Source organism: Lycorma delicatula, chromosome 2 (assembly GCF_047948215.1).
Source record: "Lycorma delicatula isolate Av1 chromosome 2, ASM4794821v1, whole genome shotgun sequence".
NCBI classification, from domain to species: domain Eukaryota; kingdom Metazoa; phylum Arthropoda; class Insecta; order Hemiptera; family Fulgoridae; genus Lycorma; species Lycorma delicatula.
In genome coordinates this window covers 209,042,459-209,186,637 of record NC_134456.1, presented here as the reverse complement: position 1 = coordinate 209,186,637, position 144,179 = coordinate 209,042,459, and the positions used below count along the sequence as shown (strand labels likewise).

Sequence of the window (144,179 nt, the reverse complement as noted above, 5' to 3'; positions counted from 1 at the left end):
TTACTGTCTGCTTGCTGAACACTAAACTTACACTTTATTTTTTTCCCCTTTAAACAATTTACATTATGACACATTATATCACTAATATAGAATATTACCAAAATCAATTGTCAAAATCAAGATACCTGCCCCTCTTTTATTTCAATACTGTAGGGTTGTCAAGTTCATTTGACATTCAAAAATTTTATTGAGGATCCTTACATCCACACATTCCTAAGTTTATTACAATATGATTTTTCACTAATGATAAGCTGGCCAAAATATATTGCGAACAGTTTATTGAAAGTAAACTGTTTTAATTTCTAAACATTTTTTAATTTTTTAGAATGACAATATTTTATGGCTTAGCAGTTACTTATATACTCACCTATATTTTACATTTGTCTTTGTAATTAATGGATATCAACAACTATCAGCAAGAAGTTCTCCTTACAAGGAAAAATAGTATACTGGTGAAGTACTCTCAAACAAGTTTGAAAGCCAGTCTCCTTAACAATGGACGTGAGAAATCATCAATTCCTTTTTCTTATGCTGCTAAAATGAAGATATAATGCAATATGAATCTATATTGTCAATGATACTGTATGAAAAGCACATTTGACACTTATGCGAAGACCTAAAAGTGATTTTATTATGACTTCATCTCGATTATACTTAGTAGTTATTGCAGGTTGTTTATTATGCAAGCGGGACAGTAAAGACAGAAAAAACAAAGATATTAAAAAAGACTGGCCAGAGAGAGAAACACTCATAGCTGGGCAGAAAAATATTATTTGTGTAGCTCTTGTGAATCTGAAGATTGAATACTTTTACCATTAAAAAAAAAAAAACTCAGTTTGATGAAAAATTTTGTTTAAGCAATGGATTATAATGACTGAGGTTTCTTTCATCTTAAGAGTAAGTTTTCAGGATCAATTAGTCAAAAATCAAGGGAGAAATATTTGCTGAACCGCATTTAAGATAACGAAGGATTCGGACTTTGAGAGAAATTTGATTGAATCTGGGAAAGCAGAATGGGTATCATTTCAAAATATTCTTGAATCCTTCCCTGGGTAAAAGAAGGCTAAGATCTATGAAGGATTGCTTAGTGAAGTTCTTGAAAACTATAAAAACTGCAATATGCCTAAAAATATGCTTGTTGCGTTCATAATTGGACTTCTTCCACCTACATCTGGCGATGTAAGTGATGAAGAACAGTGACCAATTTCACCAGGATATATCAATGATGAAAACACTACCAGTGAAAATGGAGAAAAAAATTTGTTTGCTGATTACTGTTAGAGATTAAGAAGGGACATTTCAGAGGCATAAAAATAAGATAAGCAGATATTTGGTAAGATAATATCGTACACTGTAGAATATATAATTTTTTAAAAATAGGGTTTCTTAAAAATCCAAGTTATTGAAAAACCCTGCTTTTCATTCAATTTTGATTTGTAGATTTGAAAATAGGTCAAAAAATACTATACGACATACAACTGAATGCATGTAACAGAAAAAAACTTTTATTCTTGTTATATCTCAAATTAAACTAAATTTTGTTTAATTTATTCATACTAAATTAGTTTACTTGCTTAGTCTTTAGATTTTTATTACAGAAATTAAAATACAGTGACTACCACATATTTAAAGAACCCATTAAAGCACTACACAGATAAATAAACTGTAACAACAGATTAGTTGACAAAATGACTTTTAACAGTATCACTTAGTTAAAATAGAGTAAACAAAATGACACAACAAAATTAACATGTTCATATCACTGCATTGAGAAAAGACAAACATACTAAGACTATAAAATTAGTGTACAAATTTCACAAACACCACATCACACAATCTCAACACACCTATGAAAAAATATCTGATGTGGATAACACATGACTTGCTTGTATGCCTATTAAAATACAATTAGACTTTTTTGTTTAAAATGAAAACTACATAAAATGTTATTTCATTAAGAACTTATAATATTTTTTCATACTTTTTTTTTTTTATTCAATTATTATTCATCGTAAAAAATGTTTTACCACGAGAGGTTATTAATTATTAATAAATCAATATATTTAAATTAAAAAAAAACAGTTAATAAACAGAGATGAAGTCTGATTTGAACTGATGTGCCTTCTCCTAAGATCCAAATATTTCATTAATTAAAATTTTTTTGGCTATAACTCTGGAACCAATGAAAATAAGTACCACTTATATTATTGAAAAGCTCTCAACGAGGGCTTATTACTGCAGTTACGAAAAAGACAAAAATTGTTTGAATTTTGGGTTTTTTAACAATTTTGGTTTTGTTGATTGCAATCAAAAGGAGAAGTTTACAACTAGACGTTATAACAGTCCTAAATCTAAAATTTCAACATATTTGTATATCATTTTTGAGTTATGTGAGATGCCTTATGTACGTACAGACGGCATGTCGATACTAGTAAAAGTAGATTCAGGGATATGGTGAAAATGGATATTTCCGTTGAAATCTGAATTGATCACAACAAATTGAATGTCATTATCAGTGGCGGCTTGTAGCTAAAATTAGTGGCGTTGCTGCTACAGAGAATGTTTTTCTTGGCCTTTTCTACGTTGAAGTGGGAAAATTTGCCTCAACCAAATGCCCAGCACCCTGTACATACTGGGTGAGTGGTGGCCCCACTCAAAACCCTCTCCCTCACACAATATGATGCTGGAATTATCACCGATGGCATAATCTCAGCACCCCATGCATCACAGGCACACCTCACATTCATACAAATTCAACTCCATTTACAAAATATCAAATTATGTATGTATATATATATATATATATATATATATATATACACACACGCACACAAACTATACACCTAACTCCAGACTGTGATTCCAACTTCTAATAGCAAGGCTGTGTCCCCTGGGAGCCATCGATGATGACAATACAAGACCACCCTGCCGCACCCCTGAGAGCTGATGCCCCATCACTGCCCTCACCCAACATCTTCACTGTCCTCCATGTGTTCTTCAAATAAATTTGTTGAAGTACTCCTCAGAACCATTGAACATACATGTTCCAGCACTGACCAGAAGATAGCATTAACTGCATGACACTTTCCGGCAAGTCCAAGTCTCTGAGATTACTCCTCCAACCACCTTTTCTTTTTCTTTTTCCTGTTTAGCCTCCGGTAACTACCGTTTAGATAATTCTTCAGAGGATGAATGAGGATGATATGTATGAGTGTAAATGAAGTGTAGTCTTGTACATTTGCAGTTCGACCATTCCTGAGAAGTGTGGTTAATTGAAACCCAACCACCAAAGAGAACCGGTATCCACAATCTAGTATTCAAATCCATGTAAAAATAACTGGCTTTACTAGGACTTGAACGCTGGAACTCTCGACTTCCAAATCAGCTGATTTGGGAAGACGCGTTAACCACTAGACCAACCCGGTGGGTTTCCTCCAACCTCCTAGGGCACTAAAAAAAAAAAAATGTATGCCTTAATGGAATCTACCGCACTGTAATATTGACAGCTATCTTCTGTCTTCTGCCAATTTTACGGAGGTAGAGTCCAAACAACCTATGACCCGTCAGCCACTGAGCCATCCAGAAGTTCACCTCCCCATGCATTCTGGTAACCCACGCAGTAACATCAGATATGAATATATAAGTCCAGCTGCCCCCATTTGCTCTATGTCACCTATCTAACCACTCCATAAGCATGCGTGTCCTCGCCTCTTCCCTTACTCTTGTTGCCCTGGCCACAAGATAATAGAATTGCTGGAAGCATGATAATAATCTATATCTGCACTTTACTACATTCAAGAATATGGTACACGATTTTTAAGTACAGTGTGATTAAAATATCATACGTTCGTTTGGTTTGACTGAATAAATAACAAAATGTCAATACAGATATTTTTTAGTATTATTAGATAATAACTTAATAAAATGCTTGCTTAAAAACACTATAGTCCAATAGTGCTTAATTTAAATTTCTATGTATCCAGAAACAAATACATAATTAGTTTTTACTAATTGCCTTCTCTTTTGCCCTTACAGCATGTTTTTGGACAGATTTAGCAGTCAAAGAGTCTTTTCTTTATGCCATATTCTGATCACTACTGAAAAACATCTAAACAATTTTCATATTCCTTCCATAGACTAAACTAGAAAAGGGACGAACAAGGAACGTTCCATATACACATGCAGTAAAAAAAAAAAACTACCTTCCAGATAGCCAGGGTCAGCACTGCAGGAGCAACAGTGCTCTCTCTCCTTTGCAGCCTTGCATGCAGCTTCCTATGTGTGCATGCACACAACAGCCAAATACCACGTCGCTGGACCTGTGAAGCGCATAGTTTCATACAAAGATTTTTGTATCTTTTTGATAAACTGGGGGATGGCTACTGACATTAAACTATATTAAAGATTATATATTGTACAAGTATAAAGGAAAAAGGACTCGTTATATTAAATGTTATCGATAATATAAGATGGACGTAGGGGGTGCTGCAGTTCCACAGTGCCAGCTGGCACATTTCTATGCTGAAAATCATACTTTCTAACCATAGCGTTTTGGTGACAATTAAACATTGAAAATTTAATTTCTAATTTATTTTGCTGTCTGCTTACTGAACACTAAACTTACACTTTATTTTTTTCCCCTTTAAACAATTTACATTATGACACATTATCTCATTAATATAGAATATTACCAAAATCAATTGTCAAAATCAAGATACCTGTCCCTCTTTTTTTTCAATACTGTAGGGTTGTCAAGTTCATTTGACATTCAAAACTTTTATTGATGATCCTTACATTCACACATTCCGAAGTTTATTACAATATGATTTTCCCCTAATGATAAGCTGGCCAAAATATATTGCGAACAGTTTATTGAAAGTAAACTGTTTTAATTTCTAAACATTTTTTAATTTTTTAGAATGACAATATTTTATGGCTTAGCAGTTACTTATATACTCACCTATATTTTACATTTGTCTTTGTAATTAATGGATATCAACAACTATTAGCAAGAAGTTCTCCTTACAAGGAAAAATAGTATACTGGTGAAGTACTCTCAAACAAGTTTGAAAGCCATTCTCCTTAACAATGGACGTGAGAAATCATCAATTCCTTTTTCTTATGCTGCTAAAATGAAGATGTAATGCAATATGAATCAATATTGTCAATGATACTGTATGAAAAGCACATTTGACACTTATGCAAAGACCTAAAAGTGATTTTATTATGACTTCAGCTCGATTATACTTAGTAGTTATTGCAGGTTGTTTATTATGCAAGCGGGACAGTAAAGTCAGAAAAAACAAAGATATTAAAAAAGACTGGCCAGAGAGAGAAACACTCATAGCTGGGCAGAAAAATATTATTTGTGTAGCTCTTGTGAATCTGAAGATTGAATCCTTTTACCATTACAAAAAAAAAAACTCAGTTTGATGAAAAATTTTGTTTAAGCAATGGATTATAATGACTGAGGTTTCTTTCATCTTAAGAGTAAGTTTTCAGGATCAATTAGGCAAAAATCAAGGGAGAAATATTTGCTGAACCGCATTTAAGATAACGAAGGATTCGGACTTTGAGAGAAATTTGATTGAATCTGGGAAAGCAGAATGGGTATCATTTCAAAATATTCTTGAATCCTTCCCTGGGTAAAAGAAGGCTAAGATCTATGAAGGATTGCTTAGTGAAGTTCTTGAAAACTATAAAAACTGCAATATGCCTAAAAATATGCTTGTTGCGTTCATATTTGGACTTCTTCCACCTACATCTGGCGATGTAAGTGATGAAGAACAGTGACCAATTTCACCAGGATATATCAATGATGAAAACACTACCAGTGAAAATGGAGAAAAAAATTTGTTTGCTGATTACTGTTAGAGATTAAGAAGGGACATTTCAGAGGCATAAAAATAAGATAAGCAGATATTTGGTAAGATAATATCGTACACTGTAGAATATATAATTTTTTAAAAATAGGGTTTCTTAAAAATCCAAGTTACTGAAAAACCCTGCTTTTCATTCAATTTTGATTTGTAGATTTGAAAATAGGTCAAAAAATACTATACGACATACAACTGAATGCATGTAACAGAAAAAAACTTTTATTCTTGTTACATCTCAAATTAAACTAAATTTTGTTTAATTTATTCATACTAAATTAGTTTACTTGCTTAGTCTTTAGATTTTTATTACAGAAATTAAAATACAGTGACTACCACATATTTAAAGATCCCATTAAAGCACTACACAGATAAATAAACTGTAACAACAGATTAGTTGACAAAATGACTTTTAACAGTATCACTTAGTTAAAATAGAGTAAACAAAATGACACAACAAAATTAACATGTTCATATCACTGCATTGAGAAAAGACAAACATACTAAGACTATAAAATTAGTGTACAAATTTCACAAACACCACATCACACAATCTCAACACACCTATGAAAAAATATCTGATGTGGATAACACATGACTTGCTTGTATGCCTATTAAAATACAATTAGACTTTTTTGTTTAAAATGAAAACTACATAAAATGTTATTTCATTAAGAACTTATAATATTTTTTCAAATTTTTTTTTTGTTATTCAATTATTATTCATCGTAAAAAATGTTTTACCACGAGAGGTTATTAATTGTTAATAAATCAATATATTTAAATTAAAAAAAAACAGTTAAAAAACAGAGATGAAGTCTGATTTTAACTGTGTGCCTTCTCCTAAGATCAAAATATTTCATTAATTAAAATTTTGTTGGCTATAACTCTGGAACCAATGAAAATAAGTACCACTTATATCATTGAAAAGCTCTCAACGAGGGCTTATTACTGCAGTTACGAAAAAGACAAAAATTGTTTGAATTTTGGGTTTTTTTAACAATTTTGGTTTTGTTGATTGCAATCAAAAGGAAAAGTTTACAACTAGATGTTATAACAGTCCTAAATCTAAAATTTCAACATATTTGTGTATCATTTTTGAGTTATGTGAGATGCCTTATGTACGTACAGACGGCATGTCGATACTAGTCAAAGTGGATTCAGGGATATGGTGAAAATGGATATTTCCGTTGAAATCTGAATTGATCACAACAAAATGAATGTCATTATCAGTGGCGGCTTGTAGCTAAAATTAGTGGCATTGCTGCTACAGAGAATGTTTTTCTTGGCCTTTTCTACGTTGAAGTGGGAAAATTTGCCTCAACCAAATGCCCAGCACCCTGTACATACTGGGTGTGTGGTGGCCCCACTCAAAACCCACTCCCTCACACAATATGATGCTGGAATTATCACCGATGGCATAATCCTAGCACCCCATGCATCACAGGCACACCTCACATTCATACAAATTCAACTCCATTTACAAAATATGAAATTATGTATATATATATATATATATATATATATATACACACACGCACACAAACTATACACATAACTCCAGACAGTGATTCCAACTTCTAATAGCAAGGCTGTGTCCCCTGGGAGCCATCGATGATGACAATACAAGAACACCCTGCCGCACCCGTGAGAGCTGATGCCCCGTCACTGCCCTCACCCAACATCTTCACTGTCCTCCATGTGTTCTTCAAATAAATTTGTTGAAGTACTCCTCAGAACCATTGAACATACATGTTCCAGCACTGACCAGAAGATAGCATTAACTGCATGACACTCTCCGGCAAGTCCAAGTCTCTGAGATTACTCCTCCAACCACCTTTTCTTTTTCTTTTTCCTGTTTAGCCTCCGGTAACTACCGTTTAGATAATTCTTCAGAGGATGAATGAGGATGATATGTATGAGTGTAAATGAAGTGTAGTCTTGTACATTTGCAGTTCGACTATTCCTGAGAAGTGTGGTTAATTGAAACCCAACCACCAAAGAGAACCGGTATCCACAATCTAGTATTCAAATCCATGTAAAAATAACTGGCTTTACTAGGATTTGAACGCTGGAACTCTCGACTTCCAAATCAGCTGATTTGGGAAGACGCGTTAACCACTAGACCAACCCGGTGGGTTTCCTCCAACCTCCTAGGGCACTAAAAAAAAAAAATGTATGCCTTAATGGAATCTAGCGCACTGTAATATTGACAGCTATCTTCTCTCTTCTGCCAATTTTACGGAGGTAGAGTCCAAACAACCTATGACCCGTCAGCCACTGAGCCATCCAGAAGTTCACCTCCCCATGCATTCTGGTAACCCACGCAGTAACATCAGATATGAATATATAAGTCCAGCTGCCCCCATTTGCTCTATGTCACCTATCTAACCACTCCATAAGCATGCGTGTCCTCGCCTCTTCCCTTACTCTTGTTGCCCTGGCCACAAGATAATAGAATTGCTGGAAGCATGATAATAATCTATATCTGCACTTTACTACATTCAAGAATATGGTACACGATTTTTAAGTACAGTGTGATTAAAATATCATACGTTCGTTTGGTTTGACTGAATAAATAACAAAATGTCCATACAGATATTTTTTAGTATTATTAGATAATAACTTAATAAAATGCTTGCTTAAAAACACTATAGTCCAATAGTGCTTAATTTAAATTTCTATGTATCCAGAAACAAATACATAATTAGTTTTTACTAATTGCCTTCTCTTTTGCCCTTACAGCATGTTTTTGGACAGATTTAGCAGTCAAAGAGTCTTTTCTTTATGCCATATTCTGATCACTACTGAAAAACATCTAAACAATTTTCATATTCCTTCCATAGACTAAACTAGAAAAGGGACGAACAAGGAACGTTCCATATACACATGCAGTAAAAAAAAAAAAACTACCTTCCAGATAGCCAGGGTCAGCACTGCAGGAGCAACAGTGCTCTCTCTCCTTTGCAGCCTTGCATGCAGCTTCCTATGTGTGCATGCACACAACAGCCAAATACCACGTCGCTGGACCTGTGAAGCGCATAGTTTCATACAAAGATTTTTGTATCTTTTTGATAAACTGTGGGATGGCTACTGACATTAAGCTATATTAAAAGCTATATTAAATATTATATATTGTACAAGTATAAAGGGAAAAGGACTCGTTATATTAAATGTTATCGATAATATAAGATGGACGTAGGGGGTGCTGCAGTTCCACAGTGCCTGCTGGCAAATTTCTATGCTGAAAATCATACTTTCTAACCATAGCGTTTTGGTGACAATTAAACATTGAAAATTTAATTTCTAATTTATTTTGCTGTCTGCTTACTGAACACTAAACTTACACTTTATTTTTTTCCCCTTTAAACAATTTACATTATGACACATTATCTCATTAATATAGAATATTACCAAAATCAATTGTCAAAATCAAGATACCTGTCCCTCTTTTTTTTCAATACTGTAGAGTTGTCAAGTTCATTTGACATTCAAAACTTTTATTGATGATCCTTACATCCACACATTCCGAAGTTTATTACAATATGATTTTCCCCTAATGATAAGCTGGCCAAAATATATTGCGAACAGTTTATTGAAAGTAAACTGTTTTAATTTCTAAACATTTTTTAATTTTTTAGAATGACAATATTTTATGGCTTAGCAGTTACTTATATACTCACCTATATTTTACATTTGTCTTTGTAATTAATGGATATCAACAACTATTAGCAAGAAGTTCTCCTTACAAGGAAAAATAGTATACTGGTGAAGTACTCTCAAACAAGTTTGAAAGCCATTCTCCTTAACAATGGACGTGAGAAATCATCAATTCCTTTTTCTTATGCTGCTAAAATGAAGATGTAATGCAATATGAATCAATATTGTCAATGATACTGTATGAAAAGCACATTTGACACTTATGCAAAGACCTAAAAGTGATTTTATTATGACTTCAGCTCGATTATACTTAGTAGTTATTGCAGGTTGTTTATTATGCAAGCGGGACAGTAAAGTCAGAAAAAACAAAGATATTAAAAAAGACTGGCCAGAGAGAGAAACACTCATAGCTGGGCAGAAAAATATTATTTGTGTAGCTCTTGTGAATCTGAAGATTGAATCCTTTTACCATTACAAAAAAAAAACTCAGTTTGATGAAAAATTTTGTTTAAGCAATGGATTATAATGACTGAGGTTTCTTTCATCTTAAGAGTAAGTTTTCAGGATCAATTAGGCAAAAATCAAGGGAGAAATATTTGCTGAACCGCATTTAAGATAACGAAGGATTCGGACTTTGAGAGAAATTTGATTGAATCTGGGAAAGCAGAATGGGTATCATTTCAAAATATTCTTGAATCCTTCCCTGGGTAAAAGAAGGCTAAGATCTATGAAGGATTGCTTAGTGAAGTTCTTGAAAACTATAAAAACTGCAATATGCCTAAAAATATGCTTGTTGCGTTCATAATTGGACTTCTTCCACCTACATCTGGCGATGTAAGTGATGAAGAACAGTGACCAATTTCACCAGGATATATCAATCATGAAAACACTACCAGTGAAAATGGAGAAAAAAATTTGTTTGCTGATTACTGTTAGAGATTAAGAAGGGACATTTCAGAGGCATAAAAATAAGATAAGCAGATATTTGGTAAGATAATATCGTACACTGTAGAATATATAATTTTTTAAAAATAGGGTTTCTTAAAAATCCAAGTTACTGAAAAACCCTGCTTTTCATTCAATTTTGATTTGTAGATTTGAAAATAGGTCAAAAAATACTATACGACATACAACTGAATGCATGTAACAGAAAAAAACTTTTATTCTTGTTATATCTCAAATTAAACTAAATTTTGTTTAATTTATTCATACTAAATTAGTTTACTTGCTTAGTCTTTAGATTTTTATTACAGAAATTAAAATACAGTGACTACCACATATTTAAAGAACCCATTAAAGCACTACACAGATAAATAAACTGTAACAACAGATTAGTTGACAAAATGACTTTTAACAGTATCACTTAGTTAAAATAGAGTAAACAAAATGACACAACAAAATTAACATGTTCATATCACTGCATTGAGAAAAGACAAACATACTAAGACTATAAAATTAGTGTACAAATTTCACAAACACCACATCACACAATCTCAACACACCCATGAAAAAATATCTGACGTGGATAACAGATGACTTGTTTGTATGCCTATTAAAATACAATTAGACTTTTTTGTTTAAAATGAAAATTACATAAAATGTTATTTCATTAAAACCTTGATATATTTTTTCATACTTTTTTTTGTTATTGAATTATTATTCATCGTAAAAAATGTTTTACCACGAGAGGTTATTAATTGTTAATAAATCAATATATTTAAATTAAAAAAAAACAGTTAAAAAACAGAGATGAAGTCTGATTTTAACTGTGTGCCTTCTCCTAAGATCAAAATATTTCATTAATTAAAATTTTGTTGGCTATAACGCTGGAACCAATGAAAATAAGTACCACTTATATCATTGAAAAGCTCTCAACGAGGGTTTATTACTGCAGTTACGAAAAAGACAAAAATTGTTTGAATTTTGGGTTTTTTTAACAATTTTGGTTTTGTTGATTGCAATCAAAAGGAAAAGTTTACAACTAGATGTTATAACAGTCCTAAATCTAAAATTTCAACATATTTGTGTATCATTTTTGAGTTATGTGAGATGCCTTATGTACGTACAGACGGCATGTCGATACTAGTCAAAGTGGATTCAGGGATATGGTGAAAATGGATATTTCCGTTGAAATCTGAATTGATCACAACAAAATGAATGTCATTATCAGTGGCGGCTTGTAGCTAAAATTAGTGGCATTGCTGCTACAGAGAATGTTTTTCTTGGCCTTTTCTACGTTGAAGTGGGAAAATTTGCCTCAACCAAATGCCCAGCACCCTGTACATACTGGGTGTGTGGTGGCCCCACTCAAAACCCACTCCCTCACACAATATGATGCTGGAATTATCACCGATGGCATAATCCTAGCACCCCATGCATCACAGGCACACCTCACATTCATACAAATTCAACTCCATTTACAAAATATGAAATTATGTATATATATATATATATATATATATATATACACACACGCACACAAACTATACACATAACTCCAGACAGTGATTCCAACTTCTAATAGCAAGGCTGTGTCCCCTGGGAGCCATCGATGATGACAATACAAGACCACCCTGCCGCACCCGTGAGAGCTGATGCCCCATCACTGCCCTCACCCAACATCTTCACTGTCCTCCATGTGTTCTTCAAATAAATTTGTTGAAGTACTTCTCAGAACCATTGAACATACATGTTCCAGCACTGACCAGAAGATAGCATTAACTGCATGACACTCTCCGGCAAGTCCAAGTCTCTGAGATTACTCCTCCAACCACCTTTTCTTTTTCTTTTTCCTGTTTAGCCTCCGGTAACTACCGTTTAGATAATTCTTCAGAGGATGAATGAGGATGATATGTATGAGTGTAAATGAAGTGTAGTCTTGTACATTTGCAGTTCGACTATTCCTGAGAAGTGTGGTTAATTGAAACCCAACCACCAAAGAGAACCGGTATCCACAATCTAGTATTCAAATCCATGTAAAAATAACTGGCTTTACTAGGATTTGAACGCTGGAACTCTCGACTTCCAAATCAGCTGATTTGGGAAGACGCGTTAACCACTAGACCAACCCGGTGGGTTTCCTCCAACCTCCTAGGGCACTAAAAAAAAAAAATGTATGCCTTAATGGAATCTAGCGCACTGTAATATTGACAGCTATCTTCTCTCTTCTGCCAATTTTACGGAGGTAGAGTCCAAACAACCTATGACCCGTCAGCCACTGAGCCATCCAGAAGTTCACCTCCCCATGCATTCTGGTAACCCACGCAGTAACATCAGATATGAATATATAAGTCCAGCTGCCCCCATTTGCTCTATGTCACCTATCTAACCACTCCATAAGCATGCGTGTCCTCGCCTCTTCCCTTACTCTTGTTGCCCTGGCCACAAGATAATAGAATTGCTGGAAGCATGATAATAATCTATATCTGCACTTTACTACATTCAAGAATATGGTACACGATTTTTAAGTACAGTGTGATTAAAATATCATACGTTCGTTTGGTTTGACTGAATAAATAACAAAATGTCAATACAGATATTTTTTAGTATTATTAGATAATAACTTAATAAAATGCTTGCTTAAAAACACTATAGTCCAATAGTGCTTAATTAAAATTTCTATGTATCCAGAAACAAATACATAATTAGTTTTTACTAATTGCCTTCTCTTTTGCCCTTACAGCATGTTTTTGGACAGATTTAGCAGTCAAAGAGTCTTTTCTTTATGCCATATTCTGATCACTACTGAAAAACATCTAAACAATTTTCATATTCCTTCCATAGACTAAACTAGAAAAGGGACGAACAAGGAACGTTCCATATACACATGCAGTAAAAAAAAAAAAAACTACCTTCCAGATAGCCAGGGTCAGCACTGCAGGAGCAACAGTGCTCTCTCTCCTTTGCAGCCTTGCATGCAGCTTCCTATGTGTGCATGCACACAACAGCCAAATACCACGTCGCTGGACCTGTGAAGCGCATAGTTTCATACAAAGATTTTTGTATCTTTTTGATAAACTGTGGGATGGCTACTGACATTAAGCTATATTAAAAGCTATATTAAAGATTATATATTGTACAAGTATAAAGGAAAAAGGACTCGTTATATTAAATGTTATCGATAATATAAGATGGACGTAGGGGGTGCTGCAGTTCCACAGTGCCTGCTGGCAAATTTCTATGCTGAAAATCATACTTTCTAACCATAGCGTTTTGGTGACAATTAAACATTGAAAATTTAATTTCTAATTTATTTTGCTGTCTGCTTACTGAACACTAAACTTACACTTTATTTTTTTCCCCTTTAAACAATTTACATTATGACACATTATCTCATTAATATAGAATATTACCAAAATCAATTGTCAAAATCAAGATACCTGTCCCTCTTTTTTTTCAATACTGTAGAGTTGTCAAGTTCATTTGACATTCAAAACTTTTATTGATGATCCTTACATTCACACATTCCGAAGTTTATTACAATATGATTTTCCCCTAATGATAAGCTGGCCAAAATATATTGCGAACAGTTTATTGAAAGTAAACTGTTTTAATTTCTAAACATTTTTTAATTTTTTAGAATGACAATATTTTATGGCTTAGCAGTTACTTATATACTCACCTATATTTTACATTTGTCTTTGTAATTAATGGATATCAACAACTATTAGCAAGAAGTTCTCCTTACAAGGAAAAATAGTATACTGGTGAAGTACTCTCAAACAAGTTTGAAAGCCATTCTCCTTAACAATGGACGTGAGAAATCATCAATTCCTTTTTCTTATGCTGCTAAAATGAAGATGTAATGCAATATGAATCAATATTGTCAATGATACTGTATGAAAAGCACATTTGACACTTATGCAAAGACCTAAAAGTGATTTTATTATGACTTCAGCTCGATTATACTTAGTAGTTATTGCAGGTTGTTTATTATGCAAGCGGGACAGTAAAGTCAGAAAAAACAAAGATATTAAAAAAGACTGGCCAGAGAGAGAAACACTCATAGCTGGGCAGAAAAATATTATTTGTGTAGCTCTTGTGAATCTGAAGATTGAATCCTTTTACCATTACAAAAAAAAAAACTCAGTTTGATGAAAAATTTTGTTTAAGCAATGGATTATAATGACTGAGGTTTCTTTCATCTTAAGAGTAAGTTTTCAGGATCAATTAGGCAAAAATCAAGGGGGAAATATTTGCTGAACCGCATTTAAGATAACGAAGGATTCGGACTTTGAGAGAAATTTGATTGAATCTGGGAAAGCAGAATGGGTATCATTTCAAAATATTCTTGAATCCTTCCCTGGGTAAAAGAAGGCTAAGATCTATGAAGGATTGCTTAGTGAAGTTCTTGAAAACTATAAAAACTGCAATATGCCTAAAAATATGCTTGATGCGTTCATATTTGGACTTCTTCCACCTACATCTGGCGATGTAAGTGATGAAGAACAGTGACCAATTTCACCAGGATATATCAATCATGAAAACACTACCAGTGAAAATGGAGAAAAAAATTTGTTTGCTGATTACTGTTAGAGATTAAGAAGGGACATTTCAGAGGCATAAAAATAAGATAAGCAGATATTTGGTAAGATAATATCGTACACTGTAGAATATATAATTTTTTAAAAATAGGGTTTCTTAAAAATCCAAGTTACTGAAAAACCCTGCTTTTCATTCAATTTTGATTTGTAGATTTGAAAATAGGTCAAAAAATACTATACGACATACAACTGAATACATGTAACAGAAAAAACTTTTATTCTTGTTATATCTCAAATTAAACTAAATTTTGTTTAATTTATTCATACTAAATTAGTTTACTTGCTTAGTCTTTAGATTTTTAATACAGAAATTAAAATACAGTGACTACCACATATTTAAAGAACCCATTAAAGCACTACACAGATAAATAAACTGTAACAACAGATTAGTTGACAAAATGACTTTTAACAGTATCACTTAGTTAAAATAGAGTAAACAAAATGACACAACAAAATTAACATGTTCATATCACTGCATTGAGAAAAGACAAACATACTAAGACTATAAAATTAGTGTACAAATTTCACAAACACCACATCACACAATCTCAACACACCTATGAAAAAATATCTGACGTGGATAACACATGACTTGCTTGTATGCCTATTAAAATACAATTAGACTTTTTTGTTTAAAATGAAAATTACATAAAATGTTATTTCATTAAAAACTTATATTTTTTCATACTTTTTTTTTTATTCAATTATTATTCATCGTAAAAAATGTTTTACCACGAGAGGTTATTAATTATTAATAAATCAATATATTTAAATTAATAAAAAACAATTAAAAAACAGAGATGAAGTCTGATTTTAACTGTGTGCCTTCTCCTAAGATCAAAATATTTCATTAATTAAAATTTTGTTGGCTATAACTCTGGAACCAATGAAAATAAGTACCACTTATATCATTGAAAAGCTCTCAACGAGGGCTTATTACTGCAGTTACGAAAAAGACAAAAATTGTTTGAATTTTGGGTTTTTTTAACAATTTTGGTTTTGTTGATTGCAATCAAAAGGAAAAGTTTACAACTAGATGTTATAACAGTCCTAAATCTAAAATTTCAACATATTTGTGTATCATTTTTGAGTTATGTGAGATGCCTTATGTACGTACAGACGGCATGTCGATACTAATCAAAGTGGATTCAGGGATGTGGTGAAAATGGATATTTCCGTTGAAATCTGAATTGATCACAACAAAATGAATGTCATTATCAGTGGCGGCTTGTAGCTAAAATTAGTGGCGTTGCTGCTACAGAGAATGTTTTTCTTGGCCTTTTCTACGTTGAAGTGGGAAAATTTGCCTCAACCAAATGCCCAGCACCCTGTACATACTGGGTGTGTGGTGGCCCCACTCAAAACCCACTCCCTCACACAATATGATGCTGGAATTATCACCGATGGCATAATCTCAGCACCCCATGTATCACAGGCACACTTCACATTCATACAAATTCAACTCCATTTACAAAATATGAAATTATGTATATATATATATATATATATATATATATATATATATATATACACACACGCACACAAACTATACACCTAACTCCAGACTGTGATTCCAACTTCTAATAGCAAGGCTGTGTCCCCTGGGAGCCATCGATTATGACAATACAAGACCACCCTGCTGCACCCCTGAGACCTGATGCCCCATCACTGCCCTCACCCAACATCTTCACTGTCCTCCATGTGTTCTTCAAATAAATTTGTTTCAAGTACTCCTCAGTACCATTGAACATACATGTTCCAGCACTGACCAGAAGATAGCATTAACTGCATGACACTCTCCGGCAAGTCCAAGTCTCTGAGATTACTCCTCCAACCACCTTTTCTTTTTCTTTTTCCTGTTTAGCCTCCGGTAACTACCGTTTAGATAATTCTTCAGAGGATGAATGAGGATGATATGTATGAGTGTAAATGAAGTGTAGTCTTGTACATTTGCAGTTCGACTATTCCTGAGAAGTGTGGTTAATTGAAACCCAACCACCAAAGAGAACCGGTATCCACAATCTAGTATTCAAATCCATGTGAAAATAACTGGCTTTACTTGGACTTGAACGCTGGAACTCTCGACTTCCAAATCAGCTGATTTGGGAAGACGCGTTAACCACTAGACCAACCCGGTGGGTTTCCTCCAACCTCCTAGGGCACTAAAAAAAAAAAATGTATGCCTTAATGGAATCTACCGCAATGTAATATTGACAGCTATCTTCTGTCTTCTGCCAATTTTACGGAGGTAGAGTCCAAACAACCTATGACCCGTCAGCCACTGAGCCATCCAGAAGTCCACCTCCCCATGCATTCTGGTAACCCACGCAGTAACATCAGGTATGAATATATAAGTCCAGCTGCCCCCATTTGCTCTATGTCACCTATCTAACCACTCCATAAGCATGCGTGTCCTCGTCTCTTCCCTTACTCTTGTTGCCCTGGCCACAAGATAATAGAATTGCTGGAAGCATGATAATAATCTAGCTCTGCACTTTACTACATTCAAGAATATGGTACACGATTTTTAAGTACAGTGTGATTAAAATATCATACGTTCGTTTGGTTTGACTGAATAAATAATAAAATGTCAATACAGATATTTTTTAGTATTATTAGATAATAACTTAATAAAATGCTTGCTTAAAAACACTATAGTCCAATAGTGCTTAATTTAAATTTCTATGTATCCAGAAACAAATACATAATTAGTTTTTACTAATTGCCTTCTCTTTTGCCCTTACAGCATGTTTTTGGACAGATTTGGCAGTCAAAGAGTCTTTTCTTTATGCCATATTCTGATCACTACTGAAAAACATCTAAACAATCTTCATATTCCTTCCACAGACTAAACTAGAAAAGGGACGAACAAGGAACGTTCCATATACACATGCAGTAAAAAAAAAAACTACCTTCCAGATAGCCAGGGTCAGCACTGCAGGAGCAACAGTGCTCTCTCTCCTTTGCAGCCTTGCATGCAGCTTCCTATGTGTGCATGCACACAACAGCCAAACTCCACGTCGCTGGACCTGTGAAGCGCACAGTTTCATACAAAGATTTTTGTATCTTTTTGATAAACTGGGGGATGGCTACTGACATTAAGCTATATTAAAAGCTATATTAAAGATTATATATTGTACAAGTATAAAGGAAAAAGGACTCGTTATATTAAATGTTATCGATAATATAAGATGGACGTAGGGGGTGCTACAGTTCCACAGTGCCTGCTGGCACAGTTCTATGCTGAAAATCATACTTTCTAACCATAGCGTTTTGGTGACAATTAAACATTGAAAATTTAATTTCTAATTTATTTTGCTGTCTGCTTACTGAACACTAAACTTACACTTTATTTTTTTCCCCTTTAAACAATTTACATTATGACACATTATCTCATTAATATAGAATATTACCAAAATCAATTGTCAAAATCAAGATACCTGTCCCTCTTTTTTTTCAATACTGTAGGGTTGTCAAGTTCATTTGACATTCAAAACTTTTATTGATGATCCTTACATTCCCACATTCCGAAGTTTATTACAATATGATTTTCCCCTAATGATAAGCTGGCCAAAATATATTGCGAACAGTTTATTGAAAGTAAACTGTTTTAATTTCTAAACATTTTTTAATTTTTTAGAATGACAATATTTTATGGCTTAGCAGTTACTTATATACTCACCTATAATTTACATTTGTCTTTGTAATTAATGGATATCAACAACTATTAGCAAGAAGTTCTCCTTACAAGGAAAAATAGTATACTGGTGAAGTACTCTCAAACAAGTTTGAAAGCCATTCTCCTTAACAATGGACGTGAGAAATCATCAATTCCTTTTTCTTATGCTGCTAAAATGAAGATGTAATGCAATATGAATCTATATTGTCAATGATACTGTATGAAAAGCACATTTGACACTTATGCGAAGACCTAAAAGTGATTTTATTATGACTTCAGCTCGATTATACTTAGTAGTTATTGCAGGTTGTTTATTATGCAAGAGGGACAGTAAAGACAGAAAAAACAAAGATATTAAAAAAGACTGGCCAGAGAGAGAAACACTCATAGCTGGGCAGAAAAATATTATTTGTGTAGCTCTTGTGAATCTGAAGATTGAATCCTTTTACCATTACAAAAAAAAAAAAAACTCAGTTTGATGAAAAATTTTGTTTAAGCAATGGATTATAATGACTGAGGTTTCTTTCATCTGAAGAGTAAGTTTTCAGGATCAATTAGGCAAAAATCAAGGGAGAAATATTTGCTGAACCGCATTTGAGATAACGAAGGATTCGGACTTTGAGAGAAATTTGATTGAATCTGGGAAAGCAGAATGGGTATCATTTCAAAATATTCTTGAATCCTTCCCTGGGTAAAAGAAGGCTAAGATCTATGAAGGATTGCTTAGTGAAGTTCTTGAAAACTATAAAAACTGCAATATGCCTACAAATATGCTTGTTGCGTTCATATTTGGACTTCTTCCACCTACATCTGGCGATGTAAGTGATGAAGAACAGTGACCAATTTCACCAGGATATATCAATGATGAAAACACTACCAGTGAAAATGGAGAAAAAAATTTGTTTGCTGATTACTGTTAGAGATTAAGAAGGGACATTTCAGAGGCATAAAAATAAGATAAGCAGATATTTGGTAAGATAATATCGTACACTGTAGAATATATAATTTCTTAAAAATAGGGTTTCTTAAAAATCCAAGTTACTGAAAAACCCTGCTTTTCATTCAATTTTGATTTGTAGATTTGAAAATAGGTCAAAAAATACTATAAGACATACAACTGAATGCATGTAACAGAAAAAAAACTTTTATTCTTGTTATTGCTCAAATTAAACTAAATTTTGTTTAATTTATTCATACTAAATTAGTTTACTGGCTTAGTCTTAAGATTTTTATTTACTTACACAGCATTGCTGATAATTACATTTAGTTTATTTAAGCTATTGTGGTTTCCTGCCTTAATAAAGGATTTACAGTGCTGAAGGAGCTGCATAATTATCTCTTAAAGTTCTTCTGGAAAGAGCTGCTATCACTCATTTTGGAAGAGAATCTTTTATGTCTTTTTATTATTTAAACCTTTTTAGAGGTTCAGAAATTTTTCTGTAGGATGTAGCAGGTGAACAAAAGACTATATTTTATCAAAGGTCATTGAGCTTTCCAAATATTTTGCTTAATATCACAGCACATGGTGATGTTACGTTGATATTGCACAATAACATAACGCGTTATTTCATAACAAAATTAACATGTTCCGATCCCTGCATTGAGAGGAATTCATTGTCAGTATAAATATACTGACAATATTCGGACTTCATTGTCAGTATATTTATACTGACAATGAAGTCAACATGCAAATTTTATAAACACCACATAATCTCAACACAGCTAAACAATATGAAAAAAAATACACATAAAAAAAAGCTTCAAGCAAAATCAAGAAACTTATGCTTAGTTATGTGTGTCTGACCGTCTGACAGTAGCTTATATACTGAGAAACAGTCAAAAACATTTAAATTATGATTTATTTCCCGAATTCAGAAAGCTAAGGCGGGTGTATTTATACGACTGTACGTAAAAAAACTAGTAATCTCGCGGAAAGTCGAAATAACCTGCACTGTTTAATTTTATTTCCCCATAAAGTAATGAAATCCCTTTCTTTAATTATAACTGTTTTTAAGGTGTCAAAAATCAGTTATAGCCAATTCTGACCGAAAGAATCCCGCCACTATAAAAAATGTGACTTTCTTTTTTTCAAATGAATGTTTCGAATTGTTTTATTGTTGAACTTTTTTAATATGTTTTTTTTTTTTTTTTTAGTAAATATTTATTTTTCGTTCTTATTAGACACGTTGGGCGATTTTTTTCTCTGTAATATCTTTTCAAAAATGTGGGGTTTTCGTTATTAAATTTTTGTTAATGTTAATCCTTTAATGAAAAATGAAATTGTTTTGTGGATGTGTTCAATAAAAAGAAAAAAATACATAATCAACATGACTAGTGATACAGCGTGTGGAAATTTATTTGTTGAAATATTTCTTATTAACACTAGAATTCTAACCTAGTATCTTGGTTATCAGATGTACGATCCGAATCAAAGCGTACAAATACAGTCGTTCAATTGAGTAAATCATATGTCCATTTTTTGGCATACTAGTAAATTATAGTAATGATTTTGTTAAAATTATTCCTTATCGACAAATTTGCTTTTCTTGGCAATTAATCTGAATAATTAATAATTTTTTTAGTAGTTTATTACTGCGATGAATAATTCCGATAAAATATAAAATCAGAATTAATTTTATTACACGCAATTTCATTTTCGTATTTTATAATGTGCTCTCTTAGCGTGTTGCAATTTGCCAGTTCCAAATAAAATGTCTTCGAAGAGAATATTGCACTCGGAACAGTTTTCGTCAGATTCGTTCCTTTGGGGAGATGGTCAACGACATAGATTTTACAGAAACATCAATGCTGTAACTACACTGATTGTTGCACTGTTTAGATTTGAATTTATTGGAGGCCTGATTACTTTCTCCGGTGGTAAAATCAACGTTATTCATTATTTTGTCATATCATCTTTTTTTTTTCTACCTGTGCTATATATGTTTCTGTTTATTGGACATTACTCGAAACTGGGATGTATTGTTATCGGGCGAATAGTGCCAGTAACACATGGTGTCGGCTTCACAATGATTGCAATTGGTCTTTTACAAACAGTGTATGAGATCGCAGTAGCAAGCGATACTCTAAATTATTTACGAGAATCGTTTTCTTCATCTCTTCCATGGATGATCTGTAAACCAGAGTGGGGAAAGCAGCCATGCTTCGGAGAAAAGGATATGCATCATATTTGTGGATCAAATAAACATACTGATTTTAAAGGAACATGGGACTTATCTGCATGGAAATACAGAGTTCTAGATTTAAGAGTTGCTAATGTACATACAAACAACAAAAAAGAGACTGACTCGAAGGATCATTTCTCAAAGAATATTCTACCACGTAGAGTTTTATCTTTGTTTTTTACTTGTGTTATAGTGCTTATAATATCAGATCTTAACTTTTCACCGAACAACAAAACATCAGAATTTGTATACATATTTTTACTCATTTTTATGTTTATACTCACATTTGTAATAGTTATTCACTTAAATAATTCAGCCTTAATGTTTAATTTGTTTATGATAAAAACCGAATCATTATTCAACTATGATAGCTGGGTTGACACTGTGTTATATTTTGTTAAGGCTATTAGCATATCAGATCCGTGTACAGTTCTAATTGGATCTTACTTTCCACGAGCTTCTATGACCGATTTACAAGCTTTTGTTACTTGGATGGGATTAATGACATTGTATACTCTTGGTGAATTAATGACTGCTGCTGTTCATGATGTCCTTGTAGAACAGCTGTGCCTGAAGCCAGATGCTTTAGATAGCCTTGGATTTGAAGATATTACTAGTGTTCTTTATCCTCAGTTTCTTGGATCTATTACTTTCTCCCCTCAAACCTTTTGCTTCATTTATTTTATGCTAATGTTTACATCCAGCATGATGAGAATTAAATTACAGCTAGCTGCCATTTATAACTCGATGGCAGATGGAAAGCCAATAATACGCTTGTATCGCTTTTATATAAGAATATTCAGTTGCTGTTTATTGTTCATACTTGCATTTCCATTTTGCGTAGTGAATGTATACAAAGAAGCTCTTCTATTTTTGAGATTTTTACAAGACTGCTTAGGTATTACGGTTTTAGGAATAACAACTGTAGGAATTCTTTATATATATGGAACACAGACTCTTTGTGATGATCATCATTTCATATACGGTAGTCAACCCGCCATATTTTTTAAGATAACACTCCTGGTTACTCCAGCAGTTTTTTTCACAGTAGGAGCATTCTTGTTTCTGAGGATGAGCAATTTGTATGAAACTCATCCACATATAGCTTATTATTTGTACGCTGCATTTCCTATATGTCTATGCCTACATTTTGTCGGATTGTTATACATAACAACATATTATCTGAAACGTCAAAACATGGCTCATCTTCTAAAATGTGAAGATACGTGGGGTGATCCTAATTCAAACATGCGTAAAGAGCGAATTATCTACCATCCTCGTAAGGAGACAAACTATTTTCGCAGAATCGATGCTTGTAAACATGAATGCCTAAGATATAGCAGATTAAATCCGACTATATATAAGGACGAAAAAGTACTACAAAGTGAGGGTTTCAGACTTTTAAAACCAGAAGAAAAATTATTCAGTAATAAAGAAGCAGGAGTGATTGATTAAAGAAACGTGATTTCTTTTTTTTGAACGCAAAATAGAGCATGGAAAAAATATTTTTTGGTAGGTATTGTTGTTATGCAATTTATTCGTACATATTTATTGTAACTGTTAAATCACATTTTAATAAAGATCTTGTACTTATTCAAAATTATTGATTTTCACAGATCAATTATTGATTTTCATCGAGGTTAATTCTTCAAAACATTTTATCTCTACTGTTATTTATAAATATCTTTTTTTTACGGTGATATAGAAGTTAAAAATTTTCTGAATTCTATAGAAAGTTGTTTTGGTCTTTAGTACAGGGTAGGTTTTGTATCCTGGATGTCATGTATTTATTTTGTACAATCACAACAGTTACTGCTCTAGTTGAAATTTAGCTGAGCATATTTCATAGACTTTTAAATTTATGCATAATTTTATAGAGTTAAAAATATTTATGTGAATACTGAATTAAAACCATCCTATTTTGATGCAACTTAAGATTTTTTATGAACTATAAAATCCTGTTTTTTTTTTCAAACGTCTGTCGTAATAATTTTATTTTATGTATTTATAAATTAGCTTTTTTAAACTTTTAAAACTTTAATACAAGATAAAACTGAAGATATATATATATAGATTATCACTGGAGTGTGCAATTAGTTGTTATTTTTTGTCATTCACTGCATGATGCTGATTGCCATATAATGGTAGATGTTCAATTTCCTATTAAGGAACAATTATGTTATTATATTTTTGGAAGAAATAATTTGTGGTTTGAGTTGAGCTCTTAAAATGTATTATTTTATTGTGTAGTATGTTTATAAATTTTTATATAATTCTACAATGAAGAGTTCATGTGTCTTTTATTGTTGATATAAAGAATTTCTTTATTATTGTGTATTTAAGTTCAGTAGTTGAGATTTTATTATTTTTATATATTTTTTGTTTTTTTGATTAAACAGTTTAGTTTACATAATCTAGTTAAATTGTTACTATTTGTTACATTTTAATTCTCCTATTAAATTCTAACATATATATTAAAATAAATATAAAATGCATTTTTTAAAAGAAAAGTGCTAATTTGTTAGACTGCAAAATATGTACCAATATTATTTAAGGCTGTAGTTTACCTAAGGTGTGAGAGGCACCAGTCTTATGGTTTTCTATATTCTGTCCTGATAGCGATATTCATTTTAGGACCCTGCAATTTTCTCCAACATCTCTTGTGTGCTCGGCAATTCATATACATACATTACATATAGGATACCGGTTAATTTTTACAACTTCAGTAGTCAGTTTGACAGGGTAAGCTTCTTTTTCTTGAGAATGACTATATTATTTGAAGTATATGGGTCTCATGGAGATTGCTACTATCATTTGGTAATGACACTGTTTATTTTTTGGACTAATTTTTTCCATTCTCAGGGACTATACATAATCTTTGGAGCTAAAGTTAAGTGTAATCTATTCCATTATTTACATAAAGATGAGTGACCTATTTAGTTGTTTTCACTTAAAAGTGCTGTCTCTGTATGTACTCATTGGTATTGGGTTTTTGAAATAATATTGTAATACAATTTTAGTTTAGTTTTTATGTGTTAGAATGGTTAAGTCAATGAGAAAAAAGATGAATTGTTTCATCATTTTTCTCATTGACTGATATTTATACCCTGCTGGAAAATATTCCAGCAGGGTATACATTTTTATGAATGTTTAAGTAATTTTAATCGCTTACAAAACAAACTACATTTTTATAAAAAAATGAATCATATTATTTGATTATATTACAACGAATGAACAATTTTGATTAGGAAGTATAGATGTAGAAAATTTCAAATCAAACTACCGTATTTATTCAAGTACCCCCGCACTTTTTTTCTTGGAATTGGAGAGAAAAAATAAGGGTGCGGGGCTTACTTGAAACATAGCTTTTAACCAGGATAATTTATGTAAAGTAAACGTTTTCTTAGAAGAACCGAAATTCAATCACATAAATATCGTTACATTAGGCTTTCGTTTATCAATACCGGATGCCGCTTATACAGAATACATCCTTAATTATTAACATCCTGTTCATATTATCGATAGGAACGAAGTTACGGTATTTTTATAAAACCGATTCATTCTGTATAGGCTGCATCCGGTTCTAATGACGCTACAGTTACAGTATCAGTTAACCCATCGTCGTCTTGTCTACTCGCCATAGTCATTGTAATGTTTGTATATGTGGACGGTTATGTGCATTTTATCTGTTTGGTTTATATTATAAAGTTTAATACGGTGATTTATTTTAATTACGGCATTAAAATGAGTGCAAAAGGACAGCGTCTACGATCTTTTACAGTAAATGAAAAACTGCGCGTTTTAAAAGAGGCTGAAAAAATTGGAAATCGGGTGGTAGGAAGAAAATTTGACGTAGATGAAAGCTGCATTTGAGACTGGCGTAAGAAGAAAGAACTTCTGGTGAAAGGCACTGGTAATAAAAGGGCTTTCGTGGCTTAAAACCAAAATACACAGACATAGAAGAAAATTGCGGTTATGCTGTTAAGACAGAAATGTGTCAAACATATGCTCGTGAAATCGCTAAATCGTTGAATAAAGTTGATTTTAAGGCAAGCCGTGGATGGATAACACGATTTTTTGCACGAAATGATTGTCAATAAGACGAAAGACGACCGTTTCTCAACGACTTCCAGACGCTTATGAACAAAAAATATTACATTTTCACAAATACATAATAAATCTTAGAAAAGATAAAGGCTATTTGCCTTCTCAAATAGGAAACGCTGATCAAACCCCCGTATATTTTGAAATACCATTTGACAAAACCGTAAACAAAAAAGGTGAAATATGTGTACGATTCGCACTGGTGGTAATGAAAAACAAAGGTATAGTGTTACGCTTTGCATTACTTCTGATTGATCAAAATTACAAACGTACATTGTTTTTAAAAGAAAAACTCTTCCTACCTTTCAGGTAAATGGAGTTACTCGTATTATCAGAGCTCAGGAATCAGGTTGGATGGACGAAACCTTAATTTTAGATCAGATCAGGTGTGTATGGCAAAAGCGATCAGGAGATTTACTTAATAAAAAAAATACCGGTATGCTAGTAATGGATAGTTATCGGGTGAATACGACTGATAAAGTGAAAGACATTTTGAAAAAGGGTATGACAGACCAAGTAATAATTCCAGGCGGATTGACATCTCTATTGCAATCAGTAGATGTCTGCATTAATAAACCGTTCAAATCTGCATTAAAACAACTGTACAGTGAATGGATGGCTGATGAAAATTTCTTTCTTACGCCTAGAGGAAGAATCAAACGCTCAGATTTTAACCGGATTTGTGTTTGGCAAAAAGACGCTTGGGAAGGTATTGCCACGGAATTAGTAAGGAAAAGTTTTAAAAAATGCGGAATATTTAATGAACTTGAATGTAGTGAAGACGATCATCTTTGGCAGAGCGACGTGGAGACTACCGGTAACTCTTCTAAAGACAGTGACAGTGACGAGTAATTAAAAATAAAATCCCACATTAAAAAGCGTATTGAAATGAACCTTTTCAACATGATACTTTCTTTTCGTTTTACTGGCCTATTGATTCTGAACTAAACTAGTACTTACAGTAATTAATTATTAATGTAATATTAATATTGTAATCTAAATGAACGAATTAAATGCTTTACGTTCTGAATATTTTCGTATTTACATATTTTTTTATCATATCTGTTGTACTTTAAAATACCGGTATATACTAGATTTTTTTTTTAGATTTTCGGTCCGGAAAATCGTGGTGCGGGGCTTATTAGGGGGCGGGGGTACTCGAATAAATACGGTATTAAATTTTTTTTTTTCATTAACTATTTCAATATAGCTACGTGTGTTCTTTTTGGTTTTCTTTTTCTTCCTCCTTCACAGTTTAGGCTTGATTAACCTGTTTCAGTGCCCATCAACATTTTGTTCTGCCTAAATCTCTTCCTCCATTCGATTTATAATATCACACATGCAACGGCAACCTATGTCAACTCGTTCATAACAGGTGACTCGTCCATTTTTCTTGATATCATCTGATCGTTTAATCGATCAGTTATCTTATTCTCTTTACAAATGACCTAGTACCTAATACAAACCTTTCTCATACAAATCTTCATGTTCTGTAGGAACCTCATCTCTGCCACTTGTAAAATGGAATCATCCAATCTGATGTCATCCACACTTCACTACATGTGTAAGTAAAGGAATGGCCATTGTTTTATAAAATTTAATTTGGGTTTCCTTCTCGGTCTGATCTTTCAGAGTACAGCATAAAGATACGCAGATTCTTTCGGTTTAATCTAATAAAACCACACGCCTTGTTCCTATATTATTTTTAAAGCGTAACAGGAAACTCGGTTTTATTCAACAACCGTATCGGTCTCAGGGCTTCTTGTAAAAGCGCCGGTTAGAAAAAATAGTCTGATAAGGTTCATACCGTTTTCTGTGCAGCCAGCAAACCATCCAAATATTAAGAATGCAGAATCACTGTAGTTCAATGCACACTAGCATCGATAAGGTAAAAGTTAGTGAGAAAGGGATAGCAGCCTCTTCAACAGGATTAAGTATTTAGCCTATAACAGTAGTTATACTTTTTCTTTGTAACATCTTTTTTATCTTGCATTCTAAATCGCATAGTTGTCTGTTATGAATAGCTCCCTTGCTCTTACTATATACACATATATTATTCATTACCCTAAAGCAAGAAGAACGATTCAATTCTATTTATTTTTGCCATTGTATAATATATTTTATCGTTTTTATATTTATTAAAAAAAAAGAAAAAAATGACATTAAATAATATTGAAGATATAAATTGGAATTACCAGCAAAACATATGTTTATAAGTTTGAGCGTTGGTAAATAATAAAAAAGTAGAAGCAAAATTGAGGTGATTTAATAATGTTTCAATGATTAACGATTTGAGGTGAGATTAATTGCTTAAACTAAAAGATATTTGAGAAAATACATTTCATTAATCGATTAAAGAAAAATATAATTCCAGACTTAATCCATTAATCTTGTTGCATAATTATTGATTTAGTGATTATATTAGTGATAAAATTTGGAACCTAATTTATTACTAGTATTGAAGATTTGTTTTCTGCATAGTGTTGAAACACCGTAACTGCATGAGGTGTTAAGAGGGTTTTATATATATATATATATATATATATATATACTCTGTTAAATTTTCTATATATTCCTATGAGTTCCTATGAGTTCATCAAAAAGTTTTAAAACTAAGGTAACATCTTGGCCTATCAAGGATTGTAATAATACCCTATCGATTTATACCTCCAATATAGATGACATATATTATTAATACAGGTGTTCAGTTTTAAGTGTGGTTCCTTAAGAAATCCTTGAATACATTAGTTTATTTATTCTTTTTAGTCCTAGCCTCCTTCTCTTAACTTGTAATTTGTGCACCTGATTAGACCTACACAGGTTGGTTTGTGGATTTTAATACTGTTGTAATGATTTGCTAAAGTGATTGATTGTGTACCGTTTGTTGGAGAAAATGTTATACTTTTTTATCGTTTGGCTTGAGAATGTGGTGTTAAAACCACAATTTGACAACCTTGAGTCTGGTTCAGCCAAATGTGTAAAATATTCCTAGGGAAAGCCAAATAATATTAGCTGAAAGAAATAATATTACAACTGAGTATATCTAGTTTTAATATAGCCTACCGTTTATATAAATTAAGAATAACATTTGTGAGAGAATTATACCCTGAGGGAGACCAAATTTAGATAGAAATTTGCTGGATTTTACATTTAAAGTAAGGATTTGGATGTATTTTTTAAAAATAACTATCAAAAAATAACAATGTTATGTCATGAAAACTAATTTTTTCTAACTTTTTTAAAAGTTTTGTTTGAGAAATAGTATCAAAAGCTTTTACTAAAAATTAAAACACTGCTAGAGATACATAAAGTTAGTTGTTTTACAATTTTTACAAACCCTAATAAAATCCTTCATGTTTTTCTTTTTGTGAAAACAAATCGGTTTGTTTGTATTTATTCATATATTTTTAACATGTATAATGATACAAAGTTAATTTTTTCTATAATTTTAGATAAATTAATAAACTCATATCATATTATTACTTAGTACACTAAGAACAGGAATGAATGCAGCAAGATTATCGATAAGGAATTTATAATCGATTTCTATCTCGATAATCAAAAAAAAATTAATTATTATTAAATGCTTAACAATTTATGTTCAAATGAATGGAATTTTTACTTCCAAAGACCTATCGGAGGTAATTATCAGCTCCTTCCTTAATGAAATATCTGGTAGTGATATTTATAATGGCACTCGTCTTACAAAAGTAGGGAAGTTGTTCGATACGTAATGGAATAATTTATTTTATTTATGTTACCAGTTTAATTTTTGTCAGATTTAAAGTATGTTGATAAATTTAATTTTCAAATTTGATATCTTTGTTTTATTTGGTAGCGTAAAATTTGCACGTCGCGGTTAATGTCTTTTGTACATGTGTATCGTTCTATAAGGTAATCTGTGTGTCTAATTTATTCGTAGTTTTTAATGCTATAACTTTTGTTAAATCTATATTTCTCTTCTTTTTTTCGTTTGCTAGTATGGTTTTTTCTCCCTTTTTTTTCTTCTGGATGATCTTACATATTAGTTTGTTATTTTGAAAGCGACTCTGTAACGTTCTTTTCCAAAAATACACAAAATATAAACACAAACAAATAAAACAAAATAAAACACAGCTAATAAAATAAAACACATTCTGCTAATTGTGTAGCGGTGTAGATGTACCAATGTATAGATCAAATTGCAAAAATTTCACTAAATATAACATTGGACAAACTGGATGCGAATTCACTCACAGGTACAAGATACACCTATAAACGCTATACTCAACAGAATTATATTTTCTGATAAATTAAAGGAAGAAAGCATTTAGGTCGCTTGAAGAACTGGGTTTTATATTGACTGTTTATTGGAGTAGGAAGATGATCGCATCGAATAGACACGTGCGCTTGAAGATTTCAATTTTTTTAAATATTTGTCTACTTTTCACCTCCTAATCGCTTTTTTCTGTTAGATAAATTTTATAAGAAACTTTATACAAATAATATTTAAGTAATAAATCTTAATCGTTCTGACTATCGTTCACACGCCACAAAGTTAATCTCTCGTGTTCAAAGAGAAAAAAAGGGTAGAGTTATTGGACATCTACCTGTAATAGACGAACGAATTGTGACGTATTTGCTCGTGTAGAATTCACAAGTACCTTTTGTAAATAGAAACATGAAATTTATCGGTGCGGGTAATAGCCAAGCGGAAACAAATCCTTACTGTACTGCTCGGTCTGGTTTAATGTGGTGATACGATTTATATGAACCGATTGTTTTGATGAGTAGACGATTTATTTCGATTTCAGATCGGCCAAAAATTTACGAGTCGCATCCGTCATTAATACCGCAATTCCCCGTTGATTCTTTGAGAAACTGTAGATAACATTTGCCGGTGATTTATCCTTTTTCTTTTTTGTATTTGTAATTTCAGCAAAATACACCACATTCCGTTTTAGTAAAGATCGAATGAGCGTTCATTTTACACCTTAGGTGAGTTAGTAAGAATAAGTTGTATAAAACGACAGCGTTCATTTACTACCGGCTAAAAGTTAAAATTAGTCGCGAAACCGAGGAAGTTTGTAATCATGCAGCGGACCGTAAATATATGATATTCCGGAATCGGAATGTCATCGGAATTTTATTTTTAATAGTAAAAATAAAAATAGATCACATTTCACAACAATACGGAAGTTTACAGAAGTACAAGAGCAGTTTTCTGCTTACATTCAAGCACCAGGTAGGCGTCGAGGTCATTAGGACCAACTATTATGACCAAGCGTCAGCAAGAGTTTGATATATCAACAAAGTTGGCGTAAACGAGGAAGAGACTTCAAGTACAGAATGAAAGTTTCCGTCATTTCAAAAAGTTTTAACGATTTATTTTAAAAAAATCTCCCGTTATTTATTTTATTAAAATAAAACCCTTCCAAAGGGTAAGAAATTACCAACCGGTGTAATTATTAGGTGTCAAGAAAAGGTGGACTACGTACTTGTATCGGACTGGGTAAAATCTTACGGGAGAGTCATCTCGGAGGATTTTAAAATTGAGAAATGTATTAGCGATGGATATGTTGTTGCTATGAACATTTGACAGACAATTGTAAAAAAAAGCTTCGAAAAGAAAAAAACTGAGCAATTTTGTGGTCGTATTGGAATGAAATTTTTACTCAGGCCAGTCGCTGTTTGTATTAATCGGTCTTTCAAAGACCATTTAATCCATTTTTAATCGAACTGCAGTGCCTGCTACTTCAGGAATACTAAAAAAGTCTTTTCTCGTTTTAATATGCGTTTGGATTTTGGCTGCAGGGGTAGTTATTTCAAGCGATTTGATTGTAAACATTTTCAGGAAAAGCTGTATTTCAATCGCCTTGACAAAATGAAGATCGTGCTGAGTTGGACGACGAAGACGATCGCGTAGTTTCTGAAGGAGATTCAAATATAGATGAAGATTGAAAACAGTTGAGAACTTTTTTCAGATTTATAAAGTTTTTTAAAAAATTTAATGGTCACATGATGGTGCTACAGTAGGCTAGTGTTTTTTTTTCTGATTTCCATAAAACATTTTGTGATGCTCTCTTTACGCGACAACTATGAGGTGTGTGAGAAAAGTAATGAGATTGGTAACACTGCGAGCGATCTGGCAACGCTGGGTCTACAGGTCTGTGCTAGACCGTTTGCTCATCCCTTCCAGATGCTCAGTACGAGTTTCAACTCCGTTCAGCCATACACTATTTTTTGACAGCGCCATCAGTTAAGCTGTGTTTTTGTTGTGTGTTACGAAAATGGAGCATCGGAATTTGGAGTAACGTTGTGCACTCAAGTTTTGTGTTAAACTTGGGGAATCCGCGAGTGTGACCTTTGAAAAGTTGAAAAAGGTCTATGGCGAACATTGCTTATCAAGAGCACAAGTTTTCCGCCGGCACAAATCATTTTTGGAAGACCGAGAATACGTTGAAGATCAATCTCGTTAGGGAGACCTTCAACTTCAAAATCTGGCGAAAACGTTGAGCGTGTCAGGGTTCTTGTCAGATCAGACCGTCGTTTAACAATAAGAATGATGAGTGAAGAGTTAAATTTAAACACTTTCACCGTACATAAAATTTTGACTGACGATTTGGACATGCGAAAGGTTTGTGCAAAATCGGTGCCGAAAAACCTCACAACGGAACAGAAGGACAATCGAAGAAACGTGTGCGTTGGTCTTGTTGAGAGGATTGACTCCTGAGTCAATCCAGGATTGAATCCTGGATATTTGAGTACGACCCTGAAACAAAGCGGCAAAGCGCAGAAAGTGGTACACTCCGTCATCTCTTCGACCGAAAAAATGTGGAATCAGCAAATCAAAGATCAAAACCGTGTTGATTTGCTTTTTGACAGTAAGGGTTATCGTGCGTAAAGAATTCCTCCAAGAATTGTTCCTTCAGGGCAAACTGTCAACCAAGTTTTTTACAAAGGTGTCCTTGAAGGGCTCAGGACATTGCAGACAAGTGGATGGTTCATCATTACAATGCCCTGTGTCACACGGCCATTTCCATCAGGGAATGTTTGACCTCAAAACGCATTCCTACGGTTCCTCAACCCCCCTATTCACCTGATTTGAGTCCTTCTGACGTTTTACTTTTTCCGAAATTGAAACATGTCTTAAAAGGACGTCATTTTGGAACTCTGGAGAACATTCAAAAGACTGGGACCGACCAGTTAAAAGCCCTACCAGTTGAAGCCTTACAGCGCTGCTGCCAGGAGTGGGAACAACGACTCCGCCGGTGTATAGCTGCCCAAGGGAACTACTTTGAAGGGGATAATATTTTTGTTTGAAAAAAATAAAAACTTTGGTAAGTAAAAAGTCAGTCTCATTACTTTTCTCACACACCTCGTATGTATGTTGTAAACTTGGACTTTTATACAAATAAAACTGGTATCAGTCAACGTAATTTGCTACATTTACTGTAAATTGTAAAAACAATTGTAATTCTTATTATAAGCAAAATAAATTGAAATTAATAAAAGCGTTAACTAAAGGTTATTCTTCTAAAAGAAATAACTTTAAAAAAAAGAAACCATTTTGGGGGTACGCATTGTAAGCGAGCAAATAAATTAATAATTTAGTATCAGTTAACTGCAGTATCAGATAACTTTTTTAGGCATGTGAAAGGTCATTTAATTTCACGATAAGAGTCAACTTTCCAGTCAACAGGTAATTAAATTATTTACATTTTATGGAGAAAAAGGTTTTTCCTAACTTAAAAAAATTACTTTCATTGTTACCGGATTATAGCATTTTTAATAAAATAAATCAAATGAAGAAAAAACTGTAAAATCATATTGAAACATTCGTCAAGATCTAATAAGCGTGTAGTTCTGATGATAAACTTGCGTTCCACCTCGTTTAGATAAAATTATTGTCATCACTATGAGATGAGAAGCACGTCATCACGCTGACGTACCGCTGTCATGGCAGCTGTTTTTCTTTCATTGATGCAGCATCCGGTAATAGCATGTTCTTATTAAAATATATAATGTTAGGTTGTTTGATTACTTGGAGCGGTGTACATTAACAGTAATACAGGGTGTCCCATATAAAACGCAACCCATCAATCACTCTTCCATGAAATTTCAAAAGTCAAGCTTACTCCCCTACTCGTTACTGAAATGGACTCGTCCAACATCTGAACATCTGCGTTGGCGACGCAGTAGAACACTACCGATAGTAACAACAATGCAATCATAACGTTCAGTGTATTGCTAGAGACAAGACGGTGTTTTCGCTAGATGAACGTGTTTTCATTGTTGAGTCGTACTTCAGTACGAAATCAGCGGTTGCAGTGCAAGATTTGTTTCGCCATAAGTACCCAGATAAACCAGCTCCTAACAAAACATCAGTATTAAGGTTAGTCGCAAAATTTAGAGAGACCTGTTCTGTTAATAACAAGGAACACAAAAGATCTGCGTCAGTGTTGAATACAGATACAGTCACTGAAATCAAAGACCGATTATTCGCCTCGCCAAATAAACCGACCAGACGTTTGTCTGCTGAAATTAATTTGTCTAAATCAACTGTGTTCATCGGGCGACCAAACAATTACAATTACGACCTTATCGCATTCAAACGGTTCATCAACTTCTTGAGCCCGACAAAGAAAAACGGCTACAATATTGCCAACGGTACCGTCGATTTCTGCGTGAGGGAATTAATGTTATGGATTCGTTATTTTTCACAGATGAAGCACGGTTTCATTTGGGTGGCTACGTGAACAGCCAAAACAGTAGAATTTGGAGTGCTGAAAATCCCCATGTTTATCACGAAAAACAATTACACCCGCAGAAGTTGGGCGTGTGGTGCGCGATATCGCGGAAGAAAATAATCGGTTCTATTTTTTTCGAGTACACCATTAATGCAGAACGATATCAGGATATTTTATTTCAGTTCATCGCACTCTTGGAAGAGGAAGACAGACACTGCTGGCTACAACATGACGGTGCGACATTGCACTACGCAGTTTCAACTTCTGATTTCGTTGAGGAATCAGAAGTTGGTTTCGTTTGGTAATCGTGTTATCGGTCGAGGCTTGTGGCCACCAAGATCTCCAGATTTGACTGCGGCGGATTTTTTTCTACGGGGTTACCTCAAAGAAAAAGCCTACAGCAACAAACCACGAACACTTGAACGATTGAAAGCCAATATTGAACAAGCTGTATTAAATATCCAGTCACAAACTTTGAAAAAAGTTGCAAGAAACGCTGTAAAAAGAATTGAAGCTTGTATTCAAGAAAATGGCGGCCACTTCCAACATTTACTCTAAATGTAAGGTAATGGATGGTAATAAAAAAAATTACATTTACATTTACACATGCCTTTTTATTATTTCAATACCTACCAATATAAGGTTGGGTTGCGTTTTATATGGTACACTCTGTATGATGCGCGATAAGATTTTTGTAAGTATAATTTAAACGATATTTTATGTACAGAGTCATAAATTTACAAAAGGTTAATCGTATTTTGATGTTAAAATTATTTACCTGATAATTTTAAATAGGTGTTTACGTCTTGCGATAAAAAAACACCGGGTAAGGAGATGCTTTGTGTATTAAATTTTATAAAACGCATATAATTTTTAAATGAGCTTTTATCTAAGTTTAAGAATAAGTAAACATCACATTTGTTTAATTATATACTTATGTTTATTTATTTCTATTATTTACATTTTTATAATAATTATAGTCGTTTCCGTTACTTTTCTTTAATTAGTGATGAGGAATATGCTGAAAATAGTTTTGATTCTGGTATTGAAATGTCTGAAAGAAATTATTTTCTGTCGGCATCGTCGGAGCTGATGTTTGAGGTCTGTAACTAAATTCAACGAGAGATGCGGTAGTCGACTCGTCTAATGAACTATCAGATATTAGATACTGATTGTCATGTTTTAGTTCGCTGTGTCTTTGGTAATCGTTTTGACTATAATCAAGGTATTGCGATTCAGCACAATGCGGTATGTTTGCTAGTGCTAATTGCGGAGCCAATTCGCAATTAATATTCGAATCCATTCCTGCTTCGACGGTCTGATGATGATATCTGGTATTATTTTCAAGATGCGGTAAACCGTATAAACGTGTTTGTTGATCGTCCAACTGATACTTAGTATCGAGAGATGTATCTTTGCATTCGTCTAAGTGAAACTGTACTAAGTTGATGTTCATCTTTTGCAACACTTCAGGCGGAAAATTATTCATTCTACAAGAGTCTTCTTCTCTATACGTATTTCTAATATTATTTTCGATCGTTTCCGGTGAGCAGTGCGGTAATCGACTCGAGTTACTGTTGCTGTCCTCTAAAGTTGTAGTTAACGCGCGGTCGACCGGTGGCATCATCCAAAATGCATCGGGTTCTGCTTTCAGACAACTTCTGTGGATCGTTCCGCTTCCTAAATCCAATAGTGTCGGTGGTGATTTAGATGTATCCTGCGGTTGACAGTAATCTGTAGTTCGTATGGGTTGATCTAGTTGAAAGATCTCTTCCGGCTGGAATAGATCGTTACCTGCTGAAAAGTCGTAGTTTATACCTGAAAATGAAAAAAAAAAAAATTATTTACTTTCCTTTACGAAAAACTTTTACAAAAAGTTATAAATAACGGCAATTAAAACCGATCTGTCTATTACCAGGCAGACTTTCTTCAACAATCTTTTTTCTGTTCGGTAAGCGAATCGTCATTTGTTATTAAACCGAGAAAAAATATATTTATAATTTTTATTTTTAATTACAAGAAGAACCTTTAAAATATTTTTCTCTGTAATTAAAAAAAGTCATACTAAATCCAAAACGTTTTGCTAACTTTCAAACCGATCTAAGGAAAATACTTTGTAATCTTTCAGCGAATGAGTTACGTAATTATCTTAATAATATATCTTTGTCTTTTTTGCAATTATTTTAATAATGTATTTCTTTACATTAGATGAAAGCTTCTGTCTGTTCAGTGAAAATTGTATCGCTAAACTTACGTCCACATTAAACAAAGAGCGAATATATTTTTAATGAAAATTTGTATAATAAGTAATTCTTCTAAGGAAAATATACCGATTAAATTTTTAACTAAGTTAGGTCGCTTCAAATCGACGGTTTAAGACAATTAAAACTCTTACTTTTTAAAGATTTAAATATCTTGCCTATAAAAAAAGATAGAGCTGAAAGTAATATTTGAATAGGAAAAAATAATTATTCTACTATAAACGAAATAAACTATTATTATTGGTCGTTATTTTGTTATATGACAAACAAACGTTTTTAAAGAAAGTTAAAATAAATTATGCTATTGAATGCCACATGTAGTAAAATGAAATCGCTTATGTAACTATCCGAATCATATCAGATTTGTTTATCTGTGGTTCGATTATCCCCCTCTTCTCTTCGATTTCCTAATTCATTATTCCTTGGATAAGCGCTAGGGAAGTCGGATAAACCAATTCCATCTACATTGCCGTACTTGTGATTCCTGTTACTTTGTGTTGATAACCGGCAGAGTGGAATCTGTCCAGGCTCTTGGACCCTACCCAAGGCTAAGGGACCGCATAAAAAGAGACTGCTTACCGGGTAAAGCCATCTTATATATAAGAAATAAATATAAAAAATATTCTATTCTAAAATAAATAAATAAACATATATAATTTTAATTTTTTAAAGTACGTGTCTTGATAGTTCATCGAGCTGACCGGTACAGTCAGTAGTTGGTTAATATCCAAGCTATTTATTCTTGGAAAATGTTATAAAATTTAAATTCCACCCTACCCTACTAAACGGCATTTGTGTGTGTGTGTGTGTGTGTGTGTGTGTGTGTGTGTGTGTGTGTGTGTGTATGTGTGTGGTCCGTCCCCCTAAGCTTAGCACCGGAATGTACCGATTCGTTGTACGTGTCTCGTGGTAGTCAGGTGTATTCTATGGTGGTTGGGTTTTCAATTAACCACACATCTCAGGAATAGTTGGCCTGAGACTGTACAAGACTACACTTCATTTACATTCATATCATCCTCATTCATCCTCTGAAGTAATACCTTACGGTGGTTCCGGAGGCTAAACAGAAAAAAGAGAGAGGTTTATTCTTATTATATTACTATACATCGATATACCGTATATATATGAATATATGCGAAATATATATCGAAGTTTTGGGAAAATTTAGTACTTTTTAGCTGGATCCGAATTTTTGAAGAAAATCGCAAATATCTGAAAAAACGGTTGGTCCTAGCGCTCTGAAAAAGCTTTTCAACCCTGTAGATGATAGCCCATCCGTTCCCAGTAGTACCCGTCGAATGATAATATTTTCAACTGCCCCTGGGGCGCCGTTCGGAAATTGGAGGGGGTGCGTTAGGGTGGCATTGTAATATCACGGCAACCGCTCGTCCGATTTTCACGATTTAAACGGCGTATATATCAGCAGGTCCAGCGCTAACTGTTTAACGCATCCGGTACACTCTTGATCGACCGGATCTTGGTTATATGGAAATTAAATCTGCTGGAAAAAGTGTTGTGGATAAGCGAGGCGGGGATCGTCCGGTGTGTTCATTTGTGGTCTCTCCCTGGTAGACCAGACCGGAGTCCGTAATTAACCTAAGTCTGTGGTACGAACTGAAGTTGAGTTCATTAAGGGAATTAGGACTAAATTTCGTTGTTTCGAACAACACTTTTTGGTGGTATGTTGTAGTTAAATTGTTTCGAATTCGAGACATTCACTAGAAATTGGCTCAATAAAAGTAGAGCTAGGCCCGGGGTTCGTGCTTCCGCGGACTCGATTTGCTACTTCAGAGGGAAACGATGTAGGACATTCAAAATGTCCGGACGAGGCCTACAGCGAAGGCAAAAGCCGAGTTCAAAAATCACCGACGCCAATGCTTATCGAGGCATTTATATCGGTGGTATCCCAACGAGGCCTGGCTTATTACTGTGAGATGTAAAATGTTAGAGGGCGAAAGACGACTTCTGTTAAAGCCCATCAGGGCTAGGAACGAGGGGGGGGGGGTGGCGACCGGAAGCGTCACAAGGCGGGTATCTTCTCCTACGGGGTTGGCATGTTCATTGTGGTGGTTCGACAACGACCTTAGTCGTTCTCGAATGTGAACGATGACGGATACAAATGCGTTCAGTGTCGAAGAGCGTTTGTTAGTTTCGTGTGGGTCCACCGAACGTTCACACACCGGTAAAACATCGGAGAATATTACGAATTACTTCTTTGTGCGTTTTGGGAAATCGTCACCGTCAGGGCGAGCACTCGAACTGAGACTATGCTGTTGCGGAGAAGTCGCCGTCAATTCGAAAATCACCGATAAAATCGACGCGCCAACGTTCTGCAGAGTTAGACGTTCCAAGATCGACGATGCGAGACCGTACGCGGAAGGACATGCAAGGTAAATGTTTTCGACAGCCACAGTTAACGAGTCGCGTGACAACGATCTTTATCGACGTGTTTATGCGTGTCAGTTATTGCTTGAACGCTTTCTGAGAACAAAGATAGAAAGAACGTCATGTTCTCAGACGAGTGTGCGATTTATCGTAGTCCTCTAAACCGAAATGTTCTTTCTGAGCGAAGGACAATCCTCACTTGAAGGAATCGAACACCATCCGCCTCTTTTTATGATGTGGGCCGTGTGATGACAGCCGAACATCTCCTTGGTCTTTATTTTTTCGACGGCACAATTATTCGACAAACAGTTATCTGAGAACGATCGACGGGCGGTCAATTTTCCGCTATTAACGGCGAAAGGGATTGTTGACATCATTACGTTTTAGCAGGACGTGCTCCAGCTCGTTTTGGTTTGAATATCCGCAGACGCCTCGATGAAATTTTTCCGAATCGCTGGATCGGATGCGGGTCAGAAGACTTTCCGGCTTCGTCGGCCAGGCCGGCAAGAAGCCCTAACCTCACCGCACTTACAGCACGCTTTAGGATTTTATAGAAGAAGAGATCTGAAAACACAGATACGTCAATAAAGAGCGGCCTCAAGACTCTGTTCGGTCAGCATTTGAAACGATCCACCCCTTGATATACCGTTGCGGATGAACAACCGTATGTGGAGGCGCATATAACTGTGCTTTTAACGCGGTGGAACCTACATATACGTTTTAGATCCGTAGAAGGACCTATCCTAATATTTTCATAACTAGCGTAAAGGGTTTTCCTGTCCACTCCGTAATATTTGATCCGATTAGCAAACTATTCTTATATACATTTATAATCACGAAAGTAGCACAGTGTACTGCACTGTGCTGCATTATACAGTACAGCTGTGAGTGTACAGATGTGAAAGTAAAAAATGAGAAAAACCTGGACGGTTCATTAAGTCCATCTCAATTTAAAATACCTATATACAGAACGTATACCAAACCCTTACAGCTAGAAACTTGAAAATTGAAATGAAATTTCTTTTAGATCGGTCAGTAAGAAAAGTTTTTCATAATTTTCTTCGTTGTGTGACGTGTAGTATTATAATATCATATACATCTATCGAAAGTATTGTAGTTACATTATTAGAACAGAATTAGTAACAGAACAAGTATAGAATAGTATTTAATATACCTTGTGTTGAATTTCTATACGATCTGTTCACATTTATGATGCTTAAAAAAGTTTAATATAATTAAAAATTGATTCGTATGATTTTTTTTTCTTTTACTAACCTGAATTAGAATTGAGGGATTCAAAAACAGGATCTTGATTTTCTGTGTGGGCTGTGTTTAACCAAGATCCCATCTCATTCGATGTAGGTGGCATAGGCGGTATAGGTCCACTGCACATACATTCAAAAGGCGGACAAGAACAAGAGTAACCTGAAAATAAAAACAATTTTACTCGATTTTTTATTTATAAACATTTCATCCGATTATATCATAAGTTCATGGTTAATATTAGGACAATTACAATTTTTTTTAAGGGTGAAAGTAATTAGCCACTTATTCTGTAGTTCTTGACTTAGCGTAGTCTGTCAGCGTTAAGGTTGAAATCTAATAAAGCACGACTGACCGACTCATTCCATCACTACTATATAATATCAAATAACTTGTACGGGGGTATTGCTTTTTTGAGTCGCTGATTTTATCTTTTTACTTTATCCGAGACCCTTTTTTTCAATAGACACATCCGTTTACTTACCGTTTATATTTGGAATAATAGATTCTAATTAAATAAAATAAAAAAAATTATCTGAATTTCTTATAAAATTCTTCTGCATATCCAGTCTTATAATTCTTCTATATTATTTTATCCTTTTTTATTACCGATCATCGACTTGTGATGTACTCCGTATAAAATTTAACAGCTCTATTTACTTTTTTCTGATTTAAAATATTAATATGGTTTTCTGTTTCTTTAGTTTGGGTTTTCATGTAACTTCCTTTGGCTTTTAATGTAAGTTGTATGAAAATTCTATTTTAATTGAAATAATGTCAACATAAAGAGATAACGTTTTATCGGATAACTAGGGCAGGTCATCTAGTGTCGTCGAGTGTAACCGTTAAGGATATTTTACTCGCCATTTTTATACGTACGCCTTTTACCTGTAAGTAGGGATTAGGAGGCTCTATGGGCCTCCTAATCCCGATGGGCATATCGGGCATATAAATGCCCGATGGGCATTTCAGTAACTCCCATCTACCGGATAAGACTGAATAAACATTCTAGTACGCCTTGGATTTATCATCAAGGTACTTGGATCTAGGCTTTGAGGATCTACCAGGATGATCAACCTTCATTCGTCGCGTGATTAATAAAAACAAAAAAGGAACGAAGGAAAAGGAGTGCTGACGAGAAGGTCGATCGATCTATTTATTTTAGTCAATATATTTATCTGTTTATCAGACTAGGTAGGGGTAGGTTACTGTCTGCGCTCGATTCTATTTTTTCTAAAGTGTTTAAATTTAAACCTTCGGATATTTACGCGAATGTATTCATCTGATCTTAGTATCGTTCCAGTAAAATCGTATTATTCAACTTCCAGTCCGATCCTATGATGTTAGTGTTCGTCACTATTATTTTTATTTATATTTTATGAGGTATCAGGCGGGTCTATGCGTACTGAGCCGTCGTTTTTATTAATGCATCATCAGTTAGAATATAGGATCTCCAGGTCGGTATGCGGTAGTTCCTGTCAACAGGTCGCACTAAGGACGCGAAGGCTATACACGCGTCCCTTAATCTTTAGCGCGGATCAGCAGGATCAGAACTTCACCCGCATAAATGAAGTCGGAGAATAAAGGATTAGAGATTAGGAGAAGGTGTGGTCGATGAGAAAGGGTAATCGGCAGGGAACAACGCAGGAAGAATTAGGCGAGTTGTATTAAGTCGGTATTTTTTTTAGTATTTTCTTACCCAAAGAAAAGTTGAAAATCCTGTTAAGGCGTCCCGTCCTGACCGACATACCTAATGAAATCTGAATATTTCTATCTGGATGATAGTATTTTTGTGTCCACCAGCCTTAAATATTTTAATTAAAATTTTGAAATAAAATATACAATTATTATTAACTTTATCGGTTACCTAAGAATTCAAAATCTCTAGGTTATTGTGTGTTTAGAGCTACTACAATACCGCTATAGTTTCTAAAATTCAAAATATTTTTAAACTGCATTTGCAGTACGTAAAAATTAATTGATGTCTCAATTTACCGCTAACATGAGTATCTAAATTCATTTTTGTATTGCTACTGCAAAGTACAACGTATTCCAAGTTTAATGCTAAATTCATCACCTCATATTCATTAATTTACTTAAACGTTGCTACTACTTGTTCAATTACCGCTTTCAATAAGCGTAATATGGACGAAACAACGCGTTGATCTTCCGTGTATTTTATTTATATTTAACGAAACTAGAAAAATTACGACATTAAAAATTTCATATAAAAGTACAATAATAAACATTAAAAATGTAGGAAAAATTAACACATAAATTCTTAAAATTGCAAAAAATATTTAGTTTTTAAATAAAAAAAAGTTATTTTTCACCCCGAAAATGAAATATATAGGAGAAAAATGTAAGTGGATAATATAAGGATACGTTTTCTTTATAATTAAATATGAGCCTACTTCAGCCGCGTAGTTTCAGAATGACGTTATTATGGTACAGATTTCAGCCCCGTAATTCAAAACTTATAAACAGCAGCAGAAGAAAATTATTTTATTTTAATTTTTACACAATAAATTATAAAAAATTGCATCTTTATTTTACTGTACGTTGTCATTGATTTAAAAGATAAATCGTTCAGAAATGATCGGTAAGGAAAAAAATTTTGAAATTGCTGGTTTCAAAGTTTTTTTGAAACTTGTAGGTCTGGAAACAGTTCCAGTCGTTTGTTTATTATTAGTATAATTTCACTAACTAATCAGTTTTAAATGTAGATTTTTGTAAATTTATTTAATTACCGGTTAATTGTTTGAGATTATTTTCATTATGGAACGTCATAACTAATGATATATGATAATCAGCTCTGTCATCAATTTAAGTGCGCTTGGAAAGTTACTGATCCTTAACAACTGTACGTGTATTTTTATTTTCCGGTCTAGACAGCGCTAATTTTAACTTTTTATCCTTAGTTTGGATTATTTTAATATTGTAAACTAAAAAATGTACTGTAGTGATATAAATGAATAATATTATTCAGATGATGTATAAAGTAAATTTGATTTCCAAATTCATTTTTTTACTCCTAAAAGAGTTGCATTTTACCAGAAAATATTTAATATTCTTATATTCTATTTTATAGTGAAATAAGTTGTGTTAAGTCGGTATTTTTTTTTAGTCTTTTCTTACCTAATTCTCTAAATATTGACTAATAATATTTTAACGTAATAACTACTTTTACCGTTCTACGACTTACCTTTTTCGTTATCAGAAATTAAAGGTGGAGGCAAAAGTGCGCGGTGAGAAGGCGGTTCTAAATCGCACGATGAGCGCCTTGCTTCTCGCAATGATACCAACTGTAAACGAAAATACGTATCATTTTAGTAAAAAAAATATATAAAGCTGTGAGAATTTTTATATGCTTTATGAATGGTACTTATGTAAGATAAGTGAATAAACCGATCTGTTTTTACTTATATTAAAAGTTACTGCTTCCGATAAACGCTTTAAACCTCTTAAAGGGGTACAGAGAATAGGGATTTCGGAGCTACCCCGTTTAAAAAATCGGTAATAAAATGCAGGGTAATAAAATCGGTAATAAAATCGATAGAATGCAGGGAGGTTGTATGTAGATCGTCAACAAACATTAATAACATAAATAGAAAAATTAGAAACTGTTAAAGAATTCAGATATTTAGATAAATTTATAGAAAAAACAGACTATAAAAAAATCAGCGACACAAGATGAGTTTCAAAAATAGAAAAAGCTTAAGGAATAATAAAAACTCCATCCCACAAAAAATAATAAATCAAATAAAAAAATAATTATCAAAAGATCAGACATTATAATATAGTAATAAAATCTTCGAGTTTATATGCGTGTAACTGTTTAAGCGTGAACGCAAATATGGTGAATATAGTAACAAGAAAGGAAGGGAGAAATGTTAGTCCCGTAAAGGACAGAAACGCATTTAAACTCAGAAGTAAAAATGGAATATATCAAAATATAAAAAAGGATTAACGAACAAAATGAAAAAGCGAAGAGGTGACCTTGTTAGATTGAATAAGAATAGGTTAACTAAGCAAATCTTTTTTAGGTTAACAGCAAACTGTTTTAAACAAGTTAAACAAAGAATTAAGATTTATTTAAAACAAAAGCGATATTGAAAGTAGACGCTTTTAAAATTAAAATTATGATTTTTAAGGATTACCAAGAATAAAAGAAAGAAGGAAGGAAAGAAAATTGGAAACTGGAGCGGCCGGAAGAACGCAAAAAACAGCGTGAAGAAAGAATGAAGAGGTACTGATAAGAAAGAAAACAGCAATGAAAGAAGTGAAGGAAGTTAGAAAATGGTCCTTTCTTTCTTTTTCCTGTTTAGCCTGCGGTAATTACAGTTCAGATAATAATTCAGAGAATGAATGAGGATGATATGCATGAGTATAAATGAAGTGTAGTCTTGTACAGTCTCAGTTCGACCATTCCTGAGATGTGTGGTTAATTGAATCCCGACCACCAAAGAACACCGGTATCTACGATCTAGTATTCAAATCCGTGTAAAAATAACTGGCTTTACTAGGACTTGAACGCTAGAACTCTCGACTTCCAAATCAGCTGATTTGGGAAGAGCGTTCACCACTACACCAACCCGGTGGGTTAGAAAATGGTCCTAAAGTAACCAAAATCGAAAAAAAATTGTTTCTATTTATTGGTTTTTCATAAATTTACCACGTAAACCTTTCTAGTGATACCTAAAAATAAAAACCAAATACCTGTAATCCCGCAATAGATTTACTCTTTGTCCGTTTAGGCTGTTTATTAACAATTTAAATAATAGTACGTAATGCAAACCAGCCTTGGCGAGTGTCGTAGACTTCGCAAGAGTGCATTAATGACCATTGTAGACAGTTGCATACCGTATTTTTTCTACGGCTGAGACAATATTTGGATTATTGATTTATCAACGGTAGAAAACATTGTTACAGAATATTTATAAAAAATACATTAAACAATAATTTCTTTGGCAATAGGCTTTAGTCATAAGTTTTGCCTTTTCTTTAATATCGATCGGTGTTACAGATATTTCTTCCTCAGAATCCGACATAATTAACAAAAGGTTTGTTTACCTAATTGTGTTCTTTCAAATTAACCACTGTTTAATTTTTTTTACTTAATCTGATTTAAATAAAACAGTTAATATATTAAATAATACCCGCTTCTGATCGGTCAGCGGTTGAAAAGAGTAGACCTTTGATCGATTGAACACCTGTGTTGCAATGAAAATCTGTTTCAGAATGACCGTCATTATGGTACAGGTTTCAGCAGCGTAATTCAAAACTTATAATACAGCAGCAGAAGAAAATTATTTTATTTTAATTTTTACACAATAAATTATAAAAAATTGCATCTTTATTTTACTCTACGTTATCATTGATTTAAAGGATAAATCATTCAGAAATGATCGGTAAGGAAAAAATTTGAAACTGCTGGTTTCAAAATTTTTTTGAACTAGTAGGTCTGAAAACAGTTCCAGTCGTTTGTTTATTATTAGTATAATTTCACTAACTAATCAGTTTTAAATGTAGATTTTTGTAAATTTATTTAATTACCGGTTAATTGTGTGAGATTATTTTTATTATGGAACGTCATAACTAATGATATAAGATAACCAGCTCTGTCATCAAATTAAGTGCGCTTGGAAAGTTACTGATCCTTAACAACTGTACGTGTATTTTTACTTTTCCGTCTAGATAGCGCTATTTAACAGAGCTATAACTCTAGAAGGTAAAGTATTGTAATCGGTCCAGTTTGGGCGTATGCGGTTTTCACCGGATGGATTCACGTTTTGACACCTAAGGAACCCATACAAACCAAAAAAAAACAGAATGGAAATTTTCCAGATGTTAATGTACGTGTGTTCGGTGTCGGCCTCTAAATCATATTATACATCCAGAACTACTGGACCGGTTTTGACCAAATTTGGTCAGATTACTTCTGTGTATGGGACATTGATGCAATTAAATTTTCAATTTAAAAGGTCAAGTAGGTGAGGCTGTAGAGCAAGGTCTCCCTCAGTATTTCAAAATTTAATTAACGTCATTTTTTTCTTAGGAACATTTGTTAAAAATTAAAAAACAATATTTATAAAAAAAATTTACAAAATCGCACCTCACAAATTCGATCACCCGGCCGACTCGGTATCTAGCGCCATGACTCTCGCCGCTACATCAGTCTGCGAGCGTACGAGCGAAATTTGTTTTATGAAGTTGTAAAATTACATTACTGTAGGACTTTCCCGGAATGCGACTTTAGCCACGTGATGGAAAGGTCCTACAACTGTGTTGTCTGATTTCTTCCATTTAAATCGAATTTATAATAGTCAGATATATGTTTGCCTGTCTAATTGTTCTTAAATTCTTTAAGTTTATTTACGTTTTGAAAATTTTAAGAATAACTTAATTAATAATTAATGTAATCCTTGAGCCTTTTACAGATGATTTCATCATTCCAGAATGGTTTTAGTCAAGAATAATTTTGACGATATTGTAAGTAAAGAAAGAAAGGGAGTCCGCCAAGGATGTTCCCTATCCCCGTTACTTTTTAATATTTACATAGAACTAGCAGTTAATGATGTTAAAGAACAATTTAGATCCACAGTAACAGTACAAGGTGAAAAGATGAAGATGCTACGATTTGCTGATGATACAGTAATTTTAGCATAGAGTAAAAAAGATTTAGAAGGAACAATGAACGAACGGTATGGATGAAGTTCTGCGCAAGAACTACCGCATGAAAATAAACAAGAACAAAACGAAAGTAATGAAATGCATTAGAAATAACAAAGATTGAATATAAAAATAGGAAGAGAAAAGATTATGGAGGTAAAACAGTTTTATTATTTGGGAAGTAGAATTCCTAAAGATGGACGAAGCAGGAGCGATATAAAATGCCGAATAGCACAAGCGAAACGAGCCTTCAGTAAGAAATATAATTTGTTTACATCAAAAATTAATTTAAATGTCAGGAAAAGATTTTTGAAAGTATATGTTTGGAGTGTCGCTTTATATGGAAGTGAAACTTGGACAATCGGAGTATCTGAGAAGAAAAGATTAGAAGCTTTTGAAATGTGGTGCTATAGGAGAATGTTAAAAATCAGATGGGTGGATAAAGTGACAAATGAAGAGGTATTGCGGCAAATAGATGAAGAAAGAAGCATTTGGAAAAATATAGTTAAAAGAAGAGACAGACTTAAAGGCCACAATTTAAGGCATCCAGGAATAGCCGCTTTAATATTGGAGGAACAGGTAGAAGGAAAAAATTGTGCAGGCAGGCAACGTTTGTAATATGTAAAACAAATTGTTAGGGGTGTAGGATGTAGGAGGTATACTGAAATGAAACGACTAGCACTAGATAGGGAATCTTGGAGAGCTGCATAAAACCAGTCAAATGACTGAAGACAAAAAAAAATTTAAATAAAAGAAAAAGGTTTTTTCAATAAAGAAAAACTTACGGTATCATATATTTTGATTGAAACGTCTAATTAAAATGTTTTAAAACGAAATTTATTATTAATAACTTGTACTTAAAGACTGTAACTCAACTTTTACTTACAATAAAAAAACTGAACAAACCTAATAATTTTATAAAAAATATGTAAATAAATAAAATCGTTACAAAATAAATGACACCGTATAAATAATTACGATAAGCGTGGTAACACTTGAATGTGGAATCATATGTGATCAATGAAAACATATATTTATATCGAAAAAACGAATAGGACATAATTCAAAATCAAGGTTTAATGTGCTCACGGGGATGTTTATAAGTTATTAAATATAGAAGAACACTTAATTATAATAGATACTGTTACTAAAAAAAAATTTAAAACTATTTTTAGGAATGATTAATTATAACATAACAATGGACTTGAATAATTTAAAAAATATACGTATACAAGTAACTTTATATATCTTGACGGACATAAATTTATGAACTATCAAATTAGTTATGAGAGCGATGGTTTAATTAAGTTGGTAGCACCGATAAAATAATCGGTGAAATTTACTTTATATTCATCTCATTTTCTTAAATGATCTCGATTAAAATACATTACATTTATTAAAATTGTTATATAACAACAGATAATGAAAAATTATTAATTAATAAAAATTTTCTTTCTGATGATTCAATATATAGGAAACAATATCTTATAGTAAAAACCGCTTTGTGTTTTGTCGGTTCAGTCATAACATTCAACAAAAAAAAAGATACATTAATCAGTGATTGTAATATTTTTATTTTACCTGTTTTTTCGATTAATCAGTTTCTAACAAAAATCCTGATTTACTTTCTATCCCGGTCGCATTTAGAAACTATTTCATTCCCTCTATGATTATCTGATAAAATTGTTCATTGATTGAAAAAGATTATTATAAATCTGTATTTTATGAAATGCTTGACTATAAAAACATTTGATATAAAGTCAAAGTCACCTTTCGCCATAAATCATCTTTAATATAAAAAATAACTTTAATATCTTTTTTAAATTTATGTAAAGGCAAACTATTTTAACAGAGAAATGTTCAAGATAAACGATTTAAAAAAAAAAAAACATATTTATGATTTTGCTCAACGTCGACCTGTTCAGACTCAATAAATATGAGTATTAAATTGATTTGTAAATGTTTCTAGTTGTTATCGATTGAGTAACGTAATTTACCGATAAATAATAAATAAACTAACCTAAAAATACATCATTTTGATGTAGGAAATATTTACAAAATTCTATTTTTTAAAGTTTAACTTATGAAAAGTTATTTAAAGTGGTTCGTACTTTATAAAAACCGTTTACTTTATAAACACAGTTGTAGTAGGATTTTCCCGTCACACGGCTTTTACAACTATGGGTTGTTTTTGATACACGGCTTAGACACACAAATACATACACACAACTTAATTTAAAATATTTATAATTTTATTTAAATATAACATATTTTAGTTTATTTAATTTAATGATTCTAACTAAAGCGCGCGCGCATACCGTATTCAATTCGTGCAGGTGTGGCGGTACTAGCGGCGACGGACGCTAACTAAAATAATGTAATTTCCCAACTTACATAGAACAAATTTCGCTCATACGGTCGGCAGACTGGTGTAGCCTCGAGGTTCAACGCGCCAGATACCGAGTGGAAAAAAAAGAGAAAAGTTTACATTGTTTGTTGTATATATTATGTTCCTTGATTAGCTGTATTTGTACATGGGTGACTGGTGCTATGGTGCAGTCTGCTGTGTATTGATGCTTCTCACAGCATTGTTCATTTGGTGCTTATATTGTGTTTTGTTCTGATTATTTAATGATCTCATGTAAAAATTTGCATTGTGTTTTCAACTTGCGATCTGTACTTGTAGAATGATGTGACGTATGACTTTGTGTGTGGGCGATCTCCCCTTTCACGACTGAATTCTCTATTAGCTATGCCAGGGAGGGTGGAAGGCCAGGGATGGAGGTTTAGTCGGTAGTGCGCAGGTATACATACGCTCTTCCAAAACCTAGCGGCCTTTTTAGCGATCCAACACTGCTTCGGCGTCTGTAAAATGGATTGGAATGGATTAAATGATCGAACTGAGACTGTACAAGACTACACTTCATTTACACTCATACATATCATCCTCATTCATCCTCTGAAGTATTATCTGAACGGTAGTTAACGGAGGCTAAAACAGGAAAAGAAGAAGTTTGGAAAAAGGATAATGTATAGCTTGAACAATCGTAGTTTAGTTTTCTCTAGAATTTTAAATATTAATTCTGAATATTCGTTCCATATTTTATCTATATTAACGTTTTTATTTGCCGTAAATTCTGAATATGTTTTTGGAAAGCTGTATTATATTTTACTTTTTGAAATCAAAATTGTTTGTCGAATTTATAATTATTTCTTTAACAAATACTTTCCAATCCTTTAATTATTTACCTGGAAATTTGTTCTGTAAGTGAACTGATGCGTTCAATAAATGTAATTATAGCTGATGTATCGATATCATTTTGACGTTCCGATAATATTTTTCTTATAATGTCACTCCAAAAAATTTCGTGTTTCAAATATTGAGTTTTTAGTTGGTTAATCGTAATTTTTGCAAACTGTTGAGCATCAATGATTGTTAAATCGCTTTTTTTAGACATTTACATAATGATGTCGCTTAAGACATCTTTCAGAGCAAATATTGCTACTCGATATTGTGAATTAGTCAAACTTTTTCACAATATTTACAAATGGAGGTCTCGCATTACGATACCTGAGTTTTACAATACTCAATGTATCGTAATTTTTTACTAAAGCACTGACTGCGAAATACATGAATAATTTCATTTAATCGTTAAATGACGTAACATCATGCTGTAACATTTGAGCTAATTCTTCAAATATGTTTTTTTTTTTGATGCTAGATGGGAGAAACAATGTGTACACTTAGTTCTAATCAACTAAACTTTCTATATCCTGCATAACAGATACATTTTTCCATGCATCATCTAATCCTAAATCTTTCCTATACAGTATTTTTCCGTTAAATATGATATTTATCTTTCGAGAGCTGCTGTTACCTTATTTTTCTACCCGAACATAACACTGCACCATCATTCGTAAACATTACAATTTTTTGTGATGAACTGCCGGTAACTGAATAGAATGTTTTTATTGTGAATAACAGTTATAAACTCTCGTAAAAAAGTCACGGTGTTTGCTATTCCGTAGTCTCAACTAAATTGAGTCACGGAATATACTCAATTGAGTCAGTTCTTCTCTCATTTCAAGAGGGATATCAAAGGTAATCACCGACGATGAGATGAAGGAAGCTGTGGCCATTTGGATTGAGTTTATTTAGGGAACTAGGACTAAATTTCGTTGTTGCGATCAACATTTTTGGTGGTACGTTGTTTTCAATTTGCCTCGAATTATGAGACATTCACGAAATTGGCTCATAATAAGTAGAACTAGGCGCGGGATTCGCGCTTCCGCGAGCTCGGTTAGTTGAGTCATTGAGTATACTTTACGTATTTACAACAGCTGATTGTATACGCGCGGGAAATAAATTTCTCTGGGAAATAAATTACCTCTGAAACTATTGCGCGGCCGCCCACCTGTGCAACTTAGAGGAAATTGTGTTCTGAAGACTGTGTTGTACCTGTTGTGCGATATTCAATATATCAGAATTTAACAAACAGGAACAATATTGGAGATGTTAAATATATTTTAGTCATGTTTGCGATATATGCACCTATTTACAGACTGTCAGTCTAAGTCATCTTTCATGTTATTCAGCGCGGAACTATGTGACATATTGGATCAACCTTACGTTCCACCATCTCTTAGACGAACGGTAGTTTTTTCCGCAATTCAAACCTTGTTAATAATGTCCTCTTCCTTAAATAATAACTTTAATGGGATTTTCTATCGACATATTTAAATTTTTAATTTTTGGCACCAGTTTGTTCACCGGTACTGATAGAGTTTCAACTAAAAATAAAACTTTTATTTTCATTAAATGAACTTTAATAAGTTCATTTGAATTCAAGTCATAAATCATATACAACTTATCGCCCAGGTTGTTATCAGGAAGCGATTTAATATATATAACTTTCCCGTGCCGTTGAGCTGTCTTAAATAGATTTGACACTTATAATGTATTTTTTAAGACTGTTTTCTTCTATAATTTTCTTTCGCTAATTTTAACGATTTACAAGTCTAATAACATTCATTAGTAAAAAAATTTATAAGAATTTTATTAAATAATTTATATTTTTATTTAACAAAAAAAATTGCATACCGTACTTGAGTATTTAAAAAAAAATAGTTTTTCGGTGTCGAGTTTAGCCGCATAACCCATCGGGTTGTCTAGTCGTGAACGCGTCTTCCCGAATCAGCTGATTTGGAAGTCGAGAGTTTAAGCGTTCAAGTCCTAGTAAAGTCAGTTATTTTTATACGGATTTGAATACTAGATCGTGGATATCGGTGTTTTTTGGTGGTTGGGTTTCAGTTAATCACACATCTCAGGAGTGGTCGAACTGAAACTGTACAAGACTACACTTCATTTACACTCATACATATCATCGTCATTCATCCTCTGAAGTATTACCTGAATGGTAGTTCCCGGATGCTAAACAGGAAAAAGAAAGGAAGGTTTAGCAGCATATCAGTTTATCCGCTTTCCCGGATAATCGGGAGTTTGCTGAACAGATGCGTGTTTCATAATACTAATTTTATTTTAATCAATCTATTTTATGTACAAAACTGTAATTATAATTTAAGCTGATAAATAATTTCACAACCGTTATATTTTCAATAACAAAAATACTCGTAGAGTATATTATAAAAAAAAGTACGGACAAACAAGGAAACATAAATAATTCTTAATTTATCATAATATATTTAATAAGTAGGAAGTAAAACAATTAGCTAGTCGTTATAGGGAGATAAAATGCAAGACCACCAATCTATACCGCTGCTCGGACAGTTATAATGAACACTTTGGCTAACATCGCCTCTGGGTGGTCGGTGATCGGATGATCTCGGCTGAACGCGAAGGCGTGTCTAGGTATCATTGGCCGCCTTCAATTAATTTACGATATTCAATATTGCAATATAATGCGTAATGTAAATTGTAATTTACTAATTAGAAAATTGCTATTTCATAAAAAGAAAAAAAATAACCTACCGTTGTTTGTGATTCATTCATATAAAATATTTTCTACTAGTCCCTATAAAAATACGTATTTACAAAAAATTTGTAAAAATCTTAAGCAGAAATTTATTTAACTTCTCCGTATAAATACTTTCGTCAAAACGGCTATTGTAGTTTGACGTTTTACTGCTTAATTCTCCTTTTATTAAAAGCGTATTTTAATTAATGTGTGGCGCACTCTTGTGATGAGTTTTTAAAATGAATTATGCTGTATTTTCGTATTCACACGTGGATCCATTTTTTTCTATTGTTTATGTTGTATTTAATTCCCAATTTAAAACAATTATTATACGTAAGATTATTTTTTATACGAATTACAGTAAATACAGCTTATTTATAATAATAATTATTGGTATAATTATTACGAATTATACCATTTTGGTATAATTCGGAAGCGTTTATTACTATCATTATACAAATATAAATAACGTATACAAAAAAAAATATATATATGTATTAAAAAATGTTAATTTTATGTGTTTTAAACATTTCCATTCTGAAAACGACAGATTTAATAGATTTTAAATATTTTTACTACATAAGTACTATTGTCTCATTATTATTACGTCACCTTCTATTCATCTGGCTATACTACTGCTGCAGCAGCATAATTATTAGGGGAATGTACAGAGATTGCTAAAGTTTTAAGCTTTGGGTTTTTATAAGTAACGAAGTTTCATGGCCTCCTTAGTTCAAAAAATATAAAATTAGTTTCCGGGTAGCTACGTGCGTTGGTCTTTTTCGATTTATATCTCCAGACTAGTTCAACATAAATTCTTCGAAAATGGTAAAAAAAATTCTTTTTGTAGTTTTTAGGCGGGGCTCCTACAGATTGCTCCGCGTCCTGCATCTCGATCTTTATATTTTCCTGTCCATCCAGTCACCCTCCACCATTCTTCTCTCTTCCATGGCGTGGTGAGAGGGTATGCAGATCCCCCTCACTACTTTCTGGGTCGGTCTACTTCTCTTCTTTCTTGCTCCAGGACAATAATCTAGCACCCTTTCTGTCCACTTCTCCTCACTCACCCGTTGAACATGTCCTTACCAAACTAATTGTTTTTCTTCCATTCTTTTAATTATGGAATTTTACCCTCTCCTTTTTAACCACTCTCCAATTACCTCATTCCTCTTTCGGTTCGATTTTGAAATCCTACGGAAAAAATCATCTGCAAAGTCCCTCTCTCCTATTCCTTTTGCTCACCTGCCAGCACTCTGACCCCTAAGTTACAATAGGTTCAAATACCACATCATACAACATCGGTATTGTTCTGGATTTTATCTTTGATGACGAGAGTAAGTTATTCAATTTTGAATCGCCGCTTTTCCCTGACCAATTCTAATACTGATGTTAACTCATACCTTCCATCCTCAGAAATAAGTTAATCTTGTCACAATTTTGCACTCCTTTCGCCTCCACGACTACATACTCTTCTTACTTACCTACAACAACGTATCCCGTTTTCATTAAATTAATTTTCATACTCCATTGGTGTTCCTCTTTTAATCTCCTTAGCATATACGAGATATCCTAAGCATCATATGGGATATTAATAGCATTAAATTTTGGACAAAATTAAAAAGAGCTGAAAGATAGTTTAATTGAGCTATAGTACGATGAAAGTATTTATTAACTTATTTATAATTCTATAATTCAGTCGGATTTAAGGGTAGGGTGATATTCTTCATTATTTTTAAACCGTTTGACCTCATATCTCTAAAATCTGTGGACCAAAAAATTGAGATTTGATTATATACAGATGATTCTCAAAGAATGTAATAAATTTTCAGGATATGAATTAATCCATTATTTTTGATGATGCAATACAATTATTAAGAGTAGTGAAAAATATCGATGTATTTACTTCAATCTTTGGAAGAGTATATGACGCTTTTATTAATTTTTACCCGGTAACAAAATTCTTTATAAAATAGAAAACAAAGATGATTAATAAATAATGACATATAATTTTGCAAATTATTCAATAGATTTCAATTATATTAAATTAAAGAATTAATTTGTTAATTATTTTAAACTTTCTGCTTTTGAGAAACAATTGTTAATTGATTCAGCTAAGTTGCAGTTTTTGGAAAATATTTAAAATTACGTAGATAACAAAAAATTCCATTTTCACCTTTTTTTCTGCGATCTCACTAGAGCATTAAATTCTACATTTTTTATTGATGAAATACTTAATAGCTATGATATCAGAAACTCTGATTACAATCGGGTAAAGTCTTACCTTACTAACCGTAAATAAGTAATCTAAATGTCTTTTTAATAAAAATATGCATGTAAAGTTCTCATCTCAACCCCGTAGGGGAAGACACCCGCCTTGTGACGCTTCTGGTTGCCACCCCCCCCCCGTTGTTAGCCCTGATGGGCTTTAACGGGAGTCGTCTTTTTACATCTCACAGTAATACGTCAGGCCTCGTTTTGATGCCACCGATGTAAATGCCTCGGTAGACATTTACATCGGTGATTTATTAACTCAGCTTTTGCCTTCGCTGTAGGCCTCGTCCGGATATCTTAAATGTCCTAAATCGTATCCCTCTGAACTAGATAACCGAGTTCACGGAAGCACGAACCCCGCGTCTAGTTCTACTTGTTTAAGTCCTCACTTCAAGATGTGGAGTGGCTCAGGTAAGTGTTCCAGTTTCCTTGCTTTTATTATTGTTTAAGAGCTAACTTCGAAATCTTGAGCCATTTATTGTAATCCTGTTCATTAAGAACACAATTGTATCTATATTTGAAGATAATTATTTAAAAGAAATTAAAATTTTTTACGATAGGAAATCAAAAAAATTATTTACAGGATGGATTGTAACCGTTTACTTTTAAATGTGGATCCTTGCAACGAGCCGGTCAGGTAGACAACATTACTGACTGTGGGAATAGAATTATCATAAGTAATAACGATAATTACTTGTCCGCAAAGCGATATTTCTGGGTGTTTTATTAAATGACAATTCTCGAGAGACGATCAAATTAATTTCGTTTGCAACAAAATCGAGCTGTAGCGCCTTAAAAAACACTCTGAAACGCCCTAAAAAACGCTAAGCTTATCGTAATTGTTAAATATTAGTTATCCCTACATTTATTTTCTAATCTAAAGTTTATCATCTTTTAGAGCTGCTTCAAGAAATCAGAACGAGGTTTAAGGTAAAAAATGGCTGACAGATCATTATTAGGCACCCATCAATTATGTAGACCGGTAATTAGAAAATTAATTACGTAAACTTATCTCTTTCTCTATATTTATGAATGCGCAAACTTTGATTAAAACCACAGTCGTTTATTCTTAAAAAATAAATAATATCCACTCATTTTAAGCCAGACGTCGGAAATGGGGTATTTACTAGAAAGGGCTTTATTTCATTGCCATTTTAACTAAACCGTTTGAAAAATCTTCCCACCGATTTATTTAAGATACATCCTGATCCCGTATAGGAATACACCCTCCATGTGGTAATTTCGGTCGCCACGTCTACTCATCCGTACCTATCCCTTACGGCTTTACTGGAGGTCATCCTCAGAACCCCGGAAAAAGGCATCTCTCAGCCTTGTTCTTGCTTCAGTCAGGATACCACCAATGTATATGCCACATGTGATATTCCCATCGGTATACTACTAGAAAATTTACCCGTTAAAACAAAACACACGTATATCGAGTCTTTAACAAGACTGAGCGACATGATAGAACCGAAATTAAAAACGTAACTACCTACACGATATGTTAGAAGATCAGTTCAACGCGCAACCATAACATATCGCAAAACGAGAAATAAAAATAAAACTAAATAAACAAATAAAACATCAAACATTCTAACACAAGAACAACAAAAGCAAGACACAGGAAAGACCAGGCGGAATCCTAAATTCCCTCGGAAACTGCTACATAGCTTTCTTCATTTATTTGTAAATAAAAATAAAACATAAAATTTTCCTCAGTAGAATATTGATTTATCACTGTCATTCTTTCTTAAAAGCTGATGTTTTTAGTCAGGACATTACAAAAGTTTATTAGTCATACCATCTGCATAAACTACTATTCTTATGAAATATTCAGGGCAAATTTTCATCCCGTACCCACATACATAAGCACACGCTCGTTGTAGATACGGAATGAAAATTAATACTTAAAATATTGTTTCTTTAATTAAAACTGACTTTTTAACGAATCGCGGCAATTTTTAATTTGCATATGCATAACGCTGATACAATAAGTATTATTTTGAATAAATGAGGAGGCTAGAGGATTATTTTTTATATTGTGAGTGGGTGTAGCCCCACGATTTTGCCGCTAGTCGTGTGAATGGAGAAAGGTTGCAAGAGGTAACTTATCCATTTATAGTACTCGTGCAATTAGAATACATAAGTAATAATTAATACTAATTTCTATTGTGGCATAACTTCTGTGGAAGAATTATTTATATAATGTAAAAAAAAAAAAAATTATTTTACATAATTAAATGCAAGAATTATTAAGATAATTTGTTTACGTAGATGAAAAGAAACTTTCTATAAAAAAAAATCTATACCCACAAATTTACAAAAAAAAAACTCATCTACTATGTTTTTTATAAACATACTCGGTAGAGATATAAAATTTCTAATTTCGGTAGTGGTATTTCAATTCTGTAAAAAATATTTTTCATATAATATTAGGAAATGATTTTTAAACAAAATTTTATGTACAAATTTATTTACAAATTTTAAATATAAAACTATTATAATGATAAAACAAGAAATTTTTTAAACAACAAAAAAATGTATCTATAAGTAAAAAAATCTGATGTTGAAACCATATAACTTCTTAGTACGCCTATTAAATTACTTACACACATTTTTTTTTTTTAAAGGAAAAGTACGTTTAATTTTATTTCATTAATAACTTCTGATATTTTTTCATAATTTTTATTTATTGTTATTATTGAATTACTATTTGTCGTAAAAATTTTCACGTTAGGTTAGTAACTATTATTAATTAATCAATATATTTAAATTACAAAAAAAGCTAAAAACAAAGAGATGAAGTCTGATTCGATGGTGCCTTCCCCTTATCCAAATATTTATATATGTTTTGCCTATAACTCTGGTACCGATAAAAATAAGTATCACTTATGATATATCGTTGAAAATCTGTCAACGAAGGCTTATTATTGTAGTTAATAAAAAGACCAAAATCCAATTTTTTTTTGGATTTTGGTCTTTTTTGAACAGTTTTGTTCTAGTCGAATGAAATAAAAACGGGAGGTGCAAAAGTAGAAGATGTTTAACAGTCCTAAATCCAAAATTTCATCATCCTACGGCTAATAATTTTTGAATTACCAGAGATACGTACATATGTACAAACATCACGCCGTAACTAGTCAAAATGGACTCAGGGATGGTCAAAATGGATATTTCCGTTGAAATCTGAAAACCGAAATTTTTCCTCATCACAGTATTTCCTTTACTTCGTAGAAAGAAGTAAAATATACGTAATAATTTTTATAAAAATATTCATCCATAGGTTAAGCTTAACAAATTTACTTAAAGTTTTTTCTAAATCTCAACCCTCTTCAATAGAGGCAAAAATAAGAAAAAACAAATTAAAAAAAAATCTTTTCTGCATTTTAAGTACAGGTTTATAATTAAAAAAAAAAAAAATTGTAGATATTTCTTAATAGCTCTATATATAAAGTGTTAACTTAAAAAAAAAATACTTAAACCGAAGGGAGATAGAGCAAAAGAACATAAAATATATATTTCAATTTTATGAGGTAGTGGCAGATATTCTGAAAACAATTGTTTTTATTTTATTACTCTTTATGCTTTGCAGGTAGAAAAATGGTTTTATTGAAGTTTTCTCTAAAATGCCTCTAAAGAAAATCAAAATTGGTTTATCGCGATATACCCCTACCCCTTCAACTTATTGAAAAAAATTAATTTGAACAATGCCTTCTATATTGAAATATTTAAGCCAAATTCAAAGAAATCGGTTTGGTCAATCCTGAGATACGAGGCCAAAGCAATGCGATACACATACTAAATACGTACACAAGCCTTTTTGGTCTAGATGAACTAGTCGAATCGTAAAACATAACATTTGGAAAACATTCGATACCCCCATTTTTGACATGATCACCATACTTTCCCCTTTAATAGAACTATTGTAGTTATATTCGTCAGCAAAGTAATATAAATGTGATTCATTCTTTACATAAGAATTGTTTTAATGCCTAAATAAATTCCAGAATAAGGAAGCACTAATACTTTTATGATTAGACAGACCAGTAATGTCACTTCCAGCTATACGCAACTATTTCACTTCAATTGAAACGTGTTATTAATTTATCATTTTTTCTGAAATTCATCGTAAAAAAGTTTTTTAAATTTATAAAACATGTAATATAACAATGTTTAAAATGCGAAATGGTTTGTTAGGAGTCCAACTTTACGTAGAAGGCTCTTTTAGTGTTTAGACATGCAAATGAAGTTAGAAAGCGCGCGCGCACACACACACCCTCACTCACTCACTCACGCGCGCGCGTGCAATCATGTAGAGGATTTCCCTTATCAAACCAATGGTAATTGGTTGTTATATAAAGCCTAGGCAAGATGTAAGTAAGATGTAAGAAGGTAAGTAAGATGTACAAAGGTAATAATTATTGGGTAGACAGCCAGTTTCTTTCTTTATTAAAAGTATAATTATATTAATAAAATAAATAAATACTATATATAGGTCATAGTATAATTCATACACTATACTATCACGATAGAAATTGTAGGTGTGCTACTCTATTGTCAAAAAAAACGCTTTCAGTTTATATAAAGAATACAAAATATATGAATTAGGGGAATCAGTAATAAATCTTCGACCAAACCAACATTATAAAGTATAAAAAAAAGTATAAATAAAGAAGAGAGATGATTACACTAATAAATATAATTAATTTTATGAGATAATAGCGAGCTACAAAGCAAAAGTAATAAATAGAATAGGTATAAAATTTAAAAAAATGCAAACATAAAAATGTTAATTGCTAATTATATAAGTATAATGTATGGATGATAAAGCCGTAAAACTGATAAAGTTTCACAAAAAAGAAAAATATGGAGCGTGGATCAGAATGTTATACAAATTAAAATTAGTAAAATAGCAACATAAATAAATTAAGATTAACTGGATAATTAATATCGCAGCCGGGATAATTTCACGTCTATTAAAAAAAGAAATTATAAAATTTCTTTTAATAAATAACCATTAAGCAGATCACAAATTAAATACGCTTTGAACGGATGTGCAGTGATATAATGCGAGTAAGTATGATGTAATCAACAGATGATGACAGGTTTATTTCGAACAGGTGTTCGTAGTTAAAATTAGTACAGTATACTAAGAATTCGTTAAAGGATCTTCCTGTGATATTCATTATGAATTGCTGTTAACTACGTCAGCTATTGTGAATGAAACGCAATAAAATTAATACAGAATTTTTTGTTAAAAACAATTTTTTTTGTATTGTAAAATAATGTTAATAACGTGAAAATTAATCAAATAAATCCAGATAGACTAATAGCGCCACGATTTTCAGAGAACAAAGAATTAGTGTTATTTATTAACCTTTGAAGCGCCCGTTTTACATTTTAATTAGCAGTCTTCTGAATATGAAAATTATTCATAATAAAATCATTATTCTTTTTTAATTAATTAAAAAGGTCTAGAATTATCCGATAATTATCTAGAATTATCTGAAATTAAATTGCAATGTGATCTCGATTTTGAAAAAAGAATCACTTTGAAATAATTCTGGATTTGATAAAATTTACGGGGGCCGTCCCGTATTTAGTAATAAAGAGACAAATGGTCACGTAGGAAAAAATATGAAATAGAATAATCAAACTGTCTGACGATCAAATTGGCACCGCTGACATAGAAAATATCAGCTGTTGGAAAAAAAATTCCATTATTATAACATATTTTATTTCAAAATCACTTGAAATATGTACAGTGGAACAGCGTACTTTGATAAGATTTCCATTTTCTAAAAGTATAAAACTGGGCGAAATTCACTCGTAGATGTTAAAACGTATTTTAAAAAGTTTATTAACATTGCAGAGTTTTATAAGTGGATCAAACAGTTTAAATCGGGCAGAAGACTTGTCACCGATTTAGCGGTTGACCGGTGGAACTTTCGATTGACATTTGGAAAAACTTTATTAATGGTCTCATTAACGAGGGCAGAAGCACAAAAATGTTGGAAATTGCTGAAATTTTTAGCACGTGTATCGGAACTGTGCACTCCATTATCCGTGATAAGTTGAGTTACGCAATACATGTTCAAGTTTGGTTCTGGAACAGTCCACTCAAAATAACAAATACAACCGATTTCACATTTGAATGGAACATAAATGTCGGTTTTTAGTGGAAGGCAATACTTTTTTTGGATCGCGTAATAGCTTGTGATGAAACATGGAATCGTAATTTTGAACCTGAATTTAAACGTCAGAGTATAGAATGAAAATGTCACAGTTCGTCCAACAAAAAATATATTCAAAACCTTCGCGACAGCCGGTAAAGTGATGCTAACATGTTTTGGGATTTGTAATGGCACAAACTACTGCGGCTATTTTATATGCTAGTAAATAAACTGAATACTTTATTAATACGCAGTGAAGAAGAAAGATCCTGGTTCTTTCTCAAAAGGCGAAGTATTTCTGCATGATAATGCCTGCCCTTAGCCTCTAAAAAAAAAACCGGGTGGGGCTGTGTCGGAGCGAATGGCAGTTGGTTTAACGTGAAACATTACAGATCTTGGATGAAGTTCCTGCGAGCTACAGACCGACCAACTTATCTGTAGTGTTAAATGGGAGAGCCACCATAGTATTCTTTTTAACAAAAGTGAAAGCCTCCAATGGAAAATTTTAGTTCCTTCATTTGGCCAACTACAGATAAACTGGTCGGTCTGTATGTCAGCGAATCGCTTTTACTGTATCGGATTGAAATAAAAACGAGACAGCGTATTAAATTTAATTTTAACATAAAATGGTTCATTTAGACGCTGAATGGTCACGATATTTATTTCGACTAATATTCGACGACAATTTTGTTCAACATCGATCTGTGACATGAGAAGTAAGAAACATAAGGCGTAAGCAGCGGTAGAAGTGCTCGTGCCGTCGGCGTGGTTCACTAAGCGCTCCGTGCCAGGTTTGCGACGCTCCCGAAACAGTCTCGCTCGCTCGGCACCGGATATTGAGGTACCTGTGCGTGGTTCATAACCTTCCCTTTCCAACGATATGCGTAATTTATATTTCTGGCTGGCTTTTGCGCGGGCTTAGGCTGACATATTTAATTTTTATACATTTTTACACGTAAATATTGTCCAAAATATCCTTATTATTACTAAAAATCGATCTATCTCGATAAACTCAAAACACAAACACACGAATCAACGCGCTATTAAGTCTAAGTCGTGAGCTTCACTGAATGGAAATGAGTGAGAGCGCCAGTTTTGGCCGATCTGCACTGTCCCCCCTCCCCGCTCGCCAGTGACGGAAACTCAAAGTCGTATCGGCGAGCTGACCATGTAAGTTATAAAATGATACCGCATTTACTTCTCTGAGACTAACAGTTAGGATTTTTTAAGGCAGGACCATATAGACCTTTTCGTTACGCTACAGATTTCTGTTCCGGTACCCGTATGCTTCGGTATGATTTTAAAGACGTTTCACGGGAAAGTTTTTAAAAGTCGGGTCAGGTGGTGTTGCCACATCAACCTTTCAGTTCCGATCTTCACTACCTAATTTTTTTCGTTCTCTCCAAGAAATTCTACGTGTCACCGTGTTCGCCAATAGTAAGCAGGTCATCTATACGATACAAGAATGCCTCAAACACCAAGCTTTACTATTGGAAAAGAAGGCTCTCAGAAAGACGGGACAAGTACTTAAATGTAGCCGGGGATTATGTTGAAAAGTAGCTTTATTTTAATTTTCATTAAAATAATAGTACTTTCATTTCACTTTAGGTTAGGTTATGTTTAGAACTTTAAATGTAATTCGTTGACTTTCTCGTCTCTTACCGACGAAGTTCTAACGAACTACGTAATTTTTTGAAATCATTTGTCACTTGAATTACTGAACGACCTTCTTGTCGTACAGTAAAACAATAAAAGTTGTATTCCATAAATTCATATCTCCCTAATATAGTTTGCCCCAAATGTTGAAAAAAAAATGGTTTGAATTTAAAAATGAATTAATCTAAAATTATTATTTCTTTAACTTACGTATAATGTTTTTTTTTGTCTTTCAAATCGAGAAGTTACATACTGATATTATTACGAGATATTCATTTCCCGTAATATTAATGAAGTAACTCTGTAGAAAATTGTAATAATTGTTATTAATTTCTCGATTAACAAATCGTTAATAGATGTGATGTAACAAAAATATTTATGCAGTGATTCGAATGTACCAACAATCAAAATATAAATAATGTTGGGGTAGTTCAATGAGGCATCGATTGTAGACGCTAGGCTACAATTATAAGTAATACTAATAACCGTTTGTTTTAAATGATTACACATTAATTGATTCCAGCGGACGACCTGCGTTTGTATCAGAATATATTGCTCGGCGTGACTCGACGGACGCGTAGCTCTCTCTTACACTGTTTTTCTCTTGCGGCTCCTCCTCTCATGTATAGTTGTCGTCTTTGTACTCTTTCATTATAGGCCACAGTGACTGACTGTTTTTCAAAGAGGTTTACGATTTCATCCAGTCTATAATTTATTATAATTATAGCTTTCGTTTTAAAAATATAAATAATTAATATTATTAAACGTATATTTTTTTTATCGGTTTACAAAATTTATTTCAATTTACAATGAACTAATTGTTTGAATTTAAATCCATTTTATAACTGTATTATGAAATTAAATATTATTTATTACTGAAATAATTACTGTACTTTTTTGGCATTCAATTTTTTTCTTTATAACGTTTCTCGATAATGTAATAGCTTATTTTTTATTTTATTTTACGATTGTTTAAACTCACACAAAGGGTTCTCGCTAAAGATTCCATTTATAATCTGAAAATGATATTTTATTGCTAATAAGAAATCTGTTAAATATATTACTTTACTCGGTACAGTAATTAATTTTGTTTTCAATTGTTTGCAATAAATTCTTTATTTATAACTGTGGCATACTGTGAAATTTTTTAAGTTATTACTTTCCCGTCTAGACAGCGCTATAACAGACCTGTAGCCCTATAAGGGAAAGTATTGTAATCGGTCAAATTGGGAACATGCGGTTTTCACCGGATCTTGATGTTTTGACACCTAAGGAACCCAAAAAACCGGATTGAAATTTTCCGGATGTTAATGTTCGTATGTACGTGTGTTCGGTATCGGCCTCTAAATCACCTTATATCTCCAGAACTGCTGGACCGATTTTAACCAAATTTACTTCTGGAAGGGATAGCGTGGTGACCGGAATCGTCATATGGCGGGTGTCTTCCCCTACGGGGTCAGATCATAATATTATATGAAAGAGGAATTCATTTTTTTTATAAAGAATAATTAATTATATCGCTACGCATACCTTAGAAGCAAGAGACGATTCTCTAGCTAGTAAAACAGCCAACCCGCGCACTCGTCGACCAGCTCCTAGACTTCGTCTTGCCTCAGAGGCTGACTTAGCTTCTGGCCGGAGATGATCATGAACTCCTTTTGCCTATGAGAAAAAGATAATCAACGATTAATAATAATTAAAGAACTGTATGGAAATTGATGTTTAAATACAATATTTTTTGTACTTTGGAGATATTACTATTTTTTTTACATGTTAGATGCCTTTTTCATTTAACTTTAATATTTATATAACAAAAAATGTAATTAATGTCACGTAAGTTTTTTTATATCCGTGATAAAATGAATTATCATCGGTGTGGAGTAAAAATAAACAAAATTTTTCTAATAATAATTTGTTGTACTCATATTTTAAATACTTTCATTTTTAGTTAAATTATTATTTTTTTTACGCTAGTTAACAAAAAAAAACCTTTTTTTTGTGTATCTGGAATCGTACATAGTGATTTTAACCAATTTTGGGATGCTGAATTCAAAACTGTTCAGATTTTGTGTAATACGGCACGTTTTTTTTTTTTATACATACGATTTATTTACCAATAAATGAACTGTGAAATCAATATTTAAAAAAAAAAAATATTATTTATGTATATCATTTAAAATTTATTTAAATCAACGAATTTTTTATTTATTCATAGATAAATTGAAATACATTAATAAAAATTTTAAATTATTGGAATTGTTTAACCTTTAATATTTAAAATATGTTGACAAACATTTTCGCTTATAAGATGTTTAATCTGTTTTTCTAAACACAAGCCAACAATAGTCACCCGTCATTCCAGGATCCCATCCTCCTTTTTACCGATGCTCACGGTCAGAATATCCTAATGGAAACGGTCTCCTTGCTTATCGCTGATGGAGCCCAATTTTTCGGAGAAAAAAGTCTAGGTGGGAGTGCAGGAAATTAATTTTTAATGACATCCTACATCCTAATAAAAAACCAGTAACAACGGCTCTGAAAGACTTCCATGCAGCTAGATCACATTAGCTAAGTTTATCGTCAAAATTTGAGTCCTTAAGCAGTTTCTTGATTTGCGGACCGATAAATATACCGTCCTTGAGCTTACCATCACTCAAATTAGGATATATATTTTTTTTAAACGATTAAATCCTGGTCCATATTTGTCTAGTGCCTTTAAAAATTTTTTCATGAGGCGGAGTTTTGTGTGAAGCTTCGGCAGTATGATTTTACCACTCTCAATTAATGATAAATGCTTTACATTTTTTTGATCGGCCACAAACTTCTACCTCAATGGACAGTTCTTTAGTTGGTACCAAATTCTGGATCACGATTATTAGATTAGACCAAGAAAGCAACAATATTTCATAAACCCACCTTGTAAAACAAGAAGAAATGCAGCAAGTTTCAGATCGCTGCAAACTTGCCACATATACTCTTTGTATTTTATTGCTTTTAATATGCCATAGTTTCATAATTTTCTTTCATGTCGACTGCATGAGCTAATGAAATGGATGACTGTTTGTTACCGTTATCCAATAAAACTGCTTTCATGCTAACTTTAGAAGAGTCAATAAAAATACGTCTTTTTATTGACTCATTATTGGCAGTTTTATCATACCCAGCATTTATCATATAGTTTCAGGACGTACATTCAGGAATATGCTGAAAACCAAGCTCTTTCATCAGGCCATCAACATCAGTACAAACGCGCAATAAATTTTTCGTAGTAAAAAAATTTGAGTTTTATTTCATGTTCTAAACGTAGTAACATTTGTTTTTCCGCTAAAAGATTCCACTGTTGCAGTCTAGACATCAGAAGTTCAGCTTGCTGCTTTGATAAGTTTAAATCGCAAACTAAATCATTAAGTTCATGTTGTTAAATTAAATGAGCAGATTTCTCATGAGATACAGAAAAAATCCTTCAACATCCTCTACATCATATGCTTCATTTTCAGATTTTTCTTCTAGCAGTGTCGAATCAGATGGTAGTACAGGTAACTCCTCTCCGTGCTTTACCGGCTTTAGAGCTGAGGATACATCAGAATATTTTATAAATTTTCTATTTTTGAATGAAAATCCAAATATATTTCTCATACAAAAGTAGCAGTCGATGAAGTGGTCCTTAGGTTCACGCCAAACCATCGGTACAGCAAGTGAGATGGCTTATCCTTTCCCCTTCAGCCATTCAGTTATTGAGCACGATATGCGAATAACATGAGGCGCCCAGATTTTATTTTGATCCCCTAGTGCACAATCAAAATAAAATCTATAAACTGTTTTTATTAATTCATAAATAGTATTTCTTTGAGGTCTAGGTGTAAATTTACCAGACATAACAAAGATTGTTTGGGTGATTTGAACACGAACTTTTGCAGAAGCCATGTTGAAGCAAATAAAAACGAGACAAATCACTTTTGTATTATAAAAAATTGATAAAAACACTAATAAATCTGTGAAACACAATACACAGTAAATACAAGTGAAGCTAGATTGAATAAGATTTTAAGATCTGTAGTAGGCAACAACAAATATCTGTATGATATCATCATTCAAAGATATTTCTACGTGTCTACTACTCACGATACATATTATTTATTTTTCTTTATTAAGCATGTACGCATATTATTTAAAGTAAAAATACAGAAACTGTTCTTAATTGTAACTAGTACTTAATCAAAACGAGTTTATAATAAAAACGTTTTAAAAATTTACCGATTTACGTAAAACCTTTATGTGGTTAACGCAATTTCAATAGCGTATTTGAAATCAGCACCCACAGTACATTAAGCAAAGTTGTGTAACATGTTAGACATAAATTTTGTGTTGATTAGTGTTATTCAAATCTGTCTGAAAAAAAAAAATGAATTAAATTTTGTTGAAAAGGTTCTGTCATTATTCAGTAGGATTGCAAGGATTTCCAAATTCCAAAACAAAGTATTTAGATTTCTGTACTTTTTTTTTTATTCTAAGTATATCAATAGACCTTAACCTACAAGAATTACCTCATTGTAAGCCTATTATTTAAATGTTTTTAATACTTAATTTCAAAATAAGTTTAATTTTATTTCAATTTAAATATAACCAAATATATATATATATGTATATATTATTAGATACCGGATTATATGCATTTGCATATTAAGTCTATTCTCACCGGTTATCGCATATTTTCCTTAAAATCTAGCGATGATGCATATTTTCGCTATATTTACAATATTTTTCGGTAGGGTACCTTGTTAATAAATAAATCTTACGTTATAGCCGGCCAAACCTATTAGCTGCACGGCAATTAGAGAGCACTTAGCAGCTGCGGAACAGTACCTCTGATTGTTTATGTTTACAAAAGTAACAAAATATTAAATAATTGTTAATTATCGAATTTATTGATATGTTGTTCAACTACTTAATAATTGTATGCTGATTTTGAAATAAAAAAACTAAAAATTACAGTTTTTTAATTTAAAGTTGCATATTTTGACACTGTTCATGCATATTTTAAGCATTTTTCATGCATATTTCAAGGTCTTTATGTTGCATATAATCCGGTCTCTGTATATTATAAATATAAAATAATATCAATTTTTTTAACTTCCAACTTTTTTCTTGATAAAATTATAAATCCCTATAACCTTAAACTACATTAAAAACTACACTTGATTTGTACTTTTTATTTATTATACTTCTAGTCAGTGCTTGGCCGCCAAAAGCCAAGCACTGATTTGGTGTTTGGCTTGCCTGACTCGAAAAGCCATAGAAAACGAGATTTTTATTACACACGTGGAGCCCATTCGTTCCATCGATTTATATCGTCAATAATGAAAGAATACTGAAAGGTTTTTCATTGCAGGACTCATTATGTAGTGAATATCATTATTATCACAGAAAGTAGCTACAATTGTGCTTCGTTACTTCCGGTTCTGAGCGACATGAGAGTGTGGTAAGTGTTTTAATATAATTTTTCGAAAGCATAGAGTAATTTTTTTATTCATAAATGATATTGAATAATTTATTTGAACCGTGAACTGAAAGATAATTTATATATTAAACTCGGAAAATATCCTTTCTTGGACAATTTTGTACAGTCAACTCCGAAATTTTAAACTTACATTATAATTATAATTATAATGTGATAAGTTATCGTGTAAATTTATAATTAATTAAATACTACATAATGAAATAAAATTTTAACTATAATATTCATTTTATAGTCACCTGAAAGAAAATTGCATGTTCGGTGTGTCTCCAAAAATGAGTAACTGGATAACCGCAGTGACCCCTACAAGGTAAGATTTCTAATCTACCAGAACATTGACGGTTAGGACAGGGTTTACCTGTAAAAGCAATGAAGATTTTAAAAGTAAGAGTACATTTTTTCTTCTTCTAAATAAAATAAAAAAGTAATTAAAAAAAATAAAAAATAAACAAATTTTATAACAGCCTAATATATATATTTATCTAAAAAGAACTAATAATGAAAATATTTTGATTATTTAAAACTGTATTATAAGCAATGTGGACTTGTAGTAGTTCAATGTAGACTTGAAAGTAGTTATAAGTTGAAGAGATAGATCGATTAAATAGGTAGCCCTATTAATCGGACTGTGTTCAGCATATATTAATGATACTCTGAGTAAACCAAACTTCTGCAATAGTCTTAAAAGTATTACTATAGAGTTAAAATGTAGAATCAATAAATATGACAAACAAAGAGCAGTTGTTAGGAGAGACGGCCAATTAAGAAGAATAAAACTCTTATATTATTGTTTACTTAACAATAAGAAATAAGAGAGGATGATTCATCCTGAGCAATACATAAACATACGTACGCGCGCGCGCGCGCGCACACACACACACAGAGAGAGAAAGAGAGAGAGAGAGAGAGATAGAGAGAGAATATAGAAATCTAGGAACCTGTTCTAATGAAAAAACTACTACTACTATAAAATCACTCACGTGCTTGCTTGTAGTAGTGAAAACTACAGGTTTCTTTCTGTTAGTATATAAAATTACTCGGTGACAACGAATTTGTAATATTTGACTTACAGTTTGTTTTAAGCCACTTATTTAGTACTACCATCCACCGTCACGGCTTCGCCCGTGCTATGTGGTTACTTGTACTTCCCGTCACGGTTATTTTTTTTTAATTTTATGTTTTTTAGTCAAACAACCGGCGGCAGATAGAGCCAGTCGGCGTCGCATATGTAATAAACAATGGTTGTGTAGGTTGTGCCGCTGCGCCGTACACCATCGCATCCCTTAAAAATTGAAATTAAGAAAAATCCTAAATTTTTTAAATATTTATCTAAAAAATATTTACAAGCCCCAATCTAGTGAATATCTACGTAGTTTAGTATAGTAGAAAATGAGAAAATTTGTTATCATTGTTCGAATTTTTTATAGGTGGTTTCTTCACCCCTTTGAAGGTCGAATTTCGAAAATCTGGAAAATTGGTTTTTAGATATACACATGAATATTATGCCCACCAAAAAATCAACTTGATATCTTCATTTGTTAACGAGCAATTAAAAAAAAAAAAAAAAAAAAAAAAAAAAAAAAAAAAAAAAAAAAAATAGCCGGGTTTCAGAAAATAAATTCATTTTAACCTTTTAAAACTCAAAATTTCAAAATATTGATAAGTGTATGTTAGAGAACGGGGAAAGGATTTTGATAATCTGGAATTATATCTATATATGTAGAAGAACAAGTCCTGAGTGACCGATTCATCAACGCCCAGCAAAAACTAGGGAGGAGGATAATTATTGAAACCTGTACACACGTTCTCTTACGGTGTAAGTACACGCTAAAAAAAGGATTATTTTTTAAATTCTGAGTTTAAAGGATTAAAATAGAGTAACAATAAAATTTATTATTATTACTTTTTTTTCTTGGTAACAAACAAAGATCACAAAAAAGTCAAGTTTTCTTCATGTGAATATCTACAAACCAAATTCTAAATTTTTCGAAATTCAACCTTGAAAGGGGTGATGAAAGGTAAAAAAAATTGAATAATTATCACAAATTATCTCCATTTCCGACTACACAGAACGAGATATTTGGGGCGTGCAAATACTCTTCAGATAAATATCTAAAATCCATTTTCGGTTTTTTTTAAATTTCGTTTTTTAAGGGGTGCGACGGTGAATGGTGGCTCAACCAACACAGCCACTGTTACTGTATGTACGACGAGACTGGCTACATTTGCCTTCGATTACTTGACATAAAATCATAAATTAAAACTAATTAAAAAAATGAGAAACGAAGTACGGTGCTTGCTACTGGTGTTTGTCGGGAAACAATAAGAACCGAGCAAAATATATATTTATGGGTAACAGTTATAAATAATATTTTTAAGATGGAGGCCGACTGTTTTGAAACCCACATTTTTGGGTCACATTAAGTTAAGGCTTGTACCGACCATAATGTTGTTGTGAAGAAATTACAACACACCGATAGTTTTTATAAATTGAACAAGTTTTAATTTTTATTTATTATTATTATTCTCAGAAGTATGAATTTAATAAACGAAGGGGGATCCAGGAACCAGAGTCCTCTGGCTAGACGGGAAGGACGAGTGAAGCGAGCTAAACATAACCTGACCGCGACGGGAAACTTAAGTAGTCATATAGCGCGGGCGAAGCCGCGACATTTCTGCTAGTCCTTTTATATAATTTTTCGTTTTGTAAAATATTACATGGATGATGAGTTTTTCAAATTAATTAAAAAAAAAAAAAAATAAATAAAAAAATAAAAAACAGAGCAGCCTTTTTATAGTAGTAAGTTTAACGATATAATAGAAGTATACCTTGTTGCTTTTTGCGAGCCTTGTCGCATATCGCTGGTCTTAAATGAACAGATTCTCCACCAGGTAACACGCAACGTCTTGAACAGACTAGAACACCCAAACAGGATTTTTTAAGTATATGAACATTATGATTATTTGTATTGCGCATCGCCCAACCAGAAGCGTGCCTTTTAGCTTCTTCACTTGTAGCCGGATATACTAATCTACAGTGGCCATCAGCCCATTCCTCCCACTCATTAAATTCACTCACCTAAAAAACAAAACATTTTAAACACGAAATTTAAAAATAAAAATAATTTATGTTTATAGAAAAACGTATATAATAGCTTATGACTTAAATTAAGTTACATTACATACAGATATTAAATTAGAAAACTTGCACGGAAAAGGAATAAATAATTTTTCCACTACGACCTCAATACATTCTTTAAAACTTCATTTTTAAAATTTTGTGTTTTTTTCTCTTGTATTGGAAGACGTCTTGAAATCCTGCTGCTCCTGCTTACGGCACAATTTAATTTTTTGATAACAGTGTCGATTGTTATTTATTTACTTTTTTCAACCGTTTTATTTACGGTTTTGTTAAATTTTATAAACCGGTTTGTAATTTTTCATTATTAAACAAATAATAAATAAAAAAGTAAAAATTATAATCGGTCAAATGTAGAGAGGTCAATTAGGGTAAAGATTTAGTGATCTAAAAGTCTTGGAAATCAATGATTAATCACTTCTACGGAAACGATTTCATACAGTTTACTAAATGCGGAAGATTGTTAGAATACCAGAAAATTTGTCACATTTATAGTTCACCTTAATTTATTTCTACGGTTATAAACTGTTTTGGCACTATTTTTCCTCCATTTTTTTTGTTTTTTTCATGAATACCGATTAAAATACATCCTGATTAAAATCCCATCATTTAGTTTTTTACGTCATTTCATATGTTTTACTTACAGAAAGACCGGCTTAATATAGATTACATATATATATATATTTTTTTGTCTTCAGTCATTTGGCTGGTTGATGCAGCTCTCCAAGATTCCCTATCTAGTGCTAGTCGTTTCATTTCGGTATACCCACTGCATCCTACATCCCTAACAACTTGTTTTACATATTCCAAACGTGGCCTGCCTACACAATTTCTTCCTTCTACCTGTCCCTCCGATATTAAAGCGACTATTCCAGGATGTCTTAATATGTGGCCTATAAGTCTGTCTCTTCGTTTAGCTATGTTTTTCCAAATGCTTCTTTATCTATTTGCCGCAACACTTCTTCATTTGTCACCTTATTCACCCATCTGATTTTTAACATTCTCCTATAGCACCGCATTTCAAAAGCTTCTAATCTTTTCTTCTCAGGTACTCCGATCGTCCAAGTTTCACTTCATATAAAGCGACGCTCCAAACATATACTTTCAAAAATCTTTTCCTGACATTTTAATTAATTTTTGATGTAAACAAATTATATTTCTGACTGAAGGCTCGTTTCGTCTGTGCTATTCGGCATTGTATATCGCTCCTGCTTCGTCCATCTTTAGGAATTCTACTTCCCAAATAACAAAATTCTTCTACCACCATAATCTTCTCCTCCTATTTTCACATTCAGTGGTCCATCTTTGTTATTTCTACTACATTTCATTACTTTCGTTTTTTTCTTGTTTATTTTCATGCGGTAGTTCTTGCGTAGAACTTCATACATGCCGTTCATTGTTTCTTCTAAATTCTTTTTACTCTCGGCTAGAATTACTATATCATCAGCAAATCGTAGCATCTTTATCTTTTTACCTTATACAGTTACTTTGAATCTAAATTGTTCTTTAACATCATTAACTGCTAGTTCTATGTAAAGATTAAAAAGTAACGGTTATAAGGAACATCCTTATCGGACTCCCTTTCTTATGTTCCTCAATTATTACTGTTGCTATTTGGTTCCTGTAAATGTTAGCAATTGTTCTTCTATCTCTGTATTTGAACCATAATTTTTTTAAAATGCTGACCATTTTATTCCAGCCTACGTCATCGAATGCCTTTTCTAGGTCTATAAATGCCAAGTACGTCGGTTTGTTTTTCTTTAATCTTCCTTCTACTATTAATCTGAGCCCTAAAATTACTTCCCTTGTCCCTATACTTTTCCTGAAAACAAATTGGTCTTCTTCTAACACTTCTTCCACTCTCTCTCAATTCCTCTGTACAGAATTCTAGTTAAGATTTTTGATGCATGACTAGTTAAACTAATTGCTCTGTATTCTTCATATTTACATTATATATATATTATTTACATTATATATATATATATATATATATATATATATATATATATAATATATATATATATATACATACACTGTAAGTATGGTATCAGTTACGTATTTCATTAAATAATCGATTGATGAAGCTGTTACTTGATGAAAATCCATCATAACAAGACGAAATAAACAAATTATGTTATTAGATTTTTACAAAATTTATTTATAAAAAAATCACATGTGTTTCGGTACACAGTACCTGTGAGTATTCTGTTTGTAATACCTGAGAAGGTACTGTGTATCTAAACTGATGTGATTTTTTTGTATTAAATAAATTCTGTAAAAATCTAATTACATAATTTGTTTATTTTCTTTTGTTATTTCTGTAAAATATTATACGGAATAAACAATGATTTAATAATTTATAAATGAAAGTCTATCTGTGTACTAATCAGTATCGTTCCTAAACGGTTAATATCTCTTTAATGAAACTCTCATGTTGATTTAGTTTCGGCACCGAATTAAACTAACATTATAGTTCTCTCAATGTTTTGAGAGAACACATGTTCTCTCAAAACATTTATCTGTGTCTAGTGATAAAAGTCAGTGTGAGCTCATTTGATGGGGCATGACATGGTGAGTGCTTTAAGATCCATACGATTTGTGTAACTTAGTCGTTGAGATATCTCGATTTGAACGCTTATGAGGTAAGGCTTTGAGTATGAAAAAACGTTACGTACCCTTAAAACTCCTTTCATCATTGATTGAGCGTATTTGGTGCGTATTGGTTATCTGTGACATGATGTAATAAGTGTTTTAAGACCCCAATGAAGCCTGTAACTAAATTAATTACTCAGTAATTGCAGAAAAACTAAATTTTCTTTAATTTGCTTACCCAATTCTTTTGTTATATAGATTTAATTATTAACTAAATGGAGGGCGTGCCTACTGCACACCTCCGCAGCTAGGCCCTCCCGGAAGGTTGTCCTGGCTTGCGGCGTCTCGGAATGGGATTATTAGTGTTCAAAATTTACACCTCTGTTGTAAAAATATTTTTTTTTTTCAATGATGAAAATTCATATAACGAAAGTTAAATTAGAAATTTAACTCTAGAAGTTGATAATAACGTATCGGGATTCTCCGCTTGCGATCGGTACATTCCGGTGCCTACTTTTTGATTATAGTTCATTATTTTATGAAAAAAAAAAATACATAAATAAATAAAAAAATATGTAAAAAACACTCAAAGTAAACTCACTAAAAGTTAAAAACTAATTTTAGGACGGTATTTCAGAATGGATTCGACAACAAACTTTGATGGTGATATGTAAGATTATGTGGAAGTCATAGCTTCAAATTAAAAATTTAACGTTTTTGCCAATTTTATCATATGTCATTTATGTGAAATTCATGACCATTTCATAGGTCATGAATTTCACATAATCTTACATATCACCATCAAAGCTTGTTGTCAAATCTATTCTCAGATACTGTTATAAAATTATTTTTTACCTTTTAGTGTGTTTAATTTAAGCGGTGTTTTAAAAATTTTTTTACATATTTTCTATTTTCTACTTTTTAGTCTTCATAATTTTATAGTTTACAGCTTCTGTAGCGTACAGGTTTGAGCGTATTTAGCGAAAGATCGGATCGGTACGTTTTACAGTGGGTGAGTGCAATCAAAACAGGGCTAAACGATTTAATTTCATGATAACCAAGATCTGGTCCAGAGTGTACCCGATGCGTTAAAAAGATAGTGCTCGACCTCCTTATACAAACGCCGCTAGAATCGTGAAAATTGGACAAGCGGTTGCCGAGGTATCACGATGGCACCCCATCGCATCCCCTCGTCAATTTCCGAATGGTACCCCGAGGGCATCTGAAAATATTATCATTCGACGGGTACCACTGGAAGCGGTTATCGTCGAGGGAGTTGAACAAATTTTTCAGAATGTAAGGACCGACCGTTTTTGAGATATTTACGATTTTATTCCGAAAATTTGGATCCGGTTAAAAAGTAATAAATTTTCCCAAAACTTCAATATTTATTTCGTAAATATATCGATATATTTACGATATATATCGGTATATCAATATATTTTAATATAACAAGTATATAACTGACCACACGAGACATTTACTAACGAATCGGGATTTTCCGCTAGTGATCGTACATTCCGGTGCCTAATCTAAGGGGTATGTCATTGATCCCTATATAACCTGGATAGGGGGATCCCATGCTTTGGAGCACAAACTAGGGCCACTAAATGAGTGGTAGAACTAAATAAAATGAAACGGCGCATGCGCAGATGTAAGTATAAGAGTAGGAATAAAACCACATTTTGAACACTGATCTCTATATAACTATATATCCGATCTCTATATAGATTTTCTGCAACTGTCCGTACATTTCTGTTTGTGTTGCGAAAATAACCGTTCTTTTGGTTATCTGACTTAAGTAAAACCATCACGATTACAGTCGCGCAAGCGGACAATGGTTTTATTTAGTTTCCAGCCGCTCATTCTGCGGCGCTTGAGTATGCTATAATATTGGACACTTTATTATATTTTACGCTATAAGGATTCCCTATCCAGTTAATTAGAGATCAGTGGGGGGCGCACATACCGACACCTATACAAATGTCGTTTAGTAGGGAAGGATTTTTGTATGTGTATTTTTTAAAAGGTTTACGTACTGATAATTATAATATCAATTATTATTATTATGCTGATCTGTAATTATGTTGTAACTCTACTCTAATTTTATTTTGTTTATTAATTTATTTGTTGCTTTATTTATTAATTTCTTATATATTTCATTCGGTAAAACATCTTACCTGATTTATCGTTATAATAACTTATTACTTAGTTAAAAAATGTGTTCCACGGATTGACTACGGTTCTGAACAGCGGTAACAATATATATATCCAAGAAACATCTTTAAACATCTTACCTGATTTATCGTTATAATAACTTATTACTTAGTTAAAAAATGTGTTCCACGGATTGACTACGGTTCTGAACAGCGGTAACAACAATATATATATCCAAGAAAAATGGAACCCTCATTCAATTATTCTGGAATACAAAGGACTAAGTATGTTCAGTTTTAGAACATTTTTTTCAAATATTACCTAATAGTTTTATTACTTAATAGTTAGTACCGTTAGTTTTATTATGATATTTTATTCTATTTGATGTCGAACAATTTTTCATACATTTATTAGAGTAAATACCAGTGGTATTTACTCTAATAAATGTAAATGTGACATAATTACCGTTTTGTAATATTCCATTTTTATTTTTGAGTTAACGCAATAGTAAGTATACTATTAGTAAGTTATATAGTATAGTTATATACTATTAGTATATTTACACAATAGTAAGTATAGTTGACTGCGTTTTTTTTATAGATTTGAACCGTTGCGGTTTTTTTTTGCTTTAAAATGGCATTCTATTACACGTTAAATAGAAAAAATATATACTGGTTGTAAGAACAAATGTATACCACAACCAGACTGACTTGTCAGTAAATTATTCAATTTTTCCAGTTGCGATTTTTCTAGGAGCTGAAAAACATGTTAAACTAAAGTTTCCTCATAAAAGTGATAAATACATCACCAATTTATGTTTTTTCTTCTTCGTTTGGATCATCTACGGATCGCATTAATAAACAATTTTACTTTACATCTTATTTTCTTCCCGTGGTTCACGCGGAATGGTAAAATTCACGATTATCTTGAGCTCCCGTCTGTTCGTGAGATTGCATAGCAGCGCAGTGTCAAATACCTGCTGAGGCTTGAGAATCATGTAAATCACTTTGCAATTTATCTACTCGATAACAGCAAAGATGTCCGACGGTTGAGACGTGCCCATGTACTCGACTTAGGATCTACCTAACTGTTTGGAATCTAACATCGTCAAGTTTAGTGGTGTCGTGTCTAATCTCTTTGTTACTTCTCTTTCTTTTTATTCTTGTTTTACCTTTTGTTCTTTTTCTTTTTATTCTTTGTTATTAATGTTTGTTCTTGTGAACTATGTGGTACTGAAATTAATGTTTTATGATTTATGACTGAGCTTGAAATTTCATATTGGACTTCAAGTTTACTTGCAACTATTTATTGTGCAGTACTTATTTTGAGGGTTCCTTAAGGATCCCCTTATCACGTGCTTTTGTCAGGGAACTTACTTATGGCTCCAGGAAAGCCGATTGTAATTATAATTATTGAGAAAGAAAAATCTTGTTTCCTTTTCTGCCAGTAGTCTTTCATTTTTTGACTAACTTCGTCTCTCTTTCTTTTTGACAATATTCTCTTCCCTTTTTTCCTCTGAAAACTTGAAATTTTTAGTTTTTAATTAAGAAAAATAATTAAAGATTATGTTTATTAATCAGCTGTTCTCCGATCTTTTTAAGTGTCCTTAAAGTAATATTTAGAAAGTTATTCTTCTTTTGTCTATAAAGCCTGTTATTTTTTTTAATTTCTGGTAAATTTCTTCATTTGATCTACAGATATTTTGGTTATTTTTTCCATTCACGATGTTTTGACTGACATCGTTTCTGCAGCATACAGTTGACTGTTACCTTGATCGGAGTCATTTAATTTCTGGTAAAACGTAAAAATTAACCCGTAGAATATTTTTAAATCTTAACGCATTTTCCTGGCAAGTCCTGCCAAAAAAAATGTGGTAAAAACTTATTTTTTTAATTGACTTAGATCGTTTGTGGGCTCTTAGATAAAACAAAATTGCTAAGAGAATATAATTGTGGAGGCGATGAGAAAACAAAAAAATTAAAAAAAAATCGTCTTTATTTTATCAAGAAAGTTCTTTTTCTAAAAGTTCTGGTCAGATAGATGTTGAAAAGGAAGCTTAATTTTCTAATTCGGTTACGCCTTTTGGAAAGCCACAGGTTCGGTCCTAACCAAATATTTTATAAGTTTAATCTAATAATGATTATTTTTTTTATGTTAACAGCTAATAATCTGCCAGTTAATGGTTTTCTACATTCATTCTCATTATACTTTTCACTATTGTGTGATTTTTATAAATTTCGATTACTTTCACTAATTTTTATTTTTATAAAAATTCGTAAATAAACAAAACGAAATTTTATGATACAAAGATTAATAGGAAAACTTGTTTTATTATATGTAGATTTTCAGAAGATCTTTTATTTAGCTTTTTTGTTTGTAATTAAAGCTGGATTTAACGCCGATGTTAATAATATCATCGTAAATTGGTCAGTCAACACGTTTAATATGGCGTCGAAGAATATATTTAATACGTGTTGCGTTTGTTCATTTGGTTTGTAACTGACTTTTATAAATCTCATAATTCATGACGAAAAGCGGTCGAATTTTCATGTTATTTGAAAAAAATCATTATTTAATTGTTCTTCGTTAGATTTGACGAGGGGAAAAAATAAAAATAAAATAATATTTGTTAAAGGGAAAAAACAATTGAAGAACATAAGAAAGAAGCCGTAATAAGAAAGGGAGTCCGACAAGGATGTTCCCTATCTCCGTTACTCTTTAATCTTTACATGGAACTAGCAGTTAATGATGTTAAAGAACAATTTAGATTCGGAGTAACAGTACAAGGTGAAAAGATAAAGATGCTACGATTTGCTGATAATATAGTAATTCTAGCCGAGAGTAAAAAAGATTTAGAAGAAACAATGAACGGCATAGATGAAGTCCTACGCAAAAACTATCGCATGAAAATAAACAAGAACAAAACAAAAGTAATGAAATGTAGTAGAAATAACAAAGATGGACCGCTGAATGTGAAAATAGGAGGAGAAAAGATTATGGAGGTAGAAGAATTTTGTTATTTGGGAAGTAAAATTACTAAAGATGGACGAAGCAGGAGCGATATAAAATGCCGAATAGCACAAGCTAAACGAGCCTTCAGTAAGAAATATAATTTTTACATCAAAAATGAATTTAAATGTCAGGAAAAGATTTTTGAAAGTGTATGTTTGGAGTCTCGCTTTATATGGAAGTGAAACTTGGACAATCGGAGTATCTGAGAAGAAAAGATTAGAAGCTTTTGAAATGTGGTGCTATAGGAGAATGTTAAAAATCAGATGGGTGGATAAAGTGACAAATGAAGAGGTATTGCGGCAAATAGATGAAGAAAGTAGCATTTGGAAAAATATAGTTAAAAGAAGAAACAGACTTATAGGCCACATACTAAGGCATCCTGGAATAGTCGCTTTAATATTGGAAGGACAGGTAGAAGGGAAAAATTGTGTAGGCAGGCCACGTTTGGAGTATGTAAAACAAATTGTTGGGGATGTAGGATGTAGAGGGTATACTGAAATGAAACGACTAGCACTAGATAGGGAATCTTGGAGAGCTGCATCAAACCAGTCAAATGACTGAAGACAAAAAAAAAAAAGGGAAAAAATCTTCCTTTTTTTTATAACTCCATTTAACTTATTTAAGCTGATAAGCAGACACTTCACCTTGATTCCTTGAGCTTAAATTGAGGAGGGGAGGTTAAATTAGACTTTATAAATACAGTACAAGGAAATATTAACTTTGATATAAAGCGTAATAGTTATAAAGCAGGAAATTAATTACTACAAGGTCATACCTCGTAAATTTACTTTTATTTTCATAAATACAGAATTTATATTCCAGATTTTTTATTCGGAGACTTCCGAAATATCGCACAGATTAATAATAAAAAATATAGAAAGACTTATAAATCAGTGTATTATTTGACAACCGTAACGACTAATCTGATAAATCTTTGCATTTCTTTTCTCGTTATTTATCAAAGGCTTAATAATATAGGCCTATAATCTACATGTTAACGAAACTGGCAATATTTATGTTGTTTGTAAAAAAAAAAAAATACTTATCATTCCTAAAATTTATGGCTTACCTATATGTAAATAAATGAATGAATACATACCCTTGGTACATTGGAGTCATTGATGTCCCAATCAGGATGGCGTGAGACGCCTGTCCTGGAATAAGGATACTGAGTCATAGCCGGGGATCCGGCCTCTCTCCTAAATACAGAAAAGAATCACAGTTATGTGGAAGTTTACTATTATCAGTTGACACATATTATTGTTATATTTAATTAATAACCAGCTAGTATCTAATCTAATGAAAAATAATTTATTTTCAACTTTTGATAATGTTGATAATTCTGAGTAGATCGAATTTAGATGTTTTATGTTGATGTATATAAATAAATATATGTGTGTGTGTGTAAAGTGTAAACAAATTGTGGAAGTTCAAATTAAATTCAGCAAATACTCTTACGTCAAATCGATTTATTTTTCGGCATGAGGTCACTACACCCTAACCCGAAGGTCCCGTGGGATGGAGCAACGCAAAAATTTCAGATGGAAAGAAATGGATTATAACACATTTTAAAGGGAATTAAACAAAGAAAAGTTTTCATGAAAAAGACTTTCCGCTACGATAGATCTAAACAATATGACGTCCATTTAATATTTTTCAAAGCTAATTTCAAGAGTGATCTAAAATAAATATTCACCAGTAAAAGAATAAAATTTAACAAATAATTTTACCTCAAAACGATCTATTTTTAGGTATGAAAACACTACACCAGGAAGCGTAGCGCATGTATTTTTGTTTTTTAATACCTTTTAAAAATGATATGTCACGACTTTACCTTATCGTTTAAAATTTTTGAGTTGTCCCTAATAAATTCTTCGGGGATGTGGTGGTCTCATACCTAATAGTAAATCTTTCTAAGATAGAATTTACTAAATTTTTATTTATTATACGTTAAACTATTGAAAAATTATTTAAGTTAAAGTTAACACCTGTATTTATTAACACTGCGGATAGTTTACACAATGAATCGAAAATTTTAGTTTTTTTTTTTTTCACTAACGATTATTAAATTATGATGAGAAAAATTTTAATTTGAATAATCTACATAAATAAAAGACAATCTTCGTTTTGTGTTAGCTAATAATTCAAAAACTCCGGAACCGATTTCGCTGAAAATTTCACAGTTTCATTATTATTTTTCTCGGGATTGTTTAGTTCATATAGTTATATAAGTTATTAGTTCATATATTTGTTACCCTGGCATGAGATGTTTGTTATGTATAGAAATCATCAAAAACATCGTATAACCCAGAGGAATTCATGATTTTTATTTATTTAATTGAAATACAATTAATGTTGAATTGATATTGTACATTTTATTATTTTTCTAATATAGTAATTTGTCAGATATAATAAAAAGTTTATTTAATTACAATCAAATTTAGCGATAACGAAGCAATGTCGGGTCCACTAGTTAGATAATAAAATAATTGAAACTTTATTATCATGTGTTATTGTCGACCAAAGATAATAATAATAGTAATGATTTTGAAAATAAAACAAATCATAATTACAAATAATTAGGACATTTACATTTATTTTTACAAACTCATAGATATTTTTCATCTTCATATTTAATTACGAATAAATAATGAATTAGTCAAATTGTCTGTAACACTATTTTTATTAATTATATTTCTCTTTTAATTGGATTTTTTAATAGATATTTCTTACGCTTCTTCTGAAATGAAATTACTTTTTCTTGGATTATTTTATTGCAGCCACTATATCTCCACTTATATATTTTTCTTGAAAAATAAGTCGTTTTATTTATTTAATAATTAATTTACGGTTAAATATAATCTTTTGTAAATGGTCTAGTGGTATAAACTCGTCGTCGTTAATCGGCCGATTTCGAAGTCTACAGTTCTCAGGTTGAAATATTAATGAAGGTTTTGAACCTTTTATTCGGATTTCAATAATCAATCGTGGATACAGGTGTTCTTTAATGGTCGGGTTTCAATTAACTGCACGCCTCAAGAGTGGTCGGCCGAGTTTGTTCAAGACTACTACACATTTACCGGGACAGTTACATTACAATGATAAGTCGCTAATGACTTTAATTATTGATGCGACTATAAATAAAAATATTAAAAAAAAATATTTATTATTGTAATATATAAAATTATAGTAGTAAAATAAATGCATTTCATCATAATTTACAAATCGTCATTAAGAAAATATTTTAATTAAGAAACAAAATGGATTTAGTTATCATTCTATGTTATTAAATGTAAAGTGAAAAGCAGTGTCTGAGCAGTAATACATGGTAAAACTACGTGTTGTAGGCGAATTAAAATTTTAAGAAAACAGATTTTCTATATTTAATTCTTCAAAATAAGCTACTATGAATAAAATCACTAATTAATTACATAATCTTTTATTAAAAATAAATATTAATTATATAAATAATAATAAAAATTACATAATCGACAACCCATCCGTCACAAATGACGCATGCAGGAGATGCCATCAACAAAAGAAAACAGTGTAACACATCACAGATTGATGCAGAACTCTATTCGGAATCAAATACACAGCCACACATAATGCAGCAACTGAAGTAGTTCACCAAGCGCTAGCCGCAACATATACAAACTCATCGAATCCATTACTAAAAATGCTCATAAACATTCGTACTCTAAGATACTAAATAAAAACTGTACGAGATGTCGATATTCATACGTATAAAATAATCCTCCTCAATAGACCAGACATCACATTACAATCGAAAAAATAAAAAAAAATCACTTACCAGATTGATATTGCCATACCTAACGATACAAATATCCAAATTAAATACACCGAAAACATATCCAAACACACCAAACCAGCAATAGAAATAAAAAGGCTCTGTAAAGAAGATCATCATCCCCCTGATTACGTCAGCCTCTGGCCTCACACCACACACATTCACAGCTCATCTAGTACAGTTAGGACTCAATATATACAAAGAAACTTCGAGAAATCATTCGTACTCAAGAGATAAACATTGTCAAATCTTTTTTTTAATACAGAATCAAAATACTATTTGTACCGACTTGGCTTAGCCTATCAATACTGATAAAGACCGCTACCACGCGAGAAATTTAATAATAATAATAAAAAAAAACTGCCAAGGTAGTCTATTGGTTAAACTAGTCATCGCAAAATCGGCTGATTTTTGAAGTCGAGAGTTCTAAGGTTCGAGTCCTTGTAAAGACAGTTACTTTTATATTGGATTTGAATACTAGACTGTGGATATCGGTGTTCTTTGGTGGTTGGGTTCCAATTAAGCACACGTCTCATCAGGAATATTCGACCTGAGTCTGTTCCAGACTGCATGTTTACCGGTATATTTACATTTATACTGCAGCTACATCAGGCATGGCAAGCCGGTAGGAGTAATTGCATTTGCCTGTACACACACACACACACACCCAGACCTTGCAGTAGCTGGAATACTGGTAGGAGAAATAAATTCTTACGACAATGATTTTAAAACAGCTGCACGAATTTAAAAAAAAAATTATAAAATTGTTTTTTACATGCATATTTTTGATATTTTTGTACCAATATTTTCCTTTTAGTTTATTTTTAACAAAAATAATCGGCTTTACAAGAAAATTAACGATGTTGTCCATATATGTATATATGATAATAGTAATAATAATAAAAATTATCATTATTAAGTGTCAATTAAATAAATTAACTTACATTTTACAATAACATTAGACAAATATGAATATTAAATTACAGGTGTAATGATATATTATTAATAGTATATTAAATTTATGAGTAACAATGTCTACGCTTTTGTACTTATCTGAATATGATCGATTATGCTGCTGGTTTTCAGAATCACACATATGATACGGTTTTCAATAATCACAGGAAACTTATCTTCAATCATAAAATTAAGTCTTGGAAGTAATTAAAAAAAAAAAGTATATATATATAATATTATTGGTCTAATCACAAATTTTTATTAGGTTTTAAAATCTAATCTACATTTAATAACGTATTAAATAATTATAAATAAGGTTTTTATTTATAAAATAAATTATGTAATTTCACTTAAAATCCTGGTTATAGCAACTACCTCAACTATTGCTAATGATAAACATTGCTAATTGCATACAAAAGGTTTTGAAGGAGTTAATCTTACAGTATATTCATTGGAAATAATTTGATCAAATTCATTCTTACGATAATGATTTTAAAACAGCTGCACGAATTAAAAAAAAAATTATAAAATTGTTCTTTACATATATTTTTTGAAAATTTTTTACCAATATTTTCCTTTTAGTTTATTTGTAACAAAAATAGTCGGCTTTATAAGAAAATTAAAGGATGTTTAATTTGTTTTTACCTATTGTGTTGAATTAAAAATATTTTATATAACACAAAATTGATATTAATAATAATTATAATAATTTATTTATTTAATAATATGGTAAGTAAAATTTTATATTAACCAGTTGCTATTCGCGTAATAAATTATTTATTTTGAAGATTTTGATACGTCAAACTTAAATTTAAAAGTTAAAATAGAAGAATTTAATTTTTATCAGAAGGCCTATTTTATTTTGTGACTTAACAATGTGTATAATATATATTTTTGAATACTTTATAGTGGCATCAACAATTAAAGTCATTAGCGACTTATCAGTGTACCGCTAAATGTATAGTGTTGAACAAACTCAGATCGACCATTCCTGAGACGTGTGGTTAATTGAAACCCGACCACCAAAGAACATCGTTATCCATGATCTAGTATTTAAATCCGTATAAAAGCAACTACCTTTATAAGGATTTGAACCGGAGAACTTCAAAATCAACTGATTTACGACGACAAGTTTACCACTTGAAAATTCCGGTGGGTTAATTTTTGATAGTAGCTTTTTATTACTAAATTAGTGTTCCACATTTACCCTAGTCTGTTTAAGAATTTAGTGTAGGCCTGCTTTATTTTTTACTTATGTGGTCTGTTAAATCGAATTTTATGAGAATAATTTTATTTAAATTATTATTTTTTTTTTAAACTTATATATATTACTTGATTACTTATATATATATTAAATGATGTGACAGGTTCAGGCGGACTTGAGGGCAACGTCCAGATCGATGAAGAGGAGTTTTCTCCTTTTACGGGTCGGAGATCCTGCAGGTTGGGAGGGTCTGGGGTTACCATACAGGAAGTTCTGCCTGACAGCAGTGGTGGTGAAAGTATTGAAGAGATGGTTATAGCGGAGATGCGGGTAGCCGATCGCTTGTTTACAAGAAACGAAGAAAACAGGAGAGGCTCAGACTCGTCACTAGAAAAGGGTTGTTGGCTCGTCCGCTAAGAACTACAAATTAGATTTTCCGTCTCTCCTGACATGGTCGGGTGGCAACCAGAATGATGGACAGGGGACGATTAAGCATGGAGGGCAGCGTCGAATACGTGATTCTCCTCCGGCCTCTGAGGGGAAGAAGAAGTCTCGGGCCGGTTGGAGTTCCCTATATTCGGCGGAGGAGGCCTCTGACTTGTAGAGATATGAGTCGTCGTTTGCTCTATGGGGGAAGAAGGATCTGCAGGACAACGGCGTGTAGTAAGTACAGAGTCGGCTCTTGTGAAACAGAAGTGTTTTGCTCGCAATATGAGACTTCTCTTTCGTAGAGTAAGGGAGCTGAACGTGTTGGTCCGACAACACTTGACAACTAAGATCGAGACTAAGGAGTGCTCCGGAGACATGGACCGCAGCGTTCGTATGTTAGAGTCTTTAGAGGAAGTTTTAAGCCGGCTAGAAGACGGACTTCAGGTATGACAACATGTTCGGCCAAGTGAGAAGGACAAAGCCACAGAGACTTACCAAATTGTCTCTGATGAGGCAACTCAAACTCCGGGTGGGGGATTGGGACGAGATACGATTTGGTCGCTTGACGAGCTGCGACAGGCGGTCAAAGATGAGGTCCCTGATGCCGATCTTCAACGGCTAATCCCTAGGGACTGGCCCAAGGACATCTTCCGGTCCTCTACCCTTGCTGATGGTACTGACAGTTTGGACGAAGGAGTTGGCTCCGCCTAGATTGTTGACTGGCGGTTGGAATTGAGCATTTTCAGCACATGACTGTGCTTCGGAAGGTTCCGTGGCTTAGGGACTTGGCCACTTCTGGCAATTTGAAGCCTAGTCAGGTTCTCCTTTTGCAGTCAACTACTCGGGACCTCTCCGAAGAGGATAGCAGCTTTGAGGTTGCACTTGGGTGGGCCGATCACACTCTGGTCATCGATTCTTCGGCGGGGGATCGTGAGGTGGCCTCTGCTATTTGCAGGTTTATCTCACCGGTGTTAGAGAACGGAAAGATCGACGGATGTGCTTTTGTGGCCCACAGGGGCGGGTCGAGCACAAGTCTTACTACGGCGGTTCGTGGAGTACGCAGGGAGAAGAATGGGGAAACGCCTTCCCGTTCATCTGACATAGGCATCCCCATCATCGATGCTGGTAGGTGAGAAGCGACCCGCGGGTCCGCCGATTACTACAATTGTGGTGAGACCTTTGCAGATCTTCTCCGCTCGGTGAAAGAAACAGTTTCACAAGGGGAAAACGGAGTAATCTCCGTCCGGCAGCGCCAAGGGGAGGAACTCCACCTAGGTTCGGGCGGACAGTGGCGACGCGGACCAACTCAGCAAGGATATTGCCAAAAGTAGAGGGTGCTACTACGGCCCTCGCTAGTAGGGGCTAGGGGCGGCAGAAGAACCCACACCTGGTTAAGGACGTGGATGCCCTCACATCACAGGACGAGTTTCTTCGAGAGCTTCGCAAGACGATAGGTGAGTCGGTCACTATTGACGTCCTGTCAATGAGGCCGGCTTACGGCTCTACAAATTTGGTTACAGGGCAGTGCCGCCAATCCTGGCGGACAAACTACTGTTTGATAGGCGAGTTCGGATTGGGTGGGGTTGACCTGTCGAGTGGTGCGGCGTACATCCGACGACCTTTGCTTCAGATGTTGGAATCCAGACAACAGGGCCAAGTTCTGTTCTGACGCAGACAGAAGGCAGAAGAAGTAAGGCTGACCATTTATGCAAGAACTGCCAGCAGAACCCTAGGTGCTTATCCTGCAAGTCATATAGTCTTGCGCCTGTGGGTCGGGGATGTAAGATGGCTCCATCGGCAACTGGAACTGCTTCTTCGTAGGAACATCATGGTGTCTCTGAGGGACAGCCCCATCCGTGAGTGGATGGGAGGCCTCGGTCTACCGCTTACGATTATCGGGTGGGGACTCCCTTGCAGTATCGTTGGGGGGAAAGTAAGACCTAGTCCCGGTGGGGGACCCTTTCGGGGGTTTCTCATTAGAGGGAAGGCATAAAAACCGAGTCTCGGTGGGGGGATCCTTTGGGATCCCCTCATTAGAGACATGACGCTTAACAGATCGAGTCCCGGCTATCTAGCGGGAACTTTGTTTTCAACGAGGTTGTTAAACATACGAGGCTACGGCACCGAGGGGTGCCGTATGTTTAGTTTCGGATCCGGCTCCAGGGTGGGCAAAAAAAATCGCCAGGATTCAAACTCATAACTTATTGGACAATAATACTATACAGAACGCAACTGTGAAATTACATTTAAAAAAATTTTGATTCATTACAATGTAATTATTAAAGAAAAATTATTGTTCAGGTCATCTTAAATATTCAATTTTATTTATTATACTGGGTCATGAGTTTGTGTTTTTTTCAGAACTAATAATAAAGAAATTCGTAAATGATAATTTAACTGTACTGTAATTTACTGTTACTCTATTTTAATAATAATAATGCGGGTAGATGTAATGTGATGGTTTTTTATTTAGGTTTATATGATTAAATTAATTTATTATTTTTTGAATTTATAATAAATACTTCGAGGTTTATGCAAATTAAAAAATAATTTATGAAATAATTTGTTGTACGAGTATATTACAAAATAAGTTTAGTTTTTATAACTTTCTCAACTCCGAAAATATTTATTTTTTAAAGGATGTTACTAATGATGATAATGCATTAAGAATTAAATTAATTGTAAAAATAATTTTATCGAAAGATTATAAGCCGATTAAAAAAGTACTCAAATTTAAGTTTACATCAGTGACAAAAAAATTTGTTACAGTGCTCGAAGGCAACTAATTTAACTACTAGCATTGTCAATACAGTTTTCGGCTGATGATTGATAAAGTGGTAACGTATGTAATCTGAGCGTTCCTAACTTTGTTAGAACTTAATGGTAGATTAATGACTTCACTTTAATATTTTTAGAAAAATGTTTTTGAAAGATTTACCCCCTTTTAAAATTTCCCTTAGAAACACCTTAATTAAATACGTTCTAGACATTAATAGTGAATCAAAAATAGAATAATCATTGATAAAATCCACCCGACTATGAACTAGAAATCATAACAGCAATTTAAAAAAAAATTTCAATTATGAAATATTAACTGCCGAGATATATTTGTAACGCTACGGTAACCTATATATTTTTTGTAAATTAACATTTTTTTAAAAAATATTTTATCAACTACAGGCTAACTGTTCAATTATGTTTATTAAAGGAAAATGAATATTTCAACGTATAAAGAAACCCAAGGTTGACTTGGGATTCAAACCCAGGATCTTCCGGAATAATGACAGCTTTACTATCACTTCTCCACGGTTAACGGCGGAGGCATTATATTATAAAATACATAATACGTTAACAACAATTACATGTTTTGTATTTTACTTCTTATTCAGGCTACGGTTCAGTTGGATCCGCGAATGGTTTAATTTGATAGTTGAGGGTTTAAGTTACCGTTGGTGGTTGCTTTTGGAAGAGGCCATACGAAGGCGGTAGTAGGTTGTGTAAATTCACTGATGGAAACGTCTGCCAGGAATTTGTATCGGTGGGACCCTGACAGAGGGCAAACCGATGACCGTGTTGTTATCAAGTTTAGAGGGTTTAAAAGACGACCTCCGGTAAAGCCTATCAGGGCTAAGAACAAAGGCGGTGATCCGCTTTGACCCGAAAGGGGTTTTCCCCTTCAGAGGTCAGGATGGATACTTCCAAATACTACAAAAATTTGAGAATAAGTCAAGAGTTTTCCTTAAAATAGTGTCTCTAGTAAAACTACAGTATATCTAAGATCCTCACCTTGAAGTGATCTATCGTTAATCTCTAATCACATTTTGGCTAAAGATATCCCAAAATCCTGAAGAACTGGAAATGTGACTCGCTTCAAAAAGCGGTTTACAAACATTTCTTTAGCTAAAAATTCCAGTTTAGTTTCACGGTTTTTATAGTGAATCCTTTTTACAACTGTTTTAAGTTTTCCTTATCCTTAATCCGTTTTTCCAGGGTTGATTTGCGGGTTACGTGCCTTTCCCGATTGGATCTGTACTAAGGATATCGGGACCTCTCGCAGTAATACTTCTTTGATATTTGGTGGAGGGGTAGTTAACGAATTTTACTTAGTTTTTTATTTTATTTTACAAAAGCTTTTTGCATGTTTCCTTTCTGATGAATCAAAATTCTATTTGGAGCAAAGCCGGAATTACTTCTTAATGCCTTATAATCCTCTTAAGTATTAACATATTAATTTCATTAAAAATTAGGAAAACCTTAAAAAATAAAGTTGAAAATATTTATAATGTATTATAATTATAATAATAATATCATTACAATTATAATAATAAAAAATAAATCTTAAGTTTCCTTTAAAGGATTTCTGCACACAATTATTAAGCCCACATACTACGTCTTAATTGTAACAAAAATACGTGTAATTGTTTTTGTAATTGGTTCTTAATGTATACAGTTGAAGTGAGTACTATATTCATAATTATAATATGGGATTTTCACGTGTAAATTCTGATCTATATAATGGGAAGCTAAAGCTAAATGTTCTTTTGATCTCCTTATCTATTAACAGTTGTATAATTGCATTGATTCCAAGAAAAACTTGATCGTTTTTTATTTGTGCGTTAAAAATTGAGTAATATTTACTTCGATAATGTAAGATTTTCAGAATCTTTGTTTAAAAATTTTTTATTTTCTATTAAAATAAATTGTATTTTAAATTGTAAGAATTTTATTTTTGGAACTATTATAAAATAATTGTTCCGGTTACTTTTTCTGCAGTTTATTTTTCTCAAACGAAAACTTGTTAAAATTTAGTTTTGATGTCTTTTTGAAAATACCTCGTAACTAATATAGCCTAAAGTTTCCTGTAAAAACAATAAAAGTTTTTTTTTATCAATTAATTCTAAATTTGTTGTGTTGAATTTATTAAAACTTGATTGATATTGTAGTACGTGAATTTTTTAATCCTCTACTTTGAATAGAACATTTAAAAAAAATATTATTATGGAAATTAATTTACAATTGCTAAATCACGAATTTTACTTAGCTTATATTTTTACACAAGTTTCCTTATTATATGTTAAAAAAAAAAATCTTTTACAAAGTTAATGAACTAATAACTGTTAAATCAACCGGTCATTATGTTACTTATGATATAATTATTGCTTTTAGTAATGTAGTATACAAGTCGACTATGTTTGTCGTTTTTTAATTGTATGTTCGAGCGCGTGTTCACAACACATGCCTGTATAACGTAAAACACACTCACACAAATTCAATGTCTTTCAACACCTGCCACCTTACGTTCGAAGAAAAAATAAATAATTGAAAAACGAATAGACAAATCAATCAAAATGTTTTTTTTAAATTAATTAAAATTAAATAAATAATAATTAAAGTTTAATAATAAATAAATACAGAATTCTGAAAAGAAAAAAATTAGAAAAATTAGTCAGAAAAAAGAGAAAAACAAAATTAGTTATTTTTTGAAAAATTATAATAAAGTTTGCATTTAATTAGTAAAATGTTTTGATCCATTTAATTAATAATAAGTAGATAAAATAATAAATATAAAGCATTCCTGAATAGTAATAAAAATATTTTCCTGTTTATTAAACAATAAAGTAAAAAAAATCATTATACTTATTTTTAGCTAATGATTAAAATAATTTCAGCTAATATATAGGTGAAATGAGAATATAATTAAAGAGAATATAATAAATATAAAGGCGCTTTTAAGTTTCCTTTAAAGGATTTCTATACATTAAGCCCACATACTATGTCGTATTGTAAAAGTACGTGTCATTTTTTTTTTGTAATTGCTTCTTAATGTACACAGTAGAAGTGGTAACTGAATTTTTATTTCATAATAATTCTTGTTTATTTTTTGCCATTAGTTTGTTTTTTTAAATAAATTGATTAGTTTTCTTTAATAAGAGATTATAGAGTACGTAACTTACAGCTGGAGTCAGGAAGCCGCTGGGAGGGCGAGCATAATACAAGCGTGCGTATAACTGGTAGTAGTAAATACTCGTACAACAATTGTTGGTTAACACACATTAAACTGGAGTGAATCATGTCAAACAGACGGATATACGGTGAGTAGGTAGGAGCGGGCGGCGGGTAATGTTAAGCGACACTTTCTTTCTTACTGCACAACACTATACATACTGTACTGTAATAATACTAGGGTATATAATTAGTGCGGTTGATTGGACGTGAGATTAACGCAATCGACATGGTGGCGCATGCGTTAAGCCCCCAGCACACCAATCCCAGTCGGACATCGATCCGATCTGCTTCCTCCTGATTGGGTCGGATTGAATATTTTACTCCCCCGACTTCCTTCCGACTTAGACTGACATTTAACGATTCCCTTCCCGCTCACGGCCTAGTCTAGTCCTACATATATTTATAACGATTTTATAATTTAGTAATGATGTTTTATTTTTATTTTTAAAAATAGTTCGTATTTCGAAGAATAACATTTTGAAATTCATTAAAAAAAAATACTTCTCAATATTTTAATTATTTCTTTATGTACATTTAAATACAATAATTATATAATTTATGTATTTGTTGTTTTATGCGGGTTAAAACGGTTGCGTAAAGCCAAATGTCGCCGTTCGTGTAAATATAGGTCTGTTACTTATACCACGCATTAATTTACTGAAAAAAAATTTCTTATTTAAATTTTGTTATTATTTTAAACCGATTCATTGAGTATTGTTAAAAATATTTTTTAGCTAACAAACACTTTATACACATATAAATATTTACCAGTATTGAAATGTTCTTTTTTCGGTTTAAAATAATGTCTTTTTCTACCGCGTTTTGGCCTGTTATATTCTTTTAATATACGCCACATTTTTTACTCTTCTTCATATTCAGTTGATATTATTTACATAAAAATTACCTACAAATTTTATCGCAAACTCTATTTATTTACTGTAAATTTAATGATGTTATTTTGCCATACAATTTTTTTGTGTAATATCAATCGTTTTCAAAAAAAAAATTACAAAATTTATATTTTTGGGTCGTTTTATTCTATTTTTATACCGAAAACCATCAAATTAGCCCTTTAATTTAAGGTCTAAACATTTTAATCTCACTTTATTTACCCTTGGAGGAGGTGAAAACTTTTGCAAGTAATAACTGGAAAACAAAGGGTTTCTAAATGCATATTTATATTGATTTTTCTTTATTTTTCACTCGTAAAAGGAGATTCTTTCGTTTCTTTGTGAGAAACTGTGTATAATTTATTGTTAATAAATTAAAATCATTTATAGTGGTATATTAATGCATTAATAAAACCGTCGTGTTTGTCTAGCGGTAAAACTCGTCAACGTAAAACTGAATTCGAAGTAGAAAGTTCTCGGGTTCGAATCCTATTAAAGGTTAATATTATAATGATTATTATATTTTAGTATATTATTATTTCGGATTTGAATATTAGGTCGTGGTTATCGGTGTTCTTTGGCGATCGGGTTTAAATTAATCACACGTCTCAGGTATGATCGGCCTGAGCCTGTACAAGACTAAACTTCACTTACACGTCAAGAACAAGAGACGCTGCTGCCTGCGGGCTCCGAATACAGAAAGCTATGTGAGATATCTGGAGACTTCCTGATATGCATACGAAAAGAAAGAAAGAATGCAGCAACTACTAATCTTGCACATATTAAACTTTTTGTAAAACTTCTCGTTTTAAATGTTACCTTAATTTTAATTTTTTATACAGTTTTCTTATCTTTCTAATTATGATGTATTTTGAATGTAAAGTATCTGAATAAGTTATAAAGAGCTTAAAAACCCTTATCTTATTTTATACAATAACGTGTAATTTAATTATTTACCTAATTTTGTAATTTTTTTCATCGTATATTATTTTCATAAATAGCCTACGTAAATTTTCTTTACGGTTTTTTGGTAGTGTTTAGTTTTAAAAATAAGTCATAAAGAATCTTTCGTATTAAACATATTAAAAATAATTTAAATCTTGTTCACGTTGGAGTAACTTTAAATAGAATGATGCCAATAAAGCTTACCACCCATTGTTACTGACGGTCTAGAAGAAGAAAGCAAGAAATTTATATGCAAATGTTTTTTTTCTTTACAGAAGCATTTATTTTAATGAAACATGCCTTACTTATATTTATCGTTCAAATATACACATAAAGTAGCCCTAATATAGTAATATAAATAAAAAGGAGAAGAAACAAATTTAAATTTAATGAAATTATTAAACGTTCATCTAGATTAATATTCGTACAAAGAAATGACAAAAAAAACTTGTACTATAAAGACAAGTATAAAGTACCCCGTATGTCAACATATTTATTAATAGTCTACAGTAATTTTAAATTAAGTTAATACAATTTTTTTAGCGAATTAAATTTCTACTGTTCAAACACGATTGACAAATTTTATAATTTTATTTTTATGAAACAACAATAACACAAACTAAATTAACATACCGAGAAAATTTAAATGTTAATTTAAAGGAATTTTTTTCTTTTTTAGTTGAATTAAAAGATTTATTTCATACCAGTTTTTATTAAATAGTCTTTTCCCATATTTCCCACGGTAACATCAAGTTTTATATATATATATATATATATATATATATATATACCTACTTACTTTATTGTGTGTGTATTACTTTATAATACACACACACATATATGTGTGTGTGTATTATAAAGTAATGTGATAAATGATAATAATAATATATGTGAATAAATAATAAATAATTAAGCGTTCTTGACATAATTTCATGAACACACATCAATAAACACAAACAAGCAATGAATCATAATAATGCATATATTGAAATTTAATTCTGTAATAATTGTTTCTAATTTATCGATGTAAAAAATTATATAAACCTAAATTTGATTGTTATTTTAATGAATTTTGTTAAAAATAAATTATCTCCTATGGTGTTAAGTTAACATGTCAGAATATAATTATTTATGCGCAAAATCAATAGCTACAAATTAAAAATATATTTTTTATAATTTTTTTTATTATTATTTTTATAATTTTACATAGAAGAATAAATTAATAAATAATTTTTTTAACAAAATATATTTTTTTTAATATTTTCTTTTATAGAAAAACAAAAAACCTAACTAGTTATTGAAAAATATAAGACGCTTAAGAATCCGTAAAAAAATTAATTAAAATACGATTATAGACCGCATAAAACAATTTTTCTATCATTTTTTGAAGTTTTTCTATTTAAATTTAAAAAGGGTTTAAATTATCCATTATGAATAAAAATAATTTTAAAGAAAAGAATCATTTATAATAATTTTTATGACTAAAATTTATAGTAATAAATTAATAATTTAAAATTTATAAATTATTGTCGAATTAATTTTATCTCTTTTCTAATAGAATATTATTTATTTATATACTCGTATTATTAACTAATTTCTTTTACGCCTTCCTATATAAGGACTACATACAAGTTAGGTGAATTTTTCATCAAATTCTTTATTTTTTATTTGAAAAAAAAATATTACTAAGGTAATTCGTATATAGTTATAAAAGATTAAGAATTTATTTTTAGCATGTAGTCGAAAAAATAGAAAAGAAGACGGGATCTGTAATTCTTATTAAAGAGATTTTTTTTAAAATACGAACAATCTTTATAAAAATTTTGTTAATGATATTTAGAAGTAAAAAAAATATTATTTTTAAGATGAATCAAACCGAATAACTACTACCGTTAAATACGATTTCAAAAAATTCGCCGGCAGTAACTCCTATTAGAATTACAACTTAAGCTATTAAGTCTGTTCTGTTCTTTGTATAATTTGAATTTAATATTTTACAAAAGAAATTTAAATTAATCGTGTCATTAACTTTATAAGTATATTTTCAGTACGGCGTATAATGATTTATTATAACGAGAAAAATACTAAATTACGTGATTCATTGAAGAATTTATGTCGATGAGACCAGAATTCAAGTTGTAAGTACAGGGACAATTATAAAGTATTATGATTTTAAAATAGGCGCTTATCAAGCGGGTGGGATTGCTAAGTCAAATATCGTGATATGCCTCCAGATATATAGCAGAATAAAAAAAAAACGAATACAAATTCAGAAGTGATAAAGATCTTTATAAATACAATGAAATTGAGAAAATGTCACATTTCATCACAAAAAAGAACAGCTTAAGACACCTTCTGAGACACCTTATGAGAACAAATAATAAAAGGCTCAAAAAACAAATATTTAATCGCATTTAGATATTTACGACAAAAATAATAGATCTCAGTGGTTCAAAAATAAATGTAAATATTTGATGAAATATAACAAGATAAATCAAAATTGGTACAAGATTTCAGAAAAGGAGAAACTATTTCTGTTTCCAAGAAAAGGAAAAAATAAATTAACATTTGATTAAAAAGTTACAAGTTACAAAGTCAAAAATGAAGAATTACTGGAAAACAGAAACGCCCAAAAGAAAGAGAAATGAATGCAAATGTTGCTTCACGTGGTTGTGGTCAGCCAAAATCAGAAAAAAGTAACTTTTCTTTCTTTACCTTATGATAAACATTATTTATGTTTTTTATTAATATAAATTTTTAGGAAGTTACTGCTTTTATTTTCTATCCTCGCTTATTGTATACGTCATTTTCGTAAAAATCTGTGCAAATGAAAGCGGGTGCATTATATATTATAGGCAGGTAAAAACTGCAGCAGGGTAATTACTTTTATATAAGTTTATACGATAAATGTACATCTACATAATTTTTATATTTAAAAATTTCATTTTTAATTAAATTTTAAACAAATCAGTTTATACAAATACAGAGATAGAAGAACAATTGCTAACATTTACAGGACCCAAACAGCAACAGTAATAATTGAAGAACATAAGAAAGAAGCCGTAATAAGAAAGGAAGTGCGACAAGGATGTTCCCTATCCTCGTTACTTTTTATCTTTACATGGAACTAGCAGTTAGTTAAAGAACAATTTAGATTCAAAGTAACAGTACAAGGTGAAAAGATAAAGATGCTACGATTTGCTGATGATATAGTAATTCTAGCCGAGAGTAAAAAGAATTTAGAAGAAACAATGAACGGCGTGTATGAAGTTCTACGCAAGAACTACCGCATGAAAATAAACAAGAACAAAACGAAAGTAATGAAATGTAGTAGAAATAACAAAGATGGACCACTGAATGTGAAAATAGGAGGAGAAAAGATTATGGTGGTAGAAGAATTTTGTTATTTGGGAAGTAAAATTACTAAAGATGGACGAAGCAGGAGCGATATAAAATGCCTAATAGCACAGGCGAAACAACCCTTCAGTCAGAAATATAATTTGTTTACATTAAAAATTAATTTAAATGTCAGGAAAAGATTTTTAAAAGTATATGTTTGGAGCGTCGCTTTATATGGATGTGAAACTTGGACGATCGGAGTACCTGAGAAGAAAAGATTAGAAGCTTTTGAAATGTGGTGCTATAGGAGAACGTTAAAAATCAAATGGGTGGATAAAGTAACAAATGAAGAGGTGTTGCCGCAAATAGATGAAGAAAGTAGCATTTGGAAAAATATAGCTTAAAGAAGAGACAGATTTATAGGCCACGTATTTAGGCATCCTGGAATAGTCGCTTTAATATTGGAGGGACAGGTAAAAGGAAAAAATTGTGTAGGCAGGCCACGTTTGGAATATGCAAAACAAATTGTTAGGGATGTAGGATGTAGGGAGTATACTGAAATGAAACGACTAGTACTAGATAGGGAATCTTGGAGAGCTGCATCAAACCAGTCAAATGACTGAAGACAAAAAAAAATACAAATCAACCTGCTGAGGAAGTTGAAATCTCTTTGAAAATACTAAATAAGAATAATAAACAAAAACAGTAAGGGATAAACATTTTATTCTAATAAATTTATTATATTCTGATGCTAGAATGTAATTTTATATATAATTTTTTAACGCTGTATAAGTCGTTAAATCATTTAAAGTTTCTTTAGAAATTTTTTTTACTGTACATAAAGAAAAATCTAATTAAAAATGTTTATAGATGTGATACTTTTAAATAATTTATATGAACATAATTGTTTAATTACTAAAAATACAAAACTTAATATTTTCTTCATTTGATCAAATTTCTTAGTGCTAGATATCCGAAACGTACATTAAATCTATACATTAAAATTTCGTTCGGTTACAAATGGATATATATATATATATATATATACGTAGAGTAATCCCTTGTTTTTTGCGGAGATTATGTTACACGAATAGAGAAACCTTATCTTTATGGGAAAAAGTTGGCTACCTCCTTAAATCATAAACTGGATTTTTACGTATAGAACAAAAAGGTAGTACGCGATAAATGCTTACCAGAAATACATTCAGATTAAATAAATATTTTACTTACAGTAATTTTTACGTTCAACTTTATTGTGAAAGATTATAATTATTTTCAGTAATACTAACAAAATTTTATATTAAAACAAAAGGAAAAAGTTAAAAAAAAAAAAATACTAAAACATCGAACTTTGTCATTTTCTGCTAAAAATATTCGTTATTTCTGTCTTGTTTTTTCGTTTTCTTTAAACTTTTCACGGTACGATGCCAGTGCTATGTCTAGTTGATCTCTAAAATTCATGGAACGTTCTAGAAAAGGACCATTTCACTAACTTTTGCGATAACTGTCAACTTAAATTAAAATTTCCATTCGGTTATTTGAGGTTAATCGGCGTAATTGAAACTTCGTTGTCATCAACCTTTTCCACCCGGGTAGCTGATTGCTCTTCTGTTTTTCTTTGAGTTCTTCGTTTATAATTTCCAGAAGTTCTTGAATATCTGATATTTCAATTTCTTTGAAACCTTTATCTGTAATTTCATATATCAGTAAGGCAATTTCCAACGCTAGAACCAAAATCTATTTTTTCTGCTGGCAAGCAGAGACAGTCGAGTTTTATTTAATCTACCGATTCTTTTACGTCGGAAATGTATTATACGATATATTTTTTTACAACATCGAAAGGATGACAAAGATGTATCGTTTTCCGTTGGCCGTAACGATCTGCTGAAAGTGCGCCGTAGATTAGATTTGAAAACGGCGATGGTCTCTTGATCTATTGGTTGTAACAGGGCTGTCGTGTTTGGGGACATAAATAACACTTCTAGATTAAGATTTAAAAATGTTATCTGTTCTGGATGTCCAGGAGCCTTATCTATCACTAGTAGCGTTTTAAAGAAGAAACCCTTGATTTCAAATGAAGTTCAACTTCTTTTACGAAAAAAAGAAACCGCTGAATGAAAAGGGCTGCGGTTATCCGAGATTTCTGACTGGATTTCTATAAAATTGGTATATTATTGTTATCCTTCTTTTTTAATGCTCTTGGGTTAAAAGATATTCTACATGTACAATACGTAATTTCTTTAAATGTTGTTGAAAATTCGTAATTTTTTTTAACCGCGTATACCGAACCTGTAGCGAGGGATTACTCTACAGACCGTACATTCATCTATATTTATTTAAACAAGAAATTTAAAACATTGGCAAAGTACTGCATAAACTTTTCCTGTTAAATAGTATTATTGTAAAATCGTACAAAATTGTACAATAAACAATTCTACAAATTAAAAAAAAAGTAATATTGTGAAATCGTAAAAAAAATCCCTAAAAAATTGTGAAATTAAATATTCTATAAATTTGAAGTAAAAAGTAAAATAAAAACAAAGTTGTAAAACATAAAATCAAAAATTCTACGATATTGTAAAATAAAATAGCCTTAAAAAGCCATTTATGTACGTTTACACAAAACATATATGAGTTTTTAATAAAATTAAGTCAAAAAACAAAAATATATCCTTTAGATATATTTCCCAGTGGGGAATAAATCTTAAGCAAAGAATTTCTAAAAAATATTCTAATATAAAATTTCAAAAAAATTTGAAAATATTTAAACCAAAGGGAAATAAAGCATAAGAACAAAAAAAATATTTTAATCAAAATACCGATACACAAACGTATGTTTTTTTGGTTTAAATGAACTTCGTTGACACTAAACCGTAAATAATAAAACAATTGGATAACCCATTTTTGAAACGATTACCCTTTAATATGAGTATTCTAGCTATATTCGGAGGGAGTATAAAAGACGATTACAAACATTACTGTGAAAAAAAAAGTAAAAATAGAAAAATATAAACATTTTTCTGAAGTTATTGAAATATAAATATGTAAATCATGGAAATGTTTGCTATTATTCAATTTTTAAGTTAAGTTAACCCTAAAATATTAAATATTTCACGTGACCGGAATCTTTTCATGCGCTACTAATTTCCACCGAGCTAATGACCGATGGCTGTTAATATCCACTGTTTCATAACAATAAAAAAAAAAAATATATTTTATCGATTTCTCAAATGAAAAAATAAAATTTAATAAAAAAATTTTTTCTTCATAACTTAACATGGGTAAATTTATAATAATAATACCAGCATTAAATTTTTATATTTTTGCGTCAAGATATAAATATAACTGTACTTAATTAGGCAGCGTGTTATTTTTGAATGACAGAAACCGGATCGGCTATAAAAATATAATAATAAAAAAACAACAAACTCGATCAACATGCTTATTTTGTACAGGAATTATTACATTATTAATTTAGTTGTTACACGAGTACGTATCGTATTAAATGTACGTATGTGAAGCTTTATTTTAATTTACTTTTACTTTACTAGTACTTATATATATATAATATTTATTACCTTATTACGAAATGAACAAATCTTCGTGGATTTTTTCCACCTGTCCCTTTATTTCAACCGGTCATTTAAAGAGCACGAGTATTATAAAAAAAAATTAAAAAGCGTGTGATATTTGGCTATCGGTGTATTAAGTTGTGAATAATTCATTTATTACTTGTTTATGTTTTTTATTATTGCAATCCAATTTTGCTTTCATTATTATTATTAAAAAAAAAGATTATTACCTAAACATCAAGAAAAACTTTCACGACATTAAAATTACTCGTATTTGGATCGGAATATTTTTAAAGAAAGAAGCAACATGATATTTGAAAGGCTGTTTACCTTAATTGAAAACTCAACATTGAAATATAATTAAAATATTAACATAATAATATTTATTAATTTAAATTCAAATACGTTTTATCTATAATTTTTTTATATATTTTACCGATATTCTTCTTCATCCATGATGGAATAAATAATTCCACGATGATGTATAAATAAATAAATGATGATGTCTTCCGTCATATCTGCTATAAATAATCGTTTACAATCTTAAAAATGTAAAGTATTCACTAAAACAAGAAATGAATCAAGTTTTATTTTAACGGTTTCTTTTTTAAAGAAATCATTTATCGGAATCAAAAGTTTTAATCAGAAGTTTCTTTCGATATTTATTAAGATAAAAAAACTAAAGGCTTTAAATGTTACTGGTTTTTGTTATTTTGATCATTTTTAATAACGCTTATATTTGTGTACATAAACCTGTTCAATAAATCTTTAAAGAATATACGCGTGCAAGCGAAGGTGAGTGTACGATCAACAAAAACGTTTTTACATCTAAATGTAATTTTGATGATATAATTTGTACCAAAGACGAATTTAATGTTAAATTATTTTGAACGAGTCAAAAAGTATTTTTAAAAACGCTGAAATAAAATTATTTCTTGTTTTTATATATTTTCATATTAAATATGAAAGAAATACATTTTATTTTAAACTACCGATCTCCGTTTCAGAATTGTAACTTTTCTGCCGGTCAACCGGGTTCGAATCCCGATTAAACGTGGTATTTTTTTTACACTAAGTACAAAAAAAAAATCATTCAGTTATCATCCGTAGACAGCTGTTACAAGAAGCCAGCAAAAATAATTAAAAAAAACCGGGAGTATAAAGGGGATAATTACTGTTGAGCTTTCTCTGCTCTTCAAGTCAGTTATAAAATTTAACACATTTATTTATTGTTCTGAAAGAATAAGTTGTAGTTATTTAATTGTTTAAAACAAAAAAATAAAATAAAATAAGACAATTTTACGTTAGTTAAATGATTTTTTATTTATAAAAAAAAAAACTTTTAAAGTTAAGAAAAATATAAAATATATTTATTTCTTCTGAATTCTTGTTTATTGAAAATGTATCATATGGTATTGATATTTTTAGGAAAATATTTCTCCTTAATGTAAAAACAAAATGTATAAATTAATGCGTGCAAAAAGCTACCGTAAAAAAATCTACCCGTCAGTGTATACATAGTGTATACGTGTTATTTGTCAGAGTATAACATTTATTCACTTGTCACTGGTACATGCTCAACAAAATTTAATTTTTTGTTTCTTAAATGAGAGCGAATGGTTGATTCTTATAGTATTTTTTTAATGCTGATTTCATATATGTTAATAGATTTTTTCCATTCGGCTCAGTTATTTTTGTAATTGAAATTTCTTTTGAAACAAAAATTGTGCGGTGAAAACAATATGACAATGCATTACACGCATTTTGTACTCACCTAAAATCTATTTCTTTTGGATTTTCTGCCGTAATTTGCTGTAGATAGATCTATCTTAAGATTCCAACAGTACTCGGCTAACATTTTTGGGCTCCATTTTTCCCTGCAATTGTGTTTTCATTGTAAATAACTTCTGGTAAAAAAGCGTTCTCCATGTTCATCATTGATAGCACCGAGATTGTTAGGAAAAAATCCAAATGTAAATATGAGAAATAAATTTTGAGTGACATATTACCTTGCTTTGTAATTTTGAAGGAGTTCATTCACAAGTTCTTTGTAGTTATTGGCCTTATGGTTTCTAAGGAAGTTGTTACCACATTTTTGAAATGATTTCCATGCAGCAACCACAGAAAAGAAAGAATGTTTGAATGACCCAAAAGATGGGTTATTTAATCATTCTTCAAACGCTGTGTCACTTATTTATCTAATTTATGGTCCTTTATTTTAGCATCGCTTATATTAGGGAATTTGTTTTTTAGAAACTGAAACCATGCATCGTTACGATAAATTTCTTTAACAAATTTTTTTAATAAACCTAGCTTAATGTGTAGTGGCGAAAGATAAACTTTTTCTGGCTTTACAAATGCCCGACTAACATCTTTCTATCCTACAGTCAGTATCTCTTCCATTGGCCACTGCTCTATTATGCAATAATTTTTCCTATCTCAGTTGTCCCACTCGCACAAAAAACAATAGACCTTAGTCTATTTAAGTTGCAGTCCAAGTAAAAGCGTTATTATTTTTAGATCTCCACAGATATACCATAAATATTTTTCATACTGAATCTTGCTCAATACAAGTTTCATGTTTTCATAAGACTCCTTCATGTGAACAGCGTATGCTAATGGTATTGACGGGTATTTATTTATAATATGAAGTAGAACACCTTTCTAACTAAGCTTTGACGAGTAAATAAAAAGTCACCATTCGTCGGGATGGTTCATATGTCCTAAAGCTTCTAGTAAAGAGTTCACATCATTACAGTATACTAAGTTTTCGTATTGGTAGAAGAAATGTTCAAATTCTGCCTGTCTATCACGGAAAGCAGTTTTTAGTGTTTGATTGTAAAAGATGCCATACTTTCAGTCTTGATGTTAGCTGATTCTTTGATAAATTTAGGTCAGGAAGCAGGTAATTTAATTCTGAGTGATTAATTAAATGGGATTCAGTATATCAATTTTCTAAAAAGTTTGGATTTCTTTCTTCATCGCCTGATAAGTCAGCACAAGATTCGTTATTTTCATCTTCATTTAAGTTCTATGTTTCTGGTGGTACTGGAATTGGAAGCTCTTGGTTATCTAGTACGAGCCGCATGGCAGAGGGAATATCAGGACTTAACACTACGTGTTAAGTCCTAGTCTAGTTTTAGCTGTTATCTCAAATAACTTTATTACACAAAAACAACAGTCTGGATGTGATCCTTCGGTTCTTTCCAAACCATTGGAATTGTAAATGGCATGTGACGAGATCCATTTAGCCAACCAGTTAACAACGTTATAGAAGAAGCACAGCAAATATGAGAAGCCCAAAATTTGTTCTGATCACCTAATTTACATCCAAAATATAGTTCTACGACTTTTTTATCAGTGGATTTATATTTCTATTCTGAGACTTCATTACCTCATCACAGATGTAGCAGAAATTGTTTGGATGATTAATGCAATGCGAGGCTTTGTTAATATATTACAATAAGTAATATTGTTTAAAAAGAAACGTTTATAAACACACTAATTTAATAAACATACTCTCACTTTACTAAACAACATGCACCCGCAAATACGAAAGCCAGCCACAGAATTGAATATTACACAAACGAGAACTCGCACTTGAATGACAATTAAAAATATTTCTCTGTTCTGCACGAAAGTTAATAACTAAATATAATGACAGAAATAACTGAGTGGATGATATGTTTATAGTAAGATGAAAATAGGAGGAATGAGCCACATTCTTGTTCATTTTAATTAACGTGTTAATAATAAACGTGATGACTAATTTCTAACAAATCAATGTGACAACAATTAAGGGGCTTTCTTTCTTTTTCCTGTTTAGCCTCCGGGAATTACCGTTCAGGTATTACTTCATAAGATGATATGTATGAGTGTAAATGAAATGTAGTCTTGTATAGTCTCAGTTCGACCATTCCTGAGATGTGTAGTTAATCGAAACTAAACCACCAAAGAACAACCCACCCGGTTGGTCTAGTGGTTAACGCGTCTTCCCAAATCAGCTGATTTGGAAGTCGAGAGTTACAGCGTTCAAGTCCTAGTAAAGCCAGTTATTTTTACACGGATTTGAATACTAGATCGTGGATACCGGTGTTCTTCCACTACAACCTGGTGGGTTAACAACAATTAAGGGACTGTAAAAAATAAACAAAATCTATTTTGTTGATAAATAGTATAATAAAATGAGTTTACAAAATTCTAATCTTATGCAGTTCATGCGTGATAACTACCTGAACATAAGAATGATAGTTAAAAAAAACTAAGCCTGATATAAGAATTCTGTTTTCATATTTGAAATCAGTATGAAAAATACTATAAGAATCAGTTTTTACTCTCTTTCAACAAAGTTATTGTTGATCTGTGTTATTAATCTTTATAAGATTGTTGAAAAGTAGTGTTACTATAAATTTTTATTTTTTAATAAAAAAACTTCATCATTAAAATAATAAAAGTGAAAAAGTGTTAAATTTAAATAAAAAAAAAAATTATTACTTCCTTACAACGGACAACTAGCCTACATTAAATGAATCGTTTAGTCTTAACCAGATAGATTAATCGAAGCCTTATAACGAACAAAACGGAAACTGAACAATTAAAATATCATTTTATGATTCTAAGCATGAATTCACCTATGTAATTCAATTTCATTGTTTTATTTTAATAGTTTCAATCATCTCACTAAATAAATATAGTGTCCCATGTAGAGGTATAAGCTTTTGATATAGTATCACTCTCCCGTTCCCCCACCGGTTCTATTGAAACTTTACAAGGCTTTTAACGAAGGTTCTAAAAATTTACAGTAAAATTTTTAGAATCTTGGATTTATAGAATCAAAATGGCAGCTTTCAGATAAAAACATCAATTTCAGATAAATCACATTTATATTCCTTACAAAATATATGGTAAAAATGATTAAAAACACATGATGTATTGTTTAACAGCTGTTCAATTTGAATGAAACAAGAACCCACCGCGTTGATCTATTAGTGAACGCGTCTTCCCAAATCAGCCGATTTGGAAGTCGGGAGTTCCAGAGTTCAAGTCCTAGTAAAGGCAGTTAGTTACTTTTATACGGATTTGAATACTAGATCGTGGATACCGGTGTTCTTTGGTGGTTGGGTTTCAATTAACTATACATCTCAGGAATAGTAAATCAGGAATAAATCAGGTAAATCTCAGGAATGATACTAAATCAAAGCGTATACCTTTTGGTGGGACACACGGTATATATTTATTTAGGAATTTACAAACAAATAAATAATATTAGCTAATGTTGTAGTATTAACGTTTTTAATAAATAAAGATATAGTTTATTAATTATAAGTTGGAAAAAAATCTTGATTGATTTTTATCACCCGTCTTTTTATTTTAACCGGTCGTTATTTTCGACATGATTTTAAGAAGCGTATGATGTTTCATTATACAAAGGTGTTGAAATATTTAAATATTTTTATTTTTCAATTAATTTAAATATAAGATTAATTATTTCATTTAATCCTTTTCTATTGCTTAGAATTTTATAGAACTTATATTTTAAAAAAATCTCATGTGGATACTACATAACTTCCTTTTACGCCTATTAAATTACATATATTTTTTATTACATTTTAAAAAAAAAAATTTTATTATTTTTGTAAATTTTTTTTACAATCAGTGGTTAACGATTATTAATAAATCAATATATTTAAATTAAAAAAAATGTTAAAAAAAGGAAAGGATTTTCGCCGTTGTGCTTTCCGCTTGAATAATCCAAATATTTTATTAATTAAGATTTTATTGGGCTATAACTCTGGAACCAATGAAAATAAGTATCACTTATGATATACCGTTGAAAAGCTCTCAATGAGGGCTGATTACTGCAGTTAAGAAATAGTCCCAAATCCAAATTGTTTTGATTTTGAACTTTATTGGACACTTTTGGTACAATCGATTGCAGTCAAAAGGGGAGGTGCACAATTAGATGTTACAGCAGTCCTAAATCCAAAATTTCAACGTCCTACAGCTAAGAGTTTTTGAGTTATGGGAGATAAATATATACGTACGTACGTACAGACATCACGCCGAAACTAGTCAAAATGGATATTTCCGTTGAAATCTGAAAACCGAAATTTTTCGCGATTACAATTCTTACTTGTAACGTAGAAAGTAAAACTTAATAAACATATTTTTTTAAAGACTAAATTACTTATCTATTAGAAATTCACTGATTAACTTCGACATCAGATTAAAATTATTCTACAAACAATTTGTAAACAAATTATAAAAATAAATATTTTGATAAAAAAAATAGTGAATATTTCTGTCAAATATGTATAAAATATGAGGGGAAAAATAACCTTAAAAGTCTACTAAAAAAAGATTCTTGAGAAATTTTCAAAAGTAGATCTCTAATTTAAAATGTAATAAAAAAGTTACACGATTCGATTTGTATTTTATTATAGCGCAAAATGTGTTTAACGTTTACGTGTGATAATGTGTGTAAACAATCGTGTAATTTATATAAAAATTATCAAAAGCGATAAAAAAAAGGAAATTCTAACGATGAAAACTTTTGCTTTTGATTTATATTGCATTGGTTTCAGTTTCGGTTATTTTTTTTGTCTTCAGTCATTTGACTGGTTTGATGCAATTCTCCAAGATTCACTATCTAGTGTTAGTCGTTTCAATTCGGTATACTCCTTATATCCTACATCCCTAACAATTTGTTTTACATATTCCAAACGTTGCCTGCCTACACAATTTTTTCGTTCTACCTGTTCCTCCAGTATTAAAGCGAATATTCCAGGATGCCTTAATATGTGGCCTATAAGTCTGTCTCTTCTTTTAGCTGTATTTTTCCAACGCCTTCTTTCTTCATCTATTTGCCACAATACCTCTTCATTTGTCACTTTATACATCCATCTGATTTTTAACATTCTCCTATAGCACCGCATTTCAAAAGCTTCTAATCTTTTCTTCTCAGATACTCCGATCGTCCAAGTTTCACTTCCATATAATGCGACACTCCAAACATATACTTTCAAAAATCTTTTCCTGACATTTTAATTAATTTTTGATGTAAACAAATTATATTTCTTACTGAAGGCTCGTTTCGTCTGTGCTATTCGGCATTTTATATCGCTCCTGCTTCGTCCATCTTTAGGAATTCTACTTCCCAAATAACAAAATTCTTCTACCACCATAATCTTCTCCTCCTATTTTCACATTCAGTGGTCCATCTTTGTTATTTCTACTACATTTCATTACTTTCGTTTTTTTCTTGTTTATTTTCACGCGATAGTTCTTGCGTAGGACTTCATTCATGCCATTCATTGTTTCTTCTAAATCCTTTTTACTCGCAGTTAGAATTTCTATATCATCAGCAAATCGTAGCATCTTAACTTTTTACCCTATACAGTTACTTTGAATCTAAATTGTTCTTTAACATCATTAACTGCTAGATCCATGTAAAGATTAAAAGGTAACGGAGATAGGGAACATCCTTGTCGGACTCCCTTTCTTATTACGGCTTCTTTCTTATGTTCCTCAATTATTACTGCTGCTATTTGGTTCCTGTAAATGTTAGCAATTGTTCTTCTATCTCTGTATTTGAACCATAATTTTTTTAAAATGCTGACCATTTTATTCCAGCCTACATCATCGAATGCCTTTTCTAGGTCTATAAATGCCAAGTACGTCGGTTTATTTTTCTTTAATCTTCCTTCTAATATTAATCTGAGCCCTAAAATTACTTCCCTTGTCCCTATACTTTTCCTGAAAACAAATTGGTCTTCTTCTAACACTTCTTCCACTCTCTCTCAATTCCTCTGTACAGAATTCTAGTTAAGATTTTTGATGCATGACTAGTTAAACTAATTGTTCTGTATTCTTCATGTTTATCTGCTCCTGCTTTCTTTGGTATAATGATTATAACACTTTTTTTGAAGTCTGACGGAACTTACCCTTTTTCATAAATATTACACACCGGTGTGTATAATCTATCAATCGCTTTCTCACCTGCACTGCGCAATAATTCTACAGGTATTCCGTCTATTCCAGGAGCCTTTTTGCCATTCAAATTTTTAATGCTCTCTTAAATTCAGATCTCAGTATTGTTTCTTCCATTTCTTAATTACATTTTTTAATTCATTTCCTCCGTATAACTCTTCAATATAGGTTTTTCGGTTATTTAACAATGTTGAAAGGTGTGTTTTATTTATTGTTTTTTTTAATCACATCGGATAAGTAGTAACCGATTAAAAAATATGTTTTTGGTTAATATACCCGTAATGATTTTTTAAATATAGTCTAATATCTAAATTTTTTTTCATATCCATCTAAAAAAAAAATAACATAAAAGAGAAAGAAAATATTAAATAATAATAATATTGTTGATTGTTTAATTTTATACCATAGAAAAGATACTTATTTTTAGCCTTTTAACGCTTAATTATCATTTTGTGGTTATGCAGTTATTTAGAAAACTAAATTTTTAAAACTTAAAAAAAAAGATCGTATTGTAGTATATGACCACCACTAATATCTTCATTCCATTAATAACATGGAAACCAATGTGGATTTTTCTTTGAAATCTACAACTAGAAACTATAATTGTACGAAAATATTCAAGACGCGTATTCTTAATGTGAGATCGTAGTAATATTTTCATTTTACATCACTACTTACAATAAATCACACTAATTTTTTATTAAAAACATGAGCATATACGACTCGTATATTTAGCTTTATTTGATAAATTAGCACTTCTGAATTCTAACATGTTTTCGTAAATATTTATAACCTATGTTAAAAGCGCACGCGCGCGTGTGTGTGTACAGCTGGTTGTTTGGCGATGCAGAATCTCCAGTGCTATCAATCTTGATTAATAATTTGGCAGCGGATAAACAGGATTTTTCTTGAATTTCCAGTTAATGATGAATACTATTTACAGAATTTTTTATGTTGCTAGTTTTATTGACAACTAGAATTGATTATCGATAATCACTATTATTATTTAATGTCGATATAAATTTAAAAAAAATCAAACAAAAAAACTATTAATAATTTGAATTCTGGTTAAAGTTTAAAAGTTGTTAATACACTAAGAATTCTCTGTTTTAAAAATTTATCATTTTTTGTAAATAAAAAAAAAAGAATTATAAATCTAAATAATGGTTAAAAGTAAATAATTTCATTAACAGAAAATAATGACGGGCAAAATTTTACTTTATTTTATAAATCAACAGTCGTAATAATTTTGTTAATATTTAAAATAAAAATAAGTTTCGTATTTTATTATTATGTAAATATTTTTTAATAATAAAAACAAAAAATCTCTGATTTAACAAGAAAACGTAAGTAATTAAATAGGATTTTAAAATATTACCTTACTAGTAAATTTTAAAAAGTAGCAACGAGAAGAATTTACATGCAAGTGAATCTTAAAACTTTGCGCATCGCAAACAAGATAAAATATCAAATAGCAGGCGGTCAACTGTAAGCGCTTGTTCAAGAGATATAAACTTAATGCCGAGTAAGTTAATTCAGCTAGAGAGACTTTAATTTAAAAAGAACCGGTTTTTTATAATTTATACTTCAATTTAAAAAAAATAAAATTTAAGATTTAAAATCCCGTTCAAAGTAACTCAACAAATAATTGAAAGAGCTCGTCAAATATGTTATAAAGTATAATACACGTAGTATATTGAACTTTTTTTTAAATATTTGAACTTAACACGTAACAAAATATATATTTAAGCATTGTGTGTTCATATACATACATCAAACATATTTAAACGGTATTCTCATCGAAGACGGCTGTTTTGTTAAGTGGAATTAAGTTATATAAATGATATGCTAAATTTTTTAAATTAGTTTTAAGACAAGTAGCGTTAAGAGCATTTAAAAAAAAATATTTTATAATATTTTTTTTTTGGTAGCTTTATTAAATAAACTACTTTTATTATACCGTAATAATGTATATACATTTTTTAATTTAGAAATACCGTATTTTAAATATAAGTAGAGCATTTTTTTTTAATGTAAAAAAAACTTTATAAACAACATATTTTATAGTAGCTTATATTTTAAATCAAAGAAAACAAATTACGACTTATAAAAAGAATTATAAATTATTAATGAGATTTGTATCGATGAATATTTTGGTAAAAAATACTGCACTTTATTTATTCGATTTTCATTGATTTACATGAAATCTATAAAAAAATAAATCATTTGTTTTGAAATAAGGAAAAAGGAAACAATCAGTCGTAAAAGGAAGGATACTTTCGACCAGAACTGAAAAGAATTAAAGGTTATTAATTAAACAAATTTTCTTCTATTTTATGATTAGTGACAAATGAAAAATAAATTCTCAGTCCTTATGCAAAGGATCTTAGTGCGAATCCATTTGAATGAGTTTAATCGTAGGTACATAGAAAACAAACAAATATACATTGACAAAATTTGAAAAAAGATTTTTTTTTTAGCCTCCGGGACCACCGTTAGGTATTGTTTTACACGATGATGTAAATGCTTCGAACCCGGAACCTCCGGATGAAAAGCCGAGACGCTATCACTTCCGTCAGGAACGCCGACTATAGCACCGGTGATTCAGTCGGGAGAACGCCCACTCGATAGGCTAAAAAAATTAAAACATTAGCAGTCGATGTGCGTGGTTTCACACGACTAACATTATCGTTTAAATTTTCATCTCACAAAAACTCTAAATTTTAGTTTCTTAATACTGTTATGCAGTAAAATGATAAAAAATTCGAAAATCCTTGATTGTTATCAATAGGTAAGTTATCTAAACGTATAAAAAACTAGTATTTTATTTCGTATGGAAAACCAATTTTATTATTTTCACCTCAGTATTGTATTGGTATCGTTGGAGGGAAATATAAGGCTTAAATAATCTTTTTATTTTTGTATAAAATTATCAAATATTATATTTTTAATGAAAAAAGTAAACGTAAAAAATTAATAAATAATTAAACTAGCTATTATTTTAAGAAATATTATAAATTCTTTTACATCAGAAAAGAAATAAAAATTACTTATAAAAATGGAATTACTATTTTTAATAATATAACAACGATCTCGTTTCCTAAATATGGAAAGTTCAGTCATCTCATAAATATCGGTAAAGTTATTTTCCTTCATTTCGCTACGATGAGATAAATCCAAAGAAATTCAGATTAAAAGTGGCAACTGTTTATTCATCACAGGGGCTGGTTTTTATTATGTCGCTATTATTCTTCTTCTTCCTTATTATTCAGAGAAATCAACTCCAATTGTTGTTTTTTTTTTTTTTTTTTTTTTTTTTACTTACGTAAAGCCACGACAAAGACTGGAAGGTGGGGGTAGTGTAAAGTAATGAATTAATGTACATCTTATTGTTGTGAAGTATTACGTTATATACGGTGTTTCTAATCGGTAAGAAAAAAAACCTGCAATACCTGTTTACTTTAAATCATCTTTAAAAGTTATCGGTGAATATAATAAAAAAAACAAGCTTTTAATTTCTTTTTAAAAGTATAAATATATAATTATATAGATTTTGTTTGTATGTTATAATTAGCTTATTTAAACTGGGAAGGAATTTTAAGGAAACATACATACATATATATATATATGCAACAACTTCATAAATCAAAGTATTATTTTTATTACCAATAAAATTCCATGACATGGAAACTAATTTACCTAAATAAGTGTCTTTGGATATCAGTAAATTGGATCAAAGTTTTATTAATACACATTTTTCCCTCTCAGTTGATATGCATTTTACTGTAAATTAGAAGAATTAACTTTTTTCTAAGAAAATATTTCTATATACAAAAAAAAAAGTTGAAAGAATGTTACACTTGAAAATCGTGGTTTTTTAAAAAAGAAATTATACATTATTTTTTTAATATATTTAAATTAGGTTAAATAAATAAAAAATACGATGTACAAGGATGTAACATAAAAACATAAAATAAAGAAAATATTTCATTTATGTAGGCCATTTCAACATTTGGAATATAAACCCGTAAATCTTAGTTCTTTACTTTCATAAATAACAGAAAAAGTACAGAATTTTCATCTAACCGAGCCAGTTTTTATGAAATTCATTAAATACCCGTAGCAGTTTGGATTTTTAAAAAAAAATTTTTGTTAACAAATTTATAGACTAGAGTAATTAAGATACATAGGATAAATATACCTTACATCGAAATTAATCGTTATTATATTTTAATAAGTAATCGTAGCATTACGGTTCTTAATTTATTCAAATACTTATTTTTTTAAAACGATTAAAAGTAAGCCTGTACGATAAACAAGGTTAAAAATTTTGGGAATAATTGAATAAAAATATACATAGCATTTAAATATCACGACGTCGTTAATGTAAATAAAATGAAACAAATAATAAAAATATTTTCCTTGTTGGCCAAACCGCTTTTAATGTAAGATAATCGATTAACATAACATTATTATTTAGTCATTATCTTAAGGTAAGCCATTATTTTCTTTATGATAATGTAAATAATGAATGTACGAAAAAAATTATCATGTTTTACTATCATAAGGCATTTATTAAAAATTTTGTTAATATTATAAGATACAATTATTTTGTTAACGAAACTTTACATTTAAATAATTTCTAAATGTTTAACTATGACTTTGATTAAATTTAATTTATAACCAAAAATTTACGACTTGATAATAATTTAATATATTACAAAATAATTAAGAAAACAAATCCAATTATACATTATATAATTTTACGTTGGAAATTTCGAAGGTTAAGATTTTCTCTTAAAGGTTTAAAATTTATTCGTCAATCACTAATATTTATCGTAGATTTTTTATGATTTCATTCTTAGAGGACGACTAGCATAATTCAATAGAAAATAGGTCAGTTTTAGTTTAAATGCTAGTCTTTTACGAGTTTATATATTGATCCACAAAACCGAGGAACTATTTTTTAGTTTTGATTAAGCTTTACGTAAATAGTATTGTGATATTTCATAACAACCGTTCTAGTCGCTTAATTTTTAATAGTTGTTAAATATTTTTAAAGATTTCCCCGATTCAGATTATACAATTTATTATATAATTATAATATTATTATACATAATATTATTATGATTATATTATACAATTTTTTAACAGTCGATATTTCTAATACGTAAGCTTAAAACGGATAATATTTCATAACAAATCGTAAACATTTTCCTTTAAAAATATTTTTATAACGCGTAAACCATTTTATTATATTTTTATACGTTAACTGACGCGTAATAATTTGTTTTTCTAATAGATTACAAGTATATAAAATTAAGAATTAACTCCCGATGACGGGATATATAAATAATAATTAAATAAAACTTAATATAATTTACTTACAGAATGACAACCATAACTCCAAGGACCGGGGTAGAGCACGTGACCAAGGGATAAACAAGACGCCGTCAGCAGACATACACACAGATCGACGTCTCGGCGGCAACTGATGCGGGGGTTAGTGAGAAACGGTCTCTCAGCTGTGCCACCCTTCCCCACCACCCTTTATGTAGACCAATCGTAATAAAAGCCACGCCTTTTACTCCTACCGCATCGTATACTCGCTCTGGGAAAACTAGAGTATAATAGATTAAGACAATAGATCATATCGCTTCCAATATTAAGTTTATAATAGAAGAACTTACTTCCGTTATAAACGGCTGGGTGTCAGACTTCCTTTTGAATATTTATATCAGAGGATCAAAGAAGATATTACGTATACAGAAAGGATGTTCGATTTTTATCTTTTAAGCTATCAAATCACGATAATGTTGTTTGTTATTTATTTTTCTTTCATTACTTTATATGCTTATGAAAGATTTGTTTAATAATAATAATAATAATAATAATAATAATAATAATAATAATAATAATAATAATAATAAAAACACTATAAATTTGAATTGAAAGACAACTTTCCAATAATTTTAATTTTTAAATTAAAAAATTCTAATATGAAAAATTTTTAACAAATTATACGGTGATTTAATGAAATACCCTTTAATTTAGTATTAATTTAATTTTTCTCACGTATAGAATACATTTCTTCAGTAAATAATTCTGAAAACTCAAGGTTATATAACATTTATTTAATCAATAAGCTAGCTATTCTTATGGAAATTAATATAATTTATTTATGTTTACAAAACTTTAAATTTATAATCTACTAAAAATAAAATATAATTTTGAATTAAATAGACTTTCCGTAAATAGAAAATAAATTTTGTTTATATTTTTTTTTTGTCTTCAGTCATTTGACTGGTTTGATGCAGCTCTCCAAGATTCCCTATCTAGTGCTAGTCGTTTCATTTCAGTATACCCTCTACATCCTACATCCCTAACAATTTTTTTTACATATTCCAAAGGTGGCCTGCCTACACAATTTTTCCCTTCTACCTGTCCTTCCAATATTAAAGCGACTATTCCAGGATGCCTTAGTATGTGGCCTGTAATTCTGTCTCTTCTTTTAACTATATTTTTCCACATGCTTCTTTCTTCATCTATTTACCGCAATACCTCTTCATTTGTCACTTTATCCACCCACCTGATTTTTATCATTCTCCTATAGCACCACATTTCAAAAGCTTCTAATCTAAAATTGTTTATATTAAAAAAATATAACTGATCTAAATTTGCTGTACTGTATCAATTTTTTTGAGTAAGAATTTAACAAATTAAGATGAAAAATTAAATACTACCTGGTATATTAATAAGCATCAACTTCTGTAAAAATCATCGTTATACGTCCATAGAAATGTGAATTTGGGTGTCTTTATGATTTTGGGTAGACTGTTTTAACATGTTTTGTTGTAATTCGGCTAATCATGGATACCGAAACTCGCACTACAAATTTCAGTAAATTTCCTTAATCTTTATGCAACTAGTCCTTTCGAATAAGATAATTAATGTGGTTTTTCAAAGCGTCAGTCGAAATTTCTATCCGTCTTCCGCTTCGATGAAAATTGGTGACACTGTTACTTTCCGATTTACACTTTTTGATCCTTTTTTTTCCTTTTTAGCCTCCGGGAATTACCGTTAAACTATTACTTCAGAAGATGAATGAGGATAATATGTATGAGTGTAAATGAAGTGTAATGTTGTACAGTTACAGTTCGACCATTCCTGAGATGTGTGATTAATTGAAACCCAACCACCAAAGAATACCGGTATCCATGATGTAGTATTCAAATCCGTATAAAAATGACTGCCTTTATTAGGACTTTAACGTTGGAACTCTCGACTTCCAAATCAGCTGATTTGAGAAGACGCGTTCACCACTTGACCAACCCGGTGGTTACACTTTTTGATCCACCTATAAAAATTTGCATAGTTATTTCACTTTTTACCATACCATTTTACTATCTGCGAATGAATATCGACCTGCGAAAGATTTTTATAACTTCAGAAAATAAAGTTCTTTTCACAGCACGTTGTTTGTTCTATTGTAAACGTAAAAAAGGATCCGACATTTTGAAATGAACTAAAAAAGTTAAAATAATGGAAATTCTTTTTAAAATGCTGATTTTTTAACGTCAGGAGTGCCAACTTGAACGTCAGACAGTTTCAATTTATTTTATTATATACTTTTTTGCCGTTGCCGGTTTTTTTCCTGTTTCAGCCTCCGGGAATTACCGTTCAGGTATTACTTCAGAAGATGAATGAGGATGATATGCACGAGTGTAAATGAAGTGTAGTCTTGTATAGTCTTATTCAACCATTCCTGAGATGTGTGATTAAATGAAACCTCAACCACCAAAGAACACCGGTATCCACAATCTAGTATTCAAATCCATATAGATAATCAAAACATGTTATGATTAAGGAAATTTACTGAAATTTGTAGTGCGAGTATCGGTATCCATGATTAACCGAATTACAGCAAAACATGTTAAGACAGTCTACCCAAAATCATAAGACACCGAATTCACATTTATATGGACGTTAAACGATGATTTTTACAGGAGTTAATGCTTATTAATATACCAGGGAGTATTTAATTTTTCATTTTAATTTATTCAAATCCGTTTAACTGCGTTTACTAGGATTTGAACCCTAGAACTCTCGACTTCCAAATCAAGAGTTAATTTAATACTTTATAATCAGATAAATTAATAAGAATAACATTAATGTGCATAAAAGTAATATGGAATACTGATAAATTTAATCTTGGTTAGCCGAATGTTAGTAATAGGGTGAGAACTGATCATTTAATTATATAATTTGTGTTTGCCTCAATCATCTAGTGTTTTCATTGATTTTTAACATAGTAATATGAAAACGTAGAATACTTGAAATGTTATCAATATCATTTTGTATTGTTGCGAATGTAAAGTTTTCTATAACGAAGCTCATAACACTTAGCACATATATATGCTAGTATAAAATTCAAAGATTTCTCGGTTTAGCCCGGTATTTGATCCTGATAAAGTTATTTAATTTTGATGTCAGAACAAGAAAAAATGTCTTTATGAAAAATACAAAATTATCTGCAAATGGAGAGTAACTTTTTTAAACGACAAGAACCTTTTTCGATTTGATCCTGTGCTATTTCTAGTACTTCTGTACCGAGTTCTTATTTTAATGTTGGCATATCCATCATGTACTCCTTTTATTCCTTATTTTGGTTGTTTTTGTACCACTCTTCATTAGTCATTTTCTAACAAACATTCCTTAACAGTATACAAATTATTTACTTTCAATCATATACAGAATGTCCCAAGAAAGAAACGGAGAAACTTTCGAGACATGTTCTACTGGTGAAAACAATAAATAACGTTCATATAAACATAAGTCTGTAAACGCATTGTTTTCGAGTTACGGGTAGCGAAAGATTTCGCTCGGATTTAGAAGAAATTGGTATTCTTTAAATAAAAAGAATCACTACTGTAATTTTTGGGAACCAAATTAAGGACTAAAGTTGTTGGTTTCTTATGTAATTTAAGTCAAAAAATAGGATAAAATAGATCCCAGAACCGTAACTCCAGTAGTGTTTAAAATATTCGACGTAAAACACAAATTCGATGTTGAAAAATAAGTTTTTCTTAGATTTGTAGTACAATAGCTTTGTTAAATGATAAACAAATGCGAGAGATTTAGTAACAAAACTTGTAAAGAATTTAATTTTGAGAAAATTAATCTAAATATGGCCAATAAAAAGTAAAAATAAACTTTAAAAATCGGCTTTTTAATGAAGCAAAACAAACGAAAAATAGACAGAAAATCGTATTATCCTTCCTGTACCTAATACACATTATTCTTAATATAGCAAAAAAAAAAAAAATAAATAAATAAAATAAAATACATGAAATGTTAAACGGTAACAGAATAACAAATCTCAGTTGCAGTAACTGTTCGAAATTCACAATATCCTTCCTTCACAATATAAACAGCACTTTGCCCTACGTAAAATATTTCCATATCATCTCAGCATCATTTCTTATAAATTCAGTAGCATTTTGTATTATAATGAGTAACACTTGTTTAGTATTAACTTTTTGTTTGTGTACTGTTGTTTTTATATGGTCCCAAATGAAATAATGTAGTGGCGTTAAGTTAGATGATCGTGGGCCAATCGATTAACCCACCAAGTTGGTCTACTGGTTAACGCGTCTTCCCAAATCAGCTGATTTGGAAGTCCTAGCATTCAAGTCCTGGTAAAAGTCAGTTATTTTAACAAGGATTTGAATACTAGATCGTGGATACCGGTGTTCTTTGGTGGTTGGGTTTCAATTAACCACACATCTCAAGAATGGTCGAACTGAGACTGTACAATACTACTCTTCATTCACACTCATACATATTATCCTCTGAAGTATTATCTGAAAGGTAGTTACCGGAGGCTAAACAAGAAAAAAAGGGCCAATCGATTGGTCTACCGCATCCGATCCACTTTTAAGAAATTAGGATTCAAGTGATATCTAGAGAAAAATGGGGCGTTGCACCATCGTGCTGGAAAATCCTTTGAAATCTAATCTGTTAAAGTATCCTCCAAAAGAGCCGGAAAATTATTTTTCAAGAAATGAACGTATGCATTTCACCTAAGGTTTTAATTTAAAACAAACGGTCCCAGAATTTAATCATAAATATTTATAATTCCATTAAAGTAACACTTTATAATCACACGGCATGGGATCTCTTATTTGTCATTAAGACAGCTTTAATCTCTTTTCGCAATTTGGTATATTTAGATAATATTACTACTGCCGCGTTCTTTTATTACTTAGAATAAACCTTCTTCTTTTCGTTTTGTCAGCTAATGAAAGCCAAAAAACGAATGTGAGTAATTATTATTTTTATAATATTTACAAAGGACAACGTTATCAATATGATTTGTCAAGATAGAAGAAAATTTCAAAGATAGAAGCGCTTCACAAAGACTACCTTTCTCAAATATGGAACACCAGTCCGAAGATCTAATCCATTGATATAATGGTTCGTAAACATTCACCTCGTAAACGATTATTAATCGTTTAAATCCGAATCCGTACGAATAATATATTATTTTTCTATTTTTGCTATAAAAATTCATATCAGCTGGTAAATTCCTACTATCTCGATCTACTACATTTTTATTAAAGTCACCCAATATAATGACGACAATTACAGTTGGATAAAGAGACTCCGATTATTCCAAATAGTCCTAAAATTGAAAAAGATGAATCAGGATGAAAGTAATGAATTCGGATAACATTTATCGGTTGTTTTAACTTGAGGTCGAACACATTCTTCAGTGAATTCAAGATCCCTTCTTCAATGCAATTAGCATACCACTATTCTTAAAGAAATAAGGACACCCCTCCTATTTTTTATCCTTATTACAAATAAATTCTGTTAGGAAGAAGGAATTTAAATGGATCACGAAAAAATCACAATTGAGATGTTCACACATACACACAGGTTTCGCTCGCTACAATAATGTCTCTTCTACAAAAAACAACTTCAGTATCATCTTGAAGCAAGAGTTTTGAATAGAATTCAGGAACTCTCGAACATTCGATGAACATTTTTGTATAAAAGTGACAGAACGCTCATTTATTTACCTCAGGTGTACCAACCTCTGAGTTTTCCTTTTTTAAGAACCTGAACGGAGATTACCGTTCAGGTACTACTTCAAAGAATGTTATATATGAGTATAAATGAAGCGTAGTCTTGTACAATCTCAGTTAGACCATTCCTAAGTTGTGTGGTTAATTGAAACTCAACCACCAAAGAACACCAGTATCCAAAGAACATTAGTATTTAAATCCGTATAAAAATAACTGACTTTACTAGAACTTGAACGCTGGAACTCTCGACTTCTAAATCAGCTGATTTGGGAAGACCCGTTTACCACTAGACCAACCCGGTGGGTTACCAACTTCTGACTTACCTTCCTTTAAAGGATTAATCGGAGTCAACAAGAACTTCACAAAGGATTCATAAAATAGAGCGACAAAGGCACCTTCAGGTCTGTTCTCTCTACCTTATTGGTAATGACAAAATTATTTGCTGTTAATTGTAAATTAAAATGATAGGTAATCAGGAGATTTAGTCTTCAGTTTTTTAGACTTGACGCCCTTCAAATTAATCAGATCAATTAAAATCGTTTCACTATCTAAAGATCGAATTTCGGAATAAAACCTTATAAAAAATAAAGCAAGCCTACTACTGATCTTTCCAAAGGTACTAGATGTTGGGCTAGAACTATTCAACGCTTTCTTGTGGTTGGTGTTACGCTTCTTTACAGTAGACGTGGTTCGTACATACGCTGTGGTACGGCATCGATTCTACCGTTTACTTGGATGCTAACTTCTTTGCACTCGGCATTCTTTTAACCATTATGAAACCTTCGACAGTCTTTATATTTGAGAAGGCAGTAATTAACTGCGGTTCATAAAAATTAACATACGCATACCTTTCATCGTTATCTGCCTTAGCGTTCGAGTTAGAAGAAACAACGATTGCGTATTTCCGGGTCAGGATATCATTCTTTGTTACACTGGTATACTACCGAATGAACGAATCTTGCCTTAATCAAATTCTTATATCATTTTGGAGAGTTTCTTGTTAAAAGTTCTCTATTCTGATGTCTTTAATTTTATTTTTTAGGTTATTAATTTCAGCTACAGGCATGCTGATTACGGTGCTGAATTTAATATAAAAAAATCTCTTGACTGCTTATAATAATGATATATTTTTAAAGATGATGAGTAACCAGATTTCTGGTAGATACCAGCACGTATTTTATTTGGGGCGTTTCAATAAATACAGTTATATCGATAGTTTATATCGATAAGACGATGGTCATCATCAGAAATACTTTTAACCATTACTCTATTTAAATCTTTAAAAATAAATATTTACAAATTTACATTTTAAATGTGAATTTAATGTTCAGAAGTTATACTGATCTTTTTGTTAACAAGAAAATGAATGTAATCATTTAATACTGTATGTTTTAATTAAGACCGTAGTCCCGGTGGGGGATCCCTTCAGGGGTTCCCTATTTGAGGCGAGTCAATGTAAAGACCGAAGTTCCCGTGAGGATACCCCCTCGGGGGTCTTCTTATTTGAGGTATGGCAAGAAGAGACCGAGTTCCGGCTGCCTGGGTGGGGCCTTGGGAACGGCATAGCCGGGCCCAGGGTTATTGCCCAGGTGGTTTGAGGCATTGACACCCCCAGAGCTGAGTTTCTGTTTGAGTACGTGTCCAACTCTGGGGGACGGGGGAAATAAATGCCGACTTTCTTACGAAATGTCTTAGGTAAACGAATCAATTTGAGGGGTTTGTAGCCCGCACGATCGCCCGATCCGACTCCCCCAGATTATTTTCTTCGGGGGCAGCGAAACAACCAGCGTATTACAACAGCGTACGCACGATTGATGAACTAAAAACGGTATACGTACGAGACATTCCAGTACATCAGCCGGTTAAATTATTTGAAAACAAATAGAAACGCGTGCAATGATGATTCGATGTTGGAGGAGGTCATTTTCAAAAACACCTTTTATAATCTGTTCAAGTTATTGTAATATCCGTTTCTATAAAATAATGAAATAAAAATACAAAGTAATAAATAATTAAGAAAATTTCGTCATTACAGTTCCATAATTCTAGTGACAGCAACTTTCCGAACGCACGTGCATAAACTATAAAATAAAATTAGTAAAATCATATTAAAAAAAGATCAGTCCAATCTGAAAGTAAAGTATTAAATTACGTGTACAATCAATATAACTGTAGTACAAATTAATAAAATTTATATTAAAAAAATAGAGATTTTATTTTATAGCTTTACAATATAGTAGATGTTTTAGAATAATAAATAAATAATCTCATTAAGCAGCACCACAGTAGGCCTAGCTAGGACAGATTATCTATCGTTTGAATTCTGTCTCGTGAAACGTTAATATTATTTATAAAAAAAAATCTAAATATTAGTAAGGTAAATAAAAATAGTTATATAGGTACATAAATAACAAAATAAACCGAAATCTATAAGTCACAGTGAAACACTTAATAACAAAATTCCATAAATAACAAGAAAAAACTATTTAATGACGCAATAATAACCCAGGTTAACGTCTAATTAAAAATATAATTAAAAACATTTTTTATTGGGTTTTTTAAATTCTGTGTTATTTGTATATAAGCCCATTAGGCTACCAACAGCATTGTACTGTGTCTGTTCGGTGAGGACTGGACGAAATATACTGCCGAACTGTAACTGAGTAATTGAGATAATAGCCGCTTGTAACGAAGTATGCCTTGAATAAATAAATATATAATAATGAATTTACATATACGAAATAAAATTAAATGTGGAAATCGATTGAAAATATAAAATTTCAGATGTCTGTAAACTATTAAAAGTAATAATTCGTTTTAATTTGATTATTAAAAAAGAAAAATTACAGCGTTAAATTGATTGATCTTATAAGAAATTCCATAAGTCAACCGCATAACAAGTGCTTGTATGAAGTAAAAATACAGAAGTAAATCACCGGGTTTATTTATCGGGAATCACCCATAGGGTAAGCCGGTATCAGTTTTCAACTAGTTTGTAAAACCAAATTCTTCTTGACAGGTAATATCGTACAGCCGTTTATTTCATGTCCGGCCAGTACATTAGATTAAAGCGTGCTTTCTTCTTCTTCTCCACACTTTTTTTTATCATCTTCACATATACCTGTAAATTTATTAGTTGTTGAATTACAAGAATATCTGCTTTCCAGTCTCCAGTCCAGTCTTGTATACAATAATACGGAAACTTGCTCAGTTTAATTCATTATAAACAAACTCTGAGGTGCTTCGAAATTTTCAAGTACTTATTGGTTTTTTTTTTGTTTTGAAAAAAATTTTAATAGGATGTAACATTTTTTATGAGTTACTTAATATTTTTATTAATAAATAACTTTTTTTTTAACATAATGTATTGACTATACCTTATTTCTTTCCATAACTTTTTTAATGTAAAAGTCAAAATAAAAATAAACTATTTATATATATATAGAATGGTTCAAAAAGAATGTAACAAACTTTCAGGATATGTTGTACTGGTGAAATAAATAAGAAAGTTTTTATAAACATAGTCTCGGAATCGCTTTGTTAGCTAGTATCGGCTGGTGGAACATTTCCTCCTGAATTTTGCGCCTTTGGTAAAATTAAGCAAGACTAATTTTTCGGACGCGGACTAAGGAAATAATTTAGCGGCTTTATATGGCATCTGACTTGAAAAATTGAAAAAATTTAGGTCTCAGAACTGTATTTTTAGCAGTTTCCGAAAAATCTGTAGTAAAAAAACATTTATTTATTTACGATTGGGGAAAAAAATACATTAATTTTTGTTTGACGTAAAATTATTTTGTTAAATGGCTTATAAACATATAAAGGTTTTAAGTAAAATTTGTAAATAAATTGATTCTGAGTATTAAAGTACACAGAAACTACATACAAACGTAAGAATTTCGAAGTTAATTAGAAACAAAACAAATCAAAATGTTATAATTTTAATTAAGTATTAAGCGAAACAAAATTGTCAATATTACGTACAAAATAAAACAATAAAATATTTTAGAAAAAACTAATAAAAACAAGAGTAGTAAGACCAACTAAAAATAATTGAATAAGCTGCTGTAAATGTCCTCCCTAGATGTGAATATGCAATGTTTATTAGCCATTTCAAAGTTATTACATACTATACTTAAAATGTATACTTAAAGTTTTTGACTCCAATTTGTTGTCTTACAACCCAGATTTCTTAAAAACTGTTAAAAATACAGTTCCGGGACTTATTTTCTTTCCAGTCAGATTTCATATAAGACCATTAGAGGATTGGTTTGCTTGGCATTTCTCTCGCCACCGCCCCATTGGGTCATCCAAAAGCATAAGACCGAATGTCTATGCCACAAACGGCTACTGAGCCTCGAAACAGTTTACCGATCAGTGTCCTAAATAGCTCCTACAGCTTACCTAATAGCGTGAGCGGACTAAGCGCGGTGCTACACATCACCGGCTTACGTGTCCCAACCGCTCACTTGTCATGTATTTACTAAAATGGGTAGGCGCATCCCGACAACTACTAAAAATGTATATGACATCCGTAAATTAAAATTTACTTCGTCTAGGCAGCAATTCGATGCCACGCTTAGGTCGCAGAATGCCAGCAAGTATCTGTCCATAATTTTATAGCGCTTGTACCCGTAATAATTGGCTGGTGGTCATCACGAGGCTCTGCAGCCTCTTCCGCAAGCGGGAGATGGGCAACTGAACGAAATTTAGATCCGGTGCATTGAGATGACCGTTCTGCTCCGGTACTGGCCCGGCACGAAATCATATCCCAAATACTTCGGCCTCTCAATTTTCTTCGCAATTCCATTTTTCTTCGCAATCTCCACATGGCTGCCCGAACTTGTACCACTAAATCGATTGGGAGAGCCTTTCCCAATCGATTTATGCGCTCAAACGGACGTCGCGTATACGGTCATGCTTTCGAAGACACCTCGACCCACCATGTACATTTGACGGTCACATCATCCATAGTCTTTCCAAGCATTCCTCCTAAGTTTGTGCATCACTGAGACGGCGTCCGCCGATACTTACCTAATGTGGTTGCTAAACAGCAACTTTTCATCAAACAAAACACCTAGGTACTTATGAACTTTAACTCGGCTGATTACACAGCCTTTATATTTAATATGGGGATTACGACTGAACGATAATTTGTCGCGCCCTCGGTAAGCATAAAATTCGTCTTGGGCACAGAAATCTTTAAATTTTGAATGTTCATCCAGCCCTATTCGCCCGCATAGACAAGCCCGCCTGTGTCCGGTCTTCTAGCTGTGGCCGTGAAATACCACGAACTAAAAGGAGACAGTCATCGGCGAAAGCTTGGGCCGTGACCCCTTCTGGAAATATCAATTCCAGAAATCCGTCGAATACCAGATTCCGCAGCAGGGGACCGAGAACAGAACCCTGCGGGCTTCCCCTGGTGACGTATTTTTCTACAACTAATATAAGACTACTAAATTTACCCCTTAATTTTTTGTCACAATAATTACAATCTGGCTTAAATTACCTGACTGATTTTAGAAATCAGGACGAAATATTTCGCCAGCTGAAACTCGCAAACAAAGCGGGTGTTTCCAAACTTATATTTATAAATACTTTCACAAGTAGAACATGTCCTGAAAGTTTGTAATATTCTTCGTGAATCACTCTGTATATACAGAATGATACGAAATTGCCGGTACTGTTCGATCTGGATAATTTTACGCACAGCAGCCGATCAATTTTTATTTACTTTACCATAAATAAAAAACATTTGGAGGGTTCCGTCAACTCTCCAAATGAAAACAAATTTGTAGTATCACCCTTCATGAATGACTGACCTAACAATAACGGCACAAACACCGCTCAAATGAATTATGAAATGCTAGACATTAAACTTAATTGTTAATTAGGTGTTATGTAAACCTATGAAAAAAGAACTTTTGATATGTTTCAGTAGGACGATATTCAAATTTATTTATACAATTTTTAGCTTTTGTATGTAAATTGTTCTGTCTAAAATCGTGTCAGCTTTCCCACACAATTTATGTGCTTTATTTCTAATTAAAGTTGAACTTCTCAAATTTATGTTTAATTTTAATTGACGTTATTTACATCAATTTTTAAAAAAACTTAACTCTCTATAAAGTAAATTAGAAATTTTTATTTGTTTATTGGCAGATTAACAAAAAGATATTTTATTCTAATCCTAAAAAAGTGTATTTTTCGACAATACATTTTCGTGTTTTATCCCGTTTTTCTTAAAAACCTAAGTGAGATAGAGTTTTGGTACCACTTTTATCCAATTTTTTAAATAAAAAATTATAAGGAGACGCAACATTTATTCCTGGCTTTGTACGCCAAAAATTTTAGTACGGTTTAATTTCACAGAGGGAGCAGAGAGCAAGGGTAAATGTTTCGCGAGCCGAAACTCGCTAACGAACTGTTTTCTGACTTATATTTATATGAATTTTTTCTTATCTTTGCTTATAGAACCATCTCCCGATAGATTTCCGTGCAATTTGGAATCACTTTGTATGTATTCGTATAATTTTTCAGTTAGTTTTAACATAAAGTTGTATATTCAGAAGTATACAATAAAGTATCTATCATAACTGAAATAAACATGAACAATGACGATAACAAGAAAACGAAATTGAATAAGCTTTGGCCCTATTTATATTTTTAATAATGTAATATTAAGTGAAAAGTACATTCATTAAAAGTTGATAGCTCACCGGGGCTGGTCTAGTAGTAAAGTCATCATCGCAAATCACTTATCCAAGAGTTGATTTTCGAATTCGAAGGTTCTGAGATTCAAATCCGAGTAAAAGTAAGTTACTTTTTTTACGGATTTGTATACTACACAGTAGATACCGAAATACTTTTGTAGTTAGGGTTCAATTAAACACAAATCTCAGGAATGGTCGGCCTGAGTCTTACGAGATATACCTCATTTACATGTCATACATGAGGATGATAATCCTCATCTCATTGGGCCGCGGGGGACCAATTGTTCACTAGTTGTGCAGATTGCAACGTACACATTAGGAATAAAATAAATTAATAATTTAATATAATGGAATTAAGATTCGTACCTTTTATTAATTTACTTTCTGTTAGAAGGTAATTTAAAAATACTGGCTATGTTAAATAAATAAATTAATAATTCAATCATTCTTTCTTTAGTTTTCTTAGTTCATTTTTATCATTTAAGCTTACGGACTATTTTATTAGCTTGCTATTATTTTCACTGATACTTTTGGGAATTAAATATTTTTAAACGTAATTTTATTAAAGAATTTATCTTAAAAAAGAATTATTCGGTTAAAGTCCATATGTTTTTAGTTCCATGTTAAAATATTAAATCGCGACAAAAACGATTATGTTAACGTTTTTTACTTACGGTAATAGTTTAACGTTTAAACGTTAAAAGTTTAAGGAGTAGACCAGATTATGAACTAAATGTAAAAATGAACAATGTTTTAAAATACAAAACTGTACATGATTAAGGATTATAAAAACAAATACAAAACTTTAAATATTAAAATTTAAATACCTTTTGATAAAGGTAACAATTTAATTACTTAGAGGTTTAAATTGTTGAGTAAATAAGTTTATTACCGTATAAACAGAATTACATTAGTATGTTGAAATTACCTAAACAGCTTTTTGATAACTGAATGGCATTGTAGAGTATCCTGAATTACTGATATTAGATAAAAAAAATAGATAAAAATATTTTAAGTTTGGGAGCAATCAAATAACAGATAATGAGTCATTTAAACTTTTTAAAAATGAAGATAAAGTGTTGTAAGGCCTCTAAACATTACCCGACTTAATTGAAAATATGGATCAAATATCCAGTCAAATTTTATTGTGTGTAGGTTTGTTGTACAAGCAAATTAGTTGTCCCTACGTTAGGGTGGGAAATAGCAAGTTACTATCCAACTAATCTGAATTTAGAATTCCCTCACAATTTGTCCTGCTGTGTAATGTTAGTAGCATTATTGGATCAACCGGCCGGCTTTACACATTTTTGAAACGTCAATGTGTTCACGACATTCGTGAAAATTTTAATTATTTAGTTTAGGTAATCTATCATTTAAAATCATCAATCGGGTCGATATATACTATACTATACTCAATAATAATTTCTTTCTTTTTCCTGTTTAGCCTCCGGTAACTACCGTTCAGATAATACTTCAGAGAATGATATGTATGAGTGTAAATGAAGTGTAGTCTTGTACAGTCAGAGTTCGACCATTCCTGAGATGTGTGGTTAATTGAAACCCAACCACCAAAGAACACCGGTATCCACGATTTAGTATTCAAATCCGTGTAAAAATAACTGGCTTTACAAGGACTTGAACGCTGGAACTCTCGACTTTCAAATCAGCTGATTTGGGAAGACGCGTTCACCACTAGACCAACCCGGTGGATTATACTCAATAATAACTGAATTATTCTATCGCAAGTTATGTAGAAATTGGATCAAAATTGTTATTTTGGTTTACTCGCTCTTGGACTATGGAATGGAATGCAAAGTTGGCGGGAGTTTCACAAATTCTCCCTACAAATCGCAGAACCTGGACAGTGTTCCTTACTGCTTGATGATTCTATTATCGGGCGTGTTTAATGGTTTATTTTAATGACGGGTCTAAATTTTAAGTTTTGTGTTATTTTATATTTTTAATTTTAAGGACGGATTTAATAGCATTCCAATCCGTTTTTGCCAGCGTTCTCGAACCCATTTTATGGTCCGACCGCGGAAGGCTAGGCTTTTGAAATCTGTCCTCCCGACGTAATTCCCCTTCAGACCGTGCTGAAGTCCTTTCGGTGCTAACCCTTCATAGACTAGCAGGAATACGCCACAACGGGGCACTAACTCTTTGGAGGGAGCAATGCGCCCCCTTCTCCGGAGGGAGTCGCAATTGCTGGTTTAATTTAATTTTATTGTATTTATAGGAAAGTTTAAGGAGAAGCTCTTCATCCACTTCTTCACGGCTCTTCACGGTGCATCTCCGCTGGGCTCTCTTCGGGACTCCTGTCCGTGACTCTTGGACTATATATGTGAGATTCATGTACAGAACTTTTCAGTTGAATTTTGAAGCACTCCCCCTTGACCTTCCGTTCTGAAATTTTACTTACAGGTTTACTTCTGATGACAACACATTTTAGCAACATTTTTAAGTCGCTAAGATGCCTTTAAGTTGCTAAGTGAAAGTATACAACCTCGTTTACAAGCATACTTTCTTAGTGAAAGAAATTTTCTTAGTGAAAGATCAGCTAGCCTGTTTCTAAACTTGGATCTAAAATTCGCAACCGAAATTTTGGGAAAATTTAGTACTTTTTAACCGGATCTGAATTTTCAGACGAAAATCGCAAATATTTCAAAAATGGTCGGTCCTAGCGCTTTGAAAATTTTTTCAACTCACCTTCATAACGTCCCATTCGCTCTCAGTGGTACCCGTCGGATTATAATATTTTCAAGTGCTTCAAAAATTGGGCGTTCGGAAATTGGGAAAGGGGTGAGATGGAGTGCCACCGTAATATCTCGGCAAGCGCTCGTCCGATTTTCACGATTCAAAAGGCATATGTATCAGCAGGTCGAGCGCTAACTGTTTAATGCATCGGCTACTTCTTGATCGACCGGATCTTGGTTATCAAGAAATTAAATCGTTTAGCCCTGTTTTGATTGCACTCACCCACTGTAAAACGTAACGATCCGATTTTTCGCTAAATACACAGAAACCTGTGCGCTAGCGCAGCTGTAAAATGTAAAGTTATGAAGACAAAAATTAGAAAATAAAAAACTTTTTAAAAACCACTCTTATTAAATATACTAAAAGGTAGAAAATAAAAAATATGTAAAAAAACGTTTAAAACACCATTCTTAAGAGTTAAACGCACTAAAAGATAAAAAATAATTTTAGAACGGTATCTCAGTATGGAATAGACAAACAAGTGGGGTGCACACACCCCACTCTTTAGGCTAATCATCACGTAAATGAAAAAATTGGCAAAAACATCAAATATTTAATTTGAAGCTATGACTTTCACGTAATGTTACATATCACCATCAAAGATTGTGTGTCAAATCCATTCTGAGATACCGTCCTAAAATTACTTTTTACTTTTTAGTGCATTTAATTTAAGAGTGGTGTTTTAACAATTTTTTATTAATGTATAACCTCCACAACTTCATAAAATAGTACCAAAAATAAAATGTTATAAATATATTGACTTTCATTTTAACCCATCAAATTTCACGTCATTTCGTTCATCATTTTGGCAACAGCAGCTATTTTACAAAAAAAAGTATATCTTAAGGTATCGACGTATCTTTAATAGTAATAGAAAATTTTGCCATTGTAATTGTAAAATTTAGCTTTTTAGAAAATTTGGACTGGAGGTTGAAAAGAAGAATTCTTTAAAACGTATCAATCAACTGCCAAGACAACATAACAAGACAGAATTTTCACGTTCTGCTACGAATTTTTTTATTAAAAATTTATTTGGGATTAATGATAAACATCACTCAAATATACTATTTTAAAGTAATTTTGTTGTTTTATTTATGTTATTATTGTGTGTGACATTTGAGTCTCTCTCAGGTATAATATCTATTATATACAAATTTTCTTTTTTTAATTTTCTTGATAAAAATAGCTATACTTTTCTTATAGTAGTGGGTAAATTTTTTATATATGTTTTCTATGGAATTAAAAAATCTAATTTTGATACGAAAAAGACGACAAAATATAAATATCATCATCATCATCATCAAGGACATCATCGCCAAAATAACAATGAAAACGATGTGAAATTTAATTGGTTTAAAAATAAAACTGCATACTTAACTATGTTAATAAATGTTTTTAAATTATTTTTAGATTATACGGAGCTTAGAAATTAAATGCGTCGATAGGTCAACAGGTATCAAGGATGTCGTCATAAAAGAAACAAGAATCAATCTTTATTTTCTGCATTTATATAAAAATATGAACGATTCATTCCTGTTTGCTTAAATGATTTCATTGATAAATAATGAAAAAAAGAAAAAGTTTTACGTTAGAATTTTTTTTCATCTAAAGTTTTATTTACAAATGGTTTCATTCATTCATACATTCAACTATATGTAAAATGCATCATAACAATCACATGAAAAAGAGCTTCCATGGAAACCCTTAATGGAATACATTCAAAAGTCATATATATTACATTTAAGAAAGCATTTGCATCGATTAAGTCCAAAGAACAACATTAAGAACAATAGAGTAAAATGTAAAAATAAAACAACATTATCAAAGAACTATAAATAACACGAGAAAACATAAAATAGAAATGAAACAATGAAACAGTGAAAGCGTAATCAAATAGTCTCTAAACAACTGAGATGATGTACAACGCTCAAGAGATTGGTTTGCTTGGCATTTCTCCCGCCACCACCTATTCGGTCGCCCTAAAGCATAAGACCGAATGTCTGTGCCACAAACGACTACTGAGCCTCGAAACAGGTTAGCGACCAGTGTCCTAAATAGCTCCTAGAGTTTACCTAACAGCGTGAGCGGAGTAAGCGTGGTGCCATCCACCACCGGCTTACAATTTCCAACCGTTCACTTGGCGTAAATTTACTAAAATGGGTAGGCGCACCTCTCAATTTGTAAAAATATATATGAAATCCATAAATTAAAATTTATTTCCTCTAGACAGCAATTCGCTGCCACGCCTAGGTCGCTGAGTGCCAGCAAGTACCTGTCCACCATATTAAAGCGCTTGGAGCCTTAATTGGCTGGTGGTCAGTCATATATATCTCTAGGTTAGCTTTACACAGCAGTGCGGTAGGAGTCTATTCCCTTAGGTAAACTACTGATGTCGGTTGAACATAGCAACCACATCAAGGAACTCCCACAAGCTCTGTCAATGTGAAGGGAGCCACATTGACTCACCGCTTGTGATTGGCCAATTTTACCCATCATGATCTCTACGTTCCCGGGTGGCCCTGTCTCTGGCCCCCACCAAGTGCAGGGCAGTCAAACATCAGGTGTTCATTTGACTGGAGCTCCCCGAAGACGCACAGAGAACGCTCAAGAGATGAAATTACACCCCCTGAGTATCAGGGGGTGTAATTAGAGGGGACTGGTGCCTCACTAACAGTCTTGCAGATCCAAAACATAACCCACTGGGTTGGTCTAGTTTTGAACCCGTAATCGCAAATCAGTTGATTTCGAAGTCTAGATTTCTAAGATTTAAATCTTAATAAAGATAGTTACTTTTATACGTATTTGAATACTAGATCATGGTTGCCGGTGTTCTTTGGTAGTCGGGTTTCAATTAACCACAAATCTCAGGAACGGTCGACCTGAGAACGTACAAGACTACACTAGTACATACATATCAGCATCATTTATCCTCCGAAGTAATACCTTAACGGTACTTCCGGAGGCTAAACAGAAAAATAAAGGTTCAACACATAGAGCCGCTTCAGCCAGCTAACATTTTTGCAAATCTTTAGAAGGTTCACAGCCAGATAGTTCGCATAGTCGTTAACTCTCAGTTTGAACTTAGATTCAAATCACTGGATTTCTTCCCGAAGGTCGTGGTTCTAGCTAATGATTTTAATGTTGCTGGCTCTTGTTTTACTTCCATATTTTACAATATAGTTGTTTTATAAATAAATTTTAGTATTTCAAATTCAGGTTTTTACTTTCATAAGCCAAATTATGGAATTCTATTCCGTATATAAAATATCTACAAATTAGTACGTTAATAGAAAATACATATATTTTTTGTTAAAAAGATCAAATTGTGAAAACATTTGGAGAGTTTTTTTTTTGATTCTGTAATTTTGTTTGAAAGATTTAGTTTTATAAGGAAATTAAATTTTCATATCGAATACTCGATTTAAAAACCATTAAAGAAACCTCTAAGCATAAAAATCACCAAACGATGAAAAAAAAAACACGTATATCAATTAAATTGATTGTATAACTGCCAAAGAAAGGTTTAGAAATGCGGTACAAAAAGGCAAATGGTTTGCCAGGAATAAACGTTCTTAACGATCATTTCAGATTGCAGAAATAAAAATAGACATAAAATATGAAGAGTACAAAAAAAAATTTTTTGTTTTTAGAAAATGTGGTATTTAAAAAACTTTCGAAATTTTCTACTTATTCTCATACACTAAATGAATGTACGAAGTAAAGGAAGTACTGTGACCGCTAAAAATTTCGGTTTTCAGATTTCAACGGAAATATCCATTTTGACCATCCCTGAATCCATTTTGACTAGTTTCGACGTGACGTCTGTACGTACGTACGTATGTACGTATATATCTCGCATAACTTAAAAACGATTAGCTATAGAATGTTGAAATTTTTGATTTAGAACTGTTGTAACATCTTGTTGTGTATCTCCCCTTTTGATTGCAATCTGCTTGACCAAAAATGTCCAAAAAAGCCCAAAATGCAAAAGATTTGGATTTTGAACTTTTTCTTAACTGCGGTAATAAGCCCAGATTGAGTGCTTTTCAACGACATACAATAAGTGGTACTTACTTTCATCGGTTCCAGATTTATAGTCAAATAAAATTTTAATTAATGAAATTTTAATTCTTACAAAGGGAAGGAACATCAGTTCGAATCCCACTTCGTCTCCTTTTTTTTAATTTAAATATATTATTAATTATTAAACCTGTTATTGCAAAAAAAAGTTTACAATAAATAATATTCAATAATAACAATATAAAAAAAGATATGAAAAAATATAAAAAGTTGTTAATGAAATAAATTTTATGTACTTTTCATTTAAAAAAAAAAATGTTTATATGTAATTTAATAAACGTACAAGGAAGTCGTGTGGTGTCTACATCAGAATTTTTAGTTAACTATGAATTACATTATACCAGTCCTTCCATTTACGTAATACCATCTAACTTCACCAATCTTATCTCAAATTACTAGAGGATCACTGATAATGATCCTTCCTTTTATATATGAAAGCTGGTGATCTGATTCATATTTCGCTGACAATTTCCCATCATAGTTCACCTCCCTCTGCTATTCGAATCAACGTGCCTAGTATTTCTTCAGTCGCCTCTTCAATTCGGCCCAGTAATCTTTTCGGCGGCCTTCAGCGTGACCTGCTGCCCTCGAGTTTTCGCCGTATGACTAGCTTCTCAAGATTTTCGCCGGGCCTACGAACTACATGGTTGAAAGAGCGGAGGATGCGCTGGAAGTGCTTTGTGGACAACTTTCTATATAAGTACACCTCGTTTATAATCGAATTGTTCGTTCTCCTTTCCGTCCGTATGACCCGGAACGGAAAAATTCTTCCTTTGCTAATTGAATTAAAAATAATTAATAATAATTTCTATTGTTAATAATGAAAACAGACAAAAGATTATTGGATTTACATAATTTAAGCTATACAGCCATATATTAGCTGTTTATAGACAGATTTCAATAAATTCGAAGACATTTTGTTCTCAATAACAGACTTAATATTTTATCTGATAACATTATTTGATAAAACTAATACTTTCGGAGCTATAAATGATTGAACAATTTAAATGGGTGCCATTTTGACATTTTTTTTTAAATGTAAGAATTTCAAACTTATTTTTATTGTAGAAGATATTGTTAGATATATGTATACCAAATTTCATTAAAATATCAATATTAGTACTTAAGAAATAAGTAATTGTTTTTAAAAAAATCATATATAAAATCAATCATAAAAAAATCTATAAAAGCCGTCGAATGAAAATAAAGCAAGAGTAATTCGCATATATTTTTGTTTACTTTGATGTTCTGAATTAATCCTTTAAGTTTGATCGGTACTTCCCGGTACAGTTTGCATATGTATATGTATTTATACATATATATATATATATATATATATATAAAACTAACAGAATCGTATAGTGATAACTTATTTCGCGATTTTTATTTCGTTTGGTGAGTTTCACAGAAAGCAATCGCTTAAAAAAAGGATTGGAATTAAGGATGTGCTCCTTAAAATCATTACCAAAATTCATCGCGACCAGATTGTAATAATGCATTGTAGCTTATGACTAATATAATATTGTATGTGGCTTTATATTAAATTATGTTATTAATAATACAATATGCCTGTGGCTATTAGATAATGTTTAATTTTTAGTTATATACTAAAGAAAAATGGTATCATTGCAGGATAACACAGCGTATTAAACGTCGACAGTAGTGAAGGCAGGGGAAGTTCTCGTGGATTCAGCATTTTCTCATAATTAAAAAAAAAATCATTTTATATTTTAAATATTAAAGATGTTAGTATGCACGTGCCTTATTTATTAGCCATAATTTATGTCTATAAACCGGAAGTAATAATCGTAATGTACTTATAATTAAAGCAGATGTAAGAGAAAAGTGATAAATTTCAATAATTGCAGACTTATGTAATTGAACTAGAGAATATTTTTATCCTGTAACATAATGAAATTTATTACCGGTTCATCGACCTCAATGGTGAAAAGGTTTTTATTTTCATACAGAAGATTTTGGGTTCGAATCCTGATCAAGATTGGCAATTTATTTATATCCTACAAAATTCAAAATTTCAAAAGGATGTGCTGCTTAAAATCATGACCAAAATTACATCGTGACCAGATTGTAATAATGCATTGTAGCTTATTACTAAAATAATAAATAAATTCATATTAAATTACATTATTAATAATACAGTAAGCCTAGGGATATTAGATAATGTTTAATTTTTAGTTATATACTAAACAAATAATCATAAGTACAGCGACGAGTCAATGTGGCGAGAGCAGCATTGTCGGACCGTGTGAGAGTTCCTTGATGCCGTTGATTTGTTCAACCGACATCAGTAGTTTAAGAAATATAAGACTCCTACAGCTTGCTGTAGGAAGCTATCCTCGAGAAATGGCTAGCCATCGGTCAAATTTAGCTCCAAGCGCTATAATATGGTTGACAGATATTTGGTGGCGTTCAGCGACCTAAGCGTGGCAGAAAATTGCTGTCCTTGACGGAATAAATTTTAATTTATTGACAAATCATATATTTTAGTATATAGACGGGATGCGCCTACCCATTTTAGTAATATATGACATGTGAGCGGTGGGACATGCAAGCGAGTGGTGTAAGGCACCACGCTTATTCCGCTCACGCAGTTAGGTAAGCTCTAGCACTTGATTAGGATGTTGGTCGCTAAATCGTTTTGAGGCACAGTAGCCGTTTGTGGTACGGACATTCAGTCTTACGCTTTAGGGCGACCGAATGGGGTGGTGGTGAGAGAAATGCCAGACAAATCAAATACGTTATGAAACATTATTGTAAACAGATTAGCGATTTATTTTGAAGATACTAGTAAATAATGTAAGTAATTCCTAAAAAAAGTTGTAATTTTTTGAAAATTTATTTTGTTTTAAGAGTTGATATAAAACTGATTTATTATAAGCGGCTTGTTTCTGTAGATTAACGAAATAAGAAAAATTATTAATTGAAAACAGTTAAAAATATTTCCGTATGCTATTGTTACGCCGCAAAATGCGTTAAATTATAATTAAATAAACCTATATCTTACTTATAAAAGTTGATGGTTTTGTCTGTTTTAAAATGTTTCTGTGTAAGTGCGTGTGTAAGTTTTTATATTTGAAGATTATGAATAAATTAGTGTTTGAAAAAGTAGCGGATTTACCTTCCAGTTAAAAAAAATTAATTTATAAATTAGCTGCAAATAAAATTAGGATATTTATTTGTTTTTATTAACCCGTATCAATTTAACTATATAATATTCTAATTAGACACATCTATAATTCTTAAATTTTAGGCAAAGGAAACTCAGTAGCCGTGAAACTATTATTATTAGACCTTTTGTATTCAACGATAACAATAAAAAAAAAAAAAAAAAACGATAAATATTTTTACCTAATTTTTATAAAGAATAAGCCGATGCGGCAAGATTTTTAAATTCTTTTAGAAAATGTTCATAGAACAGCCGGTCGGTGATAGCCAATTAACGGTGTGAGAACATATTTGTTATACGTTTACATGTCAATAATTCTCAATCTCTTTTACCACCTCATCTTTTTAAAAATGGTTTCTTTTAGATCTATACCGCTTTTAAGAACAAATGATCAGTTATTTGTCTCCTTCGACTTCTTCCTGTCATGATTTATGGCTAAAGATAAAAATAACATAACCTTTTATCCAAAAAGAAGTAAACAATTATTTTTATTTTCTCTTAAAGCCGTTATCAGGCACAAATTACGAGTATTGTAGTTGATAAAGTTCATCGCATAACATAATTTTAATGCAAATAATATCTATAAAGTGTAATAATTTATCTGTTTTATTAAATTTTAGTTTAGTCGGATAACAATAAATCTTTTAGTTGTTAAAAATTCTATAAAATTGGAAGCGATATATTAAATCTTAGGTTTAAAAAATATATACTTGTACCTTTAAGTTTAAGATAACTTAAAAAAAAAAAATATAAAAGAGATCCAAATAAATACAAACTAATTTTAATTAATAAGTTAACTAACTAATGCTGGTCGATAAACAAATTTATTGAGAAAAAAATTATATTAATTTCACCGAAATACAAATTTTTAAAATCAAAATAAAACTAAAAAGAAAAAAACCGGTATAAATTGCATAACTTTTCCAACTAGGCCGGTCAAGTTATGCAATAGTTTTTGGAAAACTTTCTGGTTACGCCAGAAGAAGGTTTTTTCAATTCACTCATTTTAAGCTATATTTGTATCTTTATGTTTGAGAAAATAATTCCTTTTTATTGAAAACAATAACCAAAATTATGAATTCTTTATTTTCACATTATTATGAAAAAACTAGCCGGTTCAGGGCTCGTTTCACTCGCAGTAAGATAGCCCAGGCGAGGGCTCTGCCGCTTGGACCGCCGGGGACCTACCGGCGTCCCGAATCGTTCGGGCCTCGCTTTACACGCCAGTATCGTCTCGCCCCTTAGACTCTCGCAATGTTGGTTATTCTCATGGTTGTGACGGTAATACTGATAAATAATAATTAAAGTATTCAGGCTTTAGAGAAACAAGAAAAAGAAAATAACTACAAAAGACAGAATATTAGTAACTTCTTTCTTTTCCTATTTAGCCTCCGGGAATTACCGTTCAGGTATTACTTCAGAAGATGAATGAGGATGACATGTTTGATTGTAAATGAAATGTAGTCTTGTAGTCTCAGTTCGACCATTCCTGAGATGTGTGGTTAATTGAAACCGAACCACCAAAGAACACCGGTATCCACGATCTAGTATTCAAATCCGTATAAAAGTAACTGCCTTTACTAGGACTTAGAATATTAGTAACTACAGTGACCTAAGTACCGACCTCTGAAGCGGAAAGCTTTACAACTTATTTTTGTTGCAATGGTGTCAGAAGTATAACAATGAAGTAAAAGGATTAATATTTTTTTTGTTTAATGAATATCTTTAATCACTACTTCACCCCCAAGGAGACTAAGGTTTCGATCTATGACTTCCAACCTTCCCTGGAATAATTCGAATGTATCCTGAAAATTTGAAAGTAATCGGTAGTTGGTTCTCGCGTGATGCGAGAAAAAAAAACAGACTGACAGACAGGCAGGTAAGCAGCCAGCCAGACAAATTTACGGCTTTATATAAGTACATATATTTATTTATAATTTTATAAAGGCAGTTGAATAAATAAATATAAAAAAATATTGCTTCAGAGGATGAGATGAAATGATAATTTTTGTAGCGTATGTAAATGCCATGCCTGACTGGGATTCTACTGTTACTACTGCGGACTTTATTAATTCTGTCAAACAATCTCTACGAGGAAGGTGGCAAGATGACTGATCTGCTACAGTAGATAATAAACTCCGATTCATCAAGGATACTGTGCTACCACGAAGCTCTTCAATCTGGAATAACCGTGGAGAGGAGGTTATTGTTTGCCGTTTACGAACAGGCCACACTGAACTTACTGTGGACACCTAATGAATCAAACCGAAGCACCCGTTTATGTTCACTGCGACTGCCGACTAACGATACATCATTTACTTGTAGACTGCGTGTGTTATGCGGCATTGCGTCGTAAATTTAAATTAGGAGCTGACATCCGAGATATTCTAGGAAACAATCTCAGGATGTTATGGGTATCTTGTTCTTTCTTAAGACCGTACATCATTATTCGGGTATCTAACATTGTATATATAACATTTTTTCTTAGTAATTTAAATTGAGTTTTAACTTACTTATTTTTCCTGTGTTATAACGCGGTTTGTTTGTTAATTATACTTTTTAATTTATTTTTTTCTGTTATACTTAGTGCATGTGTTAAAAATTAGTTTATATACTAGTTTCAGAGCGTGCTTACGGCATGCCCCCGCAGCTAGGCTCTTCAGCCGGGTTGCCCTAACGAGTGGCTTCTCGGAATGAGATTATTAGGTGTCCAAAACTGAGTACCTGTTGCGTAAAAAAATATTTTTTTTTTGAATGATGAAAATTGATATAATGAAAATTAAATTAAAATTTAACTGTAGAAATTGATACTGACGAATCGGAATTTTCCGTTAGTGATCGGTACATACCGGTGCCTACTTTCTGGTTATAATTCATTATTTTATGAACAATAACATTCACATAAATATATAAAAAATAGGTAAATACAAATTTTAAAACACCACTCTTAAATTTAAACCCATTAAAACGTAAAAAAATAATTTTTCTTATTCGTGTTTGTACCCCCCCTCTTTAGGCCATTCTCACGCATAAAAAAAATTGACAAAAGAACAAATTTTTAATTTGAAGCTATGATTTTCATATAATCTTATATATCACCATCAAAGCTTGTTGCCAAATCCATTCTGAGATACCGTCCTTAAATTATATTTTACATTTTAATGCGTTTAATTTAAGAGTGATGTTTTAAACATCTTTTTTACTTATTTTTTATTTTCTACCTTTAAGTACATTTAATAACAGTAGGTTTTAAAATGTTTTTTATTTTATATATCTTTTATTTTCTACTTTTTAGTCTTCATAAGTTTATACTTTACAGCTGCACTAGCGCACAGGTTTGAACGTATTTAGCGAAAGATCGGATCGGTACATTTTACGATGATTGAATGCAATCAAATGTAGGGCTAAACAATTTAATTTCAGGATAACCAAGATCCGGGTGGAGTATTTCAAAACGCATAGCGATAGAATCATTGTAATAAGGATAAAATCAAAACCTAAACCGACAACGATTGTTAACATTTATATGCCTACAAGCGCCCATGATGATGATGAGGTAGAGTGTGTATACGAAGAGATTGATGAAGCAATTAAACACGTAAAGGGAGATGAAAATTTAATAATAGTTGGAGATTGGAATGCAAGCATTGGAAAAGGCAAGGAAGGAAATATAGTGGGTGAATATGGGCTGGGCAAAAGGAATGAAAGAGGGGACCGACTTATAGAATTTTGCACGAAGTATAATTTAGTAATTGCCAACACCCAATTTAAAAATCATAATAGAAGAATATACACTTGGAAAAAGCCAGGCGATACTGGAAGGTATCAGATAGATTATATCATGGTTAAGCAAAGATTTAGAAATCAACTCGTTGACTGCAAAACTTACCCTGGAGCAGACATTGATAGCGACCATAATTTGGTGATAATGAAATGTAGATTGGGGTTTAAAAACCTGAAGAAAAGTTGTCAGATGAATCGGTGGAATTTAGAGAAGCTTGAGGAAGAGGAGGTAAAGAAGATTTTTGAGGAGGACATCGCAAGAGGTCTGAGTAAAAAAGATATGGTAGAAAATGTAGAAGAAGAATGGGAGAATGTTAAAAAGGAAATTCTTAAATCAGCTGAAGCAAACTTAGGCGGAATAAAGAGAACTGGTAGAAAACCTTGGGTTTCAGACGATATATTGCAGCTGATGGATGAACGTAGAAAATATAAGAATGCTAATGATGAAGAAAGTAAAAGGAACTATCGGCAATTAAGAAATGCTATAAATAGGAAATGCAAACTGGCGAAAGAAGAGTGGATTAAAGAAAAGTGTTCAGAAGTGGAAAGAGAAATGAACATTGGTAAAATTGACGGAGCATACAGGAAAGTTAAGGAAAATTTTGGGGTACATAAATTAAAATCTAATAATGTGTTAAACAAAGATGGTACACCAATATATAATACGAAAGGTAAAGTCGATAGATGGGTGGAATATATTGAAGAGTTATACGGAGGAAATGAATTAGAAAATGGTGTTATAGAGGAAGAAGAGGAAGTTGAGGAGGATGAAATGGGAGAAACAATACTGAGATCTGAATTTAAGAGAGCATTAAAAGATTTAAATGGCAGAAAGGCTCCTGGAATAGACGGAATACCTGTAGAATTACTGCGCAGTGCAGGTGAGGAAGCGATTGATAGATTATACAAACTGGTGTGTAATATTTATGAAAAAGGGGAATTTCCGTCAGACTTCAAAAAAAGTGTTATAGTTATGATACCAAAGAAAGCAGGGGCAGATAAATGTGAAGAATACAGAACAATTAGTTTAACTAGTCATGCATCAAAAATCTTAACTAGAATTTTATACAGAAGAATTGAGAGGAGAGTGGAAGAAGTGTTAGGAGAAGACCAATTTGGTTTCAGGAAAAGTATAGGGACAAGGGAAGCAATTTTAGGCCTCAGATTAATAGTAGAAGGAAGATTAAAGAAAAACAAACCAACATACTTGGCGTTTATAGACCTAGAAAAGGCTTTCGATAACGTAGATTGGAATAAAATGTTCAGCATTTTAAAAAAATTAGGGTTCAAATACAGAGATAGAAGAACAATTGCTAACATGTACAGGAACCAAACAGCAACAATAACAATTGAAGAACATAAGAAAGAAGCCCTAATAAGAAAGGGAGTCCGACAAGGATGTTCCCTATCTCCGTTACTTTTTAATCTTTACATGGAACTAGCAGTTAATGATATTAAAGAACAATTTAGATTCGGAGTAACAGTACAAGGTGAAAAGATAAAGATGCTACGATTTGCTGATGATATAGTAATTCTAGCCGAGAGTAAAAAGGATTTAGAAGAAACAATGAATGGCATGGATGAAGTCCTACGCAAGAACTATCGCATGAAAATAAACAAGAACAAAACAAAAGTAATGAAATGTAGTAGAAATAACAAAGATGGACCCCTGAATGTGAAAATAGGAGGAGAAAAGATTATGGAGGTAGAAGAATTTTGTTATTTGGGAAGTAAAATTACTAAAGATGGACGAAGCAGGAGCGATATAAAATGCCGAATAGCACAAGCTAAACGAGCCTTCAGTAAGAAATATAATTTGTTTACATCAAAAATGAATTTAAATGTCAGGAAAAGATTTTTGAAAGTGTATGTTTGGAGTGTCGCTTTATATGGAAGTGAAACTTGGACAATCGGAGTATCTGAGAAGAAAAGATTAGAAGCTTTTGAAATGTGGTGCTATAGGAGAATGTTAAAAATCAGATGGGTGGATAAAGTGACAAATGAAGAGGTATTGCGGCAAATAGATGAAGAAAGAAGCATTTGGAAGAATATAGTTAAAAGAAGAGACAGACTTATAGGCCACATACTAAGGCATCCTGGAATAGTCGCTTTAATATTGGAAGGACAGGTAGAAGGGAAAAATTGTGTAGGCAGGCCACGTTTGGAGTATGTAAAACAAATTGTTGGGGATGTAGGATGTAGAGGGTATACTGAAATGAAACGACTAGCACTAGATAGGGAATCTTGGAGAGCTGCATCAAACCAGTCAAATGACTGAAGACAAAAAAAAAAAAAACAAGATCCGGTCGATCACGAGTGTACCCGATGCGTTAAACAGTTAGCGATCGACCTGCTGATACATACGCTGTTTGAATCGTGAAAATCAGACGAGCGGTTGCCGAGATATTACGGTAACACGCTTTCCCCCCTCCACAATTTCCGAACAGCTGCCCGGGGGCACTTGAAATTATTATCATCCGATGGGTACCACTGGATGCGATGGGATATCGTCGAGAGTGGGAGAAAAGTTTTTGAGTTCGCTAGGGTCAACCGTTTTGGAGATATTTATTTTTCGTCCGAAAATTCGGATCCGATTAAAAAGGAAAATTCGATATATATTTCGCATATATATCGATATATATTTTGCATATATATCGATATATATATATATATATATACGGTATATCGATATATAATAGTATAAAAGTACACACCTGACCACCATGACACATGTACTAACGAATCGGGATTTTCCGCTAGTGATCGGTACATTATGGTGGACGCATAAACACACACTCACACACATACATATAAATGCCGTTTAGTTAGGGTAGTATTGTAAAATCATTGCTTTCGGGCGCTAATAACAAACCTTCGTTATACGATCAAAAAAATAAAATTAAAAAAATTATTTACTTAGGGGCTCCGATGATCAAGGGAAAGTATTCGAGTAAAATTAGTTTTTAAGACAATCTCTAAGTGGTAATAAAAAACAAAAAAAAAACGAACTTTTTAAAATCCGGTTAAAAAGTACTAAGCTATGGCCATAATTCTACATAAATAAAGTTGTAATTTTTGTGAAAGGGGGTAAAACATTTTGGTTAATTTATTTCAAGAAGTATGAAGTAATAAGGGCTATCAAGAAATTAAGAATTTTATATTTTAAAAGCAACTGAAAACTTGCGAGATGGATTTAAATTTAAAATAAATTTTTAAAACCGTTTCACAGTGATAAATATGGGTGAAATCATAAGTAGTTGTGGCCGTAACAATACGTATAAGTGAAGTACTTATAAGCAGCTCACCCTTTAGTAGGGTTAAATGTTTTCCTGGCTTCCGGGTATTCTTTTCGTTTTGTTGATTTATCCTTTGTGTTTTGTTTGTTAAGTTTTCAGTTTTATTTTTTAGGAATTATTATGCTTTGATAGGTTTGATTATTCTGTGATATTTGTTATTTTTATTTTGTTTCGGTTAGGTTTTAGGGTTACGATTAGCTGATTTTAATGATAGGAGTTAGTGTAGATTTCTTATGTTGTTTTGGTTAGTTTAATTTTGCGTTTATTGTTTTGTTATAAGTTTATTGTAAGTT

The 144,179-nt window shown here is 31.8% G+C and overlaps 2 protein-coding genes across 2 annotated transcripts; one reads left to right on the top strand and one right to left on the bottom strand.

Annotated features, from left to right (window-relative positions):
- The first annotated feature begins 21,784 nt into the window (after positions 1 to 21,784).
- On the top strand, positions 21,785 to 23,395 carry LOC142320048 (sodium-dependent nutrient amino acid transporter 1-like). Its single transcript, XM_075357726.1, has one exon. The coding sequence runs from the start codon at positions 21,785 to 21,787 to the stop codon at positions 23,393 to 23,395; it is 1,611 nt and encodes a 536-aa protein (XP_075213841.1).
- Positions 23,396 to 35,761: 12,366 nt separating this feature from the next.
- LOC142320356 (uncharacterized) lies at positions 35,762 to 114,461 on the bottom strand. Its single transcript, XM_075358062.1, has 8 exons — positions 114,372 to 114,461; positions 80,944 to 81,043; positions 71,774 to 72,023; positions 69,184 to 69,302; positions 64,960 to 65,091; positions 43,888 to 43,987; positions 40,695 to 40,844; positions 35,762 to 36,591 (listed from the first exon to the last, which is right to left on the bottom strand). The coding sequence occupies exons 1-8, from the start codon at positions 114,383 to 114,385 to the stop codon at positions 35,777 to 35,779; spliced, it is 1,680 nt and encodes a 559-aa protein (XP_075214177.1). The 5' UTR covers positions 114,386 to 114,461; the 3' UTR covers positions 35,762 to 35,776.
- Between the last annotated feature and the right edge of the window lie 29,718 nt (positions 114,462 to 144,179).

Bases quoted from the DNA above. Each gene is read 5' to 3' on its own strand.
- LOC142320048 (XM_075357726.1), top strand. From the start codon at position 21,785: ATGATTGCAATTGGTCTTTTACAAACAGTGTATGAGATCGCAGTAGCA.
- LOC142320356 (XM_075358062.1), bottom strand. The intron at 72,024-80,943 runs GTATGTATTCAT...TTTGTTTTTTAG, and splicing joins ATGACTCCAATGTACCAAGG to GTGAGTGAATTTAATGAGTG. The intron at 40,845-43,887 runs GTAAGTCGTAGA...TTTTATTTTCAG, and splicing joins AATTTCTGATAACGAAAAAG to GTTACTCTTGTTCTTGTCCG.